General features: G+C 46.3%; 1 protein-coding gene across 2 annotated transcripts; it reads right to left on the bottom strand.

Annotated features, from left to right (window-relative positions):
- Positions 1-741: 741 nt before the first annotated feature.
- LOC146396272 (uncharacterized) lies at positions 742-94,250 on the bottom strand. Of its 2 annotated transcripts, XM_084996796.1 has the most exons (16): positions 94,099-94,250; positions 85,981-86,137; positions 83,472-83,543; positions 77,362-77,464; positions 50,746-50,814; positions 30,467-30,540; positions 29,089-29,225; positions 22,014-22,147; positions 18,044-18,133; positions 12,927-13,084; positions 11,238-11,520; positions 9,790-9,910; positions 7,705-7,776; positions 7,196-7,297; positions 6,930-6,998; positions 742-1,249 (listed from the first exon to the last, which is right to left on the bottom strand). In XM_084996796.1, exons 11-15 carry the CDS (start codon positions 11,306-11,308, stop codon positions 6,966-6,968), a joined length of 399 nt encoding a protein of 132 aa, XP_084852922.1. In that variant the 5' UTR covers positions 11,309-11,520; positions 12,927-13,084; positions 18,044-18,133; positions 22,014-22,147; positions 29,089-29,225; positions 30,467-30,540; positions 50,746-50,814; positions 77,362-77,464; positions 83,472-83,543; positions 85,981-86,137; positions 94,099-94,250; the 3' UTR covers positions 742-1,249; positions 6,930-6,965. The 2 variants fall into 2 exon arrangements, 1 of the variants encoding a protein (XP_084852922.1); XR_014827770.1 differs by lacking the exons at positions 742-1,249; positions 6,930-6,998; positions 7,196-7,297; ... (10 more) ...; positions 83,472-83,543; positions 85,981-86,137 and adding exons at positions 91,127-91,749; positions 93,105-93,231 and having other exon boundaries at positions 94,099-94,248.
- Between the last annotated feature and the right edge of the window lie 49,929 nt (positions 94,251-144,179).

Consider the following 144,179-nt stretch of genomic DNA (forward strand, 5'->3'; position numbering starts at 1 on the left):
AGCTTTATATGCCACGGGCTGGAACCCCTGCCCCATGGCCTTGGGTCATGGGCTCTGATCCGGCTCGAGTGCCCTGCACTCTGGAAACGTCCCTCCCTCACTTTGGGAGTCGATCCTCCTTCATCCCAACCCCAGGACTGATGTTCCTTTTCTTTACAAAAGACCCTTCATCTCTGGCACTGGAGACACCTGCCAAAAGGGGCTACAACTCTATCACCTGAAGTTCATATGTGGAAGGCTTCTCCCCCAGGACCTCCGAACATGACCTTAGGTGGAGCAGTCTTTTCTTTGTCTTTCCATTGCCTACATTTGTTTGTTTGGATGGGGCTGCTGGGGCGGCAAATGGAAGTTCCCAGGCTTGGCATCCGAACGATCCATTGATCGATCGGAGCTTTGGCAGCCGGCCTACACCATAGCCACCGCAATGCCACATGCAGGCCGGGTCTGAGACCTACACCAGAGCTCATGGCCACTTTGGATCCTTCCCTTCCTGAGCGAGGCCAGGGATCAAACCTGAACACTCATGGTTCCTTCTCGGGTTCAGTTCCAAGGCACCACCAGAGCAAGCCCTGCAGCAGAGTTTGTACAGGAAGAGCTGAAATCAGGTCACTAAGGTGGCCCCTAATACAATAGGATGGGTGCCCCTATAGAAAGGGCAAATTTAGACCCTGAGTCCCACAGAGGGAGCTGATGTGGGGGCGCAGGCAGGAGATGGGCATCTGGAATCCAAGGAGAGAGGCCTCAGGGCCAACCCAGCTTGTTTATACCGGGATCTCAGAAGGCTGCACACCAAACGATGAGTTGATTTCTTTGGTTATTGGAGATTGCAGGCTTGGTTTTTGGGGTGGCCACTGTTGCACAGGAAGGCCAAGATGGGGCCCTGGAAAACTGATGGAGCTGGTGGGGGAGGGGTGGCTGTTTGCCAAATGGAGACTGGAGTCTGAGGCAGAGACAGGAGCACAGGAGCTCGGGGGGTCTGCACCAGGCCTGCTGCAGGACCTCGAGCATGGACAGCAGCAGGGGCCAGTCTCTGGGGGCACAAAGCCTGTGCCAGGCCCAGGAGAGCCAGCAGCCTGCAGAGACTGCGATGGGACCTGGGTGTGAGGAGGAGGGACCATGGACTCAGGGAGAGGCATGTGCTTCTGGATCTCATCAGTCCCATGGGAGAAGCAGGTGATATTGGTGAAGATGCTGGGGTAGGGGGCGTGTCAGCCGTCTAAGCCCCAGCGGGCCATCCCCACGAGACACCCTGAAAAAGGGAGGTCACAGATGAGGGCACCCCCCTGGGACCTCCCTCCGGAGGACAGGGGACTTAGGCTGCAAGCAACAGAGCTAGGTCAGAGGAGTCTCTGCCATGCACGGTCACTCAGTTGTACTTCTGGGAAGTTCCAAACCCTGGCATCCCATGGATGATGAGCCTGTGTAAGCCATGCAGGCAGGCACGGGCGTCCTGATGGAGGAAGCTCCTGACTGACCCTCAGGACAATCACAGGTTTCAATCTATCAGCAGATGGGACTCTGTGCCTGGAGAATCCCTGGAGGTCCAGAAGAAGGCTCTGTCCAAGGCCGAGAAGGGACATATGTACCAACAGGGCCCAAGAGAGCTGGTGTGGGAGTGGAGCCTGGCCAGCTCAAGCCCCTGCAGACCTCAGCTCTGGCAAGGCCCTGGGCTGCACCAGCACACCCCTAACCGGGACCCACTTCCTTTCTCATTCCTTTAGACGTCTGGTGTTCTCTCAAGGTCTTGGTTGAGCCTTTTCAGAAGTTGCCCATACCCAGGCCTGTTGGAGGCAGCCGGTCTTGCTCAGGGTGTCAGTGGGGCTTAGAAGCAGAGCGGCAGGGAATTCCTAGAGTTAGTGCGCTCAGGGCTGGGCCATCTGGTGGGAAATCTCCTCATGTCATCAGCCAAAGGGAGGGTCTGGTCCTTGTGGCTGGGGGAGAGGGGCAGGGGCCATTGCCAGTTTCCAGGGCACCACAACAGGGAGTCCTGCAATCGAGGTTTTAAAGCAACAACTACAGGAGAGTGATAGCAACATACGGGAAGGACAGAGAGCCCCAAACAAGTTGAACCCAAACAGGCACGCAGCAAGACCTATTCTGATCAATATGGCCAAAGGTAAACAGAAAGGGAGGAGGCCAAAGGCAGCAAGAGAACAGCAAGGCATTCATGATGAGGGAACACCAATAAGGTTATCAGCAGTTTTCTCTACAGAAACACTCCAGGCCAGAAGGGGGTGGCGAGACCCATTGAAAGCACTGAAAGAAAGAACAAATAATCTGCCTCTTCCAAATACCCTATCCAGCAAGACTATCATTTCAAATCGAAGGGGAAAGCAAGAATTTCTCCGACAAACCAACCCTGAAAGAGTACTGCAATACAAAACCCTTTCTGAAAGAAATACTCAAAAGGTTCTCCAATTCAAAAAAAAAAGAAAAAAGAAAAAAACCATTGGAAAGCAGTGACTTAGAAAGCCAGCATACAGATCTAACCATGAAGATGTCAAAAACATAAAATGAAATAAACTACATCAAATCATACAATGAGGGCGAGGAATGGAAGAAAATGTAGATCCTTTTTCTTGTTTCAATGACGCGTTTGGTCCTATGTAACGGTCAGGCTAAAGTGAGCAGACAAACGAAGGGGTTAACATAATGACAAAACAGGGCACCCACAAACCAAAAGCCAACACTACATTCAAAAATTGGAAAAGCAAAGGACTCCAGCAGAGAATCAACAGAACCCATCCACCCAAAGGAAAAGAAAGAAAAAAAGTGAAACATAGACTCAAAAGGAAAACAAGGCTTCAAATGGCAATCAAGAAACATCTATCAATGACCACCTGAATTGTTCCGGGACCCACTGCCGCCATCAAAAGGCACACAGTGCCAGATTGGGTACCCAAGCAAAAACCTTCAATCTGCTGCCTAGACAAGCTCACCCGAAGGCAAAGGACAAGCATAGATTGAAAGGGAGGGGATGCAAAAAGATATTTCATGCCAATGGACAAGACAGGAGATCAGGAGTAGCGCTGCTCATATCCAACAAAATCGCCTTTAAAACGAAGTCCATCGAGAAAGGCAAAGAAGGACACTAGTTCACGGTTAAGGGATCCATTCCAGAAGAGGATACCACACACTTATATCTGGAATCTAATATACGGCACAAATGAGCCTTTCCACAGAAAAGCAACTCATGGACTTGCAGAATAGACTTGTGGTGGACAAGGGGGAGGGGAGCGGGAGGAAGTGGGGTGGATGGGGAGCTTGGGGTTAATGCCTGCCCACTATTGCCTTGGGAATGGATTAGCAATGAGATCCTGCTGTGTAGCGCTGGGTACAATGTCTAGTCACGTTTGACGGAGCATGATAATGTGAGAACATAGAATGCCTACATGTATGTGTAACTGGGTCACCACGTTGTACAGTAGAAAACAAGATTGTATCAGGGAAATAACAATTAAGAGCCAAAGAGGACGCGGTATATACACACAATGGAATACTCCTGCGCCATAAAACAGAGCACCCTAATGCCATCTGTAGCAACATGGATGGAACAAGACTCTCTCATCCTGAGTGAAGGAAGTCCAAAAGAGAAGGACGACTACCATACGACATCACTCATATGAGGAGTCTCATATACAGCCCAAAGGAACCTTTCCACCTAAAGGAACTCATGCACTTGGAGAATAGACTTGTGGTTGCCTAGAGCGAGGGGAGGGAGTGGGATGGATGGGGAGCTTGGGGTTATTGGATGCAAACGACTGCTTTTGGAAGGGATTAGCAAGGAGATCCTGCTGTGTAGCACTGAGAACGAGGTCGACTCACTTATGATGGAGCATGATAATGGCACAAGGACGAATTATACACGTATGGGGAACTGGGTCACAATGCTGGACAGTGGAAAAAATTGTCTCGGGGAAAGAACAATCAAAAAACACCCAACAAACACCCCACTAGAGGCAGTCATCAAACCACAAGAGCAGAGAACAAGGGAGGACGGGAAAAGACCAACAACACCCAATCTGACACAGCTAATAACATGGCCATAAGAACATACAGATCAAGAAGCACCTTCAATGCAAATGCACAAAATGCCCCAACCGAAAGACATCGACTGGCTGCATGCATACAAAAAGAAGACGCATCTCCCTCTCTCTGTTTCTAGATCAAGATCTCCATCTCATTCTCCATCTCGATCTCGATCCAGATAGGTAGAGGGATAGACAGATAGGTAGACCTGCTGTCTTCAAGAGACCCCCTTCAGTTTGAGGGACATATACAAATTGAAAGTGAGAGGATGCAAGAAAATACTCCTCGTGCGTGGGAATTAAAAGAGAGACGGAGTAGAAACACCCCCATCACACAAAAGAGACCTTCAAATAAAGCATATTAATAAGACACAACGAAGGTCATTACGTAACGGTCAAGGATCAATCCAAGGAGAGGAGATGGGAATTGGAAACCTATATGCACCCAATACAGGATCCCCGCAATGTAGAAGGCAACTGCTACAACCGTAAAAGGAGAAATGGACACTAACACAGTCAGAGCAGGGGGCCTTCCCACCCGACTCCCATCAACGCACGGGTCCTCCAGACATAAAATCAACAAGGGAACCCAGGCCTTCAATATTGCATTGGACCACAGGGCACTTCCTCCATAGGTAGAGCGCTTTCCCTCCCAATGAAGCAGGATACACACTCCTCTCAAGGGCACACCCGACATTCCCTAGGACAGATCACATGCTGCGTCACCAAGCAAGCCACTGTACATGGAAGGAAATGGAAATCCTATCCCACAGCTTGTATGAACCCAACGCTATGAGGCTCGAAATCAACCACCAAGAAAACAATGGCAACAAACACCAACGCATGGAAACTCGACAACATGCTACTCAACAAACAAGGGAGTGCTGGAGAAACCAAAGAAGAAATCTGAAGATCCCAAGAAGCAAGTGACACCAAAGACATAACAATCCAAAGCCTATGGGATGCAGCAAAGGCAGATCGAAGAGGGACCTTTCCAGCAATACAAGCCTACCTCAGCCAACAAGGAAAACCAACAACAAACAACCTGGCCTTACGCCCAAAGCAACCAGAGAAAGACAAACACAAGGAAAGAAATCCTAATGATCAGAGCAGAAAGGAAAGAGCAACGAAGAAAACCATCGGAAAGATCTATGCAGCTACAACTGCTTCTTTGAATACATCCACCATATGGATAAACCCTTAGCCAGACTCATCAGGGAAAAAAGAGTGGACTCAAATCAATAAACATCAAAATGCACGCCAGCTTCCAATGGACATCCCAGAATACAGAGGATCAGAAGAGACTACTAAAAGCAACTGTATGCCAAGAAAACAGACTTCCTAGACGAAATGGACACCTTCCTAGCAAAGTACAATCTGCCAAGACTAAACTCCGATGACCTAGAAAAGATGACTGGGCTGATGCCAAGAACTGAAAATGATGTTGTGAGGAAAAAACTTCCAACAGGCATTCCCGTTGGGGCTACATTGGAATGAACCTGACCCGTATAAGAGAGAAGGCAGGTACAATCCCTGGATCCAGGATTGCCTTCAGATATGGAGCAGGTCCCAGATGCAGCTTGGAACTGGCCTTGCTGTGGCCGTGGCTGGCAGCTGCAGCTGCAGCGCCAATTCCACCATAGCCAGGGCATTTCCTAATGCCATGGGTCTTCCCTGAAAAGACAAGAAAAGGCCAACCCCCCACTCCACCCACTTCCCCACAAACAAAACTATACCACCTGAGGTCTTCACATGCACATACCCAACAGGGGCCTGAACACAAACACCGACCAATGGTACACATTGACTACTACGTATACAGGCTCACTACAATCAGCTCCTACACAGTCGTCTCACGCACAGCCCATAGGCAAGGCCACAGTCCTACAGTACGTCTAGGCCAGGATTCCACAACACACACATCGCCTATGAGATTTCTTTGTTTCCAAACACACACACCTACCTCTGACATCCCTCCAAATACATACTACAGAAGCCCCAGGACCTCAAATACACACACAGCCACAATCCGCCTACACGTACTAATACTCAAACAACTATGGACACACACAGACAAATATACCCAACCTTTGAACATACAGATGCCCCAAACACTACACATGGGGCCAACTCTCCAGATGACAACCGCCCTTCCAGGACACTGCACCTGTGTGGGTGTCAACTGCATATGTATTTCAGCCCTCACCCTCAATGTGGACACACCTCTTCTTATCTAGGACCTGTAGAAATACCTCGACATTCTGCCAAGAAGCAACGTGGCACACTCCCAACACCTCCATACCATAGGAACACAACCTGGTCATTCATGCACCTGGTGATAGACACACAAACGAGTAGAGACACGTACGACACATGGACCTATCACCAGCAAACCACATAGGAAATGACTTCCACATATCCAATGATCCTAGGACCCAGCTCATCCATCTGCAAACTCGTAACACATAACCACCGCACATATTTCTCACACCAAGAAATGCACGTCTCCCATGCCCTTGTAGAAACACAGAACCTCATCTCTCCAGCAGACACACACTTCCCCACGTCCCCACATATATAAGCCTAACATGTCCCTCCTGAAAACTACAAGGGCATAGCCCCAGCGAATATGCCTCCAAATGCCCATGCCCCTGGAATACACACTCAAACGCATTCTACACACAACTCTCCAAAAGACCCAAGCAGACCCGCAATTACTCAGTACATGACACAATTGCAAACCTAGCAGCCTACGTCCTTTCCTCCAAACACGCATATAACACACTCTCGGCATTTCCATAAACCCACACTCCCCAAGGCTCCATCCAAGGGCATGCACTCTTCCAGCATGCAGAATCCAGAAGCATACAAATAGGGCACGCCGACCTATATAGCATTCACCTGTCCCAGCAGATAGGCTGACTCGCCCTCTACACATCAAAAGACACATGCACAGCTCCGGAACATGTGCTACACTTAAAAAAAGTAAAGAGCCATATGACAGGGCGTGAACACACAAATAATCATCCTAAAGGGAAGGATAGAGGAGGATCCTTAAAGAGCAGAAACTGCCCACGGGGAATTGGTTAAAGACAAGCTTTAAAGGGGTCTTCGAAATGGTCTAAAGCTGATGATCACTCAAGAAAAGGAACCCAGCCATGACTTACCCGACTTGAAGGAAGACCAGATGCATCGAAGTGCCAGACACGCTCAAGACACAACCCCCAAGACTTCAAGCACAAGACAACAGATGTGGAGATCGAGTCCTGCTGCATGAGGTCAAGGAGAGAAGAGTCCTGGACAAGGAGCATTTCTGCACCTCACCCAGACAGAAACACAGGGGAGAGGGGACACGCCTAGGTAAAAGAGGACAGGAGATGGAAACCTGAGATGAATTACCCCAGTTGATATATGACCAAACTCCTGGGAATACACACCGATTTGAACAAGCACTGTGACAGCCCAGGGCACACCATCCATATAGGGCACAATGAGGAGCTGGAGATGGAAGCCTTGATATCCACCCTCCAATGAGGAAGAAGGCAGTCTTCTCCCCTCCCCACTGGGCCTTGGATTCTAGAAATGTAGCTCTCTTGGTTCTTGGGGCTGCTCTGCTCCCTGGCCAGCTTACGTGTATCTCCCCCCAGGGTCTTATGCTCCTAAATTCACTCTTTACCTGGGGCTTGGCTTCATGCCAAATTCTTCTTCCACGAAGCAGAAGAACCAGAGCTTCATCAAATCCTGACACCTGGTGAGGGGTGTGACAGTGCAAAGACAGTGGGTTTGAGAAGGTCGAGGCGTTTTTTGTGGCACAGAAGGCTAAGGATTCTGAGTGTTCACTGCAGTGGTCCCGATTGCTGCTGTGGCACTCCGTCTGTGGACGGGGAAACCCCACATGGGGCAGATGCCACCAAAAAGAAGTCTGTGCGCTCGAATCCTCTCTGAACCTGGGATCCTGGATTCAGGTGCCAAGCTGAGGGCAAGGTAGATTCCAGTCCCACTCTCAATTTTGGCTGCGGTCAAGTCCCAACCACGAAGTTTCACTACAGGCCCAAAAGGTACAAATACAAAGATCGGCCCCTGGACTTCCCTAACATTGCCCTGAGGCCTAGGCAGATAATCCTACCAAGTCCACCAGGAGACACACAATCCCCAACTTCATGGCGGAAAACATCCTTGAAAAATAGGCCCCTGAACACCAACTTACAAACACCTAAACGCCAGCTCCTGGACTATGCCTCGGTTACATCTCAGCACCCTCCAAAGACAAATGCTCACCCAAACACAGGCATGATCTCCCCTTACACACATATCCATAGACAAAACCCAACCAACCCTCACATTTGACGGATTACCAGATTCCTGACAACCAGGTGGCCTTGTACCAATCCCCCCTAGGCTTGCAAATCCATCACGATTTACATCCGACTACAACTAGGTGGTCAACACTACATTCAGCAAGGCTGCCCCCAACAGAGACCCAAGCATGCCCTTTGAACAGAAGTGCTGACCGACATTGGGATGTGAAAAAGGAAGACACCAGTGAAACTAGAAGCCTGGATGGTACATCTTCACTCCTTTTCCCGTGCCCTGAGCTACTTCCTGTGAACCCCATGAGGGTTTTCAAATTGGAATTTCTTCCTTCGAGCTTTCCTACGCTTTGGAATGGCGGCACACTGGAATGCCACCCATTTTAATCACTCACACACTTTAGTCCCCTGCCTGCATAGGCCCCACAGTCCCTCAAGTCTCCCAGCAGCCTGATCCACAGTGCTGCTAAAAGCTGTGGTGGAAACACTGCTCCGGACCTGAGCTCCATGCGGGCATGAACCCACATGGAGGAGGGCACAAGGAGTCTGCAGCGTGCACAAGAGCACAGAGCGGTCACACCCAATGGCTGAAGAGTCCCCATATTCCTTAGCAGGGCTGTCATGGAATGAACGCTAAAGGCCACCAGGACGGGCCCCACCCTCAGGCAGGCCACCCCTTGGGAAACCACCCTCTTTGCTCCCACGTGTGCTACTGACTACCCAAGCGGACCCTCCTCAACAGACACTAGCAGCGGTTGGGGGATGGTAGTCTCTGTGCACAACAGCTCAGTCAGCAGTGGACAGGTGGGAAGAGGAGGGAGGGAAGGAAGCATCAGAAGAGCTGGCCCAGGAGCTCCCTCCAAGACAGGAATGTCATGGAGGATTTGCATTCGCTGGAAAGCTCTCTGGTGTTGTCTTCCTGTCTTCTCCCTGGGAGCTTCTGTGGCCATCTCTTCTTAAACCCTATCTCTTGGGAGATGAGCGCCCACGATCACACTGCATCGGTGAAACCCATGCATTTAGATAGGATCCCCATACAAGAGTTTGCAGAGATCCAGCCTAAGCACAGAATCCTCAAAGTGGGCCAAGGTCATTCATTCCCTTTGGGCCACAGTACCTTAGGCTGTGTGTGAGCTGAACTTGACCCTCTTGGCCAGTCACAAGACAGCAGGTACTTTGCGAACACTATTCCTCGCCCTCCCTATGTCTGGCACGACATCATGGAAGTTCAGGTGGCCATCAACCCAGAAAGAAATAGCAGCAGATTCAACATACCCACCTGACTTGGGAATGCTCGCCAAATAAACTTGAACGCTCAGATCCCTTTTCTGGTCCATGGCAACATCAGAGCATTTCTTCCTCCACAGGATACCTCTCAAGACCCTTACATCTATCTGATGACACTCAGAGCTCCCAAGGGCACAGACGTGAAAAGTCCACAAGACACAAACCTGGGATCTCTCGGTGCCTTTCAATTTCCATGTGGGAGTGGAAGGTTCACTGTCTCCTGATGCTAGTGATCCATCTCCAGAGATGTTTCTCCTCAGCCGACAGTGCCTGCCCCGAAGCTCTCTGAAGGAAAAATCAAAGCTCATGGTTCAAAGGACGTTGAGACACCCACTTCCATGACTGTTTTCCCTAATTACAGTGCCGCTGATTTGACAACCTCTGCCTCTCCGATGTCGGCATGTAGGGTTCTGAGGTAGTATAAAATAATGAACAACAGAAGGCGTTCGTGTCATGGTGCATCACAACCGAATCTGACTAGGAACCATGAAGTTGCGGGTTCCATCCATGGCCTCGCCTGGTGGGTTAAGGATCGGGTGTTGATGTGAGCTGCGGTGTAGGTTGCCATCACGGCTGGGATCTGGCATTGCAGTGGCACTGGCATTGGCCAGGGGCCACAGCTCTGATTGGACCCCTAGCCTGGCAATCTCCCGATGCCATGGATGCGGCCCTCAGAAGTCCAAAGTCAGTCAAAAATCATGGAAGATTTGGGAGCACCTCGTTTCCACAATGCAACTTTTGTACCAATGTCCCTGAGAATACTCATGCCAATACGACATCTGGGGAGGGAGTGGGGTGGATTGGGAGCTTGGGGTGAAGGGATGCAAAGGATTGGCTTTGGTGTGGATTAGCAATGAGATCCTGCTGTGTAGCACTGGGAACTTGTGATGGAGCATGCTCATGAGAGAGACTAGAATGTGTACATGTGTGTGTACCTGGGTCACCATGCTGTACAGTAGCAAAACCATTGTCTTGGGGGAAGAACAATTCAAAACCAACCAAACAAGAAACCCCCACAAATACTACATCTGAGCTATGCGTGAGAATCTTGTAACAAATTGCAGGAGTGGCTGAAGAAGGGGAGGGAGCAACAAGGAAACCTGGCCTTCCTGAATGCCTGGGTACAATGGGTGCCTCAGCAATCTTCTCATATGAAGGTCTTGTTTGAAAACCCTGGAAATGTTTCTTCAGTGTAAAAGCTCCAATAGAGAGCCCTATTCCCATGGTGCTCAGTTTTGCAGTGCCCCATCCAGAGTTTCTTCCTACAAAGCTCACCATGGCATTGCAGGAGATACTCTCGCCTCAGCTTCTCACCCTCTTTGGAGTCCATGTTCCTTTGCAAGGGGCAAGAAGCTTCGGAAGCACCCACACAAGTCCTTTTTCTCAATCTGCAACAATCCTTTCAACCTCTCCTTCCTTGCCCAACACCCTAACAGCAGGAGGAATTGTACTTCTGCTACTGCACACAGGGACTCTTGCCTCCCAAGAGATTTGCTTGCAGTCCTAGGAGGTTTTCACACCTCACCTCCCTTGATGATATTCCCGAGACCTCGCCTCTCACCACACAAGACGGACATACGCATTCCTATCACTTGCATCGTGATAAGCTCACCTTAACTCCCAATCTGAACGTTTCCTCAGGTGTGTTTCTGGCTGTGTCAGAGATGCTACGTTGATTCCCATGCAGACAGCACCATAGGCAAGGACGAGCCTCGATTCTCAAGAGCAAGGGTATGGGATGCAGACAGGAAATGCACCAGCTTTTAAGCAGGGCTTGCTGGGGAGGACGTTGATGCGAGTTGGTTTGGACACATGGAGATTGGACATTGGTGGATAAAAAGCTGGCACTGTGTCAAAGGGCACACCCACATCACGGGCAGTCGATGTTTTCACACCTACAAAAGCAGCAATTCCCATCATGGCTCAGCAGACATAAACCCCCCTAGGATCTGTGAGGATGCACACTCCATGCTAGCCTCCTTCAGTAGAATAAGGATCCGGGGTTGCCCTGAGCTGTGCTGTAGGTCCCAGATGCAGCTTGGATCCCACATTGCTCTGGCTATGGCATATGTCTGCTCGTGCAGGTCTGATGTGACTCCTAGCCTAGGAACATCCATAGGCAGCACGTGTGTCCCCCAAAGGAGAAAGCAATTAAACCAAGAGACCCCCCCACACACACTTCTGGTTCTTTCACATAAGGAAAGAGAAGATTTTGTCTTCTCCTCCCTTACTTCTGTCCTTAACCACATAAAGCTCAAAGATGCAATAGTATCTCTTGGCTCTTCCATTGCCATTTCATCCAAAGAGCCTGCAGATTTGGGGTCCCTTTGCCATTTTCTTTTGGGTTGGACCAAAAGGCACCTTTTGGTCTCCACTCCAAGTCTTCCTCCTCCCCTCAAGAACTGCCCACTCCCTGTATCCTAATGTGGTACCCTTATGGGCGAGTCTTGCCAGATGCATGCTGATTCCGAGGGAAAGGTAAATTTCAGATACACAGGGAAAGTACCTGCAGTAAAGATATGTCCAAAATGGTGCACGGGACACAGGTCAGGCTAAATGCAGGCACTGTGTATGGGAAATGAAAAACTCAAATAGACCTGCATATTTAATATTGTTTTTGCCTGGCTTTGAGCACTCTGCCCTTTCAGTACATTGAATTTCAAGAGAATGGAGGAACTCCCATGTTAAAAATGCATCCAGTAACAGAGGAGCCACGATATCAGTAGGAAGGCAACAAAAGGAAAGATACTCAGGTCTACGGGGACGCAATTTAATTTTCTCGTTTCCTTTTTTACTTTTTCTCAAGAGGAACTCTTTGATCTTACAAGAGGTTAGGTTTTCCACTGCAGTTGATTTACAATGTTTTGTCTACTTCTGCTGCGTAGCCAAAGGACCCTGTCGTACAGACAGATGTATGTATATATGATATATGATACATATATATCTATATGGGATACATATGTAATCACTTTCTCACATTATCCCCCAACCTGTTCCATCACAAGTCCAAGATGGAGTTCCCTGTGCACATGGTACATTTCAACCAGAGACAAAGGAATACTACCTGCAAAGGCAAACGGATGGCATTCAAAGTTGCTTGCCCAAAAGATCTCTGAAAAGATGTGAATGAAACAGGTATCTCTGATCCCTGGTGGGAACGAGGACTGAGTGGACAGGGGAAAGAGGGGAGAGGAGGACTCAGCACTCCATATGCTATTCGTGGACTGTGATCCCTGAGAAGGGAGGATTTGTTGAAAATGTTACATTCAAACATTTAACAGGGAAAAGCTCCAAGACTTACCAGCAATGTCATCATACGGGAGACACGACAGACTGATCTCTGGTCTTGGACACGTGGGCTGTGCAGTGGCTTTTTGGATAGGCTGGGCCTTTCCAGCACAAGGGAACATGAGGAAGGTGGGTCCTGCTGGATGCTGGTTGGCACACAAGGACGGTTTCCTTAGGAAAGACGGACACACACCAATCACAAATAGTGGGTCTGCTGAGAGAAGCCAAACCATAAACATTGGGTTCCAGGTGGCCATGAAAACCCAAGTGGTTATCAGATGATAAAAGGTGAATTTTGTTCTGAAAGTCTGGCCTCTGGGGAAGGGAGCCTGGAGCCAGGACGGAAGCTGAGGGGGTTGAAGGACAACAAACAAGTTGATGAATAACAGAGGGAAAGGGAACATCAAGACAAACCTCGGTGCTGTGACTCTGAAAACCAACACATACATTGCCTGATGAGACACTCGACAATTGTCTGGCCCCTGCATAAGGTGGAAGAAACGTCTGGTTCTTGCCTCCCTGCAGAGGCCAGCATGGAATGGCACCCCACCCCCACCCAGGCTCACCTGCCCTCGGCCCCTCCCCCACTGCAGAATGACTGGAGGCCCGCATTCTACTGTTGAGATTCAAACTTGGGCTCCTTTACTTGCGTCCTGAGCATCTGTTGGGGCAGGTCCCTCGCTGGGTCCTGCTCTTGACTGTCCACGTTGAGGCCACCAGCCCGTGGTGGTCCAGGCCCATGCCTGTGGCAATGGCTTCAGAAGGCGGTAAGCCTCTAGACAGGGGCTGTTTTCCAAGAGAAAGGGCGTCCCTCAAATCCCTGGGTTTCCGTTGGGACCCTCGCTGTGGACATGGAGTTGGATGGGAGAGAAAGGCGAGAGCACTGCACCCCAGGGACATCTCAGCTGGGGAGCCTGTAGAAACCTGAGGCTGCCCTGGGGAGGACAGCTGCTTGGAGGTGGTTCAAGAGGCCTTGCTCTGGTTGGGGAGGCAGGATGGCAGCAGGCAGGTTGGCGGTTTCTAGAAGGGAGACAAGCCACTTGGAACGTGTGTGGAGCCAGTGTCCTGTGGCTGGCCCTGGGTGGGTCATGGGGAAAGCCTAGCCCCGCCTTGTGGTCCTCAGGCATCTGAAGCTCGCCTCACCAGATCTCTCTAAGGGATTGGAACTGGAGCATACTCTGGCTAATGGGGGCGTGGAATGGGAGGGTATAGTCAGAAAATGATTCAGTTCTAGTGGGTGTTGTCTGTGGCCACATGCTCAGGAAAGGGTCTGCTCTGAGCTGGGCAGGAAGTGACTCTTGCTGCCACATCCCAGAACGTTTCCCTCCATCCCGCCCAGAACTCACTTCTCAGGTCAGGCAACTGTGGCCTTGGATTCCACAAGGGATGGGCAACCAGGTGACTTCACCCAAGCTAGGACTCGTGGGCCTGAGGTGTTCTGTATTGGTTTCCCTTTTGTGGAAGTACGTCTCTGCAGACATGGCACAGCGTGTCTGGTGTCTCACGGCAGAAGCTGAGGCCTGACTTTGAGATGAAGAGTGTGTTCCTATTTCAAGTCACTACTACTACATGTGGAGAGAGGCTGGTGCAGGTGGAATGCATATGAAGGCTGCTTCCTTTGTAAGGGGTGGGGGGTGAAGCAGTGTAGCACAGAAGCAGGAAGATGATCTAGTCTGCTACTCTCAAACCTCCAAGGACACCTGTGGAGGTCAATTCGGTGCCTCGTGGTATGTACCTCCTTCTCCTGAATGGGCGGTTTTCTCAAAATGGCACCTGACTCCTGCCTGTTTCTCAGTTTCTCCTCACATTCCATTATTGGGAGCTGGAAGGGGAAGGACCCCAGGCAGCCTCTACTCCCATGACCTTTGTCACATGAGCCGCCCTGGGCCGGTGCTCATCTTCGGAAGCCAACCCTGGATGGGAAGTGGCAAAAATGCAGGGGACACACACCGACTTCTCAGACTTCTCTCTGAGGAGCAGAACTGCATGGTGGGAGGGATTCAGGGCCATCGGGAAGGGGTGGCACACCTTAGCCCCCGTGAAGTGTCCACTCTGAGTGGTTCGGAGAGGCAGGTGCATGCTTGGTGGAGCTGTTCTGTGTTTGTCTAAGGGTTCTGTGTGCAGAGCGATCTTTGCAGCCTTTGAGAGGTGTTGTGTGAGGTCAGGAAAGTATGACAGAACAGATATGTGCTGAGCATCCCGAGAGGAAGGGTTAAGGAGGATGTGAGGCCCTTCGACTTTAGACAGTGGAGGTCCAACAAAGGCCTCACGGTGCCTGGAAGGTCCTTGGAGAAGGCCCTTACCTGCCAGTGACCTTGCTGAGGGGCATGCTCAGAGTAGATGGCCTCTCAGGTCCAGGACGTGGGGACAGCCTGTGAGGATGAGGTGTCAGGGAGCCCCTCAGGGAGGCTCTCCAATCTCTGCTGCTGAGCTGAGCATTTCTCGGTAGACAGGGGCAGGGAACTTGGTGTGGGGAATCAAGGTCACCAGGGAAGTAATTCTCAACTGCAGGTCAGACCATGAAAATCCCTCCATGACATCTGCACAACACAAAGGTTCATCGGGCCAAATGTCCTCTCTCACTGAGGTGTGCCCCCTGATTCCCCAGAGACCTTCCGTCCATGTCACCCCTTCTCCTCTTCCATTCACCCCTTTCCATTCTCTCCACAGCATCTCCACTGCTGGGCACGGATGTGGTCATGCAACCTGGGGCCTTACGCTCCTATCCTCCCCTCACTCCTGGCTCCCAACACCAGCCAGCTTGGGAGCAGCACCTGCCACCGCCCATGTCCCCATTACTCCTGCCTGGCAGCACCCTATCGCAGCCAGCTCACCCCATGACACCTCGGGTGACTCCTGCTGACCATGGCCCCATTGCCCCAGGGCTTGGCAACATTCCTGGCCCAGTCTGGTCAGGAGGGAGGTCAGCATTGCCCCACCAGTCTCAGGCCTTTGGGCGTCCTAAGGCCCCCCTCAATGGGAATGCTTCCAGGGCCCTCATGGGGAGTGCTTTGTGTCCTGCACCCCTTTGCAGAGCAAGCCCTGTGGGGGACAGTCGGGTGGCTGCCCCAGCTATTGCAGCAGCTCAGGCTGGCAAGGGAGGCTTGGCCCCAGGCCTTCCTCCTCAAGCGGCACCGCCAGCTGCCCAGATGGCCTTCATCCTGCCCCCAGGGACCTATGGGCCATGTCCACATGGCACCTCTGGGGCAGGCAGCCTGCATGCCTCCCAGCACACGGGCCCTCAGGAGGACGCCTCTCACCATAAGAGCGTCTATCAGAACTTCCGACGCTGGCAGCGCTTCAAGTCCCTGGCCCGCAGCCACCTGCCCTAGAGCCCCGATGCAGAAGCTCTCTCATTCTTTCTCATGTAAGTGACCTCTCAGGCCCTCATTATCTCAGCTGGAGCCTACGCATATATAGGACCTTGGCATGGCCTCCCTGCTTAGGTTTCCAGGCATCCTTTCACCTCGAAAGAAGGAGGGTTGACAGCAATGTCCATGCTATGAGGAGGCACGTCTGCACTCAGATGTGCCCCACGTCCAGTCCATGACATCCTGTCCGTGCCTTAGCTCAGCTACCACCACCATGCAAGACCAGTTGTCTCACTTTCTGCACTGCCATGATAACATTGAGTGCAGGAGAGCAGTCCGAGAGGGTCCTGCTCGGATGTGAGGAGCCAGAGTTTGAATGGGACCTGCTTCTCTGGTGCTACCTCCTTTCAACATGGACCTGGGCCTATGGCAGCCAGTGGGTATCACTTCAGATAAGGCTTAGGACATTCAGGCCCAGGACGGAGCTTTCTGCATGCCCGGTCCTTGTTGTTCTGAAAAAGTCCAGTGTGAACGGGGAGGTGGTCGAGCTGTCCTAAGGGCAAGGGTCTATCCTGCTAGAGCTGTGAACCTGGCAGGAACATCCCTCCTAGACCCGAGGTCCCTCCGAAAAGGGGGACTAGGCCATCTAGTGCAGAGACCTGAGCAGAGGAATACTCATGCTGGAACAGCACAGCCATTTCATTGCCAGCGTACAATCGCTCGGGCCCTCCATCAGCACCCAGGGCCAGCAATGTTCTCAGGGAGGCCTCTCCTCTTAGTGGAGCCCCAGGGCTGGGTCACGGGTTCAGTGAGGATGAGGAGGAGCTCCCCAGCCTGGCCTTCCTCTTGGGCCTTCACCACAGCCTGCTGCCCTGGGGGCTGCCACAGAGCCCTGTCCCTGCCTCGGGTCTTGTCTGCACTGCAGGGCAGAGGGCCCAGCAAGCTTCCCAGGCCCCCATGCCCCAGAGAATGGGCCTCAACTCAGGCCCCCTGGAAGCTGCCAAGTCTAGAAAGCAGGCTCGGTGTGGAGGCCTGGCTGCTGCTGAGGACCTGGCCAGGCCTAGGGCTGACCTGCGAGGCTCTGGGAGGCACACCCTGGCTCTGGGGCTGGTTGACCCTTCCCAGCCCAAAAGGAGCAGGTGTGACCCATGTGTCACACGGAGGAGGAGGAAGTGGCACTGCAGCCAGTAGGGAACGGTGGGCCAGCCTTCCGGGGCCAGTCCAACTGGGCAGCCCCCATGGAAGCCTTGGGCTCCTACAGATCCCAGCCACCATCCTGGCTGCCATAGGGGTGGGGAGGAAAGACAGAATGACCAGTGCCAGGAGGTTCGTGGGGGTGGGTGGGGTTAGGTGGTGGGGACTTGGGTCTGGGTGTGTGTGGGTGGGCACAGTAGCTCCTTTGCGATGGGGGATGTAAAACATGGATAAAATCATTCTGTTGTGAGATGCACTTGGTCCACTGTCGTCTTGCATGTGCCTGTGTCCTCAGACATGGGTCCTCAGAAGACAGAGGGGGGATCTGAGAGGAACGAAGCATGTGTGAGATTCCAGGCAGACTCTAACCACAGGTGAATGACTAAGTCTTTCCTCCACAGAGACAAGGATGCCCAGGCTGCTCCTGGGAGTACACAGCTCTCACTAGCCCCAGGGACAGCCTCATCATCCCTGTGTCTCCAGCCTGCTGGGCTAGGGGGCTTCTGGGGCATCGGTTCCATGCTCTGCATCCCTGAACACTCTGGGGATGGAGAGCTGCTTTTGTGCCGTTCAGCCCTCTGGACACTCACCAGTCATGAGAATGGAGGCTGGAAGCAGCCCTTACCTCTAGAGAGTTTCTCTCTGCCTCTCTGAAGTGGCTGGATGTCAGGCTGGGGTGATCCTCCACTCCTCCAGGGTGTCCTGTGTGGTTTGCCTGGTCAGAGAGGAAAAGGCTTGGCTGTAAGAATAGGACTTTCTGCTTCAGTGCCTTGTGGGTGGGGGAGCATCCTATCGTCTTAGTTGTGTTGCTGTAATGTTCAAAATGGTGGAGGCAGCGGCCTCTTAGTCCCAGTGAGGACAAAACAATGGGGGAATGGGTGACTCAGATTTCATGGCCGGTTAATGTATTTGGGAGAGACTTAGATCCTGTTGAGCTCAGTGTTCCCAACCTCACCAGCCCACTGGCTTCCACCCCCAGGTAGCTTTTGATAAAGAAGTCCCAAGACCTTATATAACCAGTGATAATTTTCTGATTTTAGTGAAGAGGGTTAAGGATCTAGGGTTTTTCCTGGGAACTTTCATATGCCACAGTGTCAGTGAGGGAAAAAAAATGGTTTTAATTTAATGCATAAGGTCTCTGATCAATTCTTTGTGAAACCTGAATATATTTTATCTAATGTTTCTTGTGGAAATCAAGTTTTAGCTTTAGTAAACAAATGTACGTATTTGCAATGCAGTAACTTTACTTCTATTCTTTTCTGCAAATTTTGGGGGTCAGCGAAAATGTCTTGTAAAGGATCACAATGTAAATATTTTCAGGCTTTAAAGACTATACTTCATCTGTTTTAAATTGTCAACTCTGCTGCTGTAGGATGAAAGCAGCCACAGGCAACACTTATTTTTAAGTGTGACCATGTTAAAACAAATCTGTATTTACCTAAACAGGCTGTTGGCCAGACTGGACACAAAGGCTGGTATATACTCCCCCCTACATGCACAATCCTTGGTCTTTTAAAACTTAAGTTCTGGCATCTTACATTATCAATGTAGAATTTACATTATCTTTCTATCCTATGTTGGAATTTATTTATGATTGAAAAGTAAACTTTAAATAGCTTACATAATTTATGCATGATTATAGAATGTCTACACACACTAACAGTGACAATGCCAGATCCTCTCACCTCCTGAGCCATGAAGGAACTTCTACATGTTTTGTTTAATGTACTCATGAATCTTCTGCCTTATCCTGAGCAATAAAACACACTTCAACCCATTCAAGAGAAATGAAATCATGAAGAATACATTCTTCAACCACAATGGAATCAAACTACACTTTTAAACACACAACAGGAGAACCTCTAAAAACATTGAAAGTTAACCACATAGTCATAAACGATGGGTCAAACAGGAAGTCATTTCAAAGATAATAACAAAAAAATACATAGCACTAAGTGAAAACAGTGCAACATATCAAACTTGTAGAACCCTGCTGAAGCCAAGATGAGGGGAATATTTATAGCACTAAATGCTCAGATTATGCGATTAAGAAATGTTTCAAATCTGTAGTTTAAATTTGTACTTCAAGAAAATTGAAAGAGCAAAATAAACTCAAAAGAGATGGATAGAAATAATAGAGATAAAAGCAGAAATCAATGTAATTCACACAGAAAAACAACAAAAATGGAAAAAATTTCATTCTTCAAATGGTAAAATACAATTCATTAACCTGTTGTAATTATGACAAAACTAATAGACATGATACAAATCATCAATATCAGGCGGGAAATGGGCTCTCATGATAGATCCTGTAGTCATTAAAATGCCAGTGAGAGATTACTATGAACAGTTTTACTGTTCTCATGAATTGTGTCCTAGAGAAAATGGAACAACCCCTCAAAAATCAGATACCAACATACCTGATAAAATAGATAATCTGAAAAGTTACATAATCATTAAGGAAACTAAATTCATAATTTAAATTTTTCTGAAAAAGAAATGTCCTGGTCCAGATGATTCCCCTGAAGTATTCTACAACACATTGGAAGTAGAACTGTCCATCATCTCCTCCAGAAATTAGAAGAGGAAACTTTTCCTAATCTTTTATGAGGCCAGTACTAATTTGATACCAAAAGCAGACAAAGAAAGTACAAAACTGTAAAGGTATAGATGAGTATCTCTCATGAAGATACACACAAGCTCTCTCAAAAAGTTTAGCATTTTAAATCCATCATGTATATATAGAATGATACCTTATGACCAAGTAGAATTAATTCTTCATATGCAAGGTTGATTCAATATTAGGAACTCAGCAATGAAAAAGAGGCCCCTGCTGCTAAAAATAACAACTTAGGTAAATTGCCATGCAAGTTACACTGAATGAAAAAGCCCATCCCGAGAGGTTACATCCTGTATGATTCCACTTATATAATACTCTCGAGCTGATAAAATTAGGAAGAAAATCGTCAGGGTTACCTTTGATTAAAGATGAAGTTAAGGGGACAGAAGAAAAGTGGGTGTGACTAAAAGGGCAACATGAGGGATCCTTATGGGAATGAAACTCTTGTTTTGTGCCTTTACTTTGGCGGTGAATACATGGATACATCCATATGATAAAATTGCATGAGGTAAATTCATGCACAGACACACACAGACACATACACACACAAAATTCATATATGAGAAACTTGGAAACCTGAATATAATCGATGGACTGTATCAACATGAATAATTTTGTTAAGCTCTTGTACTATAAATTTGCAAGGTGTTGCCACTGGTGAAAACCATGAAGGGTACACAGGAGCGCTATAATTTCTTACAATTGTATGTGGATGTATAACTATCTCAAAATTAAGTTTAAATTTCTCAAAGAGGAAAGGTACATTTTAAGTACAAAAACTAGATAGAGACTCCTGCTTTGATCTTGCATATCTTCCAACCCTTTAGGTTTAGAAAAGAAAGTTTATGACATATTTCAGGAAATTTTCTTTGTGTAAATTTTACAGTATTTGAGTTAGTTGGAACTCAAGTATTCCTGCTACAATATGATGGAACAGAGTAACCAGAAATGAAGAAAAACATACTCCATCTCTCTCTGTGCACATGCCTTTCTCCTCACCACGAGTTCTCTTTATATGATGGTTAATTTATGTGTCAATGTGGCTGGGGCTCAGTGCCCAGATACATGATCAGATGTCCTGGATGTTTCTGTGAAGGTATGTTTTGGATGAGATTAACATTTAAATCCTTGGGCACTTTAAGTAAAAAAGATTACCCTCTATGATATGGGTGGGTTTCATCAAAGCAGCTGAAGGCTGTAAAAGAACAAAGAATGATCTTCCCTGAGCAAAAAGGAATTTTGCCAGCAGACAGCCTTTGGACTCATCAAAATTCTTTCCTGAGTCTGCAGGCCTGCTGGACTCCCCATCAGATTTTGGGTTAAATGTGCCTCCAAAATCTCATGAGTCAGTTCCTTAAAATGAACCAATATCTATCCCTATACACATTTCTATTGGTTGAAACTTCTCTGGAGAACCCTGACCAATACACTTCATATTTCTGCCCTTCCCCCTCTTTTTTCTTTCCTTTCCCTTTCAGAAACACTCACTGCTTTATCTCCCTCTGCATAGAGATGCACTGACATTCTAGGGTCTTAATAAGTTTGGTCTCTCTCTCCCTCCCTCCTCTTTTCCTTTCTTTCAGGCCCATGTTCTTCGATTTGTGAAAAACATCATGAAAAGAATTAGGTGGTAGTAGCTGCAAGTTTTGTCAAGTGTGTGAATTATCCCTACCCTTGAGGGAAATTACAAGGGTGCAGCTAGATGATAGCAAGTTAAATGCTCTCTCCATACATCAGCTGTCTCCACCATCCATGGGTTACAGACTGGAATCAGAGCTGTATGGCTTTTGGAATATAATGAGGGTTTGAAGCTATGATAAGAGCACACAGACCTCAGCTAGCTGGAAGCAGACAGAGAGGTCATCACCTGGAGGAATCCCCAAGACACATGGACATCCTCTGTAACTGAATAGCTGGGTGCCAGAGTGTTTGGACCACTGATCTCCCCGCCACAACAGGTGGTGGGCTTACTTACCATTTCCACAAGAACAAATCTCAGTTGCATTTCTGGAAGATGTGGTTGATGTAAGGATGCTCCAATAAACCTCAGCCAATTTGGTGTTTTTCATCATCTTGACATTGTGTCACTCCTGACTTCATCCTGCAAAACTGAGCCAAGAGTTGTACCTTGCTGAAACTGTACTTCTTAACCTGGGAACATAGCCAATGCAAAGTATACTGCTAGAAAACCTAACACAAATTCTGAGGCATATGGTTACAGGCAGAATCAAAGTCCAAAACAACTCTTGGAAATTGAAGGTATTCCTGTGAGCCACAATTAAGCTTATTTTCCTTGAGTGTACAAAAGCCAACAGTATTAATTTCTTCATATGGGGAACAGCTAGTATACACAAAGTCACAGTATTCATGTCCTTCCTTTTTTCATATGCCACCTTTTTTATCTTCTATCATCATTCCTGTGTATGTGTGTATGTAGGCATTTATAATCATGCATAAATGATGTAAGATATGTAAAACTTTAATTTTCAATCATAAATAAACTTAAACTTATTAAGAAAATGTAAATTCTGCATTGATAATGTAGGACTCCAGAATTTAAGCTTTTAAAGAACAAAGATTATGGGAGTTCCCATCGTGTCGCAGTGGTTAGTGAATCCACCTAGGAACCGTGAGGTTGTGGGTTTGATCCCTGGCCTTGCTCAGTCGGTTAAGGATCCAGCAATGCCTTGAGCTATGGTGTAGGTCACAGATGTGGTTCGGATCCCACGTTGCTGTGGCTCTGGTGTAGGCCGGTGGCTATAGCTCTCATTGGACCCCTAGCCTGGGAAACTCCATATGCCATGAGAGCAGCCCAAGAAATGGCAAAAAGACAACAAAAGAAAAAGACAAAAGATTATGCACATAGGGGTTGGCACAGGCCAGCCTGTGGGTCTAGTCTGGCCCACTATCTGTTTTGGTACATACAGTTTTACTGTAACATGGTCACACTTGTTTGGGTGTTGCCTGGGCCTGCTTTCATGCTGCAACAGCAGAGTTGATTATTTGCGACAGGTAAGGTATCGTCTTTGAAGCCTAAAATATTTTACAGAACATTTTTGCTGACCCCTGATATTTGTAGGAAAGAATAGAAGTAAAATGATTGCATGGCAACTACATATATTTGTTTACTAAATTTAAAAATTCTGATTTCCATAACAAAACATTAGCTAAAATACATTTATTAGGGATTTCTCAAGGTTTCAATTAAAACCTTTCATATTAAATTAAAAAAAAAAAAAAACATGTTTGCTACTCCCACAGCTTACAGAATTTCCCAGGAAACCTATGCCTGCTGAGGCAATGCCAGATCCCGAAGCCATTGTGCCACAGAGGGATCTCCAAATTCAAAAAGTTTTTAAAGAACAACACGTCAATTTTGATGTTAAAATCTTTAAGGCCACACTTTTAGAATTCATATACACTGTTTATAGAGAAGCTGTATAAGGTCATATGATTTGTACCCCTCACTGCAAATCACTGAACCACTGATTTTCTGATCAGTTATAAGGCATATTTGCATTTTATCTTAAATTTGCTGTTGTTTTATCTGAGCAAAAAAACATATGTTGGAAATTTGGTATATTTTGGTTAATTAGGCTTTTCATGGGAAAATAGGTCAGAATCTATTATAACGTATATTATGCTCAGTATATTTTCCACTATGATATAATCATGAAGATATATTATGAAAGTTGTCTAGTACTAAAAATGTTTCCCTTTATAGACCAAGTCTTAAAATTTTTTAATTGTTTTACAGCAGTGAATGCACAGCATTCTTGATTTTATTGTAACCTAGTGCTGTGGTCATTCATTTAACTCACTGCTATACAGTTCCTCACAATTACAATTGCAGCTAGAGAAGGAGATGTGTCTTTAAGGAGCCCATTGGCATGGATATTTTTTGCTTTTTGTTTGGAACATTTGAGAATATGTATAATTATTGAAGTAGGTATTGGTTTGAAAATATCAACTGGTACAAGAACAGCTTTAGATTATTTAACAGAGTTTATACACTGATTTTTTCCTACATTCTGGAAAATGGTATGATTAACTGAAAACTATTTTTAGGTCTCTTTTTATTGAGGAATTTCTGGATGTGGAAAACCGTGTTAAGGCTTAGGGTTTCCCAAAGTGGATATTGTCATTTTTAATCACTTTTAGCTAAACTTTGCCACACTGTGAAGTAAGGACAAAAATGATGAGGAGTGAACAGTCTGATTAGAAGCTTTGGCTCCCAGAAGGGCAGTGTTAGCTGTATTTAAGCCCATCACCATATTTAATACAGAAGACACTGAACAGGGCGTCTGTAATGATGAGTAGTTTCTTGCTAACCTTAGATTTTGGTAACCCAGCTGGGAATAAAAACAAGCCAAGAGGAAGGCAGTGGGTGCTCTTCTCTTCCCATCACATCACAGACAAGGAGACAAGAGTGAAATGCTGAAAGATCAGCTGTCAGAACCTTAGCATCACAACTAAGTATGGAACCTGCTGGTCAGAAATGCACACACCTGCCATGAGTTCTGAACACGTGGGCAGCCATGCTTAACAAGGAAATTCCCTGAGAGTTCAGTGAGCTGAACTAGAGCACATTCAATGCTGAGAGACCAGCCATGGTGGGACCCATGATGGCCAGATATGTACACCAAGACTGAAAGGACGTGCATAGTCCCAGTGGAAGTCCAGCAGGGCCAGCACTTGTGGATGACTATCAGGGCCATTTCTCAGGAGCCTCTAGATCTAGCAACACCTACACACATATACAGAGAGAGAGAGGAAATCACTGAGGAAGGGAGGAGAGAGGACACAAACTAAGTTTACTGGGTGGCTTGCCGAGGAGGTAATGGAGGAAGGGGTTTCCTGGAAGCTCTTCTTGTTAGTATTGGTAGCTAGGGTCTTTCCCCAGATGGGAGGAGTAATTTTCTGTAAAGGACCAGATTGTAAACATTTTAGGTGTTGTAGTCTTTATTGTCAGTGTTGCAAGCACTCACCTTGGCTGTTGTATGTGAAAACTGCCATAAACAGTACAGAAAGATCAAGTGTGGCTGTGGTCCAACAGACCTCCACTCACAAAACCCGTGGTTAATTGGATTTGCTGACCACTTTTGTAGAGTGTTTATTAAACACATCTCATGTTTCGTGAGTCAGGTAGGTCTGCCAAGGCCTGGTATATTGCACTTATAGTTCACAGTATTTTTCCTCATCTTAGGGTTAAAAAAAGCAGTGTAATGGAACAAGGCCTGCAAATTTGATATCTTTAAGAGCTTTTTTTGGGTGGAAATATTATTTCTTTTTCTTTTTCTTTTGTATTTTAGGGTTGCACCTGTGGCATATAGAAGCTCCCAGGCTGGGGGTTGATCTGGAGCTACAGAGGCTGGCATATACCACAGCCAGAGCCATGCAGGATCCAAACCACATCTGAGACGTACACAGTAGCTCATGGCAACATAAGTTCCTGACCCACTGAGCAAGGCCATATATGGAACTTACAACTTCATGGATAGTAGTCAGCTTCATTTTTGCTGTGCCACAATGTGACTCCTGGAAATTCTCCCATTTACAATAATTTGTAAAGGGAAGAAAAGAAAAGAGAGGATCTTAGATTGACTGGGGTCACCACAAACCAAAATCCTTAAAGGGATTGCTGGCCTAGACTGTGTCTCTGAGTTTCTCTACCTAGTCCACATGCCATGATCGAGAACCGAGGATGTAATCCTCTACGAAATACTTGTTAAGGATGGAGGAAAAACCTTCCAGGTCATTTCCAACACGCACCTCTCAGCACCTTTTTTAGACTGCTATAACGCATTCCCTCAACTGTTGAGAACACCATGGTATTTGCTGTCTTGGGAGACATGAAAAGAATCAGTGGGTTTTTGTTCTGAATGCTGGCCCTGTGTGAAGGGTGATATGTCTTAAAATGGTCTTCATTCTCAACACTTCCTCAGTCTTCCAACAGCTAAATGAGAGCCAGAAGCTGCACACTCATCTTCCCACAACACAAGTGAAGGACATCTTCCCCCACTGCCAGCCCTGCAATCACTGGCCTCATCCTGTGAGTCTTGCCCCTGTGCCAGCCCCCAGACCCAGGACCTCAGGCAAACCCTCCCCAGTCATCTAGTCACAGGCTAAGGAGCTGGATACCCACTCCTATATCCAGCTCAGGCCATGCCTCCTCAGCCAGTGCCCCAGTGCTCAGTCTGGGACTGGCCACTTTCTTTTGCCTTGGGCCCTGAATGATCATGCACGATCAATCTCCACAGGCCTGAAGGCTTTGGTGGTACAGGGGGATTTGCATGGAATAAAAGCAGAGCTTGTAGTTTGGGGAAATTAGAAAATCTTGACTGGATGGATTTCAGAAGAACAGATGAAACACTGGTTCTAGTACCTCAACTGGAGTTGTGGAGAATTTGAGTGGACCTTGGCCAGCTTTGGTGGGGGCAGCTTGGGAATACCTGGAGATGGAGGCTGGGGCACCCTGTTTCCAATGAAGCCTCTTGGCTTTAGTCATGTCTCCCAGAGCCAGAGCTAAAAGGGAAGGGATGTGTGTGTGTGTGTGCGCTTATATGCATGTATACCTGCACTTGAACCCCTTTGCTAGTATATACTTGTGCATGTGTGGTGTGGTGTGTTTTGGGGCCAATACAAAGAGAAAGTGGCACCTCTTTCTTCTAAGCAGGTGGTGATAATTGTCTTCCATATGGAATCAAGCAAAGGAACAAAAACCCTGTCAACTTCTTTGTTAAAATGGTTGAATGAAAGGAAACAACACTCTTCTGTTAAATATGCAGAATCCTTTAGAGGCACTGTAATGCCTGGTTTATGGCTGTGCCCAGCCAAGGGCAGGATAAACAGTCTATCTGGTCAGTCTATGTAGGAAGTTTCTGGGTTCCTCACCAAGCCACATTTTATTCCTTCTTGGGAGGCTGGGGGTTAGGAATGGCACCTACCCTGCCCTGCCACCTACCTCCTCTGAAGAAATGGTCTGAGGAGAAGAGGTGGTACAGAGGGACATGTAGCTCCAGTATATAGGAGGCCCATGGGTTTCCCACAAGGGGGGATAGCAGGCTTTGGAGAAAGAATTGGGTATTCATTTATGCTTTTAGACCATGAATCTCTTACTCCAATGGCTACAGGGGCTGAACCATTCCTTTGCATGAGAGGCCCAGGCCCACAGTGGGGATTGAGAATGGGGGGCTTAAGCTAACTTTGAGACAGTGCTTGCTCCTTCTAGTCCTGCCCTTAGCCCTTCCTCTAAGTTTTTTGAGCTCCATTGTTTTACTTTATTTTTATTTTTAGTGCCAGACCTGTTGCATATGGAAGTTCTCGGGCTATGAGTCAAATCAGAAGTACAGCTGCTGGTCTAGAGCACAGCCACAGCAATGCCAGATCCAACCTGCCTTTGTGACCTACACCATAGCTCATGGAAATGCCTGGTCCTTTACCTACTGAGGGAGGCCAGGGGTGGAACCCACCTCCTCATAGATACCTGTCTGGTTCCTTATAGGTTAATCAAAATGGGAATTCACTTTTTTTCTTCTTTCTTTCTTTAACTTTTTTTTTTCCATTCTTATGGCATGCGGAATTTCCTAGGCTAGGGATTGAACCTGAACAGCTGTAACCAGGGCCACAGCTGTAACCAGGGCCACAACAGTGAAAATACCAGATCCTTAACCTGCAGAGCCTGAGGGAACTCCAAACTCCATGGTTTTTGTCCTTCCCTTTAAAGGTCTGTGGCAGAGGCTCTTGGTGGCACCTGGTTTCCTTCACTGGGGTGCCTCTTTCCTGGTGGCTGAGTGTTGTTGCTAAGGGTTCACAGCTGCTTCCTTCACAGGGCATTACCCACACCCAGGCACATACTTCCTTATTCAAGAAGTCACAAGCCTATGCTATCAGCAGAAACTGGTATCTGGCAGGGGGTAGGGTCAAATTGAGCCCTTTCATCTCCAGGGGGACCAACTCTGTGTTCTTCATGTTCCAGAGAGAGGTCCCTTGAGGACCAGGATAAGGTTCTGTTTCGTCCCCTGCCTTATCCTATTTTCCTCAGTCCCCAGTTCATGAGCACATTTTCAAGGATTTTCCCAAGTGTCCCCATCTAAGTTTCACTTCTGGTGATCTTGCTCTAATGCACTGGGTACGAGAAGAGTCCTAAGAAACACATGCAATTCTAGAAATGGATCACCTTTTAGCAGACAAGCAAGGATGACTCCATGGGTATGTTGTATGGAGTATTCCTAATCTCTGGTGTGCTTCAGCAGTAACTGTCCATGAAGTGCAGACACTGGCCAGGTCATCCTTTAGTCCTGGGTAATAATAACTAAGAGGATAGTAACTAAGGACAATGGCCTTATGCCTTTGTAGATTCATGCCAATGCTCTACTGAGGGAAGATAATAAAGCCTCATATCCCTTACAGGGGAATTCAGAGTGTCTCTCTGGGAGTATGGAGGACACTTTCCTCCCAAATCAGCCTCTCCGTGAGTCAGGAGATAGATGGGATCGAGCATAAACATTTCCTATCAGCCACCTATTTACACCTGAAGATAAAAATGCAAGAACAAGTTAAAGAAGTGGAATTGGCCTTTTTGGACACTTAAAGCAATGAACACATCATGGGCATTTAGGGCCTAAGCCCTGCTTGGGTCAAAGATAAAGAGGTCACACACTTCCTATCCTTAGGGCGAAGGAGAACCAACTTCACATGCACAGAAAGACTCCTCTGGGTCAGAAAGGGAGGGGTCACCAGCCAATAAAAACTTAGGCTATGTTACTGCCAGTGAGGAATCCATCTTGACCAAAAGATGTGCACGCATATTGGGGAGGGCCTGGGTCCGATCAGGTGTGAAAAATGAAATAAGAACTTTGGCCAATGGGAAACAAAGACCCAGACGAACTTCCCTAAGTGTTTTAAATCACTTCTCTGGGACACTCCTCAATGATGGGGATGATTGCATTCTCACTCCTCCTTTGTGTGTATCCTACTGCTTTGCCTCTGCCTTAGACAAACAGACAACATAGCTAAGTGTACTGTGTTTCTAACAATAAACTCTGTACCTGATTTCACAGACTTTGCTTGCTTTAAATATTCTTGCCTTCAACAGGGGGTGAGAATCAAGGCAGTTCCGTTGGTAGTCCCCAGCTGGTCGAGTGGCTAATATTCCTGTTTCATCCAGGCTTCCCAGCTTCCATTCCTGAGCAGAGAATTAAGATCTCACTTCAAGCCATCACTCTCTGCCATCTCTCCAAAATCATCAGCATCCTCATCCATCCAGGCCAGATGTGACTGAGTTAAACTCATGTGCGGGATTCCAGTTTGTACTTATGGTACATTCCACATGTGAAGATCATCAACGTTTTGCTAAACCCTTTGAAGCTGGTTAACCCTGTGCATCTATCAGCTGGTCTCTATGATCTTTCCCTTCTTCCCTTGAGCCAATTGCCATGGGGCAATTCTGAAAAATACCAGCTATTTGCTTATGAAGGGCTGGGCAGCTTCGTCCTAGGCCCTCTAAATATGGTTGTAGCTACTCTGTAACCTTTTCACTTGGGTTATATGAAGTGGTTTAGGTTAAGTTTGGAAAGCATGGAAACTGCAGCCAGACAGGTAGGCTTCAAATCCTGGCTTATTTAACTATGGCTTAAGGGAAAGTTACTTAACTTCTCTGCAACGCTGTTTACAGAACTTTAAATGGAGTAAGAGTGTTGCAGTAATGGCATCCATCTCCAAGGGATGCTGTGAGACTAACATATGTTAATAAAGGTAAAGTGCTTTGATTCGTGTCCAGCAAGCAGGATGTGTCATATAATGTTAGCTGTTATTATTGCAAGTCATTACTCTTGAGTAAATACAGACTGCAATCTTCAGTTAGAGAATGTTCTTTTGATAAAACTATATTTCATTCTTCCATGTGTTAGGCAGATTGGTCCCTAAGTCTGAAGTCATCCTGGACTTTGAAGATAGCATAGAAAGTAGGAAAATATTACAAAGCTATATTAAAATTCTAGATCTTTTTCTACATTTCTCTTTATCCGATAGTTTATGTCCTAACATAAGTAGGTATCTGTTCAATCACACCTTTATCACCTTGTATTAAAGAGCTCTAATTTTTCTTTTCTTTCTTCTTTTCTCTCTTTCTTCTTTCCCTTTCTTAAGGCTGCACACATGACATATGGAAATTCGCAGACTAGGGGTTTGTTGACTTCCACTGTGCCACAGTGGGAACTCCTAGATCCCTAATTCTCTTGCCTAGAACAAATGGATATTCTCTCATACTTACCCCATCCAGACTATTTAAAATAGCAAGGACTGCACCTTGAAACTCCATTTCCTGGTGGGTCATTCTTTATCAAGAATACAAGCAATACAACACTTTGCTGCACAAAAACAAAATCAAAATGGGTTAAAGACCGAAATGAAAGGCCAGAAACTTACATCAAAATTCTTGGAGGAATACAGGCAGATCACTCTTCGATAAGTATGGCAGCAAACCCTTTTTGATGCCCCCTCTAGAATAATGAAAAAGAAAACAAAAATAAAGAATTTGGGAATTGCACTTTTGGCACAGCCAGTTATGAAACTGACTAGTATTCATGAGGACATGGGTTTGATCTCTGGCCTCACTTAGTGAATTAAGCATCTGTGGTATAGATCACAGATGAGGCTCGGATCCCACTTTGCTGTTTCTGTGCTGTAGGCTTGCAGTTGCAGCTCCAATTCCACCCCTAGCCTGGGAACTTACATATGCCACCATGCCCTAAAAGGAAAAACAATAGACCTATAGATTCAAAAGCTTATACACAGAAAAGGAATCCATAAAAAAATGAAAAACAACCCACACAATGAGAGAAACTACTTGAAAATGAAGCAACTGACAAGGTATTCACCTCCAAAATATAAAAATGGTTCATATAGTTCAGGTTAAAAAATAAACAATCCATTGAAAAATGGGCAGAAGACCTAAATACACATTCCTCCAAAGACAGAATGATTTCCAAAAAGCACATGAAAAGATGCTAAGTGTAAATAATTATGGGAGAAATGCACATAAAAACTACCATGAGGTCTCACCTCACACCAGTCAGAATAGCCATCATCAAAAAGTCTACAAATAAGGAAAGACAACCCTCCTATCATGTTGGTGGGAATGTAAATTGGTACAACCGCTAAGGAAAACGGTGTGGAAGTTCCTCAGAAAATAAATGTACACCTGTCATATGATACAGCAGTCACCGACAGCCCAAGGTATGGTGTGGCTCTGTGTGTGTGTGTGTGTTTGTGTGTGTGTGTGTGAGTGTGTGTGTATTTATTCAAAATATCTCCAAGGAAGATATACAGAAGGCCAACAAGCACATGAAAAAATGATCAACACCACTCATCACTGATTATTAGAGAAAAGCAAACCAAAACTACCATGAGATACCACATCACACCAATCAGAATGGCCATCATTCATCAGTCCACAAATAACAAATGCTGGAGCAGGTGTGGAGAAAACAGAACCTTCCTGCACTGTTGGTGGGAATGTAAACTGGTACAGCCACTATGGAGAACTGTATGGAAGTACCTTAGAAATCTATTCATAGAACTACCATATGATCCAGCAATTCCACTCACGGGCATATATTTGGACAAAATGTTCCTTCAAAAAGACACATGCACCCACATGTTCACTGCAGCTCTATTTACAATAGCCAAGACAAGGAAACATCCCAAATGTCCATCAACAGATGAGTGGATAAGGAAGATGTGGTATATATACACAATGGAGTCCTATTCGGATATAAAAGAGAATGAAATAATGCCATTTGCAGCAACATGGATGGAACTAGAGGCTCTCATCCTGAGTGAAATAAGAGAAAGACAAATGCCATATGATATCACTCACATCTGCTATCTAATATACAGCACAAATGAACCTTTCCACAGAAAAGAAATTCATGGACTTGGAGAATAGTCTTGTGGTTGCCTGGGGGGAGGGGGAGGGAGTGGGAGGGATTGGGAGTATGAGGTGATCTGATGCTTGAGTTTAAACTATTGCTCTTGGAATGGATTAACAATGAGATCCTGCTGTGTAGCACTGAGAACTATGTCTAGATACTTACAATGGGAGAAAAATTATGTATATATGTATGTGTAACTGGGTCCCCATGCTGTACATTGGGAGAAAAAAGTGTGTTGGGGGAAATAACCATATAAGATACATTTTAAAAATATATCACCATTGGATACTTCCAAACAAACACTGTGTTTTTGTTTTTGTCTTTTTAGGGCCAAACCTGTAGCATATGGAGGTTCCCTGGATAGGGGTAGAATCAGAGCTCTAGCTGCTGGCCTCCACTACAGCTACAGCAATGCCAGCTCTGAGCCACACCTGTGACCTACACCACAGCTCATGGAAATGCTGAATCCTTCACCTGTGGGCAAGGCCAGGGGCTGAACCTGTGTCCTCATGGATGCTGGTCAGATTCATTTCTACTGAGCCATGAGGGGAACTCCCAATCAAATACTTTTAAAAGGAAAAGTCCTAGGTCACCATGTATTTAATAGTCTTTGTTAAATATTTGAATCTTAAATGTTCGTAGAATGGAACATGAGAATTTATCTCAAAGTAACACTTTATATTAATTTGCAATCTTATTCCCAAAACAGTATAGGCATCTCATATCAGAAAACTTCCAACCAGTAACAATCATTACATCTTCCCAAATGCAAGCTGGACTTGAAGAAACAGGAGCCATACCACCACCAACAACAACCAAACAAACAGCATTAACATCAAATCATGATGAGAAGGGAGAATCTGATTTCTACAATGTCTCCTTACATTTTTTAACACAAAAGTTTTCAACAAAGAATTATGAGGTATGGAAATTAAAAAAGGAAATATGATTCATGCGGTGAGGCATTACAAGGACTTTTAGTCACTCTCTTATATATTCCCATAGTACAAAGTGAAATTTGGGACAAAGAACTAAAAAAAACTCAGGAAACTGGTGCCTAACCAAATGGAGAATGCTAATAGAGAGACAGAAATTACAAAAAGGAATCAAATGTATATTCTAGTGTTGAAAAGTACAGCTGGGAATTAAAAAGGCATTGGGGGAATTACTAACAGATTTGAGCTGGCAGAATAATGAATTGGCCTATTTGAAGAAGAACTGACTGAGGCTATCCACTCTGAGGAGTGGAGAGAGGCAAGAATGGACAATATTGAGCAGAATGTAACAGACATATAGGACACCATTAAGTAGGCCAACATACATATAATAGGAATCCACATGATACATATAATAGGAATTACACCCAGAAAAGGGAATCAGAAGTCAGGGAAAATATTGGGAGAAAAATGCCCCAACTCCTCAAATATGATGAAATACATGAATGTATACATCCAAGAAACTCAATGAACTCCAACAAGATAAACTACAGGTCTACACAGATACTATAGTTAATTGACAAAACACATGACAAAGAGAATTTTGAAAGCATCAAGGAAAAAGCCTAGTAGATTTTCATATTTAGGGAATGAAAAAGAAGAACTATGAACCAAGAATTCTGTATCTGATAAAACTACCTTTCAGAAATGAAGGAGAGGAGTGGTATAGGCAAGATGGCAGATTAGGAGGCTCCAGGTCTTTAACCCCATGAAAATATCAAGGAAACAATCAGGTAAGAATAGCTTTGTGGAAGCTCTAGAAGACAAAGAGTAATCTGAAGCAATCAAGTGAATAGCCAATTGAGAAAGGGTCACACTCAAAATGATAGCAAATTCCATGATATTCTGCCTCCTCTATTCCTCACCCATTGTGAATGAATATGGTGCAGTAGAAGACCCAACCACTGGTCCTCCATTGGGAGAAATACAAGAGTGCAACTTGATTGCAGGGTTTGGCAGGCCAGGCACTGTCTCCAGAATCTGATTTCTGTCTCACATGACTTGAAGCTGAGATAGGGATGGTGGGACACTTTACATATCAGTAAAATGATGATGGATTCAATGGCAAAGGAGAAGTTCATGGCAACTGTAGACCTGCACACATGTGGAGGTCAGAGATGACTGACAGAAGAATGCAATAAAACATGTAAGGGTCAAGAAGACAAAGGTGAGGTTTTTAGGGAAATTAAATACTTAAAAGCAACTGTGTGTGGGGGAGAGGATTAAGGCGCTGGGGAAGCACACACACACTCCCAGTTAAGGCACATACTCAGAAAAGACCTGAGAGCACTGCTCTGTTTAGTAAAAGTCTTCATTTGCACATATCCAAGATACAAGACTGGGTAACGTGGCGTTTTTTTTTTTTTTTTTTTTTTTCCTGCATATGCAACTTTTTTTAAATTTTTTTAATTTTTTTATTTTTTTATTTTTTGTCTTTTTGCTACTTCGTTGGGCCGCTCCCACAGCATATGGAGGTTCCCAGGCTCGGGGTGGAATCGGAGCTGTAGCCGACGGCCTACACCAGAGCCACAGCAACGTGGGATCCGAGCCGCCTCTGCAACCTACACCACAGCTCACGGCAACGCCGGATCCTTAACCCACTGAGCAAGGCCAGGGACCTAACCCACAACCTCATGGCTCCTAGTTGGATTCGTTAAGCACTGCGCCACGACGGGAACTCCTGCATATGCAACTTTTGATAAATGCTCACAAAATATAGAAATAAAAAGGTAGATGTTGCTCATTCAAAGGAACATTAATAAATCTGAAGCGAATGAGGATAAAGAAGCATAGGCTTCACAGTGGCTAGATGAACTTTTTCTTTTTTTTTTTTTTTTCTTTTGTCTTTTTGCCTTTTCTAGGTCTGCTCCCATGGCATATGGAGATTCCCAGTCTAGGGGTCTAATCGGAGCTATAGCCACTGGCCTACTCCAGAGCCATAGCAATGCAGGATCCAAGCCACATCTGCAACCTACACCAGAGCTCACAGCAATGCTGGATCCTTAACCCCTGAGCAAAGCCAGGGATCAAACCCATAACCTCATGGTTCCTAGTCAGATTTGTTAACAACTGAGCCACAACAGGAACTCCTAGATGAACATTTTAAACAACTACCTTAGGTATTCTGAAATAGCAAAAGAAGAACACACATAATTAACAAAAGGAAGTCAGCAAGGTGGAAGGTGGTGAATGAATAAACGAAGAATATAGACAAAGACATAGAATTTATTTCAAAAAAGAAACAGAGGGTCTTGATCAGGAATGGATGTTGGACTTTGTCAAATGCTTTTTCTGCATCTATGGAGATGATCATATGATTTTTGACTTCTGTTAATGTGGTGTATGATGTTGATTGATTTGCATATGGTGAACCATCCTTGTGAACCTGGGATGAACCCTACCTGGTCATGGTGTATAATTTTTGGATATGTTGTTGGATTCAGCTGGCTAAGATTTTGTTGAGAAATTTTGCATTTATATTCATCAAAGATATTGGCCCGATAGTTTTCTTTTTTGGTGTTATCTCTGTCTGGTTTTGGAATTAGGGTGATGATGGCATCGTAGAATGGTGGGAGTGTTCCTTCTTCTTCAACCTTTTGAAAGACTTTAAGGAGGATGGGCACTAGATCCTCTTTATATGTTTGATAGTATTCGCCTGTGAAGCCAGATGGCCCTGGACTTTTATTTGTAGGGAGTGTTTTTATGACTTCTTCAATTTCATTTCTAGTGATTGGTCTGTTCAGTTGGTCTGTTTCTTCTTGATTCAGTTTTGGCAGGCTGTAAGAGTCTAGAAATTTGTCCGATTCTTCCAGATTGTCAAATTTGTTGGCATAGAGTTGTTCATAGTATTTTCGTATGGTTTTTTTGTATTACTGCAGTATCTGTTGTGATTTCTCCTTTTTCATTTTTAATTATATTTGAGTTCTTTCCTCTTTTTAGTGAGTCTGGCCAGGGATGTGTCAATTTTGTTTACCTTTTCAAAGAAACAGCTCTTGGTTTTATTAATTTTCTCTATTGTATTTTTGAATTTCTAATTTATTGAATTCTTCTTTGATCTTTATAATTTCCTTCCTTCTGCTGACTTTAGGTCTTTTTTGCTCTTTTTCTAATTTGCTTAGATGGAAGTTTAAGCTGTCAATTTGGGATCTTCTTTTTTGAGAAAGGCCTGTATCACTATAAATTTCCCTCTGAGCACTGCTTTTGTGGCATCCCATAGATTTTGAGAGGTTGTGTCTTCATTATCATTTATCTCAAGGTATTTTTAATTTCCTTCTTGATTTCCTCACTGACCCATTGGTTTTTTAGTAGCATGTTGTTTAGTCTCCATGTAGTAGGTTTTTTCTCATTTCTTTTCCTGTGGTTGATTTCTAGTTTCATGGCATTGTGGTCAGAGAAGATACTTGAGATAATTTCTATGCTCCTAAATTTATTGAGGTTAGCTTTGTGTCCCAATATGTGGTCAATTCTTGAGAAGGCTCCATGTGTTGTTGACAAGAATGTGTATTCTGATTCTTTTGGATGTAGTGTCCTGAAGATATCAATTAAATCTAACTTCTATTGTTTCCTTCAGGATCTCTGTTGCTTTATTGGTTTTCTGTCTAGAGGATCTGTCCATTGGTAGGTATCAAGGGAGCATTCCTGAACATAATCAAAGCCGCTTATGATAAACTCACAGCAAATATAAAACTCAATGGGGAAAAACTGAAAGCCTTCTCACTCAAATCTGGAACAAGACAGGGATGCCTACTCTCAGCACTGCTCTTCAACATAGTTTTGGAAGTCCTGGCCACAGCAATTAGACAAACAAAAGAAATAAAAGGCATCCATTTAGGAAGAGAAGAGATCAAACAATCACTGTATGCAGACAACATGATACTTTACATAGAAAACCTTAAGGACTCAACCCAAAAACTACTGGAACTGATTAATAAATTCAGTAAAGTAGCAGGATATAAGATTAACAGTCAGAAGTCAGTCGCATTTCTGTATACCAGCAATGAAATATTAGAAAAGGAATCCAAAAATACGATACCTTTTAAAATTGCACCTCACAAAATCAAATACCTCGGAATACACCTGACCAAGGAGGTACCTTTACCTTATATGCCAAGAACTATAAAACTTTAATCAAAGAAGATGTAAAGAAATGGAAAGATATTCCATGTTCCTGGATTGGAAAAATCAATATTGTAAAAATGGCCATACTACCCAAAGCAATCTACAGATTCAATGCAATCCCTATCAAATGACCCAGGACATTTTTCACAGAACTAGAACAAACAATCCAAACATTTATATGGAACCACAAAAGACCCAGAATTGCCAAAGCAATCCTGAGAAACAAAAACCGAGCAGGGGGCATAACTCTCCCAGACTTCAAGAAATATTACAAAGCCACAGTCACCAAAACAGTGTGGTACTGGTATCAAAACAGACAGACAGACCAATGCAACAGAAGAGAGAACCCGGAAATAAACCCTGACACCTAGGGTCAATTAATCTTTGACAAGGGAGGCAAGAACATCAAATGGGAACAAGAACGTCTATTCAGCAAGCATTGCTGGGAAACCTGGACAGCTGCATGAACAGCAATGAAACTAGAACACACCCTCACACCATGCACAAAAATAAACTCCAAGTGGCTGAAAGACTTAAATATACGACAGGACACCATCAAACTCCTAGAAGAGAACATAGGCAAAACACTCTTGGACATCAACAGCATGAATATTTTCTCAGGTCAGTCTCCCAAAGCAATAGAAATTAGAGCAAAAATAAACCCATGGGACCTCATCAAACTGAAAAGGTTTTGCACAGCAAAGGAAACCCAAAAGAAAACAAAAAGACAACTTTCAGAATGGGAGAAAACAGTTTCCAATGATGCAACCGACAAGGGCTTAATCTCTAGAATATATAAGCAACTTATACAACTCAACAGCAAAAAAGCCAATCAACCAATGCAAAAATGGGCAAAAGACCCGAATAGACTGTTCTCCAAGGAAGATACAAATGGCCAGCCAACACATGAAAAAATGCTCCACATCGCTGATTATAAGAGAAATGCAAATCAAAACTACCATGAGATACCACCTCACACCAATCAGAATGGCCATCATTCATAAGTCCACAAATAACAAGTGCTGGAGGGGGTGTGGAGAAAAGGGAACCCTCCCACCCTCTTGGTGGGAATGGAAACTGGTACAGCCGCTATGGAGAACAGTTTGGAGATACCTTAGAAATCTATACATAGAATTTCCATATGACCCCACAATCCCACTCTTGGGCATATGATCGGACAAAACTCTACTTAAAAGAGACACATGCACCCGCATGCTCATTGCAGCACTATTCACAATAGTCAGGACATGGAAACAACCCACATGTTCATCAACAGATGATTGGATTTGGAAGAGGTGGTATATATACACAATAGAATACTACTCAGCCATAAAAAAGAATGACAAAATGCCATTTGCAGCAACATGGATGGAACTAGAGATTCATACTGAGTGAAATGAGCCAGAAAGACAAAGACAAATACCATATGATATCATGTATAACTGGAATCTAATATCCAGCACAAATGAACATCTCCACAGAAAAGAGAATCATGGACTTGGAGAATAGACTTGTGGGGCTGCTTGATGCGAGAGGGAGGGAGTGGGAGGGATCGGGAGCTTGGGGTTATCAGATACAACTTAGAACAGATTTACAAGCAGATCCTGCTGAGTAGCATTGAGAACTATGTCTAGATACTCATATTGCAACAGAACCAAGGGTGGCAAAAATTGTATACATGTAAGAGTAACTTGCTCCCCGTGCTGTACAGTGGAAGAAAAAATTTAAAAAAATTTAATTAATTAAAAAAAGAAAGAAAAATGGGAAAGGGAGAGGCAAAGGGCCAACAAAGTCTCTTTTCCCTCTCCCTGGTCAGGGCCCTCTGGCCAGTTCTCCATGTCAGGAGGAGCCCAGAAATTAAATGGCCCCAGTTGTGGCTGATGGGTCTGCTCCACTGGTGGGTGAGTTGGCCCTCCAGTACCCTGAGTGGTTATGATCTGTGGCTGAGGGTTAGCCAAAGAAATGTGGGCTGTCTCTAAAACCCTGAGGAAGGACTGTCCAGGTTAACTGAGGGTCTGAAAGAATATTGTGGTCAGTCCATGTGAATGGAAATAATTCCTGGCATGAAGGGTGTAGAGGAAGGGTAAAAAGGGCATCTTTTAGGTCAAGAACTGAGAAATGAGGAGTGTTAGGAGGTATACAAGACAGAAGAGTATAGGGACTTGGGACCACTGTGTTAATGGGAAGGAGTACCAGATTGATGAGGCCAAGATCCTGAACTAATCGGAAGCATCTGTCTAGTTTTTGTACAGGAAGGATAGGAATATTGAACAGAAAGTGAATAGGTTTGAGGACATTGGCCTTGAGGAGAAGCTGAATTATACGCTTTCATTCTCTCTGTGCTTCTAGGCTAATAGGATATTGAGATTGGATAGGATATTTAGGAAGATCATTTAGTCTTATGAGAATTGGAGAATGATGTCTAGCAATGGAGGGTATATGGGTGTCTCAAACAATGGGATTGACATCCGAGGGGAGGTGGGAATGACTGGGGGAGTGGGCCCCAAATCTGACTGGCCCAGATATAGGAAGTTTGTGTTTGGTTGTATAGGAAATTCAATGTATCCCTGGAACTTAGTTAAAATATTCATCCCTATTATAAGCATAGCCCATGTGGGAATACCTAGGAATTAGGTGGCAGAAAGTGGTGTTTACAAGTGTGCAAAGTAAAGGTCCAGTCTGTTGGGGTGTAGTGGGCAACCACTTTACCCCCATGATAGAAGTAGGGGAGGTGTAGGTAAGACCCTGTAAAATAGGTAATACCGAGTATAATGCCCCCAAGTCCAATAAGAACAAAATAATCTTATCTGCTCCTGCCAGAGCTCCCTGAGGCTCCAGAGTGGTGGTAGGAAGCTGGGGCCTGGTGGCCTCAGGCCCCACCCATCCTCCATGGCCAGGCCCAACAGGTTGTTCATGTTGATGGTCTCCAAGGTAGGTTTTGTGGAGGAGATGGTGGGCTGTCCTGGCTTCCCACAGTCCACTTTCCAATGTCCATTCTGACTGAATTTTGGAGAAGGGCCTGGCAGGGTTTTGGGTTATGGCATTCATTTGCCCAATGCCCCTCTAAGCCACCTTTGAAATAGGCCCTGGGAGGGGAGGTTGTTCTGTAAGTTTGTATGCCTCAGGGGGTCCATGGTTTGTTTTTGAGGATTTCCCTATATGGCAGAAGCAAGAAGCTGATATTCAGTCATGGACCTCTTTAGTTTAGGGGCCTTATGTTCTTCCTCGGCATTATTAAAGACCATTAAAGGCAGCTTTAATGAGATCCCTTGGTGGGAACAAAAGACCGTCCTCTAGTTTCCACATATTTTTTTAATATCTTGTGCTGATTGGGAGATGAAATGCATATGCAAATGAATTTATCTCTCTTGACTTTCTAGATTTAGGGTAGGATACTTAGGGTAGTATACTATAAGCCTTGACATAAAAATGGCTGGATTTTCTTGGGGTTCCTGCATTATTTCTCTAATTTTATCCTAAGTAACTATTTTTAATGAGGACTTCATTCTTTCTATTAGGCAAGAGTTAGGGTGGCCTCTCGAGCCACTGTCCTGGGAGTCTATCTGATAGTTCCAATTAGGATCCACACAAGGGATAGCTAGAGTTCCAACAGGACTTTTAGCAGGATCTTGGTATGTAAGGTGTCTGCATGGGCTTGGGCTGCCAGACAAATTTATTCCCTTTCTTCAGGGGACAGAAAACAGCTAAGGATAACACAAATGTCTTTCCAAGTGAAGTCGTAGGAGTGAATAAGATACTGGAGCTCGTTTGTGTAGGTAGTTGAGTCTGAGGTGAAGGAACCAAAACATTTTCCCTATTTGGGATAAGTCTCCCAAAGACAAAGGCACATGAACCCTGACTCTTCCTTCAACTCCAGCAACCTCTCTATTTTTTTTTTAATTTTATTTTCCCACTGTACAGCAAGGCGGTCAGGTTATCCTTACATGTATACATTACAATTACAGTTTTTCCCCCACCATTTCTTCTGTTGCAACATGAGTATCTAGACATAGTTCTCAATGCTATTCAGCGGGATCTCCTTGTAAATCTATTCTAGGTTGTGACTGATAAGCCCAAGCTCCCGATCCCTCCCACACCCTCCCCCTCCCATCAGGCAACCACAAGTCTCTTCTCCAAGTCCATGATTTTCTTTCCTGAGGAGATGTTCATTTGTGCTGGATATTAGATTCCAGTTATACGTGATATCATATGGTATTTGTCTTTGTCTTTCTGGCTCATTTCACTCAGTATGAGATTCTCTAGTTCCATCCATGTTGCTGCAAATGGCATTATGTCATCCTTTTTTATGGCTGAGTAGTATTCCATCGTGAATATATACCACATCTTCCGAATCCAATCCTCTGTCGATGGACATTTGGATTGTTTCCATGTCCTGGCTATTGTGAATAGTGCTGCAATGAGCATGCGGGTGCATGTGTCTCTTTTAAGTAGAGCTTTGTCCGGATAGATGCCCAAGAATGGGATTGCGGGGTCATATGGAAGTTCTATGTATAGATTTCTAAGGTATCTCCAAACTGTTCTCCATAGTGGCTGTACCAGTTTCCATTCCCACCAAGAGGGTGGGAGGGTTCCCTTTTCTCCACAGCCCCTCCAGCACTTGTTATTTGTGGACTTATGAATGATGGCCATTCTGACTGGTGTGAGGTGATATCTCATGGTAGTTTTGATTTGCATTTCTCTTATAATCAGCGATGTTGAGCATTTTTTCATGTGTTTGTTGGCCATCTGTATATCTTCTTTGGAGAAATGTCTATTCAGGTCTTTTGCCCATTTTTCCATTGATTGATTGGTTTTTTTGCTGTTGAGTTGTATAAGTTGCTTATATATTCTAGAGATTTAGCCCTTGTCGGTTGCATCATTGGAAACTGTTTTCTCCCATTCTGAAAGTTGTCTTTTTGTTTTCTTTTGGGTTTCCTTTGCTGTGCAAAACCTTTTCAGTTTGATGAGGTCCCATGGGTTTATTTTTGCTCTAATTTCTATTGCTTTGGGAGACTGACCTGAGAAAATATTCATGATGTTGATGTCAGAGAGTGTTTTGCCTATGTTTTCTTCTAGGAGTTTGATGGTGTCCTGTCGTATATTTAAGTCTTTCAGCCATTTGGAGTTTATTTTTGTGCATGGTGTGAGGGTGTGTTCTAGTTTCATTGCTTTGCATGCAGCTGTCCAGGTTTCCCAGCAATGCTTGCTGAATAGACTTTCCTTTTCCCATTTGATGTTCTTGCCTCCCTTGTCAAAGATTAATTGACCCTAGGTGCAGGGTTAATTTCCGGATTTTCTATTCTGTTCCATTGGTCTGTCTGTCTGTTTTGATACCAGTACGACACTGTTTTGATGACTGTGGCTTTGTAGTATTTCTTGAAGTCTGGGAGAGTGATGCCTCCTGCTTGGTTTTTGTTTCTCAGGATTGCTTTGGCGATTCTGGGTCTTTTGTTGTTCCATATAAATGTTTGGATTGTTTGTTCTAGTTCTGTGAAAAATGTCATGGGTAATTTGATAGGGATTGCATTGAATCTGTAGATTGCTTTGGGTAGGATGGCCATTTTCACAATATTGATTTTTCCAATCCAGGAACATGGAATATCTTTCCATTTCTTTACATCTTCTTTGATTTCTTTGATTAAGGTTGTATAGTTCTCGGCATATAGGTCCTTTACCTCTTTGGTCAGGTGTCTTCCGAGGTATTTGATTTTGTGTGGTACAATTTTAAAAGGTATCGTATTTTTGTATTCCTTTTCTAATGTTTCATTGGTGGTATACAGAAATGCAACTGACTTCTGAATGTTAATCTTATATCCTGCCACTTTGCTGAATTTATTAATCAGTTCAAGGAGTTTTGGGGTTGAGTCCTTAGGGTTTTCTAGGTATAGAATCATGTCATCTGCATACAGTGACAGTTTGATCTCAGCAACCTCTCTTAAAGGAAGGTTTGGGGCCTCAGGGGGGATTGCTGATCAAGATCTTGTCAAGGGGGTCATAAAAGGGGTTGTTGTTATGGGAGGGGGCTGCATGTTGGGAGTGGGAATTAGGATTCTTGGGGCATGGAAGAAGAGGAGGAAGAACAATGGTGGGAGGGAGAGAAGAAGGTGTAGGGGATGTAGTACTTGGGTGCACGGAATTGGTGGGAGGGGGACGAGGAGGCTTATGGTTGTGCAGGATTGAAGGAGGTGCTGAGGCATCACTAGGATTAAAGTCAGAGTTTGAAGAAACATAAGGGGGAGGCTGTTTAGTTTTTGCCTGCAGGTGAGGTGAAAGGGGAGGAGGGCATTCATTTAACAGAAGAACCTGATATGAGCTACAGTCAGAGCAAAGAGAGGGTTGAGATCTTAAAGAGATAAAAGCTTGGAATTCCTGTCTTGGCTCAGAAGGAACAAATCTGACTAGGATCCATGTGGACACAGGTTTGAACACTGGTCTTCCTCAGAGGCTTAAGGATCTGGCATTACTATGACCTGTGTTGTAGATTGCAGACATGGCTCAGATCTGACATTGCTGTGGCTGTGGCCCAACTTCCACACCTCAAGTTCAACCCGTAGCCTGGGAACCTCCACGTGCCATGAGCACAGCCCTAAAAAGACACACACACACACACACACATAAAATAGATAAAAGCTTTAATGTAGGGAACATCTGACCATTTCCCATTGTGCTGGAAAAAAAATTCTCAAGATCTCCTGGGATTTTGAAATTGAATGGACCAGTCTCAGGCCATTGGCTCCCATTATCTAATTTATGTTTGGGCCAAGCCACGTGACAGAAGGAAATGAGACACTTGTGCTTAACATCTGGTGGAGTCTCAGAGATGAAAGATTGTCCAAAATCACCCTAAAGCTGTATCTTGTGGAGGCTGACAGGAGGAGGCCCCCGTGGTGTTAATTTGGGAATAGAGGAGTCTAAAAACCCACACAGGTGCTCAGAGAGGTATCCCCCTGAGAGGGCCTAAGATCTAAACAAGATAGACCACCTAGATGGTCAGAGGGGTTCTCCCTGTGAAGTCTATGATCTGAACGATGATTGTGCCTGATCAGGAAATGTCTTTGCTGAGAAGGGGGAGTACCTGTTCCCTGCGACCACATGGAAACCCAGCTGACTCAACATCCAGATTTTAAAGAGGAAATAAAAAATGGCAATGAGGGGAGTTTCCATCATGACTCAGCAGCTAACAAATCTCACTAGCATCCAGGAGGGCACAGGTTTGAACCCTGAACTTGTTCAGTGAGTTAAGGATCTGGCATTGCCATGAGCTGTGGTGTAGGTTGCAGATGTGGCTTAGATCCTGTGTTGCTATGGCTGTGGTGTAGGCCAGCAGCTAAAGCTGCATTAGACCCCTAGCCTGGGAACCTCCTACATGCCATGGGTGTCACCCTAAAAAGCAAAAAAGAAAAAGGAAAAGAAAAATGGCAATGACATCAGACCGGGTTTGGGGAGAGAGTGGTGGAGGAGAAATCCAGTATTTACTCAACTTCCAATGGCCTTGAAGTGGAGGCCAGTGTGGGGTGCCATGTGATGGGAATCATCAGAAGGCACTTGAGATCCCAGTGCTCAACAGTCACAAGGAAGAGGACACTTCCACTCATCTGAGCAGTAGTAACTGGGAGAGAGGGCCAGAGAAATCAGAGGTCACCGTGGAGTAGCCCTGGACTAAATCTTCAATTGTCCCAATAGTCTCGCTCTGTTCACTGAAAGACTCAGGCTTAGGAGATGGAAAGCAGGGAAAGAGTTTAGAAACAGAGGAGGCATCCACTCTTTCAGACCAAAGCTACTTGCCCCTAGAACCTACAGGGACCTGCAGAACACCCCAGAGTGTAGCCCTGGCTGGTGTTTCAGCTATCCCTCCAAGTCTTGGAGCATTTGTGGAAGCCTGGACATTGGAAAGGGGTGGGTGTGTATCCCTCCAGGGTTTGGCACCAAAATGTTACAGAACTGGAGAAAGACAGTTGACCAGAGCAGTGACATATCAGGCAAGATTTATGAACCAGCAGAGAGGTTGGGAGCACTGAGCAAAAGGAACACAGGACCCCTCAGCCTTGGGAAAGAGTCAGGATTTATAGGCAGGGGATCATGTGCTAAGTCCTATACGTTTGGGACAGCAGTTAAGATCCTGGTATAAAAGTTAACATTCTCCTTGGGGCAGTCTTTGTCCTTGGGAAGTCAGCCACTTCATGGGCTTTGTTGTGCTGCCAGTGGAGGTCCAATAAAGTGGAGACTGCAGGTCCGGGTCTGAGAGTGTCAATGAGTCATGGGACTTACCATTTCTTAGGCCTTCATTATGTATATATAATTATTTTTTCCCATTCTTCCTAGTTTACAGTGTTCTGTCAATTTTCTACTGTTTAGGCCTTCATTTTAGTTTATGACTAAGAGGTTCCATGTGGCCATTAATACTTATGTGTTTATCAGATGATAAAATGTGAATTTTGTTCAGAAAGCCTAGGCTGTTTTGAAGTAAGTCAAGAGCCAGGACAGAAGCAGAGCGGGTTTAGGGTAACGAAGTGAAAAAAAAAAAAAAAACTATGCTGATGAATAAAATGTGAAAGGGAAGATCAAGTCAAAACTCATGCTATGACTTTGAAAACCAATTTGTAAATTGCCCAAAGAGGCATACACCAACTATCCTGCCACTGTGTAATGTGGAAGAAACTTCTGGTTCTTGCCTACCTGCCAGAGGCCAACACGGAGTGTCACTCCAAACCCAACCAGGCCCACCTTCCCTCAGCCCCTACCCCACTGCAGAATGACTTTAGTCCCCCCTTCGAAGGTTGAGACTCAAACTTGGCCTCCTTTACTTGAATCCTGAGCATCTGCTGAAGCAGGTCACTCTCTGGGTCCTGGTCTTGACTTTTTGCTTTGAGGCTACCAGGCAGCAGTGGTCTAGGCCGAAGCCTGTGTGAATGGTTTCACAAGGAGGTAAGCCAATAGACTTGGGATGGGTTCCCAAAGACCCTGCCATCCCTCAAATCCCTGGGGTTCACATGTGATACTTCACTGTGGACACATAGTTGGATGGAAGGACAGGAAGGAGAGAGAACTGCACCCCAGAGACCCCTCACACTGGGGGGCCTAGACGGGCCTGTAGAAACCTCAGCCTACCCGTGGGAGGACAGATGCTTGGAGGTGGAAAAAGAGGACATGCTCTGGGTTTGGAGGAAGGATTGCATCAGGAAGGTTGACTTTCTCTAGAAGGGAGACAAGGCACTTTGAAATGTGTGTGTAGGGAATGTGGCTTGATATCTGCTCTTGGCAGAGGGAGGGTCATGGGGAAAGCCTAGCCCTGTCTTGTGTTCCTTAGGCATCTGAAGCTTGCCTCATTAGATCTTTCTAAGGGATGTGAATGGGTGCATACTGTATCTAATGGGAGCATGGGGTGAGATGGTCAGTCAGAAAACTATTCAATGGGGTGGGTGACTGTGGCCACATGTGCCTTGAAGTGGTCCTCTCTAAGCTGGGCCCAAAGTTACTCTGCCACAGCCCAGGCCTCTTCCACTCCTTCCAGCCCAGAGCTCACTCCTCAGGTCAGGGAACTGTTGCCTTGGATTCCACAAGGGAGGGGCAACCATGTGACTTCAACCAAGCTAAGACTCCTGTTTCTGAGTTGTTCTGTATTTTTTTCCCTTTCGTGGAAACACATTTCTTCAGACCTACTTCATCCTGTCTGGTTTCTCACAGCAGATGCTCAGGCCTGACTATGAGATGAAGAGTATGTTCCTATTTCACATCACCATTTCATGGACAGGGATCACATGTGTGGAGGGGGGGTGGTTGCGATGGAATGTCTATGAAGGCTGATTCCTTGTTAAAGAGGGGATGTGTTGTAGCCCAGAAGAGGAAGACGATCTTCTGTGCTACCATGAAACCTCCTTTTCCCCTGTTGAGATTAATTAGGTGCATAGTGGTGGGTACCTCCCTCTGCTGAACAGACAGCTTTACCACAATGGCACCTGACTCATGCCTGCTTCTCAGTTTGTCTTCACCTTCCATTGTTGGGATCTGGAAGGGGAAGGACCTCAGGCAGCCTGTACTCCCACGATCTATGCAACATGACACTCCCTCAGCCTGTGCTAATCCTCTGCAGTCAATAGTGGCTGTGAAATGACAGAATCCAGGGGATACATGCTTAATTCTTAGACTCCTCTCCTAGGAACACAACTGCATGATGGCAGTGACTCAGGGTCCTGGGGATGGGATGGTGGAAACTCTCCCCTGTTCAAAGTCCAATATGGGTGGTTCTGTGAGGCAGGTGCATGATGGGCAGGTGCGTTATGCGATTGTATCAAGGTTCTGTGTGCAGAGTGACTTTCTCAGCCTTTCAGTTTTGTTAGGAGAGGTCATGAAAGAAAGGAAGAGCAGATTTATATTGGCAAGTGCAAAGGAACTGCTTATCAGAAGGTGTGGCCCTAAGACTTTATACACTGCCTGTCCAAAAATGGACTTACAGTGAGTGGATACTGGCTTGGAGTGGGTCCCTATATGCTAATGACCTTGCTGAGGAGCATTGTTCAGAGTAGATGTGCTCCAAGCTCCAGGACTTGGGGACAGTCTGTGAGGGCTGAGTGTTGGAGTTCCTTATTGAGGCTCTCTGAGTGAGTGCTGCTGTGCCTAACCTCTTCCCAGCAGACAGGAGGCAGGGAACTTGGTGCATGGGAACAAATTCACCAGTGGAATAATTCTCAACTGGAGATGAGAACATGAAAAACCCTTCAAGACTGCACAGTTTCCCCTGTTCAAATGCCCTTGCCTGTTGAGATGTACAGTCTGATTCACCAGGAAACTCCCTTCCCAGTTGCCCATTCTCCTCCATTCACCACTTTCCTTTGTCTCAAGAGCATCTCCACAGCATGCTCAGCACAGCAGCCATCATTAAGCCTCATGACTCCCTGTCCCATTTCATAGCACTCCACTTTTCTCCATTCACTCCTGGCCCCCCATTGAAGCCACCCTTGGAGCTGCACCTGCCACCACCCATGACCCCATTACTCCCACCTGGCAGCACCTTATTCCTGCCAGCCTTCACCAGGACATCTCTGGTGGTTAATACTGACCATGACCTCAGTGCCCCAGGGGTTTGCAAAATCACTGTCTAAGTCAGATCAGAAGGAAAGCCAGCATTGCCCCACCAGACTCAGATCTTTGGCCTTACCCAGGTACCCCCAAAGGGAGCTCCTGGGGCCCTCAGTTGGAGGGCTTGTTGCTTGTCCTGTAACCCTATTCCTAGCAACCCCTGCAGTGGAGAGTGTTGTGGCCACACTGGCTGTTGCAGTAGCTCAGGCTTGCAAGGGAGAGTGGGTCACAGGCCTTCCTCCTCAAGCTGCACAATCAGCTGCCCAGCTGGCCCCAGTCTGCCCCCAGTGAGCTCTGGCCCATGGCCACATGGTGCATCCAGGGCAGACAGCCTATCCTCCTCCAAGAATGGGGTCCCTCAGGATGACTCTTTGAACAGCAAGAGCTGAGAACTCCCAAGGCTGGCAGTGCCTAAAATCTCTGGCCCAGAAGCACCTGCCCCAGAGCCCTAATGCAGAACTTTTCTCTTGCTTCCTCATTTGAGTGCATTCTGGAGAGCTCATGAGCTCACCTGGAGCCTTCACTAAAGAGGAACTGGCCATGGACTCACTGGCTAGCTTCCTAGGAATCCTTCAGCCTAGACAGAAGGAAGGTTGAGGGTGATGTCCATGCCATGAAGAGGCATGTTGTCACTCACATGTGTCACATGTCCAGTCCATGACATCCTTTCAGTGTCTTCTCTCAGCTGACCCCCACCCTGTGGGTCCAGCCACATTACCTTCTGTGTTTCCATGGTAAATTTAACACAGACTAGCAGTCAGAGAGGGTCCTTCTGTAATGTCAGGAGCCAAGAGGTGAATGGCACCATCTTCTGTGCTGCTGCATCCTTTCAACAAGAAGTTGGGTGTATGGTGGCCAGGGACTATCACTTCAGAGGAGGCATAGGACAGGCAGGCTCAGGAGAGAGTTTTATGCATATGTGGTCCTTGTTGTTCTGGAGACTTCCAGTTACAACAAGGAGGTGGTAGTGCTCTCTTAAGGCAAGGTTCTTTCCTACTAGAGCTGTGAGCCTGGAAGGAATCTCCCTCCTAGACTTAAGGTCCTTCATAAAAGGGGCACAATGACACCTAGTTGAGAGGACCAGGCAGAAGAGTCCTTGGGCTTATCTGACCTGTTAGCAGCTATCCTGGCACATGCCCTCCCTCATTGATGATGCTGAATTTTATATAAAACTGCAGTCCCGGAGAGGAAAGAGTTCCCCAAGGCACAGCATTCCACCTATGGCCTGGGAGTGGATGCTCATCCTCTGAGGAGTGTGAGGTGGTGGCAACAGCAACCAGGAAGGCCTGTCTTGCTCTACAGACACCCACCCCTCACACTACTGACCCTCAGTCAGGCTGTGGTGGGGAACATGGAGGAGAAGGAATGGAGGTGCTCAGGCAGCTGGAGGTGGGGCTGTAAGAGGAGACTGACCCTGAGGGCTTGCAGCCCAGTGCTTCACTCTCTGGCCCACTGAAACCAACCATGACATTGGAGAAGGGACAGTGTTGGGCCATTCAGGAATGGCAGCACACAAGCAGCTTTGACAGGATGAACTTCTATGAGATGGTGGCAAAGTGAGTCAGCATCCTGGGCTGTGGGGTACATGGTGGACGAGGGGGTGGGTGAGGGCCAGACCGCAGGGCAGGATATGACTGTGATGGTGACCAGCAGAGAGAACGGAGGAGGCTGGCACCCAACACATACTGTTCCCTGCATCCCAGAGGCCTTACTCCCCTCACCTGGAGACCTTGGCTATTCTGTCCTTCTTCCACCAGGAGCACTGCCCCCACATGAGGCTGACCTGTCCCTGTCCTGACATAAGGCCTCAGGATGGTCTTGGGAACCCTAGGAGCCCAGGAAGGGTCCACTCTGGGCACAGGGACTGTGCAGGGAAATGCACTCCACCCCAAGCTGTGTGCTGGGTGGCCAGTGATCACTGATCTAACACTTGGAACCCCTCTCCTCATCAGCAGTGGACTGGCCTTCCCTGGGTTTTCTGCATGGGAATCCCCTAGTTTCAAAACCAAAACCAAACAAATAAGCACCTCTCAGAGGAACGTGAGGCCTGTCTGCTAAGTTTAGCATCCCATCTCCAGCCTCTCCTGAGCCCTGTGTCAGGTGTGTGTTCCAGAACTCTCACTTCCAGACCCAGGACCTAGATTTGGGCAAGGCTACTGTGGGGACACCTGCCTGACAAGGCTGCTGGCCATCACCATTCCTGTGGGACACACAAGGATGGGGGGGCATGAGCAGGGGCCCCCATGGGCCACCATATGTCCAGTAGTCCTGGTTCAATTAAGCAACCTGGGTCTCTGCTGGGCCATGCCCTCCAGGGCTGGTAAAGCAGGAGGTGGCCCAGATCATGTACTTGCCCTAGAGGGGCTCCCTGCTGGAATAGCACCTCACAGGCCCTGACAGCCCCAAGGACACCCTCTCCTCATCCCCTCAGTCCTGCTGCCCTCCGTGGGCTCCAGAGCCCAGGCCTTTTTCTCACTGAGGCCTGTCCCTCAACACCCCCAAGGTTCATGGAATTTGAAGTGGAGGATGACTTCCAGATTCAGAACTTGCAGTGGATGAAGGGGGAACAGGGTCTGCTTACTCCAGCTCTAGTGAGTCCAGCTCCTCAGGGACTTCAGCCCCCAAAGTGGGGCCTTGGTCAGTTACCCACCTGCCCAATGGAGGTAAAGACAAAGTTAATAGGGGCCTAGGGGTAGAGGCAAGATGGCACAAGGGTAAGAGGACATGCTCACCCTCTCCCACAAACACATCAAAAAAAAAAAAAAAAACACACATCTCCATCTAAAAGGATTCACACAGGACATCAACTGAATGCTGGCAGAAAATCTTAAACCTCCAAAAAGGGCAAGAAACTCCTGACATAACCAGGTAGAACAAAAGAAAAAAGAGAGAGAAAAGGAATCAGGACAGGACTCGCTTTCCTGAGAGGGAGCTGTGAAGGAGAAAGGGAACCCACACCCTGAGAAGCAACCTAACAAACAGAAAGATCAGCTGAGTCAGAGGGATCTCCAAGATACTGAAGAAAGAACAGGAGCAGGCCTGAGAACTGAAAAGCAGAGTGAGAGAAGCACAGATCATCTGAACTGCTGGCACAGACACCACAGCCTGAGATTCACGGGGAGGGGGGGTTGCTGGGCACTGAGACTTAGGCTCTGGAGCAGTGAGAAGCTGCTTGCTAGCCCATGGTGGACCAGACCTGTGGGTGGCAGGAGCAAACCACTGCAATTATCCCTGACTCCAGAGGTGGTGTGGCCTACCACAGCTGGGGATATCTGAACAAAAATTACTTGCAGACCCAACCATTTCAGAGGGTATCACAGAAAAGGACACTACAATGGAACCTCACCTGATGGTGCTCTCACTCCTCTGGGGGCACACTCACCCTGCAGCCACCACTGCCAAACATTCCAAGAGGTGCCCATATGCTTGATCACTGTCCCTTCCTAGGAACCGGCAACTAAGAGCACCTTCTTCCCACATCCTGTCAGGGCTAAGCAGGACCAGGTGCTTCTTGCATGATTTTACAGGTGATGGGGCAAACCACCAAAGTTATCTCTAGCTCCAGCGGTGGCAGTGAGCTGACACCATTAGGGGTTGGGGAACAGGCACCTACTGCAGCCCCATTCACCTCAAGGGCATCACAGAGGAAGGCATTGTGACCAAATCAACTCTTGGTTCTCTTGCACCCTTGGGAACACACTGGCCCTGCTGCTGCCACTACTGAATGTTCAGGGCAGTACCCATAGGCCAGATCTCTGGCACTTCCCAGGATCCTGCAACTCGGAGCAGGCTGAGCAGCACCTCCTATGTGGGCTAAGACAGACAGACCACCTCATGCATGGTCTACAGGTGGTGGATGCAAACCAACACAGTTACCACTGAAGCTAGATGGTCATGGCCCACTCCCACTAGGGATCCCTGAACAGGCACCACCTGCCATTCCAATCATCTCAGAGGAGGACACTGCAATCAAACACAAGCTGTTGATGTTCTCACATCCCTGGGAACTCACACACCCTGCTGCAGCTACAGCCAAATTCTCTGGCCACCTTGAAGGTACTTTTGAGCTCAATACTGCTTCCCAGGGCCCTGTAAATAGGAGTAACCTGTGCCGCCTTCCTGCAGGTCTTTGCTTCTGTTGAGAGCCCAATGACCAGGCCCTGAATGCTGGCCCTACTCATTGCCCTCTTCTCCCTGAAAACATACTGAGCATCATGGGGATAACAGACTTCTCATGCAGAAGAAAGAGACAGCAAAGATCCAAACCCCCACACCAATAATAAAGAGTAACCCCCCAAAAAAGATACAAAGGGGTATTCTTGCATAGACACAGACTTACAAAAATACAGTTTGGCTTCCCGAAATTCACACAAAAAGAAAAACACAAGCAAGATGAAGAACCTCAGAAATGAATTCCCAGTTAAAACAACAGGAGAATTCACCCAAAGCAGTCAACAAGGAAACAGACCTCTGCAGTCTGACAGACTTGGAGTTCAAAAGAGACAGGGTGAAAATACGGAAGGAATTAAGAGAGGATAGCAACAGGAATGCAGATTCCCTTAGAAAGGAATGAGAACATATAAGGAGGAGCCAAGAAAACTAGAAAATTCATTTGCAGAGATACAAACTGAAGGAAAGGCAATAAAGACCTGAATGAATAATGCAGAGGAAAGAATTAGTGATGTGGAACAGAGAATAATGGAAATCACCCAATCAGGACAGCAGACAGAAAAGCAAATGGAAAAAAATGAAAGAAATATGAGGCCTATGGGATAATATAAAGCAGGCAAATTTATGCATAATACGGATTCTAGAAGGAGAAGAAAAAGAAAAGCAGACTGAAAATACATTTGAAGAAATCCTGGCTGAAAATTTTCCCAATCTAATGGATACTGATAACAAGATATAGGAAACACAGAGGGCCCCAAACAAGTGGAACCCAAACAGGCCCACACCAAGACATATTATAATAAAAATGGCAAAAATTTAAAGATAAAGCGAAGATTCCAAAGGCAGCAAGAGAAAAGCAAAGCGTTAGTTACAAGGGAACCCAAATAAGGCAATCAGCTGATATTGCTACAGGTACACTGAAGGCCAGGAGGGAGTGGCAAGATATAATTAAACCACTGAAAGGAAAAAAATCTGCAAACTAGAATATTCTATCCAGCAAGAAAATCATTTAAAATAGATGGAGAAATAAAGAATTTCTCCAACAATCAAAAGCTGTAAGAGTACAGCAACACGAAACCCATTCTAAAACAAATACTTAAAGGGCTTCTGTAATTTAAAAAAAAGGAAGATATAGGATGGAGGAAACCACAATTGGAAAGCCATCACTTAAATAAGTCAGCATACAGACCTAAACATGAAGATGTTAAAAAAAGAAAAGGCATCCAAATCAAACACTGTGGGAAAGGGAAGTAAGAAGAAATAGATTCTTTTTTAATTTTTTCATGATGTGTTTAGCCTATATGACTATCAGGCTAAAGTAAGCAGATATAGGAAGGGGTTAACATACTTAAAGAAACAGGGCAACCACAAATCAAAACCGAACACTACATTCACAAAAACTGAAAAGAAAATACTCAAGCATAAAATAAATGGAAATCACCCAACCAAACAAGGAAAGGAAGAAAAGAGAAACATAGAATCAACTGGAAAATAAGGCTTAAAATGGAAATAAATACATATCTATCAATAATCACCTGAAATGTCAATGGACTGAATGATCCAATCAAAAGACACAGAGTGGCAGATTGGGATAAAAAAGCAAAATCCTTCAATCTGCTGCCTACCATACACTCACCTTGGGGCAAAGGACACTTCCAGATTGAAAGTGAGGGGTGGGAAAAGAGATTTCATGCCAACGGACAAGACAGGAAAGCAGGAGTTGCAGTACTCATATCAGACAAAAGAGACTTTAAAATCAAGGCCATCAAGAAAGACAAAGAAGGATAGCATTGAATAGTTAAAGGATCCATTCAAGAAGAGGATATTACAATCATCAATATATATGCCCCTAATATTGGAGGACCCAGATACCTCCAACAAATACAACAGAGATAAAAGGAGAAATTGATGGGAATACAATCATAGTAGGAGAATTAACACCCCACCCATATCAATGGACAGATCCTCCGGACAGAAAATCAATAAGGCAACAGAGATCATAAAGGAAATACCAGAAAAGTGAGACTTAATGGACATTTTGAGGACATTACATCCAAAACAACAGAATACACATTCTTCTTAAGTGCACATGGAACATTCTCAAGAATTGATCACATCTTGGGGCACAAAGCTAACCTCAACAAATTTAGGAGTATAGAAATTATTTCAAGTACCTTCTCTGACCACAATGGCATGAAACTAGAACTCAGTCACAGGAAAGGAAGTGAGAAAAAAACCTACTACATGGAGACTAAATAACATGTTACTAAAAAACCAATGGGTCAATGAGGAAATCAAGAAGGAAATTAAAAAAAAATACCTCAAGACAAATGATCATGAAGACACAATCACTCAAAATCCATGGGATGCCACAAAAGCAGTGCTCAGAGGGAAGTTCATAGCAATACAGGCCTTTCTCCAAAAAGAAGAAAAATCTCAAATGGACAATTTAATCCACCACTAGAAAAAGAAGAACAAGAAAAAGAAACAAGAAGAAGAACAAGAAAAACCTAAAGTCAGCAGAAAGAAGGACATCATAAAGATCTAAGAGGAAATCAATAAAATAGAGATTCAAAAAACAATAGACAAAATCAATCAAGCCCAGAGCTGGTTCTTTGAAAAGGTAAACAAAATGGACAAACCTCTGGCTAGACTCACCAAGAAGAGGAGAGAAAAAAAACCCAAAGTACAAAAATCAGAAGTGAAAAAGGAGAAGGCACAATGGATACTACAGAAGAAAAAAAAAAACCATGAGAGAATACTAACAACAATTATGTGCCAACAGATTCAACCACCTGGAAGAAATGGACAACTTCCTAGAGATGTACAACCCACCAAAACTGAATCAAGAAGAAATAGATCAACGGAACAGACCAATCGCTAGAAATGAAATTGAATATGTCATAAAAACACTCCCTACAAATAAAAGTCCAGGACCAGGTGATTTCACAGGTGAATTCTACCAAACAAACAAGGAGGAACCTATACCCATACTCCTACAACTTTTCCAAAAGGTTGAAGAAGAAGGAATACTCCCAAAGACATTCTATGATGCCACCATTACCTTCATTCCAAAACCAAAGATGCTGCCAAAAAAGAAGTGGTGAATCAGTCAACACCATATATCACATTAACAAAACGAAACTCAAAAATGACATGATCCTCTCAATAGGTGCAGATAAAGCATTTGCCAAAGTCCAACATCATTTTATGATTAAAAGCCCTTACCAAAGTGTGTCTAGAGGGAACATTCCTTAGCATAATCAAAGCCATTTAAGACAAACCCACAGAAAATATAATACTCAATGGAGAAAAGCTGAAAGCCTTCCCACAAAAATCTGGAACAAGACAAGAATGCACACTCTCATCCCTATTATTCAACATAGTATTGGAAGTCCTAGCCACAGCAATCAGACAGACAAAGAAATAAAAGTCATCCAAATCGGAAGAGAAGTGATAAAGCTGTGACTCTATGCTGATGACAAGATACAATAAATACAAAACCCCAAGGACGAACCCCAAAATTACCTGAACTGCTCAGCAAATTCAGTAAAGTTGCAGGATATAAGATTAACATTCAGAAATCAGTCGCATTTCTGTATACCAACAATGAAATATTAGAAAAGGAATACAAAAATACAATACCTTTTAAAATTGCAACCCAAAAAATCAAATACCTGTGTATACACCTGACCCAGGAGGTGAAGGACTTATATACCAAGAAATATAAAACATTAATCAAGGAAATTAAAGATGTAAAGAAATGGAAAGATAGTCCATGCTCCTGGATGGAAAAAAAATTAATATTGTAAAAATGGCCATACTACCCAAAGCTATCTACAGATTCAATGCAACCCTGATACAATTACCCACTCCATTTTACACAGAACTAGAACAAACAGTCCAAATATTTATATGAAACCACAAAAGACCCATGATTGCCAAAGCAATTCTGAGAAACAAAGACCAAGCAGGAGGCATAGCTCTCTCAGGCTTCAGGCACTATTACAAAGCCACAGTCATCAAGACAGTGTGCATCTGGTACCAAAACAGACAGACAGACCAATGGAACAGAATAGAGAATCCAGAAATAAACCCAAACACCTATGGGAAATTAATCTTTGACAAAGGAGTCAAGAATACAAAATGGGGGAAAGACAGTCTTTTCAGCAAGTACTGCTGGGAAACCTGGACAGTTGCATGCAAATCAGTGAAACTAGAACACACTCTCACACTATGCACCAAAATAAACCCAAAATGGATGAAAAACATAAATACAAGACAAGACACCATCAAACTCCTGGAAGAGAAAATAGGCAGCACATTTTCTGAAATCAACCTTACAAATGTTTTCTCAGGTTAGTCTCCCAAAGCGATAGAAATAAAAGCAAAAATAAACCAATGGGACCTAATCAAACATACACGCTTTTGCACAGCAAAGGAAACCAAAAAGAAAAAAAAAGACAACTTACAGAATGGGGGAAAACAGTTTCCAATGATGCAACTGTCAAGGGCCTCATCTCTAAAATAGACAAACAACTTATACAACTCAACAGCAAGAATAGCAATAATGCGATTGAAAAATGGGCAAAAGACCTGAAGAGACATTTCTCCAAGGAAGATATACAGATGGCCAGCAAGCACCTGAAACAATGCTCAGTATCACTGATTATTAGAGAAATGCAAATCACAATGAATATGAGATACCACCTCACACCAGTCACAATGGCCATCATTCATAAGTCCACAAATAACAAATGCTGGAGGGGGTGTGGAGAAAAGGGAACCCTCCTGCCCTGTTGATGGGAATGGATGCTGGTACAACCACTAGGGAGAACAGTAGGGAGGTACCTTAGATATCTGTACATCAAACTACCGTATGACCCTGCAATCCCACTCTTGGGTATCTATCCAGACAAAACTCTCCTTAAAAAAGACACAGGCACCCACATGTTCATTACAGCACTATTCACAATAGCCAAGACATGGAAACAACTCAATTGTCCAAGGACAGGTGATTGGATTGGGAAGATGTGGTATATATAGACAATGGAATCCTACTCAGCAATAAAATATAATGCCATTTGCAGCAACATGGATGGAACTAGAGGCTCACATCCTGAGTGAGGCAAGTCAGAAAGAGAAAGACAAATACCGTACAATATCACTTATGTCTGGAATATAGTATACGGCACAAAGAAACCTTTCCACAGAAAAGAAAATAATTCTCTTGGAGAATAGCCTTGTGTTTGCCAAGGGGGAGGGCGAGGGAGTGGGTTGGATTGGAAGCTTGGGGTAAATCGATGCAGAATATTGCCTTTGGGATGGATTAGCAATGGGATCCTGCTGGGCAGCCCTAGTCACTTATGATGGAACATGTAATGTGAGAAAAAAGAAGGTATACATGTAAGTGTAACTGGGTCACAAAGCTACAGTTGATAAAATATATATATATAAATAAAAGATAAGAAAAAAAGTAAGGTTTTATACCTAAAGAAAATGTATAAATTTTTTATGTATAAATTTTTTATGTATAAATTTTTTATACATTTAAAAAATAAATAGGGACCTAGGGATGACCAATGTCCCAACATTGTTCCTTTAACCGCACTGTGGTATTAGTCTTTCCACTAGAACAGCCCCTGAAGGGGGTCTCACCTGCCCTTTGTCCCTCTGGGTTATGGACATGGTCAGTTTTCTAACTCTTCTCCCTCCTCCATGCCTAAGCAGCGCCATGAGGTATGCCTAAGAAGTGGGCTGGTGGGGAGACCCCTGGGAAATTAAAGGTTCTGCACTTCCTCACATGTGACTCTTACATGTGCCCACTTTCCTCTCCCTCCCATGGCACATGAGGCTTCAGCTGGTCCTAAAACCACCCACACACAGGTCTATGGCCCCCCAGCACTGCCCTCCAATGTGCATGCTCTAGGCTTAGGAAATGGACATTAGAGTCTCTCACTTTCCCTTCCACCTGGTCACCCTCAGCCTGTGCTCTTAGGAAGGCCAGCCCTGGGGCACAACCCAAACACTGCAGCCATGCCACTGGAGTGCCACCAGAGACCAAGGCACTCTTGTGTTCCCTAAGGCTGGGGTCAGACTAGGGTCACCAAAGAATCCTGCAAACCAGAGATTGATTTCAAGGCCCTTCTAAGGCACAGCCAGCAGTGAGTGGCCTTACAGCTCAAAGGCTCAGCTCTCTCTCCAAGAGGTCAGGACATCCCTCCATCCTCCTCAGGGACCTCGATCAGGACCCAGGGCCAATGAGGTTCTTGAGGAGATCTGTCCTCTTAGTGAGACCTGAGGGCTGGGGAACAGCTCCAGTAAGGAGGAGGAGGATCTCCCCACCCTGACCTTCCTCCTGGAACCTCAGCACAACCTGCTGTCCCTGGTGCTGCCCCAGAGCCAAGTCCCCACCACAGGCCTTGTGGGGACTCTGCAGGCTGGGGGACTCAACGAGCTCACTGGGTCACCCCACTCCCCAGAGAATAGGCATCAGCCCAGCCTCCCCAGCAGCTGGCTCTGTGTGGAGGCCTGGCCACCACAGAGAACCTGCCCATGCCCAGGACTGACCTGGGAGTCTTTGGGAGACCAGCCCTAGACAGGGGCTTGTTTACCCTGACAGACCAAAAAGAGAAGGTGTAACACATTTGTCACAGGGAAGAGGATGTTCCACTGCATCCAGTAGTGAACAGTGGGCCAGCTTTCCAGTGCAAGCCCAACAGGAAGCCTAGGGGCTCTCTTTAGTCCCAGCACTGATCCTGGCTGACATGGGGGCAGGGAAGAAGGGCAAGGCTATCAGAGCCAGGAGAGGGGTGGCCCTGCGGGGGGTTAGGTAGTGGGGGATTTGGGTCTGGGTGTGCACAGAAGCACCATTGGGATGAAGTATGTAAAATGTGGACAAAGATAGTTTTATGGGAAATATTCATGGTCCACTGTCATCTGGCTCATGTCTGTGTTGCTCCACAGAGTGTTCTTTGGAGGAAAGAAGGATGAGGGCTGTCACAGGTGCTCTGGATTTACAGGTGAACCATGAAATCTTTCCTCCACAGAGACAAGGACTCATCAAGCTACTCTGGGGAGCACACAGATTTCACTATCCCCAGGAACCCCCACATCATCTCCGTCTCTCAAGCCTGCCTGACTAGTGGGCATCTGGGGCATCTCTACCATTATCTGCATCCCCCTACCTTCAAAGGACTTGGAGCTGCTTTTATGCCTTTCAGCCCTCTGAACACTCAGAAGTTCCTAGAGTGGAGGCTGGTGACAGCCTTTACCTTTAGGGAGTTTCTCTCTGCTTCCCCGAAGTGGCCAGATGACAGGCTGGGATGATCCTACACTCATCCAGGGTGCCCTGTGTGGGTGGCCTGGCCAGAGAGGAAAAGGCTTGGCTGTAGGGACAGGCCTTTCTGCTTCTCTGCCTCATCGATGGGGGAGAATCCACTATTCTCAGTGGGATTATTGCAATGGGCAAAATGGTGGAGGCAGGTGCCTCGTAGTCCCAATGAGGACAGAAAGATGGGAATGGTTGAGAGGAAATTCATAGATGATTAGGGACTTGAGTGGAGTAGTCCATCGTGATTTATTTAATTTTTCTTTTTAAGGCTGCACCAATGGCCTAAGTAGGTTCCCAGGCTAGGGGTCACATCAGAGCTGGAGACACTGGCCTATGCCACAGCAATGCCAGATCTGAGATGCATCTTCAACCTACACAGAGCTCACAGCAGTGCTGGATCTTTAACCCCCTGATAAGGTCAGGGATCGAACTGGCATCCTCATGGATACTAGTCAGATTTATTTCCAGAGAGCCACTATGGGAACTCTGAGTATTGCACCTTGTCAAATCCCTGCACCACCCCAATGGCATCAACACCCAGATAGCTTTAGAAAGAGCAAGACCTAAGACTTTACAAAGACCAGGAATAGAGTTCCTGCTCTGGGAAAGAGGCCTAAGTATCCTGCCTTGTTCCAAGGAACCCCCATATGCCAAGAGTGTGGCCAAAAAAGGAAAGTAACAAAACCAAAAAATGAAATAGACTAGGTTTAACATTAAGGTGCATGGACTGCAAATGACAAATTACACTAATGTTCTTCAAACCATAAAAGGAATGAAATAGAAGGAGTTCCTGTCATGGCTCCGAGGTAATGAACACAACTGCTATCTGTGAGGACATGGGTATGATACCTAGCCGTGCTCATTTGGTTAAAGTTCCAGAGTTGCCACGAGCTGTGGTGTAGTGTCATGTAGCTTTGATCCTGCATTGCTGTGGCTGTGGCATAGGATGAAAGCTCAAGTTCTAATTCAATTCCTAGCAGGGGAACTTCCATATGTCCAGAATGAACTCCACCAAAAAAAAAAAAGAAAAGAAAAAGAAAGAAAAAAAAGAACACTAAAAGAAAAAGAATGAAATTAAAAATAATTAAATGGAATTTTCATTCAACAGAATCAGCTGTAGCTTACATTTGACCCCTAGTCAGGGAACCTCTACATGCTGCAGATGGAGCCAAACTTGACCAAAAATACATACATAAAATAAAATAAATCAATAGTGGTCTAACGGATGATACATTCATGGAATCAGAGAATTGACTACCATCCACAGGGTGGATAAAGGAGGTTCCTAATTGCAGGGGTAGCATGGCTGCAGCTTGTCCGAGGGAGAGGCAGGTGCTGGGCAACCTTTGCATATGATACACACCAAGGGGAAGCCTGCCCATTGACAACACAGAAAGTCTCATCTCCAAAACTCTCAACATGGAATCAGAGCATTGGCTGAAGGAACACACCTGACAGTGGCTGTGGGCCGCCTGGTCTGGGTTCTCCCTACCAAAGGCCATGTTTCTCCAAGAACAAGGCAAGGAGTAACACTTTTCTAAGTCACAGACATCATATATTAACAATACAGCTATTACAATTGTGCAGGCAAAGGGCTCTGAAGGGAATTTTTAAGTGGGGGGCAGGGAGCAGTTGTGTACGAGGGAGGATTTGGGCCCTCTGGCTTGTAGGTGACCTCTTGTCAGACAGGGGAAGTGACACACCTGGAAGCTGGGTAGTGTTCCAAGGCACTGCCTTCCTTCCTCAAATGGCAGGGATATGGAGGGTTTAAAAGTGGGAGCAGAGCAAAGATCTATCACCTACTGCCTCCTTACCTCCTCTGCTTCAGGGTGAGGAGCTTCCTGCTTTCATAGAAATTATTGCTAGCACACCGATCATTGGAGATCTTGAACATCAACATTTTGCTTCTCAGAAGCACATAGGAGAAATCAAAGATAGCCCATGGGTGTAGCTAAGGGTCTTGTCTTAGGGGAAACTTGCTTAATTGCAGTAGCTGCTTCCTGGTTAACTGGGGTTCGGTTGTACTTCTTCTAGAAAATGATGTTACTAATATTTGAAAAAGAACGTTTGGGGAGTGACCACCATGGCTCATTGGTTAACAAATCTGACTAGGGTGCATGAGGTTGCAGGTTCTAGTCCTAGCCTCGCTCAGTGGGTTGAGGATCCAGCATTGCTGAGAGCGGTGATGTAGGTCGCAGTAGTGGCTCAGATCCTGTGCTGTTGTTGCTCTGGCATAGGCCAGTGGCTACAGCTCTGAGTAGACCCCTGGCCTTGAAACCTCCACATGCCATGTGTGCAACCCTAGAAAATACAAAAAGACAAAAACAAAAGTTTGGCAATCCCATATTTTGGGAGGTAGCAAGATGGAGTGATGAGATTTCGGTTTCTGAAGTAGTGAGAGGGCAGGGCTGACTTGGGCAAGACAACCTCCCTGCAGGAGAAAGCCTGGCCTTCCTGGGACTTCAGGGTCACTGCCCATAGCCAGGGCTTATGGCTGACAGAGATGGGAAGTGCTGCCTAGTGACTCAGCCACTGGCCTTCTGAGGCTTATGGCTGCACCCACAGCTCAGACCCACCCTGAGCAGCAGGAAAGAGGCTGGAGCTTCCCCCACCCTGAGCGCTCATCCCGCAGCCAGCTACTCAACCTGCATCCTGCATGTCACCATGCTGGTTGTAGTCCCTGCCCACAGGGGGCCTGGACTTCTCTGATCATGCAATAAAAAGCACCAAGCCCAAGATCTGGGCCCCTCTCCTGAACGCTGGGTCCGAACAGAGTCTCTGGGTGCTGACCCGGAAAACAATGTGCAATGGCGACCCACAAATTCTCCTACTATTGTTCTGTCTGTGAACTTCCCTTGATAAACACAACTTCAGCAGCATGAATTCATATATTCAGGCAATTCCCTTATGGTTACTGTATAAGTGAAAAGTCTGAGAACTCCCATGTAAAATTAATATTCAAAAGGTTCACACCAATGACATTTGAGGAACCTATAAGATAAACAAATAGTCATTACATTTCACTCCACCGTGTCCAAAGTATAAGCTTCCCCTTGTATAACAATGAGAATGAGAAGTGAGCCTCCAAATATGTGGAAATTGAGATGCACACTTCTAAATAACCCATGGTTAAAGATGACTCTCAAAGAAAAATTTTGAAATGAATAGAACTGAATGCAAAGGAAGATACAGTCCATAAAATGTGATTGGATCCAGATAAACCATTGTGAAGATGGAAACAAATGGCACTAGATGCTTCTGCAATACAAAAGAAGAAAGGTCTCAAAATCAATAGCTTAAAAAACATTGCAATACTAAGCCAATATCTGAAGAACAAATGAACTGACAATGCATTAGAATCAAATGGAGTTTATTCTAGGAATACAAGCTTGGTTTAGTATTTAAAAATCATCAGTGTAGTTTGCTGTTATTAATAGATTAAAGAAGAAAATGTACATGGTCACATCAATTACTACAGAAAAAGCATTTGGCAATGTTCAACAACCCATTCATGTTAGAAACTCTCAGAAAACCAGGAAGAACACTCCTTCAACCCAGTACAGAACATCTACAAAATACATACACTAAGCATCCTACTTAAAGGTGAAAGAATGAATGTTTTCCTCCTAAACTCAAAAGAAGGTCAGAATGTCCTTTCTCATTTCTTCCATTCTACTTAGTACTGCAGGGACTTGCCAATGCAGCATGGCAAGAAAAAGAAATGAAGACATACAGAATAGAAATGAAGAAATATAACTGTCCATGTTCATGGATAGCATGGCTACCTCCACAGAAAATCCCAACAGTTCTCTTAAGGTACACTGAAGAGATGGAGGTTCCTTTACCAAAGTCTCAGGAGAGAAGATCAACACAGAAACATTCATCATATTTGTAAATGCTAAAAAGGGACATCTGGTAGCCCAAACCAAAAACACAATGCAATACAGAGCAGTTCCAAAAAATGAAATATTTGGTTATACATATAAGTTTATGGCTGCTCCTGCAGCTTGTGGAAGTTCTCAGGCTAGGGGATCAAAATGGAGCTACAGCTAGCAACCAACACCACAGCAACAGCAACACCATATCCAACTGGCATCTGCACCCTACAGTATAGCTTGTGGCAATAAAAGTACCTTACTCCACTGAGCCAGGCCAGAGAGTCACCCCACATCCTCATGGCCACTATATCAGGTTCTTCATCAGGGACCCATAATGGGAACTCTCGTTAGAAATGTTTTGATAGAGGATTTGATTTGTATGATAAAACCCTATAAGACCTAAACAAATGTGTACGCATATACATAGATGATATTCACAGTCTGCAAGACTCCACATAATAAACTGTCCACTTCCAACAGAATTGCTTTTGTCAACATGGACAAGCTTATTATAACATGTATAAAGAAAAGGAGCCAAAATAGCTAAAATTATTTTGAGAAAGAAAATTAAAATTTGAGGCTATTAGGCTCCATATAAAGCCCTATGGAAGACAGATTAACATTGGTGGAGGAATAGATTCATAGTTTGGTGTACAGGATAGAGAATACAGAAATAGACACATACCAATACAGCAAACTGGAATGGCTTAATACAAAAGTTATAGAGAAGTAGAATGGAAAAGGGATAGTTTTTAACGGATATTGAAATTCTACAAAATGGGGCATAGATTCAAATGCAAATTTCGAGACTTTGAAATTTTTACCAAAAAAAAAAAAAAAAAAAAAAAAAAACTAGGAGAAAAATCTCTGGGTTGTTGGGCTTGATAAAGAGGTCTTACACAGGACAAAAAAAAAAAAAATACGCAAAAAAAGAAAAAAATGGAAAATCATATTTCATCAAAATCAAACATTTCCCTCTACTGAAATGTCCTTCAAAAGGCACATGCACCCCAAATGTCCCTGAAGCACTGCTTACAAAAGCTATTGACCATGAGAAGTAGGTTGTGAGACCTCCCTCTACAGGCCTTCACAACTTGAAGTTTAATGAAGATTTCATTTTCTTAACTGGCACAGTTCTCCTTGATCTGGAATGATCCAGATCTTTCTCTGAAAGCATCACTGATCAAGAGTCAGGTTTTCCAAATTTAGAAGTCTTCACCTCTCAGTGTCAGGAAGGCTCTTTCTCATGCACTGTGTCCCACATAGAAGGGAAAGTAGACAGACCAGAAATCACTTGAGGTCACATTTGAGTAACAGGAAGAATAGTAGGGAGAACCCTCAGGTATGAGAGTCTACAACCCTATTGTTTGCAAAAAGGAGATCACACTCAAAAGCTCTACAAAAGGACAAGGCATAGAATTATGACTCAGATAAAGGAAGAAGAAAAAAAACAGAAAAACAAACGATCTGAAGATTATCAGCTTCCACACAAAAGACCTTAGACTAATGATAGTCAAGATGGCTCAAGAACATGGAAATAAACTGGAGGCAAAGAGAGATAAGTTACAAGAAAATCCAACAAATAGAAGATTTTAAGATTAAGCAAGCAGAGACGAAAAACACAATAGCTGAAATAAAAAAATTCACATCAAAGGAAACAGTAACAGAATGCAGAAGGCAGAAAAATGAATAAGTGAGATGGAAGACAGACTGGTGGAAATCACTGACGAGGAACAGAAGAGAAAAAAAGATTGAAAAGAAATGGAGGCAGTCTATGAGAACTCTGGAACAACATGACACGCACCAACATCTGCATTATAGGGGTACCAGAAGCAGAAGAGAGAGAGAAAGGGCCAGAGCACATAACAAAAACTTCCTTAACATGGGAAAGGAACCACTCACTCAAATCCAGGAAGCACAACGAGTACAATAGAAAACAAATCCAAGGAGGAACACCCCAAGACACATATTCATGAAACTGACCAAAATTAAAGACAAACAGAAAATGTTGAAAGCAGCTAGGGAAAAGAAACACATAACATACAAGCGAAGCCCAGGAAGGTTTTCAACACTACCAAACCAGCTTTACAACAAATACTACAGGAACTTCAAGAGGTGGACATGAAAAGGCCACCACTAAAATAAAAAATACTAAAAACGACACGGCTTACCGGTAAACATATACATATACATATAGTAAAGGCAGAAAATCATCCACACACAAATATGCTAAAAAATCCAGAAATCATCCAAAGAGGGTACAAATGCAGCATACCAGAGTTGCATTTGCAACTAAGAGACCAACAACTTAAAACAATTTGTATATACATAGAATCCTATATCAAAACTTCATGGGAACTGTGACCAACAATCTACAATCAATACACACAAAAATAATAAAAAGCAGTCCAAACACACTATATAGAGTCATCAAACCACAAGAGAAGAGAAGAAGGGAAGGAAAAGAGGCCAACAAAAACAAATACAAAACAGTTCATAAAATGGTAACGTCATTGGACTAAATGCCCCAACCAGAATGTATAGACAGGCTGAATGGATACTAAAGACCCACATATATGCTGTCTCCAAGAGACTCACGTCAGTTCTAGGGACATATGAAAATTGAAAGCGAGGGGATGGAAGAAAATATTCCATGCATATGGAGTCAAAAGAAAGCTGGAGCAGCAATACTCTTTTCAGACAAATTAAACCTTAAAATAAAGAATATTATAAGAGACAAACAAGGTCATTACATAATGATCAAAGGATCAATCCAAGAAGCATGCATAGGGATGGTAAATACATATGCACCCGAAAGAGGGTTACCTCAAAACATAAGGCAACAGCTGTTAACCTGACCAAGGAGGTGAAAGACTTCCATGCTGAGAACTCTACAACTTCACTCAAGACACTTAAAGAGGATTCAAAGAAACAGAAAGATGTTCCACACTCCTGGATTGGAAGAATTAATATCATTTACATGACCCTCCTACCCAAATCAATCAACAGATTCAAGGCAATCCCTATCAAATTACCCATGCCATTTTTCACAGAACTAGAACAAACAATCCAAAAATTGATATGGATCCATAAAAGACTCAGAATTGCCAAAGCAATCCTGAGGAACACAAACCAAGCAGGAGGCATAACTCTCTCAGACGTCAGACAATATTACAAAGCTACAATCATCAAGACAGTGTGGTACTGGTACCAAAACAACATACACTCCAATGCAACAGAATACAGAACCCAGAAATAACCCCAGACAACTATGGTCAAACAATCTTTGACAAACGAGGCAAGAATACAAAATCAGGGAAAGATTGTCTCCTCCCCAAGTGGTATGGACAAAGCAGAACAATTCCACGTAAATCACACTCTCATACTAGAACTAGAACACACTCTCATACCATACACAAAAATAAACTCAAAATGGCTTAAAAACTTAAACATAAGAGAAGACATCATAAAACTCCTGGAAGAGATCATAGGCGAAACATTCCCTGACATCAAACATTGAAAGGTTTTCTTAGGTCAGTCCCCCAAAGCAATAGAATGAAAAAAACAAAAATAAACCAATGGGAGCTAATCAAGCCCACAAGCATTTGCACAGCAATGGAAAACTTTAAAAAAAGCAAAAAGACAATCTATGCAATGGGAGAAAAGAGTTTCAAATAATGTAACTGACAAGAGCTTAATTTCCAAAACATACAAACAACTTATACAACTCAACAGCAAAAACAAAACAAACAAACAAACAAAACCCAGTTGAAAAATGAGGAGAAGGGGACTGGATTAAGATGGCAGGACAGAAGGAATGGAGTTCACCTGCTCTCTTCAAAACAAAATTACCACCAAATGCTGAACAACCTTCAACAAAATGGATTGGAAACTTTCAAAAAAGATATCCTACTCCAAGAAACAAAGAGGAGACCACATCAAGATGGTAGGAAGGCCTATTATGTGATACACACAAGCCCATGAGCATCATGTGGGCAGCACACAGACTGGAAAGGAACTGTGTCACAGAGACCCACCTACAGGAGTGAGAGTTCTGAGTCCCACATTGGATCCCCATACCTGGGGGTATGGCATTGGGAGAAAGAGCCCACAGAGCATCTGGCATTGAGGGTAGTAGGGCTTCTGTGCTAAAGCTCCATGGGACTGGGGGAGACAGAAACCCCATTCTCGAAAGGCACACACAGGCTTTCATATCAACGGGGTCCCAGACAAAGTAGAGACTCCATGGGAATCTGGGGCAGGCCTGACTGCAGTTCTTGGAGGATCTCCTGGGAAAACAGGGAGTGACTGTGGATCACTGCTGGGGAAGGACACTGGAAGCAAAAGTCTCAGGAGTGCTCACTGGCATGTGTTCCTCTAGAGGTGGCCATTTTGGGAAAATCCGGCCCCACCTATCAGCGCTGAGAAGCCCCAGGTCAAACACGAATCCAGGTGAGATCACAGCCCCACCCATCAGTAAACAGGCTGCCTAAAGACACCCTAATCACACAACTGCCTCTAATGTCACCCAGAGCAAAGACCCATCCTCCAGAGGGATAAGAAGCAGCTCCACCTACTAGAGGGCAGGCACCAGTCCTTTCCATCAGGAAGCCTATAGCAAGCCCCCATACCAACTTCAGCCACAAAGGGTGCGGACTTCAGAAGAAAGAGGGGCTACCACATTGTTTTCTGGAAAAAGGAGACCACACCAAAAACCTATAAAAATGTAAAGGCAGAGAACCATAACCCATATGAAGGAGAGAGAAAAACCCCAGAAAAACAGCTAAGAGATCTGGAGAGTATCAGCCTCCAGGAAAAAGACTTTAGACTGATGATCATAATGTGATGCAGGGCATTGGAAACAGATGGGAGGCAAAGACTGATAATTTACAGGAAACACTGAGCAAAGAAATACGAAATTTAAGACTGAAGCAAGCAGAGATGAAAAATACAATAACTGAAATATAAAATTCATTAGAAGCAGCCAACAACAGAATACATGAGGCAGAAGAATGAACAAGTGAGGTGGAGGACACACTATTGGAAATCACTGATGTGGAACAGAAAAAGAAAAAAGATTGAATAGATTGGAAGACAGTCTAAGAGAACTCTAGGACAACATTACATGCACCAACATCTGCATTATAGGGGTGCCAAAAGAAGAAGAGAGAGAGAAAAGGCCAGAGAACCTATTTGAAGAGATAATAGGCCAAAACTTCCCTACCATGGGGAAGGAATCACTCACTGAAATCTAGGAAGCACACTGAGTACCATATGAAATAAACCCAAGGAGGAACACCCCAAGACACATATTCATGAAACTGGACAAAATTAAAGACAAAGAGAACATATGGAAAGCATCTAGGGAAAACAAACACATAACATCCATGGGAATCCTGAAAAGCTTTTCAGCTGATTTTTCAGCAGAAGCTCTGCAGGCCAGAAGGGAGTGGCACGATATACTTAATGAGATGAAAGGAAAAATCTCCAACCAAGATTACTCTACCCAGCAAGGCTTTCATTCTGATTTGAAGGAGAAAGCAAAAGCTTTACAGACAAACAACAGTTAAGAGCCTTCAGCACCACTAACCCAGATTTACAACAAATACTGAAAGAACTTCCTGAGGCAAAGAAAAGGCCACAACTAGAAACCAAAACACTACAAATGACAAGGATCACCAGTAAAGGCATAGACACAGTAAAGGCATAGACACAGTAAATGTAGGAAATCATCCACGCTTCAATATGCTACCAAATCCAGAAATTGGGAGAAGAGGAGGGTACAAGTGCAGGACACTGGAGATGCACTTCCAATTAAGAGACCAACAACTTAAAACAATCATAGAGAGAGAGAGACGCCTATCTCAAAACTTCAGGGTAACTACAGGCCAAAAACCTACAATAGATACACACACAAATAAGAGCAATCAACTCAAATACAACGCTAAAGGTAGTCATCAATCCACAAAAGGAGAGAACAAGAGAAGAAGGGAAGAAAAAAGAGCAACAGCAACAAATCCAAAACAGTTAATGAAATGGCAATAAGAACATACAAATCAGTAAATAGCCTACATGTAAACGGACTAAATGCCCCAACCAAAAGATCTAGACTGGCTGAATGGATAGAAAAACAAGACCCATACATATGCTGTCTTCAAGAGACCCACTTCACTTTCTAGGGACACATACAAATTGAAAATGAGAGGATGGAAGAAAATATTCCATGCAAATGGCAATCAAAAACGCTGGAGTAATGATACTCATATCAGACAAAATAGGCCTGAAAATAAAGAATATGATAAGAGACAAAGATGGGCATTACATAATGATCAAAGGACCAATCCAGGATCACTTCAATATATAAGGCAACTGCTAACAACCTTAAAAGGAGAAATTAACAACAACACCATAGAGCAGGGGACTTTAACACCCCACTTACTGCAATGGACAGATCATCCGGACAGTAAATCAACAAGAAAACTCAGGCCCTAAATGAAGCATTAGACCAGATGGATTTAATAGAGAGTTATAGGACATTCCATCCAAAAGCAGCAGAATACACTTCTTCTCAAGTGCACATGGAATTTGCTCTAGGAATGATCACATTCTGGGCCACAAATCAAGCCTTGGTAACTTTAAGAAAATGGAAATCATATCCAGCATCTTTTTCCAAACACAACGCTATTCAACTTGAAATCAACAAGAAAAAAATTGCCAAAAACCACACACACACAAAGACATGAAGGCTAATCAACATGCTACCAAACAACCAATGGATCATCGAAGAGATCAAAGAGGAAAACTATAGCAAAAGCAGTTCTAAGAGGGAAGTTTATAGCAATACAAGCATACCTCAGGAAACAAGAGAAAGCTCAAATAAACAACCTAACTTCACATCTCAAGCAGCCTGAGAGAGTGTAACAGACAATACCTAAAGATATAAGAAGGAAAGAATTAATAAAGATCAGAGCAGAAATGAATGAAATAGAAAGGAAGAAAACCATAGAAAAGAGCAATAAAAATAAAAACTGGTTCTTTGAAAAGATCAACAAAATTGAAAAACCCTTAGTCAGACTTATCAAAAAAAAAAAAAAAAAAACAGAGGACTCAAATCCATAAAATTAGAGATGAAAAAGGAGAAGTTACAAAGGACATCACAGAAATACAGAGGATCCTACGAGACTACTACATACCAATAAATCTATACCAATAAAAGGGAAATCCTAGAAGAAATGGACAAATTCTTAGAAAACTACAATCTTCTAAGACTAAACCAAGATGAACTAGAAAAGACGAATGGACCAATCACAAGCACAGAAATTGAAACTGTGATTTAAAAAATTCCAAAACATAAAAGTCTAGGACCAGATGGCTTCACAGGGAATTCGATTCAAACATTTAGAGAAGAGATAACACCTATTCCTCTGAAACTATTCCAAAAACTTTCAGAGGAAGGAACGCTTCCAAACTCATTCTAGAAGTCCACCATCACCCTGATAGCAAAACCAAACAAAGATGCCACAAAAAAAGAAAACTACTGGCCAATATCTCCAATGAATCTAGATGCAAAAATCCTCACCAAAATACTAGCAAACCAAATCCAACAGTACATTGAAAGGTTTGTACATTATGATCAAGTGGGATCTGTCCCAGCAATGCAAGGATTCTTCAATATCCACAAATCCAACAGTATGATACACCACATTAACAAACTGAGGAATAAAAACCATATCATCCTCTCCATAGGTGCAGAGAAAGACTTTCACAAAATGCAACACCCATAAAATCCCTTCAGACATGGGTACAGAACGAACCTACCTCAACATTCTAAAGGGCATATATGACAAACACACAGCTAACATCATTGTGCATGGTAAAAAGCTGAAAGAATTCCCTCTGTGGTGAAGGATGTCTGCTCTCACCACTAATATTCAACATAGTTTTCGAAGTCTTGGGCATGGCAATCAGAGAAGAAAATGAAATAAAAGGAATCCAAATTGGAAAGGAAGAGGTACAACTCTATTTGCGGAGGCATGATACTATACCTAGAAAATCCTAAAGATGCTACCTGAAAACTGTTAGCATTCATTGATGAATTTGGAAAAGTCACAGAATACAAAATTAATACACAGAAATTCATGGCATTTCTATATACTAAGAATGAACGATCAGAAAGAGAAATTCAGGAAACAATCCCATCAACCATCACATCAATGAGAAAGAAATTAATAGGAATAAACCTACCTAAAGAGACAAGAGACCTGTACTCTGAAGACTATAAGACACTGATGAAAGACATCCAAGGTCACACAAACAGATGGAAATACCATCTTTTTGGATTGGAAGAATCAATATTATCAAAATTACTGTACTACCCAAGGCAATCTGCAGAGTCAATGCAATCCCTATCAAACTACCAAGGACAGTTTTTGTAGAACTAGAAGAAAATATCTAAAAGTTTGTTTGAAAGCATGAAAGGCTCAGAATAGCCAGACATCCTGAGAAAGCAAAACAGAGCTGGAAGAATCAAGTTCCCTGACTTAGATTATTCTACTAAGCATCAAAACCACATGGTACTGGCACCAAGACAGAAATGTACATCAGTGGAACAGGATAGAAAGCCCAGAATTAAACCCACACGCCTACAGTCAACTAATCTATGGCAATAGAAGCGAGAACATACAATAGAGAAAAGACTGCACCTTCAATAAATGATGCCATGAAACCTGGACAGCCACATGGAAAAGAATGAAATCAGAACACTTCCTAACACCACACACAATAATAAATGCAAAATGGATGAAAGACCTAAATAGAAGACCAGATAACATAAAACTCTTGAAGGAAAACATAGGCCAAACACTCTCTGATATAAACCAAAGCAATATCTTCTCAGATCCACCTCCTAGAGTAATATCAATAAGAACAAAAAAAAATCAATGGGACTTAATTACATTTAAAACTTTCTGCACAGCAAAGGAAACCCTAAACAGAACAAAAAGACAACCCAAAGAATGGGAGAACATATTTGCAAATGAAGAGACTGACAAGGGGTTCATCTCCAAAATTTATAGCTACCCCTGCAGCTCAATTACAAACAAGAAAATAACCACATCAACAAATGGGCAGAAGACCTAAACCGACAATTCTCCAAAGAAGACATAACAGATGGCCAAAAAACACATGAAAAGATGTTCAACAGCACTAATTATTAGAGAAATGCAAATCAAAACTACTAGGAGGAACTACCTTACACCACCCAGCATGGCCATCATTAAAAAGTTTACAAACTGGAAATGCTGAAGAGGGGTGGAGAAAATGGAACCCTTATCATACTTTTGGTGGGAATGCAAATTGGTGCAATACTATGGAAAAGAGTGTGGAGATTCCTCAGAACACTAAAAATAGAATTACCCTTGATCCAGCAATCCTACTCCTGGGCATCTCTCCAGAGAAAACATGACTTGAAAAGATACCTGTACTCCAATGTTCATTGCAGTACTAGGTACAATACCCAAGCCATGCAAACAACCTAAATGTCCATCGGCAGTGGAGGAGATAAAGAAGATGTCGTCCATATACACAATGGAATATTACCCAATCATACAAATGAATGATGGGAGTTCCCACAGTGGCCCAGTGGTCATGAATCTGGCTGGTATCCATGTGGATGCAGGTTTGAACCCAAGCCTTCTTCCATGAGTCGGGGAGCTGGCATTGCTGTCAAATGTGGTGTAGGTCATAGATGTGGCTGATGCCATGTTGCTTGGACTGTGGTGTAGACCAGCAGCTGCAGCTGGGATTCAATCCCTAAATGGAAACTTCCATATGCCCTAGGTTTGGCCCTAAAATGCAAAAAAATAAAATAAAATAAATCATGAAGAATGAAATAATGCCATTTACAGCAGCATGGATGGACCTAGAAATTATTGTCCTAAGTGAAGTTAGACAGTGAAAGACAAACATCATATGATATCACTTATAGGTGGAATCTAAAAAAGGGATACAATGAACATCTTTGCAGAGCAGAAATAGACTAACAGACTTTGGAAAACTAATGGTTTCCAAAGGATACAAGCTGGGGAGTAGGTGGGGTGGGCTGGGTGTTTGGGATGGAAATGCTGTAAAATCAGGTTGTTATGTTTGCTGAACAACTATAAATGTAATAAAATTCAATATAGCCCTGGGAACTATGTCTAGACACTTATGATGGAGAATAATGTGAGAAAAAAGATATATATGTAAGTGAGACTGGGCCACCTTTCCATAGAGTAAAAAATTGACAGAATCCTGAAAAACAGCTATAATGGAAAAAAACATTATAATCTAAAATCAATGAATTAAAAATAATAAAAAAAACAAACAAATGAATACATACATACATACATACATAAACTTAGAAGGTTTTGCACAGGAAAACCTTGTTTGCACCTAAACAAACCAAGAAAAAAAGACAACCCATGGAATGGGAGAAAATATTTGCAAATGAAGCAACTGACAGGGGATTCATCTCCAAAATTTATAATCACCTCCAAAAAAATGGGCAGAAGACTTAGACAATTCTCCAAAGGAGACAGACAGATGGTCATAAAGCACAAGAAAAGATGTTTATCATCACTACTTATTAAAAAAAATACAAATCAAGATACAATGAGGTACTCCCTCATACCCACCAGGATGGCCATCATCAAAAAGTCTGCAATAAATAAGTGCTGTAGAGGATGTGGAGAAATGGGGACCCTCTTAACAGTGTTGGTGGGAATGAAAATTGATACAGCCACTGTGGAAAACACTATGATCATGTCTCAAAAAAACTAAAAACAGAATTATCATATGATCCAGAAATCCCACTCCTGGGCATCTATCCAGAGAAATCCATGACTTGAAAAGACCTAGGCACCCAAGTGTCCACTGAAGCACTTTACAATAGCCAAGATGTGGAAGCAACCTAAATGTCCATCAACAGAAGAATGGATAAAGAAGAGGTGGTACATAAACACCATGGGATATTAGCCATTAAAACGAAAGAACTAATGGCACTTGCAGCAACATGGACGGATATAGACAGTATCATGCTAAGTGAAGTTAGTAAGACAGTGAGACACCAATATCATATGCTATCACTTATATGTGGGATCTAAAAAAATATGGATACAACTTCTGTGTAGAACAGAAAATGACTTTGAAAAACTTTCCGTTACCAGGTGGGATTCACCCCAGGTTCACAAGGATGGTTCAACACACTCAAATCAAACAATGCCATGCACCACATTAACAAAAAAGTCAGAAACCACATGATCATCTCAAAAGATGCAGAAAAAGCATTTGACAAAGTCCAACATATATTCATGATCAAAACTCTTAACAAAGTGGGTCTAAGAGGGAACAATCCTTAACATAAATAAAGCCATTTATGACAAACCCGCAGAAAATATAATACTCAATGGAGAAAAGCTGAAAGCCTTCCCATGAAAATATGGAGCAAGACACGGATGCCCACTCTCAGCACCAATGGTATTCAACATATTACTAGAAGTTCTATCCACAGCAAACGCACAAACAAAAGAAATAAAAGCCATCCAAATAGGAAGAGTAGTGGCTAAAACTGTCAGTGTAAAATGATCACAGTAAACCTAGTCAATATCCATTACCACAAAGAGTTACACATTTTCTTTCTGTGATAAGAAATTTTTTTTTTCCTTTTGGCTGTGCCTGTGACATGCAGAAGTTTCTGAGCCAGGGATTGAACCTGCGCCACAGCAGTGACCTGAGCCACAGCAATGATACCACTGGATCCTTAACCCACTCTCCACTAGGGCATCCAAGGACTCTTAAGATCCATTCTCTCAGCTACTCTCCAACACACAACGCGGTATTAACTGCAGTCACCATGCTGTACATTACCGTCCATGATTTATTTTATTTTATTTTATTTTATTTTATTTTAATTTAATTTTACTATTATTATTTATTACTCATCTGTAATTGCACAATGACCATAATAATCCAATTTCACAGGATTTCCATCCACAGCCCAAGCACATCCCCCCACCCCCCAAACTGTCTCCTCCGGAGACCATTATTTTCTGTCTTTTATTTATCAATCTGCTAAAAGGGAAGCTGAAGCAGGCTGAGTGACCTTTTAAATGCATGGGACCCCAAATGCTACAAAACGAGATTCCACAGGCTCCAAAGGCTGCCACAGATTCACCCTTCTTTGTGACTATGATGGAATTGTCCACCTATCAGTGTGAGCAGGGAAGATGTTAGGAATGGCTTATAAAAAGTTACTATTTTGCAAGCCCGTTCAGGTTGAGGCTCTTGAATATCATCCTAGAGGTCACTAACACTTCACTGTATGGAATCCAGGGGCTGAGTCAAAATAGAGGGGTCTATTTTGGGTAGGGAAGCAGGAGGCTGTAGGGTCAGCTGATGGACATGGTGAGCATATGGCTCCCTGTTGGGATGATGGCTGGATGTGGAATAAAGAAAACTAGGGTCAGGTCATCTGAGAACCAAGGACCTGAGATGAACTCGCCATTGTTAGAAGCATCCTGAACCTTCAGAAAAGAACAGGGACCATGTCTAAAGGTTTGGGAATATCAGAGCCATATCTCCTCAGAGAAGGACTCCCCAGGCTCTCCAGGCCTCACTCCCCAAGCCTCCCTTAGAGACAAGGCCTCCCCACCTTTGTCCTTGTCAGCTCACTGACCCTAGAGGTCCTGCCTATCCCTGAGGACTTGGGTTTCCACAGAGATATGGTGGTGGAGAATTGCTCATACAGCTTACCAGCCTGACCAACAGTAGTTCCCACCACACTGGGGCAACTGGGCACAGGGACACATGGCTCTAGAGACTTGAACCATCTGGACCCCATGTGCACGGTGTCCTTGCCTACCATCTGTGCCACAGAAGAGCCAGGAATACCTGTGCTTGCCCAACTGATTCTCAGGGGGTTTTCCTGGGAGAACACTTGCCCGCCTTACCTCTTATCCATGAATCCCCACGACTTCCTGACTGCTGCTTGTCGGCCAACCACACACCTGAGAAGGTTCTGTGCTAGAGAGTGATCTGCAATCAGCCTCACCCTTCTAGGGCCCCAGATTCTAGGACCATACAAATGCTGAAGGTGTGTCCCTGCCTAAGGTACAGATACCCTAAATCCATCCACATGATTTCCACTGGAATTCACCAGCATTTGGAGGGAGGAATTCTTGACCCTGAAGATTGAATCAACCTGAGAGGAGCAATGCTGTGATTCAGAATGAAGGGCCAAGGCACACATAAAATGGCACACCGCCCAGGATGCCCCACTCACAATTCAAATATAATGTGATATACACACACACCAATGATGCTTGAATATTCTGGCTTGCCACATAATTAAGTCATAACACACAGATGAGTGATATGCTCTAAATGCATTTTTGAAGCTCTTCAAGAAACTCAGGTGACATTTCAGATGTGATATCTGCATGGTATGAATATTCCAAACATGAGCAAACTCAAATTACAAAGCTGAGGTAACTGAACACAGAGCCGATTATCCCAAGCTAGTCTGAACCAGTTCCAGTGCCCTTTCATATATGCATGTGCACACAATCCACTTACACTCTGAGGAGGACCCTCAACACCCACCAGGGGATGTAAGCAAAGGACATCACACATACGTATGTGTGTGTGTGTGTGTGTGTGTCTTCTGAGCACACATGTACTTTTTAATCCTCAGTGTGAATCACCATACAAACTGACCGCCTAAGTTTACATATCTCAATAGACACAACTTCTAAATTTTTACAGACAAATTCCTACTCACCTGGAATTTTCCACTGCCTCTCCTACTGAGACAGGTTGGGACCTGGCACCCTTGGCTGCGGTGGCTGCAGTGGCTGCAGGGAATGCACCTGGACAAACATCTCCTGGGGAACAAAATACAGCAAAAGTATAAACAATGAGAAAGAACTCTGCTTGCACATTGCGGACAAATCATGAGAAAAATACAACTGCCACTTCTGAAGAACAGAGAGCAAAAGCAGAAGACTATGCATGCCCCCTACATGCACCACACTAAAGGGGTGGGGTGGGCAAGCCCCCTCAGCCACCCCCCGGCCCAATCCCTGGACATGCCCCTATCCTCACCCCATAGAAGGAACTAGCTCACCGCTACTCAGTGAGAAGCTGAACGAGGGAACCTGGTGATTGCTTCAGTGCCTCTATGCTGAAGCAGGTGTCCTGAATAAAGTCTTCACTGAGTTTCTCCTCCAGCATCTTATCAACTGCTCTTGATTAAGGAAGGCCAAGAACTCTAGCTGGTAACACTCCAACTCTATACACATCCAAAACATGGGCCTGAATAAAACAGGTGCAACCTACCTACCAACCAGTTGTCCATGTGGAATACCTACATGTACAGGCTCACGAAAACCAGCAAGTCCTCAGTTGTCTCATGCATAGCCCGTATGCCATGCCATAGCCCTAAAACACAGCTAATCCAGGACTCCTGAACACACACACAGCCTACACTGTTTCTTGGTTTCCAAACACACAGACTTCTCACACCTCTCAGAATACATACCACATAAGCTCCAGGAACTCAAATACACACACAGCCACAATTAGCCTACACTGACTAAGATACATATACAAATGTCAAACACCTATGGACACACACATACAGATATTCCCAACCCTTGGACATACAGATGCCCCAAACACCAGGCGTGATGCCACCTCTTCAAAATACAACCACCCTCCTCCTCCCCCAACATAGACACCAAAGGGCACTCTAAGTGTATGTGTGTCAAATGTATGTATGTTTTTACCCTCCCCTGGATAGACACAGACAGACCATCTCTTAGTACCTATTAACAAACACATTAGCAACAAACACATAACACCTTAGCATTCTCCAAAGGAACATAATTTGCACACTCCTAACAACTCCAAGCCATGCGAACAAGACTTGGGCAGTCATGCACCTGGTGATAGACCTACAAACATGGATATGCAAGTAAGACCCATGGACATATCTCCAGAAAACCACATATGAAATGACTTCCATCTATCAAATGATAAGAGGAGCCAGCTCACACACCTGCATTTACTAACACATAACCATAGCCCATATTTCTCCTACACATCAATGCAAGTCTCCAACTCCCCTGAATAAACACAGAACCTCATCGCTCCATTAGAAACACACATACGAACTCCTGGAAGAGCACATAGGCAAAGCATTCTCTGACATCAACCTCATGAATATGTTCACAGGTCCTTCTCCCAAGGCAACATAAAGAAGAGCAAAAATAAACCAATGGGACCTAGTCAAACTCACAAGTTTTTGCACAGCAAAGGAAACCAGCAAGAAAACACAAAGACAACTTTCACAATGGGAGAAAATAGTTTCAAACAATGCCATGGAGAAGGGCTTCATCTCTAGGATATACAAGCAACATATGCAACTCCACAGCAGAAAAGCCAACCACCCAATGGAAAAATGGGCAAAAGTCCTGAAGAGACATTGCACCAAGGAAGATACACAGATGGCCAACAAGCACCTGAAGCAATGCTCAACATCCCTGATTATTAGAGAAGTGCAAACCAAAACGACCATGAGATACCACCTCACACCAGTCACAATGGCCATCATTCATCAGTCCACAAATCACAAGTGCTGGAGGGGCTGTGGAGAAAAGGGAACCCTCCTGCCCTGTTGGTGGGAATGTAAGCTGGTACAGACACTATGGAAAACCACATGGAGGTACCTTAGACATCTATACCTAGAACTACCCTATGACCCCGCAATCCCACTCTTGAGCATACATCCGGACAAAACTTTCCTTGAAAAAGACACATGCACCTGCATGGTCATTACAGCTCTATTCACAATAGCCAAGAAATGGGAACCAACCCAAATGTCCATCAACAGATGATTGGATTTGGAAAATGTGGTATACATACACAATGGAATCCTACTCAACCATAAAAAAGGACATGAGGCCATTTGTGTCACCATGAATGGAACTAGAGACTCTCATCCTCAGGGAAATAAGTCAGAAAGAGAAAAACAAAGACCATAGGACATCACGTATAACTAGAATCTAATATAAAGCACAAATGAACATTTCCATAGAAGAGAAAATAATAGACTTGGAGAATGGACTTGTGGCTGCCCGGGGAGAGAGGGAGGGAGTGGGAGGGATTGGGAGCCTGGGGTTAACAGGTGCAAACTATTGATCTTGGAATGGATGTACAATGAGATCCTGCTGTGTGGCATTAAGAATTCTGTCTAGATACTTACATTGCCACACAACAATGTGATGAAAACCTGTGTGTACATGTATGCGTAACTTGGTCACCATGCTGTACAGCGGAAAAAAAATAAATGAATAAATAAATAACAAATAACAAAGAAACACACATGTGCACTTCCCCAAATGTTTAGGCCTAAAATGTCCCTACTGAAAAATACAAGTGCAAAGCCCCAGCAAATATTCTACCAAATGACCATGCCCCTTGAATACACACACAAACTCATACACACAACTCCTCTCCACAAGCCACAAATAAACCCACAATTACCCAGGACATTACAAATATGGCAACGTATAACCCCTATGCATTTGGTTCTAAATACACATATAATACATGCTCTGCATATACATAAAATCACACTCCCCCCCCCACCCAGCCGTCATGCAAATACAGAAGCACAGCAACACAGGACAGCCACCTATGGAATATTCACCAGTCTCATAAAAGTTTCAGACTTGCCCTAAACACATCAAAAGACACACACACAGCTCCTGAAAAACTGCTACACAGAAAAGCCAAGAAGCATACAACATGCTACAAATACACAAATAATCATCCTAAAGATAAGGATAGATTCGGATACTTAAAATACATGAAAAGTCCCACTGGGGGTGAAAGACAAGGTTTAACAGAGTTTGGGGAACTGGTGTAAGCTGAGGAGCACTCAAGGAATGGAACCCAGCTACGATCTACACTAACTTGAAGGAAGACCAGGGGCCTGTATGTGTCAGACATGCTGAAGCCACAAACCCCCATACTTAAAACATAGGACAACACATAGGAAGAGTAAATCCTGTTGCATGAAGTCATGGAGTTAGTAGTCCTTGAAAAGCAGCATTTTTTCACATACCCAAGACAGAAATATAGATGACAGGGGACAAAACTAGGTAAATGGGGACATTAGCTGGAAACCTGAGATGAATTGCCATATTGTACATGTTACCACACTCCTGGTAATACACACAGGACTTCAATAGCATTGTTGACTGACCTGGTTAAGCCATGTAGGGGCAAAGTGAGGGACAAAAGATGTAAGCCTTGCCATCTGCCCCCAAATGAGGAAGAAGGCAGACTTCTCCCTTCTCCTCTTTTCCTTGGATTATAAAAATGGAGCTCTCTTGGTTCTTGGGGCTGCTCTGCTCCCTTGCCAGCCTACTTCTCTCTCTCTCACAAGTGTCTTATGCTAAAAAGCTCGCTCATTGCCTACTGCTTTGTCTCAAGCTGAATTCATTCTGCAATGAGTCAGAAAAGCCTGAGCTTCATGAGTCCTGACACTGGGAGAGAGGTTTTTCCTTAAAAGACAGTGGTTTTGAGGAGTTTGAGTCATTCTTTTGTGGCACAGAAGGTTAAGGATACAACTTTGTCACTGCAGCCATCCAGATCGCTGCTGTGGCATTCATTCCTGGGCCTGGGAACCTCCACATGTGGCAGATAATATCAAAAAAAAGGAAAAAAAAAATAATCATTGTGTTCCAGTCCACTCCTAACCTGGGATCCTGGGTTCAAGTGCCAAGCTACCGTGCAGGTTGATTCAAGTCCCACTCTCAATTTTGGCTGGGTTGAAGTCCCAGCCACGGAGTTTCACTACATTCCCCACATATACAACATAAATGGATTGTACACCCAAACAAACAGACCCCCATAATGACCAAACATGGCCTTTATGCATAGGCAGATAATCCAAGTCCACCATTAGACACACAATCCCAAAACTCATGGGTGAAAACACCATGTGCCAAATATTCCCCTGAACACTAACTTACAAACACCTAAACACCAACTCCTTGAGTGTGCCTCTGTTACATCTCAAAACCCTTCAAATATAACACTCACCCTTAAAAACGTTCACCAAAACACAGGCATGAACTCCCCTTATACACACATATCCATAGACCTAACCAACCCAGATATCTGACCACCCACCAGACTCCCAACAACCTATTAAATATGTATGAACCCCATCTAGGCTTGTGCATCATTCATGATTTACATCAGACTACAAAGAGATGGTGAGCACTACATTCAGGAAAGTTGTCCCCACCATGGACCCAAGCATGCCTTTTGAATATGAGCATTGACAGTAATTTTTATGTTCTGAAGGAGACACCAATGAAACTATGATCATGTACCTTGGCTCTTCACTGATTTTCCAGTGACCTGTGCAACTTCCTGGGAAGTGCATGAGGGTTTTCCAATTGGAAATGTTTCTGTCTAGCTTTCCTACTCTTGAGAAATGCATGCTGGAATGGCACACATTTGAATGGCCCACAAACTTTATGCACCTGCTTCTGGAGGCCCTGCAATCACTCAAGTCTTCATGCAGCCCGACCCACAGTGCTGCCAATAAACTGTGGTGGAAACACTGCTCCAGACCTTAACTCCATGCTGGCATGAACCCACACAGAGGAGGGCCCAGATATCCTACAGAGTGAAAAAGAGTGCTGAGGGCTCACACCCAACACGTGAAAAGTCCCCATATGCCTTACCAGGGCCTTCACAGAATTAAGCAGAAAGGCTGCCATGACTGGCCCCACCCCCAGGCGGGCCACCCGTTGGGAAACCACCCTTTGCCCTCATGCATGCACCACTGGCTTCCCAAGCAGACCCGCCTCAACAGATGCTAGGAGCGGTTGGTGGAGGGTAGTTCCTGCACCTGACAGCCCTAGCCACTAGTGGAAATGTGCATGCTTGCTGGCATGGGATGTGTGAATACCTAGCCCAGGTATTCTTGCAAGAGAGGAATATAATGGAGAATTGACATGCTCTGGGGAGTTTTTTGATATGTCTTCTCATTGCGATCTTTCTGACCTTCTCCTCTTCAACCTGTCTCTTGTGAGATGATCTCCCACATTCAAATTGCAAACTTGAAAACCGTCCATTTAGATATGATCCCCATGAAAGAGTTTGGAGAGCTCCAGCCTAAGCACGGTATCCTCAATTTGGGCCAAGGGCATTCATGCCCTTTGGGCTGCAGTTCCTTAGTTTTGCTTACTGTTTTTTCTAGAAATCTTAGGTCCTTTTACCTAGCAAGCCTTAGGGTTCCATTAAAAAGAATTTCTAGCAATGAATTGTAGACATGGAAAACACTCTGACAGAACTTTCTCCTGTTTCCATGCCTAGAGCTTTTCCAAATGCATTTGTTCTACTCGAATGTTTTGCTCTCCGTGTAGTTAGTTAATGCATGGAAGTTTTTCAATAAAGGTTGATTCATAGGTGTTTCCTTTGTAAGGTTTTGGTTATCCTTGTGAAGTAAACTTGACAATCTTGGCCAATTATACCACAGCAGGTAATTTGGGAACAATTGTACTCTCCCTCCCTACTTCTTTGACTACATCACAGAATTTCCGTTGGCAATCAACCAACAAATAAATAGGAGCAGATTCAACTTACTGACCTGACATTGTCATACTTTGCAAAGAAATGTGAACCATCAGGACCGTTCTCCGGTTAGCTGCAACGTTGGAGCATTTCTTCATCAACAGGATACCTCTCATGAGCCCTTACATCTAACAACACCCAGAGCTCCCAAGGGCACAGACTTGAAACCTCCACAAGACACAAACCTGGAATCTCTCAGTGCCTTTAAATTTCCATCAGCAAGTGGGAGATTACCTGTCTTCTGATGCTTGTGATCCATTTCCAGAGATGTTTCTCCTCAGCTGTCAGTGCCTGCCCTGAAGCTCTCTGCAGGAATAATCAGAGATAAGGGTCCAAAAGACATTGAGACACCCACATCCATGACTGGTTTTCCCTAATTACATTTCAGCTAATTTGATTATCTCTGCCTCTAGGATGTAGGGTTTTGAGGTAGGAAACAAAAATTGATTGCAGATTGGGAATGTCACTTTTCCACAATGTGATTTTCTATCAGGGTCCCTGAGAAGATACATTCAAATACTATATCAGAGCTATGAGTGAGGATCTTACAAATAATCGGTTGAATGCCTGAACAAGGGGAGGAGACAACAAGGAGCCTGCCCTTCTTGAGAGCCTGGGTACAATGCTTGCCTCACCAATCCTCCCATATGAAGTTATTGGTTGAAAAACAATTAAAATTTTCATTATAAGAGCTCAAATACAGAGAAATATTTCCAAATTGTTTATTTTTTCAATCCCCCATCAAGAGGTACTTGATAGATAGCTCACCATGATATTGCTTCAAAACCTCTCACCTCAGCTTCTCACTCTCTTTTGAGTCCATTTTTCTTTGCAAGGGCTAAGAAGCTTCTGAAGCATCTTCCCAAGTCTTTTTCTCAATGTGGGACACTCCTTCTAAACCTCTCTTGCCTTCCTCGACACCCTAACATCAGTAGGAATTGTAGTGGTGCTACAGCAGAGAATGAATTTCACCTCCCAAGAGATTTGGTTGCAGTCCTATTAGGTTTCCACACCTTATCTCCCTTGGCAAGTTTCCTAATTGTCCTCTCTTCTCACCACACAAAACATGAATACTCATTCATATCATTAGGAGAGTGTAAGGTGACATTAATTCCCAACATGAAAATAAGAGTCAGAGAACTGTTTCTCATTTGTGTCTCTGTTTTGTTTTCTAAGGGATGCAGATGGGACCATAGGTAATGATGAGCCTAGATTCTAAAGTGGAAGGTTCTGGGATGCAGACAGGAAATTCACAAGCCTATAAGCAGGGCTTGAGGGCCAGGACTTAGATGGGATTGGCTTTGTCCAAAAGGAGAGTGGACATTGGTGGATAAAATACTGGCACTCTCTCAAGGTGCACATGCATTTCATGGGTAGTTGATTTTTGAAATCCTAGAAATACAAGAAGTTTCCAATGTGGCTCAGCAGAAATGAACCTGGCAAGTATCCACGAGGATGTGGGTTTGATCCCTGGCCTGCATCAGTGAAAGAAGGATGTGGTGTTGCCTTGAGCTATGCTGTAGTTCACAGACACAGCTTGCATCCCATATTGCTGTGGGTGTGCATAGGCCTGCAGCCGTAGGTCCGATTTGACTCCTATTCTGGAACTCACATATGTTGCAGGCCTGGCCCTAAAAAGGAAAATAAATAAAAGACCAAAAAAAAAAAAAAACCAGATCTCTGGGATATTTAGTACATTAACTTGTCTTCTTGTCCCTTATTTCTGTCCTTAACCCCACGAAGCACAAACACTCAATCCTATATCCTGCCTCTTCCATTGACATTTCATCCTGCAGATTTGGAGTCCCTTTGCCATTTTATTTTGGGTTGGACCAAAATGCACACTTCAGTTTCTAGTCCAAGTTCTCATCCTCTCTAGAACTGCTCACTACTAAGCGCCTAATATGTTACCCTTTTTGGCTAGTCTTGCCAGATAAATGCTGATGCTGAGGGAAAGGTAAATTTCAGATAAATAGGGAAAGAACTTTCAGTAAAGATATGTCCAAAATGTTGCATAGGACAGAGTTAAGGCTAAAGGCAGGCACTGTGTATAGGAAATGAAAAATTCAAATGGAGCTGGATATTTACTTTTGATATTGCCTGGCTTTGAACACTCTGTTCTTTCAGTTCCTTGAATTTCAAGAGAATGTAGAAACTCCCATAATAAAGGTTAGTCCAGTAACAGAGGAGCCACAATGGCAGTATGAAGGTGACAAAAATAATATACTCAGATATACGGAGACAAGATTTAATTTTCTATTTTTCCTTTTTACTTGTTTTCAAGATGAACTCTTACCTTATAATTGTTAAGTTTTCCATTGCAGTTGATTTACAATGCTTTGTCTATTTCAACTTTACAGAAAAAGGACCTTGTCATACAGACACACACACACACATATATACACATATATTATACATATATAATCGCTTTCTCACATTATCCTCCAACATTTTACATCCCTGTGCACATTTTAATTTTCAGAGACAAAGAAATAATTTTTGAAAAGGCAAATGGATTGCATTCAATGTTCCTTGCCCAAAAGATCTCTGAAAAGATGTGAATGAAACAAGTATCTCTGATTACCAGTGGGAACGAGGACTGTGTGGACAGGGGAAAGAGGGGGGAGGAGGACTCAACACTGCAAATTCTATCTCGCACAAGTGGATTGTGATCCCTGAGAAGGGAAGATTTGTTGAAAATGTTACATTCAAACATTTAACAGGGAAAAGCTCCAAGACTTACCAGCAATGTCATCATACGGGAAACACGTCAGACTGATCTCTGGTCTCGGACATGTGGGCTGTGCAGCGGCTTTTTGGATAGACTGGGCCTTTCCAGCACAAAGGAACATGAGGAAGGTGGGTCCTGCTGGATGCTGGTTGGCACACAAGACGGCTTCCTTAGGAAAGACGGACACATACCAATCACAAATGGTGGGTCTGCTGAGAGAAGCCAAACCATAAACATTGGGTTCCAGGTGGCCATGAAAACCCAAGTGGTTATCAGATGATAAATGGTGAATTTTGTTCAGAAAGTCTGGCCTCTGGGGAAGGGAGCCTGGAGCCAGTACGGAAGCAGAGGGGGTTGAAGGACAACAAACAAGTTGATGAATAACAAAGGGAAAAGGAACATCAAGACAAACCTCAGTGCTGTGACTCTGAAAACCACACATTCATTGCCCTATGAGGCACTCATCAATTGTCTGGCCCCTGCATAAGGTGGAAGAAACATCTGGTTCTTGCCTCCCTGCAGAGGCCAGCATGGAATGGCACCCCACCCCCACCCAGGCTCACCTGCCCTCGGCCCCTCCCCCACTGCAGAATGACTGGAGGCCTGCATTCTACTGTTGAGATTCAAACTTGGGCTCCTTTACTTGCGTCCTGAGCATCTGTTGGGGCAGGTCCCTCGCTGGGTCCTGCTCTTGACTGTCCATGTTGAGTCCACCAGCCCATGGTGGTCCAGGCCCATGCCTGTGGGAATGGCTTCAGAAGGCGATAAGCCTCTAGACAGGGGCTGTTTTCCAAGAGAAAGGGCCTCCCTCAAATCCCTGTGTTTCCGTTGGGACCCTTCGCTGTGGACATGGAGTTGGACTGAACGAGAGGAAGGCGACAGCACTGCACCCCAGGGACATCTCAGCTGGGGAGCCTGTAGAGACCTGAGGCTGCCCTGGGGAGGACAGCTGCTTGGAGGTGGTTCAAGAGGCCTTGCTCTGGTTGGGGAGGCAGGATGGCAGCAGGCAGGTTGGTGGTTTCTAGAAGGGAGACAAGCCACTTGGAACGTGTATGTAGCCAGTGTCCTCTTGCTATTCAATTTTATAACAAAACTTACTAATTTCAACCAATAGAGGTGAGTCGTTTGAAACAGGAAAAGATTAAATTTTAGAAAATTTGTAAGAAATGACATCTTGTGGAGTTCCCACGGGGGTGCAGCAGGTTAAGCATGTGGCATTTCCACAGTTCCAGCTTAGGTGGGATTCAGTCCCTAGCCTGTTTCTCTATGCTGCAGGTACAGCCAAAAAAAACCCCAGAAAACCTGACATTTCACTGTACTCCTGCCTACAGAATCTAGGCAGAGACGCTGTTTTCACAACTAGACAATTAATTGTTATCCCTAAGGCATTCATTCCTTAACAGTTCTAATCTTTTATATGTATTAATCTCTCTTTAAGAAACATAAGAATCTTGCCAATACCTACGGTTTTATCAATGAACCCATTTTATCAACTGTCAGTGCCATGGCTATACATGTAAGAAATCTAAAATATATATGTGTGTATTGCACATCCCGAGTTTGCAATTTTTCTGCCTTTTGCTTCTTAGGGCCACACCTGCAGCATAGGGGAGTTCCCAGGCTATGGGTCTAATCAGAGCTGCGGCTGCTGGTCACAGCCACAGCCACAGTCACAGCAATGAGGTATCCAAGCCATGTCTATGACCTATACCAGAGCTCACGGCAATGCCGGATCTCTGACCCATTTAGTGAGGCCAGGGATCAACCCTGCATCCTCGTGGATACCAGTCAGATTTGTTTCCACTGTGCCACAACAGGAACTCCTTGGGTTTGCTATTTTTCATATCATACTCTCCCTCCCTCAATCAATCCAATGGTGCTGTGGGGTAATCAGTCCTGACACAGACACCTTTCCCTCACAGAGCCCTGTTCTGGACCCCATACCCACTTCAGCCACCCCTCTCTCCACACTCCTTTCTGCAGTGAGCTGCTCTAGGCCCCACCGGACAGCTGCTAACATACTCTACATGGATGAAACATCGCAGTAGGTTATGTGACAGCAGGTTATCTGGTAGAGCTGCATGAACCAGAGGGACTCAACTCTTGGCCACGCTCAGGCTGCACACACCCCAAACACTTTGCTTCCTGATAGCAGTGACTTTCAAACAAGATTCTTACTCAAGTCCCAGAGAATAATGCAGACATGGGTGCTAGCTGCATGTACATTTCATAAGAAAGGACTTATGATCTTAGAATAAATCTAATCACACATTATAAAATTCATCAACCAATAAGTGAATCATCTGGGGGACATCTACAGTACAAATACTTTCATCTCAGTCTTTCAGAGGTTTCTTTAAATAGTTTTGGAATTTATTTGACCAGGGGGAGGGGTTGGTCAGGGGATTTAGAAAGACCCCATCACACATTCCCCATCGGACAACAATGTCCTGGAAGGCAGCAACAATGGCTTCCTGCCACCAGCACAAGAGCAACAAGACTAGGGTCAACTCTGCACCCCCTGAAAACATGCCCAGTAACTGGTAGAGAGTATTTATGCTCCAAAAATATGAGGCTTCCTCCCCCAGTACGAGGATACTCCAAGAATCACTCACAGAGCCCCATCCTCTCAGTTTACAATGAAGAAACAATGGCTGGAAGAAGTGGAGTCATTGGACCAAGGTCACCCAGTAGCTTGGAGTCCAAGTAAATACATTTATTTAGCAAACAAGGGTCTGGAAACCAGTGCAGTAAAGTCCTCATCATCAGAGTGATTTTATTATTCCTCAGCCAGCCAGCCAGCCATATATTTGTTCTATTAAACTTTCACCACACAGCCTTGGCTTTAATATTGTCACATGCATTCCTCTTCTCTCCCCAGAAGAGTGATGCTCTTTGAGGCACAAGATTCCCTCCAAATTCCATGTTAACAGTCCAGGAGAGCCTGGCTCTGCTGGGTGAGGAAGGACCACCACCTGACTGAGTGCTGCTGGTGGCAGCAAGCCAGCTGAGCAATGCCTCAGGTCCTGAGTGGACTCACTGGGAAGGCTGGTCTTGGTAATCATCAGGGGCTGTCGCAGCAGCTGCATGTCTGTCATATCCACATTAGGTGTCCAGGGCTGATTGAGGGGCCAGAGTGTGGGAGGAGGCTGAGTGTTGGCTGTACTCTTAAGACCTAGGAGAGGTACAGGACAACACCCACACCCTCACTTCAACACTGGGAGAAAGCCTGAGACCAAAGTGAACCATGAAGGTCAAGGGTGGATGCTGCAGGAATAAGGGGATAAAGCTCTGTCTTCCTCATTGAGCACCCTTGCTGGGTAGATCTCTCCTCTGGGACTGTGACCCTCTCTCTGTAAACCAAACTGTCACCAGTCTGAGGTCTTATGTGAAGATGGATCTTCCACATATCAAATTAGGTTTTAGGCTTATCAAGCATCTTCTTGGCACATACTTAGTGGGATGACATTAGTGATGGGGGCCAAAACCCTGCTGTAAGCCATGGTGCTCCATGGCCTGCAGGGTCCTTTGGTGGGGGAGAACTGTTGTCCAGTGACTGCAGGGGCCTACTTGCCATGGGCAGAAACCCAGGATGTCAGTCATCACATATGTGTTTCATCAGAGGGGTCACGTGCTTCATGGTACGCAAACCAGGAAGGAGCATGTGCCAGGAGCTAGGATGCAAGGGCAAGGCTGTCTGAGAACCTCAGTTACTGACCGCAGCTGCATTTTCCACGGGCCACATGCTGTTGGAACTAGACTTTGGTGCAAGCAAGTTTAGAGGGGTTCTCCATGGTGGGAGCTGTGTTCTCTCCTGATGGCACTCTGCCCATGCCAGCCTTGTGGTGTGAAGACAGAATGAGGATTGGGTGGGCTGTTTCTCAGCTGTGAAAACTGCATAAAAGGAGCTGAAACTCAGACATTCAGGCTTATGGACTGTCAGTGAGACCATGCTCCTTGCCTCTGATCCTTTCCTGCTTCCTCATCCTATTTCTTCACCAGTGAGCCTGAAAAATAGGCATGGATATAGGAATGGAGGATGGAGGCTCCAGCCCAGCAGCACAGTGGTGCTGACCAGTGAGGCATGGAAGTCCTCATGTGATGCCGAGGCTCATCGTCCAGCATAGATGCAGGCAAAGCCCAGTGAAGATTTCAAAGTCAAGAGGAGAGTGTACTCAGAAGGCTGTGCCTGGACATCTCTGACTCTAGAATGAAGCTTGCTCAGAGGCAGAGGGGAAACCAGTCAGTTGGTTAGAGAAAAGCCTTTAGCTCTGCCACTTAAACTAACAAACTTACAAATTACCTGACAGGCTTTGGGACAACACGAGGAAGCCTCGGAAGACTAGGGTCAACTTCCTAGCAAGTTTTGTCCTAACAAGAGGGGGAGGAAGCCCTGTATTTTAGCAAATAGCTGGGAGAGGAGGAACGAGCCAAGTGAAAAGGCAGATGAGGCTGGCAGCCCCGGGCAATCTTCAAAAAATTACTGGGAGAAACCCAGGGGGAGCGAGGAAGCTGTTGATGGGAGGTTCTGTTCCTGGTGGGGGTGGGGGGGTGCTGTTCTGCTGCAGAACTTGGAAAGCTGAGTCAAGCCATGGTGCTTGATTTAGCTTGGCTTGGTCTTTCTCAGGTGGAGCATTTGACAGGCACCTGCAGAGCTCTCTCTGGACCCCAGAGAGCTCAGACTACAAATCATCATTAGCAAAAGGTTCACAGCTTAGGTTAAGAAATGAGAAGGGACTAGGTCCATCGTCAGCAGATGAAGAAACCAGGAGGCACTCTTTTCCACACAGAAGCCAAAGACAGCAGCCTTAAAATGTCTTGGGCCAGTTTGAAGAATTATAGGGAAAAGAGCAATGGTTGTAAGGAAAGCAGGGCCCTTAATTTTGTTTGGAAGCTGCTTATTATAATTGCAGATTCCATCATCATCTGGGGTGTGGGAACCCTTGAGAATAGAAAAGGGGATTTCGGAAGTTTTAACGCACAGCCTATACATGGTGAAGAGATAGGAAATGCCATGAAACCTGAAGGTGCCACCAATGCAAGTTACACACTTATTAGCTGACAGTGGGGCTTTGGATGCCATTTTTCAGGGCGAAAGGCAGTCTGTCTAAAGGGTAGAAGGTGTCCCTAGAACATAGAAACTCTGCACCACAACCCATTGACCGGAGACAGCTTTTAATTGACCATGGATGTTTGAGGCTAGAGTCTGGTGAAATTATGCACTTTTAATGGCAACTTGGAGGAGCTGAACCAGGACATGCGCTGCTCTTTTCTCTCTTTGACTCCTTGTCCATTGTCCTCCTCTACACACTGCAAGCCATCTGCCATAGTCTGTAACTGGTGACAACTGTGCAGATTTAAACTGCAGGAGAGGCATCAGGCTCTGCAAACTCCGCTTTTCCAAAATCGCTGTTTGGACTGTAAGCTGACCAAATAGACACATTTAGGATTTGGGCTCCTGTTTCCCAGCCAGAAATGCAGGCCTGGGAAAAGATGCTTCTCTATCTTGACACAAAGCTTTGTCTTGACAATTCATTGGAGCGTTGAGAAAATGGAACACAGAAGTCTCAGAGTTGGTGCAGCCCAATTTGGAAGCACTGGGAGGCTCCACATCCATTCCGGGGAAAATGAATTATGCTGCAGGTTCCGAAGAAGATCCTGACATTATCAGGAGCCGCTCTCACTAGGGCCCTCTGGTCAGGACCAGCCAGAGGAAGAAAAAGGAGGAGAGAAGAGATGCTTTTCCGGTATCTTAGGTCTTGAGTTGATGATGGGAGGGAGCTGGGTGAGAAATTTTACAAAGTTATAACACATTGTTACGATCCCTCACCTCGTCAGCTCCTGTCTGCTTGACAAGGACAATATCCCTTCAGGAAAATATGAAATAAAATGGTAAGTGGCCTCACGATGAAGTTACCTGAAGCAATGGCCTGATATGTTACAGAGTGTTGGGAGCAACATTAAAAAGGCATTTGTAACTGGCCACCTCCATGGCTCCAAGTGGAAGCTGATGCAGGCCTTCTCAGTCCCAGGGCTTTTGTGAGAGTTGGCCCCTCATGACCACTCTTGGCAAGCCAGGCCTGGGGCCCTGGGGACCCCACCAGGGAAAAATTCCTTTTAAAGAGTCACAGCCCCTCTAACATGGACATTCTAGCAAGAGTCACGACTGGGCAGAGGGTCAGAGGCATTCGCACCTGTGAGAGGAGGAAGGAGGAGCCCAGCACCAAAGGGGGCTGGAAGTTGGCGACTGTCACCACAATAATCTAATTATTACTCTGCTCCTGTCCCCTCCTGAATAACTTTTTTATTGAAGTAGAGTGGATTTCCAATGTTGTGTGTTAGGTGTGCAGAAAAGTGATTCCATTATACCCCTGCATGTGTATATCTAGTCTTTTCCAGATTCGTTTCCATTACAGGTTCGTACAAGATGCTGATAGGTTGTCTATTTGATATTTAGTAGTGCTGATACCGTCCTCAATCTACCATAACTGGGCCCATCTGAATGACACCCAACACCGCTCCTTCCTGAAGGCTTTCCTCTCAAGATGGATGCCTGTCAAGATTCCTGTGCTGTGTGACAGCCCTCTCACTGCTGGCCCTGCAGTCAGCCCCTTCTCCACTTCCTCTAGCTGTCCTCTCACCTCATCACCACCCACCCCGCCTTATTCCCACCTCATTACCGACCTCCCACTTCATCACATCTGTCACCATCCCATTGTCACCCTCCTCCTTCATCCCCATCCTCCCACCTCACCGCAGATCTCCTAACCACCCTCTCAGCTCAACTCCACCATCCTCCCACCTCATCTCCGTACTCCCACCTCATCGCTGTCCTCCCCACTTCATCACTGGCATCCTCCCACCTCACCACCACCCTCCATCTCATCACCAACCTCCCACCTCATCACCATCCTCCCCATCTCACCACCACCCTCTCATCTCATCTCCGTCTTCCCCACCGCCCCCTCACTCCCTCAGCACCACCACCTGCTCCCCACTGGCTCTTCTGGCGCCCTGGACTCCTCTGCCCCTCTCCTCAGGCCTCCTTCTCCTCAGCAGTTCAACTGTCACCTACAAAGCCCATTAACAATTCCCTGCTCATAAACGTACAGTCTGGGAAATAAAGCAAAGTCTACCTTTTCTTTTCCTTTGTGCTTGGCCGGGTTTCAGTTGCTTGCAGGGCGCAGTGCAGAGACACCACGCCTGCACTGCAGACCCCAGTTAGGGAAGCAGCTGCGCCAGCCGTTAAAAAACTAAGGGTTCCTGAGGAAACTAAGAGCAACACCGCCATTCAAGATGGCAGCGGACTGTGAACTCGGCTGTGCCTGGGATTGGGTGTGAGTCGTGTGCCCCGCCTCCCGCGGCCTGCCGAGGCCCCGCCCCCCGGGCACATTGCCAGCCGAGGCCCCGCCCCCCCGCGCTCGGCCTGCAGAACCCGCGCCCCCCAGTCACATAGCCTGCTGAGGCAAAGCCCCCCGGCAGAGGGCCTGCAGAGGCCCCATAAACCTGGCACATGGCCTGCCGAGGCCCCGCCTCCTCGCGCGCGGCCTGCCGAGGCCCCGCCCCCCGGCCACATTGACAGCCGAGGCCCCCACCCCCACCCCACCCCACCCGCGCTCGGCCTGCAGAAGCCAGGCCAATCTAGCACACGGCCGGCCGAGGCCCCGCCTCCCAGGCACAAGGCCGGCCGAGGACCCCCTGTCAGCGCCCGGCCTGCGAGGCCCCGCCCCCCCAGGAAACGGCCTGCCGAGATCCCGCCTCCCTGGCACGCGGCCTGCCGGGGCCCCGTCGCCCCAGGAAAAGGCCTGCCGAGGCCCCGCCTCCCTGGCTGGGCCTGCAGAAGCCGCGACCCCCAGTCATATAGCCTACCGAGGCCCCGCTCCCCCCGCGCGCGGCCTGTCGAAGCACCACCTCCCCGCGCGCGGCCTGCCGAGGCCCCGCCCCCCGGCACAGGGCCTGCGGAGGCTTCTCCTCCCTGGCACGCGGCCTGCCAAGGCCCTGCCTCCCTGGCACATGGCTTGCCGAGGCCCCGCCTCCCCGCGCGGGGCCTGCAGGAGCCTCGCCCACCTGGCACTTGGCCTGCCCTGGCACCCCCGCCCCGCGCGCGCGGCCTACAGAAACCTTGCCTACCTGGCACTTGGCCTGCTGAGGCCCCGCCACCCCGGCACACGGGCGCCGAGACCCCGCCTCCCCGCGCATGGCTGGCCCAGGCCCCGTCCCCCCAGGTCAAGGCCTGTATAGGCCCCGCCGCCCCCCGCGGCCCCCAGAAGCCGCGCCCCCCAGTCACAAAGCCTGCGGAGGCCCCGCCCCCCCGGCACAGGGCCTGCCGAAACCCCGCCTCCCCGCCCGCGGCCTGCAGAAGCCTTGCCCACCTGGCCCGTGGCCTGCAGAGGCCCCGCCCCGTCCGCCCGCGTCCGGCAGAAGCCGCGCCCCCCAGTCACATAGCCTGCCGAGGCCCCGCCTCCTCCGCACGCGGCCTGCTGAAGCCCCGCCTCCCCCAGGTCGGACTGAAGAAGCCGCGCCCCCCAGTCACACAGCCTGCCGAGGCCCCGCCCCCCTGGCACCTGGACTGAAGAGGCCCTGCCTCCCCGCAAGGCCTACTGAGGGGGGGGCCCCCCCCCACCGTACAGGGCCTGCTAAGGCCACGTCTTCCTGCCGAGTCTGCACCCCCCGCCGCCACCCCACACCGCCTGCAGTGGCTCTGCGCCCCACCGCCGAGCCCCAGCGCGCCTGCCTTGTCACCTCGCCAACACCACCACCCCCCCCCCGCCCCCCACCCCACCCCCCCCCCCCCCCCCGCCCTCTGCCCATGAACTGAGGAGACACTGTGAAGCTCCCAGGCCCGCCTGACTGCAGAGTGCCTGCTTGGAACTCACAGCCCCATCTTCGGGTGATGGAGAATGCTTTCCTTTCCTTCGCTGGGCTGGAGCCACGAGGGCAGGTGGCCCCTTGATGCGGCCCAGCTGGAAAGTGTCAGGAGCACAACTTCCACCTGGTCTCTATGCCTACTGCTGGAAGCTACCGTGTCCAGCTCCCTTGGCCCATCCCCAGCTCTACCTGCAGTGGTTACCCTCTGCTCCCCACTGCTGGCCGGGTCCCACCTAGGCCACCATCCCGGGGCCTCTGGCCGCTCACAGTCCCTCCCTGCACCTGCTCCCTCCAGGCCTCTTCCACCTTGTCCTCTGTCCCCCACAACCACACTGTTCCCACCCCTCCCTCACTGGTCCCCAGCTTCAGTCTCATCCACTCAGGTGTCCTTTCCTCCTTCTGGTCCCTCTCTGGAGCACACTGCCAGGTCCACCAGCAACACTCGGTCCCCATCTCTTGTTTGTTTTCTCTTTTCTCCACTAGAATGTAAGCCCCAAGCAGGGATTTTACTCTCCTTTCCTCTTTGCTGTGTTCCCAGTACCTCGAATAGTGTCTGGCGTGAGCTGAATGCTCCATAAACACTTGGTGAGTGAAAGGTGATGTGATGTGATGTGATGTGACAAGACAGTCCTGATTGGGAGAGGAGAGAAAGGTGACCAGTGGTGAGCAGTCCTCAGGGAAGTGCTGACCCTTTCATGAGTGGGATGTTGGTGACAAGGTAACCAGACTCTCCCTGAGGAGTAGATGGGAATGTTTTGATTGCTCACCAGAGAGTCAAAGGGCATCTAAAGAAATTGCTGAGAATTTTGCTAAGTACAGTGCTTTTCGCTTGGTAGATGCACAAGGCAACTAACATATATAGCAGCTACCAGCTTAAAAGCAATACTACCAGAATTATATAAAACTATATTTGAAAGTTTCCTTTAATAACATCTTGGGGTTTTTTTAAAGTCTAATTTTGTTCTGCAAAAGGGATGAGGTGTTGGTTCCTAGTAAAATAAGTCTACTTCCTCAATGTCTTTATTCCCATATACTAGATCTTATAACTACACTGGAGCTAAAAATTGCAAAACATAATTTCCACATTTGGCCGATAAAATCTAATGTACATTTAGCGTGTTTTACTTTACAAAGCCAAAGGAAAAGAATGTAGGTTTTGGGACCTGGATACTTGCATTTGAAGAGTGTATCCGACATCCTAGCCATTCTGAACCTTGGTTTCATCAACTGAAAAATGGGAATCCTGTTGTGTCTAGAACCAGTATAATTTTAGTGACTAACAGCGTGTGCTACGGGTAGTACATGCTCCAGAGTGCTGCTAACAACCTATACTTTCTCAGTTACTAAAATCCCAAACAAAACGGCCTACCTAATCTTGATGCTATTAAACAATTTTTAGGGGTTGTGATGCTATCAAAACTCAAAAATTCTTTTAACTCTGAAAACCCAAATCATTCATAAAAACCATCCAAAAAGTTTTTATGCAAATGAGTCAGCTTTGAAGTGGAGAAGATATAAAGCACATATTGCATTATCTCCTGAATACTTTCATAAAGAACAGGGCTCCTGGAGTTCCCAACGTGGCTCAGTGGAAATGAATCTGACTAGCATTTCAGAGGACACAAGTTGGGTTCCTGACCTCCCTCAGTGGGTTATGGTTCCAGCGTTGCTGTGAGCTGTGGTGTAGGCTGCAGATGTGGCTTGCATCCCTCATTGCTGTGGCTGAGGTGTAGGCTGGTGGCTACAGCTCTGATGCAACCCCTAGCCTGGGAACCTCCATATGCCACGGATGCAGCCCTAAGGGGGGGGGGGGAACAGACAAAAACAGGGTTTCTGAAATGGCATGCAAGTACCTTGTTACACAATTCCATCCGAGTTTCTCAGAATTACATTATTAATTCTTTTTTTTTCAAAAAGGACTTTAGAACCATAGGATTTCCCTAAACAAATGACCTTGTTCTACAGATGAGGACGTGAAGAGCAACTCCTACCTGGTTGTACAGGCAAGACCTGGCACAGTCTCTAGACTGCTAATTCATTCCTCTGTCATCTGCATGATGACAGGGGCAGCCAGTAAACCAGACAAAAAGAAAGCCCTTGAAGGGAGACAGGCCAATAATATCTTCCAGATGAGCCTTGCCCACCTCCAGTCTCCTGACACAAGCATTTCCATATTGCAGATCTTCTCACATGTGGCTCACCCACCAGCTGTGGATAACTCCCTGAACATGGGGCCCTGGCTCACCCTCCACATCTGCACAGCCTAAAAGGATAACAGGTCATGCACCTGGAGAAAGCATCACTCCAACACACACTGTAGGTGCCTTGCGAGGAGGATAAAAGTCAGGGCTTGAGGAGCCAGGGAGTAGGGAGCTCATTCCCGGAGTGCTCAGAAGAAGGAAGTGCTCAAGGGACAGGAAGTGTACAGTATGTTCTGGCTGGCAGAGGTCTGCCCTGGCTTCCACATGGTTCACCACTGGATCTTCCATCTGGTGGGAAGATGTTATTGATTTTATATATATACACATACAGTTGGTTCTCATTAGTCACAGATTCCATATCAGAGAATTCACCTATTCACTAAAAATGTATTTGTCACCCCAAGTCAGGGCTTGGGGTGCTTTTGCTCATATGTGGACACACACAGAGAAGAGAAAAATTCATCTACCTACAAATGCATTTCCAGCTAAGGCTGAACAAAGCGAAACTCTGCCTTCTTGTTTCCACTCATACTGTAAGCAAATGCCCCTTCTCTGGTCTATTTAGTGCCACATTTCCCCACAGTTTTGTGGTGTGTGTGTGTGTGATTTAACTCTTTCAAATGGTCCCCATGTTTGGTGCTGAAGTGTTGTCTAGGACTTTATGGGGGGGGGAAATACATTGGTTAGATACATTTTGTTTACACATAGGATTACAGTGCAATTGGCTGTGAGTTCAGTGCCAATGAAACAACAGTGTATATTAAACAAGGTGTCTTTAAACAGAAACACACATAAAATAAGCTTTTGTATTTATCAAGAGACAAAAAAGTGTGACCAGAGGCTGGCAGGAACCTAACCCTGAATTTCCCATGGGCGCAGTGGTTCAGTGTTCACTGATTCCATGTTTGTGGTGACTACAGACCCCAACCACATGACAATGAGGACTGAATAGGTATGTATATACCCATGCACTCATACATAGATATGCACTCATCCATGTCCGTGTAATGATGCAAACATGCGTGGGGGCATATGGCATGTGGCTCCAGTCATGGTTTCATGAAGAGACTGTCATGGTTCTATAACCTATATTGTGAAAGCAGGAAATTTCAGGAGACGAAAGTGAAAAAAGAAATGCACCAAGACTCTGTGCATAAACCATTCATCAGTGGCCTGAATCCAGGATAAGACATGAATGAGATGGGCCATTCCACATGGCTTTGCAGGGAGATTTTATATCTTCCTGATAACAACTCTGACTCCATCAGGCCTGTGAGAGTTCCAGCACACAAGCGATTTTAATGCACCTAGATGGTAATACTTTTCCCCAAATTTCAATATTCTAAATATTTTAAGAGTCACAAATTATTTGCTCCCAAACAGTTTATATGAACAAACTTTCAACAGTAATGATCTAAGCAAAATGTGCATCCCATGGGCATGACATAAAAAAAGAGGCTTTTCCAATTGTCAACCTTTTGAAGCAGCATTATCATCTTTGCAGTTCCCATAGCAACATGTTCCATTGCTTGGGTGACAGTGATCTTGTGCTAAGCTAACTTGGAAAACAAACGGACATTTCCTCCTGAGTGTCCTCACATCTCACAGTTGCCTCCAAGCCATAGAGGGTTGATGTACCCAGTGCAGCTTCGTGAAGAGTTATGAGGACATTTCATAAACAAGTTTCCAGGATTTGGCCTGTTAAAGCAGTTTTCAACTTCAAGAGCTTTCCAACACGAACCACATCGCCCTTTGTGTTATGCCATGGAGATTGTCCCAGCTGCAGAACAGATGCCAAGGGAAGACATGCCATCTTGGGTGGATTTGCAGCAGTTCCACAAAGGACCTGAGGGAGAGGGTGGGATGGAAGATGCCCAGTCCTACCGTCACCAACTCAGGCAGCAGGAGCCATTCTGGGAAAAGTGGATGAGATGCAGCAACCATGAAAGGCCAGTTTCTCCTTCCACAAACCACGTGGGAGAGCCACAATGCAGGATGGTACTCCCATGTTGGTTTCATCCTATCCATATTTTCATGAGTATGGAATCTCATAAGGGAAGGTCTCATACATGCACAGGGGTGGAAGAGATAGTTATAGGAGTGGAGGGGCTATTTTAAAGTACATTTTAGCCCAGAAACCTAGAAAGGGCTCCATGCTTTCTCCCAATGCCTCTCACAACTGGCTTGTTTGAATGACACATGTAGTCAGGACATTTCTTGAGAAAAAGTGGAATGTAGAGAATGGAATGTCAGTCAGTGGATTTCAGGCACAGACACACTGTCCTAGTGCATATTTTTCTCCTGAAATAATCAAATATAATTTAGGCACTTTATAATTAACCCAAAGGGGGCTTTTAACAAAGAGCACAGAGCTCTAAGTTGAAAACGTACACTTGCAGAGTGTGTCCAAAGCCAACTTTGTTTTTCAAAAGGAAAATGTGTCCTCTCACTGCTTGAAGTCAACCAGAAGGATGTGAACCAGGCTTAGAGAAGGAGGCCTGGCCTCTCGGGTCCCTGAGATAGTGTAAGGCTGAGTCCTATGGGAGAAGACAGGGTCTCATCTCTCAAATTGTAATGGTTAGAGAAGCCAACTGGTGGACTTTTAAATAATTATAAAGGAAAGAGAAATAATTTGAGAATAAGGCAAGAAACTATAATGAAATCCTAAAACCTGATAGAGACCATACACTCCATGTGAAGGCTAGAATGAGCAGTTCCAAATCACAGAGGGCTAAAGAAGGCAGGGAGCCTTCTCACACCTGCTAGAACTTGTCACACTTCAGGCTATGTTTTCTCTGCAGAGGAGAAGTAGCAATACTACAGGACCAAGGGAGGTGGAAGGCACCTCCCCTTCCTAGTACCGAGTACTGTGACTTCCTCCTTGATTTCTGTTTCCAGTGACTCAGCCAGTCCTAAAAGGCTCCTGCATACTGAGTGCCCAAGACATTGCAAATAAAATCAGAGGCCATGGTGGTGCATCACTGGGCCTCAGGGTCCAGTGTGCTAGCTTTTGCTTCCCTAAAAGCCAAGATCATTGCTATGAGCCTAGGTCATTGCCACAAGCATACTTCAAAGCTTCTTCAGCATTCTTGCCTCTTCAATACCTCACTCAGTCTGTCTATTCAGACATTATTCAGCGACGCAAGATCTGAGCCATATCTTTGACATACACCACAGCTCACGGCAACACTGGATCCACCACCCAGTGAGCAAGGCCAGGGAGAGAACCCAAATCCTCATGGATACTAGCTGGATTTGGTTCTGCTGTGCCACAATGGGAACTCCCTGAAACCCAGGTTTATATCCTGTTAGATTCTCATTCTTACTCTTTTTCCCTTGGTATGCATTCATGTTCATATTCTCCCTCTCTCTCTCTCAAAAAAAAAAAAAAAAGGAAAAAAGAAAGAAAAAAAGGGGTTCCCATCATAGCTCAGTGTCCTCTGACCAACATCCAAGAGGAGACAGGTTTGAGCCTTGAGCTTGTCCAGTGGGTTAAGGATCCAGCGTTGCCATGAGCTGTGTTGTAGGTCTCAGATGTGGCTTTGATCCTGCATTGCTGTGGCTGTGGTGTGAGCCGGCAGGTATAGTTCCAATTTGACGCCTAGCCTGAGAACCTCCATATGCTGCGAGTATGGCCCTGGAAAAAAGAAAAACCAACAAACAAATGTATATACATACTTTATGTTTAAAATATATATATTTTAGGGCCTCTAGGAAGTTCCCAGGCTAGGGGTTGAATCGGAGCTGCAGCTGCCAGCCTATGCCACAGCCACAGCAACAGCAATGCTGGATCCCAGCCACAATGGCAACCCATGCGGCAGCTTGCAGTGATGCTACATTCTGATCCTTAATCCACTGAGCAAGGCCAGGGATAGATCCCACATCTTCATGGACCCTGTCGGGTTCTTAACCCACTGAGCCAATTTAAAGTATGGAATTCCTGAAATCCCTACTTTAAAATCCATACTTTTTATTCAAACTTCCTTAGTTTTCACCTCATGTGTTTTTTCTGTTCTAGTATTCCATCTATGATACCAAGTTACTTTTAGTTGCCATACCTCCTTAGGCCCCTCTTGGGCTGTGACAATTTCTCAGACACCTTGTTTTTGATGACCTTGACAGTTTTGAGGATGCTGGTCACTTAGTTTGTAGAATGTCCCCCGCTTGGAATATGCCTGATGTTTCTTCATGATTAGATGGAGTTTATGGACTTTGGGGAGAAGATCACAGAGGTAAAGTGCCATTCTCTTCACATATCAATGATACACATACTCTAGGAAGGACTTAGCACTTGTGTTGTTGACCTTGACTCCTGTTAGATTTTTCCACTGTCTTTTTATTCCCTTTCTATATTGTCCTTTTTAACAATATGACATGATAATCAGTCTACAGTTAAAAGCAGGAAATTGTGCTGCACGTCCTGAGAACAGAGTACCTACATAAGTTATTTGGAATTCTTCTGTACAATATATTTTTATTATCCCTTATTGATTGACTGAAAGATTAATTTAGTCATTTATTGATTAATAGGGATTCATAGCCATTTATTTTATACTTTGGGTTATAAACTACTACTATATTACTTATTTTCTTGGTCAAATTGCTTCACTTTGGCCATTGGAAGCTCTTTCAGTTGGCCCATGTACACCGCAATTTTTTTAGTAGTTTCTGACTTTCTCTTTTAAATATTGTTTGCAAATACATTGAGAACCACTTCAAATGCCACAGTAGTTTTTGTTTTGAAACATCAAACATCATTTTTAAAACCTCAGTGAAGGAGTTCCCGTTGTGGCGCAGTGGTTAACGAATATGACTAGGAACCATGAGGTTGTGGGTTCGAACCCTGGCCTTGCTCATGTGGCTTAAGGATCTGGCATTGCTGTGAGCTGTGGTGTAGGTTGCAGATGTGGCTCAGCTCTGGCATTGCTGTGGCTCTGGCATAGGCCAGTGGCTACAGCTCTCATTTGACCTGTAGCCTGGGAATCTCCATAGACCACGGGAAGCAGCCCTAGAAAAGGCAAAAAGAGAAAAGAAAAAAGAAAAAGAAGGAAAAACCTCAGTGGAGAATAATGTTATCCTCAACAAATATCAACACTGGATATTCCTATTTTTCACTCCTGATATTCCATGTTTCTTCCTATAATCATTCCACTTCTGTCTCAAGAAAATCCTTTAGGAATTTATAGATTAGATCCACTGGCAACAAGTTCACTCGGTTTTCCTTCATCTGAGAATGGCCATCTAAGGCACCACCAAATAGACAGGGGCCTGTTCAGGCACAAAGGCTCTGTGCCCTCTCCAGGATATCAGGAGCCGCCTCAGGCTGGAACAGCACAGCCGTTTCCTCGCCAGGGCACCAAGTGCTCGGGCCCTCCATCAGGACCCAGGGCCAGCAAGGTTCTCAGCAAGGTTCTCAGGGAGGCCTCTCCTCTTAGTGGAGCCCCATGGCTGGGTCACGGGTTCAGTGAGGATGAGGAGGAGCTCCCCAGCCTGGCCTTCCTCTTGGGCCTTCACCACAACCTGCTGCCCTGGGGGCTGCCACAGAGCCCTGTACCTGCCTCGGGTCTTGTCTGCACTGCAGGGCAGAGGGCCCAGAAAGCTTCCCAGGCTCACCTTCCCCAGAGAATGGGCCTCAGCTCAGGCCGCCTGGAAGCTGCCAAGTCTAGAAAGCAGGCTCGGTGTTGAGGCCTGGCTGCTGCTGAGGACCTGGCCAGGCCTAGGGCTGACCTGAGAGGCTCTAGGAGGCACACCCTGGCTCTGGGGCTGGTTGACCCTTCCCAGCCCAAAAGAAGCAGGTGTGACCCATGTGTCACACGGAGGAGGAGGAAGTGGCACTGCAGCCAGTAAGGAACGGTGGGCCAGCCCTCCAGGGCCAGTCCAACTGGGCAGTCCCCATGGAAGCCTTGGGCTCCTCCAGGTCCTAGCAACCATCCTGGCTGCCATAGGGGTGGGGAGGAAGGACAGAATGACCAGAGCCAGGAGGGGGTGGGGGTGGGTGGGGTTAGGTGGTGGGGACTTGGGTCTGGGTGTGTGTGGGTGGGCAGAGTAGCTCCTTTGCAATTGGGGATTAAAACATGGATAAAATCGTTCTGTTGTGAAATGCACTTGGTCCACTGTCATCTTGCATGTGCCTTGTCCTCAGAGATGGGTCATCTGAGGACAGAGAGGGGATCTGAGAGGAACGAAGCATGTGTGAGATCCCAGGCAGTCTGGATCCACAGGTGAAGGACTAAGTCTTTCCTCCACAGAGACAAGGATGCCCAGGCTGCTCCCGGGAGTACACAGCTCTCACTAGCCCCAGGGACAGCCTCATCATCCCTGTTTCTGCAGCCTGCTGGGCTAGGGGGCTTCTGGGGCATCGGTTCCATGCGCTGCATCCCGGAACACTCTGGGGATAGACAGCTGCTTTTGTGCCGTTCAGCCCTCTGGACACTCACCAGTCGTGAGAATGGAGGCTGGAGGCAGCCCGTACCTCTAGAGAGTTTCTCTCTGCCTCTCTGAAGTGGCCACATGACAGGCTGGGGTGATTCTCCACTTCTCCAGGGTGTCCCATGAGGGCTGCCAGTCCAGAGAGGGAAGGCTTGGCTGTAGGGACAGGACTTTCTGCTTTGGAGCCTTGTGGGTGGGGGACCATCCTATCGTCTTGGTGGGATTATTGCCATGTGCTAAATGGTGGAGGCAGGGACCTCTTAGTCCCAGTGAGGACAAAACAAAGGAGGGAGTGAGTGACTTTAATCTCATGGCCTGTTAATGGCTTGGGGGGAGGTTCCATCATGTGAAGCTCAGTGGTCCCAACCTCACCAGCCCACTGGCATCCACCCCCAGGGAGCTTTTGATACAAGAAGACCTGGGACTTTACGTGATCAGGGATAAGTTTTCGATTGGGGTGAGGAGGGTTAAAGATCTTGGGTTGTCCCTGGAAACTTCTGTGTGCCACAGGGGCAGCCAAAACTTACAAAATAAAAAACAAGTAAACAAAAAAAAAGAAAAAGCAAAATGCCCCAAACGCCAAAAATCTAGGATTAATGCCAAGTGCAGGCACACTTAAAGTGAGCTATTCACTCATGCTTTTCAATCCATTGAAACATGTAAGAGCAGGAGTTCTTGTGGCTCGGCTCTACGGACACTGATTAGGATCCATGGGGACGTGGGTATGAGACATGGCATGGCTTACTGGGCTAAGGTTCTGGCATTGCCGTCAGCTGTGGTGTAGGTATGAGACATGCCTCAGATCCTGTATTGCTGTGGCTGTGCCATAGGCCAGCAGGTGCAGCTTGGACTCGACCCCTGGCCTGGAACAGCCCACAGGCCCCAATGCAGCTGACTCAAAATGGAAAAGAAAACAATGCAATAGAATTTGCAGAAAGGAAAGATGTACAGACCATCACCAAATAGTATTTTAGGGAGATCCCATTATGGCTCAGAAGATGAAGAATCTGACTGCTATCCATGAGTACGTGGGTTTGAGCCCTGGCCTTGTGCAGTGGGTTAAGGAATCCAGCATTGCCTTGAGCTGTGGAGTGGGCTACGGATGTGGCTTGGATCTGCCATTGCTGTGGCTGTAGTGTAGAACAGCAATGCCAGCTCTGATTCGACCCCGAGTCGGGGAACTTCCCTATGCTGCAGGTGGGGCCCTCCAATGCCAATGCCTCCATCTATCCATGCATCCCTCCATCCAACAAGGAAACAGTGGATTAATGGATGGCACATTCACCGCATCACAGAAATGGCCGCCATGCCCAGGGTGGGTGAAGGAGCTTCCCAATTTCAGGGGCTGGATTGGTGCAGCTTGTGTGAGACAGAGACAGTGGCTGGACACTCTTTGTCTATGACAGACACCAAGGGGAAGCTGACCCTCTGATACCAGGGAAAGGCTCATCTCCAAACCCCACAAGGGGGAGTCAAAGCATTGGCTGAAGAAACCCATTTGACTTAGGAGGTTGGGCCCCTGGCCTGGGTTCTGCCTTTCCAATGCCATGTGTCTCCAAGACCAAGGCACCGAGTCCCCTGTGTCCCAGTCACAGACAGCATTCCTTCAGTGTCCAGCCATTCCAACGGCCAGGCCATCGAGCCTTATAGGAAGGGCCTGTTTGGGTGGTGGGGATGCAGCAGTGTGTTCCAGAGGGGATTTGGGCCCTCTGGCTCACAGGAGACCTCTTGCCAGACAGGCCAAGTGACGCATCTGTAACCAGGGTGATTTCCCAGGCGCTGCCTTCCTTCCTCAGATGGCAGGGATGCAAAGGGTTTGAAAGGGGGCACAGAGCACAGAGCCATCACCTACGGTCTCCTGACCGCCTCTGCCTGGTGGGGTGGAGGATCTTCCTGTTGTCACAGAAGCTATTGCTAGCATACCAGTCATTGGAGGAGTTCTGGATCCCCAACATTTTGCTACTCAGCAGCATGCAGGAGAGAGCAAGGATGGTCCTTGGAAGGAGCTAAGAGTCTTGGGTGAGGGGAAACTTGCTTATTTTCAAGAGGTGCTTCTTAGTCAGTCGGGGTAAGGATGCCCTTCCTTTCACGAAGTGCTTTGGAAGAGGTTTGACAAAGAAAGACTGGCAACCGCATGGGTTTGGGGGAAGCAACAGGCAGGGATGGAAATGTTGCTTGCTGAAGACGAGAAAGGGCAGTTCTGACTTGCTCAAGACCACCTCCCTGCAGCTGGGAGGCGGGCCTTCTTCCTTGGGACATCACGGTCCCTGCCAACAGCCAGGGACTGTGGCTGACAGAGCTGGGGTGTGCCTCCTGGTGCCTCTGTAATCGGCTTTCGGAGCCTGGTGGCTGCACCCACAGCTCAGACCTGCCCTGGGCAGTAGGAGAGAGGCTGGAGCTTTGCCCACTGGGAGTGCTGATCCCCCTGCCAGGGACTGCACCCGGCTCCTGCATGTCAGCCTTCTGGTGGTAGCCAATGCCCACATGGGACCACGGATTCTCTGTTCATGCCATAGAAAGCAGCAGAGCGCTGCATCTGGGCCCCCTCCTGGACCCTGGCTTTCTCTCTACTTGTAAGCTGATCCAGACAACAATGGGCAGGGGTGGCTGTGAACTGGCCCTGTCAGACACATCTTCAGAAGCCTGGCGTTTCCATGTTCAGGTAATCCCCTTATGGTTACAGTGTAAGGGAAATAGGCAGAGAACTCCTCTGTCACAGTCATATTGGAGCCGTTCCTGCCTGGGATGTTTGGAGAACCTCTACGATAAGGAAACAAAGAGCCACTGCATTTCACTCCACTGGGTCCAAAGCATATGCTGTCCATTGCAGAGCAACGAGAATGAGAAGAAAGGAAGCCTCCAGATATGTGGACATGGAGATGCACCCTTCGAACGACTCCATGCTCAAAGAGGCCTCTCCAGGAGAACTTGGAAAATATATAGAACGGTAGGCAAAGGAACGTGCAGTACCTAACAGGTGGTAGGATCCAGACAAACTGGTGTTAAGAGCGAAGCAAATGGCACGAAATGCTTATAGAATACAAAATATGCCTGGTCTCCCATCAACAACCTACGTTTTCACACAAGGCATCAAGAAAATACAAATCAAAAAATACAACAAACGCAGGAACAAAGAAGCTCACGACAATACCCTATGTTCAGAGGGACTCTAGCCAAGGAACACTAGCTTGGCTTACTATGCACAACCATCAACTTTATAGGCTGCATGAAGACATTACTGAGGAAAACCTACATGGTCACCATGGCGCTTGCAGAACATGTGCCACGCCCATTCATGTAAGAAACGCTCAGAAGTCTAGGAAGAGAAGGACACTCCTTGAACCCCGTAAAGAACATCTCGACAAAAAGCTACACCAAGCCTCCTGCGTGATGGTGAAAGAATGAATGTCTTCCTCCTCCATCCAAAACAGGTCAGAAAGTTCTTTCTCATTTCTCCTTTTCTACTTAGTACTGTAGCTACGAGCCAGGGCAGCATGGCAGGAAAAAGAACGAAAGACCTACAGATGAGACAGGCACAAACATAATTCTCCATGCTCATGGATAGCATGGCTACCTCCACGGGAAGGCCCACCAAATCTCCAGGACACACGGAAGAGATGGAGGTCACTTTATCAAAGTCTCAGTATACAAGGTCGACACAAAATCCTTCATCATGTGTGTAAATCCCACAAAAGAACATGGCACCAAAACGAAAAACACCATGCAATACACAAGACTTGCCAAAACCTTGAAGCATTTGGTTCCATCGGTCATTCTATGGCTGCACCCACGGCATATGGAAGGTCCCAGGCAAGGGGGTCAACCTGGAGCTACAGCTACCAGCCTACAGCAAAGCCCCACCAACACCAGGTCCAAGCCACACTGCCGCTGGAGGCACCACTGGACCCTCATCCCACTGAGCCAGGTCAGGGATTGAACCCACATCCTCCTGGACACTCTTTCAGGTTCGTCACAAACTGAGCCACAATGGGAAATCCGGGGATACTTATTTGGGATAGAGCATCTGTATGATAAAACGAAACAAGGCCTACAACAATGCGGACACCTATTATACTCATGGATGGGAAGACTCAACACAGAATACCACCAAATTCCAACAGATGTTTTTTCTGTTTTTTTTTTTTTTTTTTTTTTTTTTTGGCCCACATGGATGAAATTATTCTAAAATGTATAAAGAAAAGATAAAGGAGCCAGAACATCAAACATAATTTCGAGAAAGCACATTAAAGTGGGAGGTGATTCGGCTTATGAGAACGCTCTATGTAGGGCAGCTTGGCATTGCTGGAGGGAAAGAAGCAGACAGAGTTCAGTGTACAGATAGAGAATGCAGAAATAGATCCATAGCAATACACCAACCTGGGATGTTCTAATATGGAAGCTCAAGGGCAGTAGAATGGAATAGGGATAGGGTTTTTATCTGAGACGAAAATGAACTCATCATGGAACATTCAGTGCAAATGTAAAATGTGTATAAATACAAATGATGCAACGTTTACCACACAAGAAAAAACAATTGGAGCAAACCTCTGGGTCCTCAGGCTTGGCAAAGGGGTCTTCCACATGACAAGAAAAACCTTATCCCAAAAGGGAAGGAAAGAACAGAAAGTTGGACTTCATCAAAAGGAAAGAAAGGCCCTTCAAAACATACATGCACCGCAATGTCCACTGAAGCACCATTTCCAATAGCCAAGACAAGGGAGCAAGCTAAATGTCCATCGGCCGAGGCATGGATAAAGAGGATGAGGTTCATATGTACGGGGGGACATCACACAATCATACAAGAGAATGGAATCATGAACACTGCAGCAGCAAGGATGGACCTGGAAATTATCATCCTAAGTGAAGGTGGACAGGGAAAGACAAACATCGTATGATACCACTTCTAAGTGGAACCGAAAGAGAGGACACAAATGAACGTGTGCACGGAACAGAAACAGACTCCCAGCCTTGGAAAACCGGATGGGTCCCATTGGAGCCAAGTCCACAGCAGGAGGGACTGGGGGTTTGGGACTGGCTTCTGCACACGGAGTACATGGAATGACCGGCCAACAGGAACCTGCGGTACAGCCCAGGGAACTCTAGCCAACAGTTAGAGATAGTCGATATGGGCATAGAATCTGAGGGAGAAGGGGTGTGTGTGTATGTATGACCGAATCACTTTGTGACACAGCAGGAAATAGCACAACATGGTACCTCACTGTCCTTTCAATCAAACTGAAGAGAAGTACATCAATACCGCTGGAATAGGCAACAACAACATCAGCAACAATGAAAAGATAAGCGTTCTTCCCCATGACAGCCAAAACCCTACCCCAGACAGAAAACGGACCTCATCACATGGAAACATTTTCCTAGGTGAAAAGAAGCTACAGGTTTGGAGAAACTACCTGCCAACCACACATCTGACCCAAGTCTGGTGTCTCGAGGGAATAAGGCACTGCCAAGACACGACCATAACAGCGGGACCTATTCCACCAGAAAATGGGCAAACGTTAGGAAGACATGGGTCACCCACCACAGCACTGTGAGTCCTGAAGGCTGGGTCCACTGTAAGCCTTCCTGGGATCCTGCTGGCTACATGAGAACACTGGGTCAGGCAGAGGGCAGGAAGGATTGCAACAACACTGCTTCCAGGAACTCCCTCGGGTTGGCCTGAGCCAGCTAAGCTGAAAAGGAGACATCAGGCTCCAAGTGCTGGAGGTGTGGACCCCTTGGGCCAAGCTGGCTGGGGCCCTTGGACCGAAGGCAGCTGTTCATGTGGGGGTGGGGGCCAGAAAGGTGGGCAGTGAGGTGTTCCCCTTCAGGCTATGTAGAGCGGGGCTGTGGGTGTGCTGAAAGAGGGTGCTGGGAATCCAATGTAGGAGCAGAGTGCTGTGAGGCCTGGATCTCATCTCACAGCCTGGCACTGGAGCTCCTCTCTCAGCTTCCCTCTCAGTCGCCTAGACTCCGTTCCTTCAAGAGCTTTATATGCCACGGGCTGGAACCCCCTGCCTCATGGCCTTGGGTCATGGGCTCTGATCCGGCTCGAGTGCCCTGCACTCTGGAAACGTCCCTCCCTCACTTTGGGGAGTCGATCCTCCTTCATCCCAACCCCAGGACTAATGTTCCTTTTCATTACAAAAGACCCTTCATCTCTGGCACTGGAGACACCTGCCAAAAGGGGCTACAACTCTATCATCTGAAGTTCATATGTGGAAGGCTTCTCCCCCAGGACCTTCAAACATGACCTTAGGTGGAGCAGTCTTTTCTTTGACTTTCCATTGCCTACGCTTGTTTGTTTGGATGGGGCTGCTGGGGCGGCAAGTGGAAGTTCCCAGGCTTAGCATCAGAACGATCCATTGATCGATCGGAGCTTTGGCAACCGGCCTACACCACAGCCACCGCAATGCCACATCCAGGCCGGGTCTGAGACCTACACCACAGCTCATGGCCACTTTGGATCCTTCCCTTCCTGAGCGAGGCCAGGGATCAAACCTGAACACTCATGGTTCCTTCTCGGGTTCAGTTCCAGGGCAATACCAGAGCAAGCCCTGCAGCAGAGTTTGTACAGGAAGAGCTGAAATCAGGTCACTAAGGTGGCCCCGAATACAATAGGATGGGTGCCCCTATAGAAAGGGCAAATTTAGACCCTGAGTCCCACAGAGGGAGCTGATGTGAGGGCGCAGGCAGGAGATGGGCATCTGGAATCCAAGGAGAGAGGCCTCAGGGCTAACCAAGCTTGTTTATACCGGGATCTCAGAAGGCTGGGCACCAAACGATGAGTTGATTTCTTTGGTTATTGGAGATTGCAGGCTTAGTTTTTGGGTTGGCCACTGTTGGACAGGAAGGCCAACATGGGGCCATGGACAGCTGATGGAACTGGTGGGGGAGGGGTGGCTGTTTGCCAAATGGAGACTGGAGTCTGAGGCAGAGACAGGAGCACAGGAGCTCGGGGGGTCTGCACCAGGCCTGCTGCAGGACCTCGAGCATGGACAGCAGCAGGGGCCAGTCTCTGGGGGCACAAAGCCTGTGCCAGGCCCAGGAGAGCCAGCAGCCTGCCGAGACTGCGATGGCACCTGGGTGTGAGGAGGAGGGACAATGGACTCAGGGAGAGGCATGTGCTTCTGGATCTCATCGGTTCCATGGGAGAAGCAGGTGATATTGGTGAAGATGTTGGGGTAGGGGGCGTGTCAGCCGTCTAAGCCCCAGCGGGCCATCCCCACGAGACACCCTGAAAAAGGGAGGTCACAGATGAGGGCACCCCCCTGGGACCACCCTCCGGAGGACAGGGGACTTAGGCTGCAAGCAACAGAGCTAGGTCAGAGGAGTCTCTGCCATGCCCGGTCACTCAGTTGTACTTCTGGGAAGTTCCAAACCCTGGCATCCCATGGCTGATGAGCCTGTGTAAGCCATGCAGGCAGGCACGGGCGTCCTGATGGAGGAAGCTCCTGACTGACCCTCAGGACAATCGCAGGTTTCAATCTATCAGCAGATGGGCCTCTGTGCCTGGAGAATCCCTGGAGGTCCAGAAGAAGGCACTGTCCAAGGCCGAGAAGGGACATATGTACCAACAGGGCCCAAGAGAGCTGGTGTGGGAGTGGAGCCTGGCCAGCTCAAGCCCCTGCAGACCTCAGCTCTGGCAAGGCCCTGGGCTGCACCAGCACACCCCTAACCGGGACCCTCTTCCTTTCTCATTCCTTTAGACATCTGGTGTTCTCTCAAGGTCTTGGTTTAGCCTTTTCAGAAGATGCCCATACCCAGGCCTGTTGGAGGCAGCCGGTCTTGCTCAGAGGGTCAGTGGGGCTTAGAAACAGAGTGGCTGGGACTTCCTAGAGTTAGTGCGCTCAGGGCTGGGCCATCTGGGGGGAAATCTCCTCATGTCATCAGCCAAAGGGAGGGTCTGGTCCTTGTGGCTGGGGGAGAGGGGCAGGGGCCATTGCCAGTTTCCAGGGCACCACAACAGGGAGTCCTGCAATCGAGGTTTTAAAGCAACAAGTGCAGGAGAGTGATAGCAAGATACGGGAAGGACAGAGAGCCCCAAACAAGTTGAAACCAAACAGGCACGCAGCAAGACCTATTCTGATGAATATGGCCAAAGGTAAACAGAAAGGGAGGAGGCCAAAGGCAGCAAGAGAACAACAAGGCATTCATGATGAGGGAACCCCAATAAGGTTATCAGCAGTTTTCTCTACAGAAACACTCCAGGCCAGAAGGGGGTGGCGAGACCCATTGAAAGAAAGAACAAATAATTTGCCTCCTCCAAATACCCTATCCAGCAAGACTATCATTTCAAATCGAAGGGGAAAGCAAGAATTTCTCCAACAAACCAACACTGAAAGAGTACTGCAATACAAAACCCATTCTGAAAGAAATACTCAAAAGGTTCTCCAATTCAAAAAAAAAGAAAAAAGAAAAAAACCATTGGAAAGCAGTGACTTAGAGAAGCCAGCATACAGATCTAACCATGAAGATGTCAAAAACATAAAATGAAATAAACTACATCAAATCATACAATGAGGGCGAGGAATGGAAGAAAATGTAGATCCTTTGTCTTGTTTCAATGACGCGTTTGGTCCTATGTAACGGTCAGGCTAAAGTGAGCAGACAAACGAAGGGGTTAACATAATGACAAAACAGGGCACCCACAAACCAAAAGCCAACACTACATTCAAAAATTGGAAAAGCAAAGGACTCCAGCAGAGAATCAACAGAACCCATCCACCCAAAGGAAAAGAAAGAAAAAAAGTGAAACATAGACTCAAAAGGAAAACAAGGCTTCAAATGGCAATCAAGAAACATCTATCAATGACCACCTGAATTGTTCTGGGACCCACTGCCGCCATCAAAAGACACACAGTGCCAGATTGGGTACCAAAGCAAAAACCTTCAATCTGCTGCCTGGAGAAGCTCACCCGAAGGCAAAGGACAAGCATAGATTGAAAGGGAGGGGATGCAAAAAGATATTTCATGCCAATGGACAAGACAGGAGATCAGGAGTAGCGCTGCTCATATCCAACAAAATCGCCTTTAAAACGAAGGCCATCGAGAAAGGCAAAGAAGGACACTAGTTCACGGTTAAGGGATCCATTCCAGAAGAGGATACCACACACTTATATCTGGAATCTAATATACGGCACAAATGAGCCTTTCCACAGAAAAGCAACTCATGGACTTGCAGAATAGACTTGTGGTGGCCAAGGGGGAGGGGAGCGGGAGGAAGTGGGGTGGATGGGGAGCTTGGGGTTAATGCCTGCCCACTATTGCCTTGGGAATGGATTAGCAATGAGATCCTGCTGTGTAGCGCTGGGTACAAGGTCTAGTCACGTTTGATGGAGCATGATAATGTGAGAACATAGAATGCCTACATGTATGTGTAACTGGGTCACCACGTTGTACAGTAGAAAACAATATTGTATCAGGGAAATAACAATTAAGAGCCAAAGAGGACACGGTATATACACACAATGGAATATTCCTGCGCCATAAAACAGAGCACCCTAGTGCCATCTGTAGCAACATGGATGGAACAAGACCCTCTCATCCTGAGTGAAGGAAGTCCGAAAGAGAAGGACGACTACCATACGACATCACTCATATGAGGAGTCTCATATACAGCCCAAAGGAACCTTTCCACCTAAAGGAACTCATGGACTTGGAGAATAGACTTGTGGTTGCCTAGAGCGAGGGGAGGGAGTGGGATGGATGGGGAGCTTGGGGTTATTGGATGCAAACGACTGCTTTTGGAAGGGATTAGCAAGGAGATCCTGCTGTGTAGCACTGAGAACGAGGTCGACTCTCTTATGATGGAGCATGATAATGGCACAAAGACGAATTATACATGTATGGGGAACTGGGTCACAATGCTGGACAGTGGAAAAAAATTGTCTCAGGGAAATAACAATCAAAAAACACCCAACAAACACCCCACTAGAGGCAGTCATCAAACCACAAGAGCAGAGAACAAGGGAGGACGGGAAAAGACCAACAAAACCCAATCTGACACAGCTAATAACATGGCCATAAGAACATACAGATCAAGAAGCACCTTCAATGCAAATGCACAAAATGCCCCAACCGAAAGACATCGACTGGCTGCATGCATACAAAAAGAAGACGCATCTCCTTCTCTCTGGGTCTAGATCGAGAGCTCCGTCTCGTTCTCCATCTCGATCTCCACCTCGATCTTGATCCAGATAGGTAGAGGGATAGACGGATAGGTAGAGCTGCTCTCTTCAAGAGACCCCCTTCAGTTTGAGGGACATATACAAATTGAAAGTGAGAGGATGCAAGAAAATATTCCTCGTGCGAGGGAATTAAAAGAGAGATGGAGTAGAAACACCCCCATCAGACAAAAGAGACCTTCAAATAAAGCATATTAATAAGACACAATGAAGGTCATTACGTAACGGTCAAGGATCAATCCAAGGAGAGGAGATGGGAATTGGAAACCTATATGCACCCAATACAGGATCCCCGCAATGTAGAAGGCAACTGCTACAACCGTAAAAGGAGAAATGGACACTAACACAGTCAGAGCAGGGGGCCTTCCCACCCGACTCCCATCAACGCACGGGTCCTCCAGACATAAAATCAACAAGGGAACCTAGGCCTTCAATAATGCATTGGACCACAGGGCACTTCCTCCATATGTAGAGCACTTTCCCTACCAATGAAGCAGGATACACACTCCTCTCAAGGGCACACCCGACATTCCCTAGGACCGATCACATGCTGCGTCACCAAGCAAGCCACTGTACATGGAAGGAAATGGAAATCCTATCCCACAGCTTGTAGGAACCCAACGCTATGAGGCTTGAAATCAACCACCAAGAAAACAATGGCAACAAACACCAACGCACGGAAACTCGACAACATGCTACTCAACAAACAAGGGAGTGCTGGAGAAACCAAAGAGGAAATCTGAAGATCCCAAGAAGCAAGTGACACCAAAGACATAACAATCCAAAGCCTATGGGATGCAGCAAAGGCAGATCGAAGAGGGACGTTTCCAGCAATACAAGCCTACCTCAGCCAACAAGGAAAACCACCAACAAACAATCTGGCCTTACGCCCAAAGCAACCAGAGAAAGACTAACACAAGGAAAGACATCCTAATGATCAGAGCAGAAAGGAAAGAGCAACGAAGAAAACCATCGGAAAGATCTATGCAGCTACAACTGCTTCTTTGAATACATCCACCATATGGATAAACCCTTAGCCAGACTCATCAGGGAAAAAAGAGTGGACTCAAATCAATAAACATCAAAATGCACGCCAGCTTCCAATGGACATCCCAGAATACAGAGGATCAGAAGAGACTACTAAAAGCAACTGTATGCCAAGAAAACAGACTTCCTAGACGAAATGGACACCTTCCTAGCAAAGTACAATCTGCCAAGACTAAACTCCGATGACCTAGAAAAGATGACTGGGCTGATGCCAAGAACTGAAAATGATGTTGTGAGGAAAAAACTTCCAACAGGCATTCCCGTTGGGGCTACATTGGAATGAACCTGACCCGTATAAGAGAGAAGGCAGGTACAATCCCTGGATCCAGGATTGCCTTCAGATATGGAGCAGGTCCCAGATGCAGCTTGGAACTGGCCTTGCTGTGGCCGTGGCTGGCAGCTGCAGCTGCAGCGCCAATTCCACCATAGCCAGGGCATTTCCTAATGCCATGGGTCTTCCCTGAAAAGACAAGAAAAGGCCAACCCCCCACTCCACCCACTTCACCACAAACAAAACTAGACCACCTGAGGTCTTCACATGCACATACCCAACAGGGGCCTGAACACAAACACCGACCAATGGTACACATTGACTACTACGTATACAGGCTCACTACAATCAGCTCCTACACAGTCGTCTCACGCACAGCCCATAGGCAAGGCCACAGTCCTACAGTACGTCTAGGCCAGGATTCCACAACACACACATCGCCTATGAGATTTCTTTGTTTCCAAACACACACACCTACCTCTGACATCCCTCCAAATACATACTACAGAAGCCCCAGGACCTCAAATACACACACAGCCACAATCCGCCTACACGTACTAATACTCAAACAACTATGGACACACACAGACAAATATACCCAACCTTTGAACATACAGATGCCCCAAACACTACACATGGGGCCAACTCTCCAGATGACAACCGCCCTTCCAGGACACTGCACCTGTGTGGGTGTCAACTGCATATGTATTTCAGCCCTCACCCTCAATGTGGACACACCTCTTCTTATCTAGGACCTGTAGAAATACCTCGACATTCTGCCAAGAAGCAACGTGGCACACTCCCAACACCTCCATACCATAGGAACACAACCTGGTCATTCATGCACCTGGTGATAGACACACAAACGAGTAGAGACACGTACGACACATGGACCTATCACCAGCAAACCACATAGGAAATGACTTCCACATATCCAATGATCCTAGGACCCAGCTCATCCATCTGCAAACTCGTAACACATAACCACCGCACATATTTCTCACACCAAGAAATGCACGTCTCCCATGCCCTTGTAGAAACACAGAACCTCATCTCTCCAGCAGACACACACTTCCCCACGTCCCCACATATATAAGCCTAACATGTCCCTCCTGAAAACTACAAGGGCATAGCCCCAGCGAATATGCCTCCAAATGCCCATGCCCCTGGAATACACACTCAAACGCATTCTACACACAACTCTCCAAAAGACCCAAGCAGACCCGCAATTACTCAGTACATGACACAATTGCAAACCTAGCAGCCTACGTCCTTTCCTCCAAACACGCATATAACACACTCTCGGCATTTCCATAAACCCACACTCCCCAAGGCTCCATCCAAGGGCATGCACTCTTCCAGCATGCAGAATCCAGAAGCATACAAATAGGGCACGCCGACCTATATAGCATTCACCTGTCCCAGCAGATAGGCTGACTCGCCCTCTACACATCAAAAGACACATGCACAGCTCCGGAACATGTGCTACACTTAAAAAAAGTAAAGAGCCATATGACAGGGCGTGAACACACAAATAATCATCCTAAAGGGAAGGATAGAGGAGGATCCTTAAAGAGCAGAAACTGCCCACGGGGAATTGGTTAAAGACAAGCTTTAAAGGGGTCTTCGAAATGGTCTAAAGCTGATGATCACTCAAGAAAAGGAACCCAGCCATGACTTACCCGACTTGAAGGAAGACCAGATGCATCGAAGTGCCAGACACGCTCAAGACACAACCCCCAAGACTTCAAGCACAAGACAACAGATGTGGAGATCGAGTCCTGCTGCATGAGGTCAAGGAGAGAAGAGTCCTGGACAAGGAGCATTTCTGCACCTCACCCAGACAGAAACACAGGGGAGAGGGGACACGCCTAGGTAAAAGAGGACAGGAGATGGAAACCTGAGATGAATTACCCCAGTTGATATATGACCAAACGCCTGGGAATACACACCGATTTGAACAAGCACTGTGACAGCCCAGGGCACACCATCCATATAGGGCACAATGAGGAGCTGGAGATGGAAGCTTTGATATCCCCCCCCAAATGAGGAAGAAGGCAGTCTTCTCCCCTCCCCACTGGGCCTTGCATTCTAGAAATGTAGCTCTCTTGGTTCTTGGGGCTGCTCTGCTCCCTGGCCAGCTTACGAGTATCTCCCCCCAGGGTCTTATGCTCCTAAATTCACTCTTTACCTGGGGCTTGGCTTCATGCCAAATTCTTCCTGCCACGAAGCAGAAGAACCAGAGCTTCATCAAATCCTGACACCTGGTGAGGGGTGTGACAGTGCAAAGACAGTGGGTTTGAGCAGGTCGAGGCGTTCTTTTGTGGCACGGAAGGCTAAGGATTCTGAGTGTTCACTGCAGTGGTCCCGATTGCTGCTGTGGCACTCCGTCCGTGGATGGGGAAACTACACATGGGGCAGATGCCACCAATAAGAGGAAGTCTGTGCGCTCGAATCCTCTCTGAATCTGGGATTCTGGATTCAGGTGCCAAGCTGAGGGCAAGGTAGATTCCAGTCCCACTCTCAATTTTGGCTGCGGTCAAGTCCCAACCACGAAGTTTCACTACAGGCCCAAAAGGTACAAATACACAGATCGGCCCCTGGACTTCCCTAACATTGCCCTGAGGCCTAGGCAGATAATCCTACCAAGTCCACCAGGAGACACACAATCCCCAACTTCATGGCGGAAAACATCCTTGAAAAATAGGCCCCTGAACACCAACTTACAAACACCTAAACGCCAGCTCCTGGACTATGCCTCTGTTACATCTCAGCACCCTCCAAAGACAAACGCTCACCCAAACACAGGCATGATCTCCCCTTACACACATATCCATAGACAAAACCCAACCAACCCTCACCTTTGACGGATTACCAGATTCCCGACCACCAGGTGGCCTTGTACCAATCCCCCCTAGGCTTGCAAATCCATCACGATTTACATCCGACTACAACTAGGTGGTCAGCACTACATTCAGCAAGGCTGCCCCCAACAGAGACCCAAGCATGCCCTTTGAACAGAAGTGCTGACCGACAATGGGATGTGAAAAAGGAAGACACCAGTGAAACTAGCAGCCTGGATGGTACATCTTCACTCCTTTTCCCGTGCCCTGAGCTACTTCTTGTGAACCCCATGAGGGTTTTCAAATTGGAATTTCTTCCTTCGAGCTTTCCTACGCTTTGGAACGGCGGGCACACTGGAATGCCACCCATTTTAATCACTCACACACTTTAGTCCCCTGCCTCCATAGGCCCCACAGTCCCTCAAGTCTCCCAGCAGCCTGATCCACAGTGCTGCTAAAAGCTGTGGTGGAAACACTGCTCCGGACCTGAGATCCATGCGGGCATGAACCCACATGGAGGAGTGCACAAGGAGTCTGCAGCCTGCACAAGAGCACAGAGCGGACACACCCAATGGCTGACTAGTCCCCATATTCCTTAGCAGGGCTGTCACGGAATGAACGCTAAAGGCCACCAGGACGGGCCCCACCCTCAGGCAGGCCACCCCTTGGGAAACCACCCTCTTTGCTCCCACGTGCGCTACTGACTACCCAAGCGGACCATCCTCAACAGACACTAGGAGCGGTTGGAGGATGGTAGTCTCTGTGCACAACAGCTCAGTCAGCAGTGGACAGGTGGGAAGAGGAGGGAGGGAAGGAAGCATCAGAAGAGCTGGCCCAGGAGCTCCCTCCAAGACAGGAATGTCATGGAGGATTTGCATTCGCTGGAAAGCTCTCTGGGGTTGTCTTCCTGTCTTCTCCCTGGGAGCTTCTGTGGCCATCTCTTCTTAAACCCTATCTCTTGGGAGATGAGCCCCCATGGTCACACTGCATCTGTGAAACCCATGCATTTAGATAGGATCCCCATACAAGAGTTTGCAGAGATCCAGCCTAAGCACAGAATCCTCAAAGTGGGCCAAGGACATTCATGCCCTTTGGGCCACAGTACCTTAGGCTGTGTGGACTCTTTGGGTTGGGATTTGCTTGTCTACAAAGAGAAGGGTCTTTCCCCTAGTAAATTGGATGGATCCCTTAAAGAACCATTCTAGCACGCAATTGGAGATCTGGGAACCTCTCTTCAGAGATGGTGCTCCTGTCGCCATGCCTAGAGAATTTCCAAATGCCTCGATTCTCCACGCATGTTTGTTCTTCATGTCTTTCTTTAATACATGGAGCTTGTTCAATAAAGGTTGGTGCACAGGTGTGTCTCCTTTGTACGGTTCTGGTTGTCCTGGTTATGCTAGTGAGCTAAACTTGACCCTCTTGGCCAGTGACAAGACAGCAGTGCATTGGTGAAACCCATGCATTTACATAGGATCCCCATACAAGAGTTAGCAGAGATCCAGCCTAAGAACAGAATCCTCAAAGTGGGCCAAGGACATTCATGCCCTTTCGGCCACAGTACCTTAGGCTGTGTGTGAGCTGAACTTGACCCTCTTGGCCAGTCACAAGACAGCAGGTACTTTGGGAACACTATTCCTCTCCCTCCCTACATCTGGCACGACATCATGGAAGTTCAAGTGGCTATCCACCCACAAAGAAGTAGGAGCAGATTCAACATACCCACCTGACTTGGGAATGCTCGCCAAAGTAACTTGAACCCTCAGATCCCTTTTCTGGTCCGTGGCAACATCACAGCATTTCTTCCTCCACAGGACACCTCTCAAGACCCTTACATCTATCTGATGACACCCAGAGCTTCCAAGGGCACAGACTTGAAACGTCCACAAGACACAAACCTGGGATCTCTCGGTGCCTTTCAATTTCCATGTGGGAGTGGAAGGTTCACTGTCTCCTGATGCTAGTGATCCATCTTCAGAGATGTTTCTCCTCAGCCGCCAGTGTCTGCCCCGAAGCTCTCTGCAGGAACAATCAGAGCTCATGGTCCAAAGGATGTTGAGACACCCACTTCCATGACTGGTTTCCCTAATTACAGTGCCGCTGATTTGACAACCTCTGCCTCTCTGATGTTGGGATGTAGGGTTCTGAGGTAGTATAAAATAATGAACAACAGAAGGAGTTCGTGTCATGGTGCATCAGAACCGAATCTGACTAGGAACCATGAAGTTGCGGGTTCCACCCATGGACTCGCCCGGTGGGTTAAGGTTCGGGTGTTGATGTGAGCTGCGGTGTAGGTTGCCATCACTGCTGGGATCTGGCATTGCTGTGGCACTGGCATTGGCCAGGGGCCACAGCTCTGATTGGACCCCTAGCCTGGCAATCTCCCGATGCCATGGATGCGGCCCTCAGAAGTCCAAAGTCAGTCAAAAATGGTGGAAGATTTGGGAGCACCTCGTTTCCACATTGCAACTGTTGTATCAGTGTCCCTGAGAAGACTCATGCCCATAGGACATCTGGGGAGGGGGTGGGGTGGATTGGGAGCTTGGGGTGAAGGGATGCAAAGGATTGGCTTTGGTGTGGATTAGCAATGAGATCCTGCTGTGTAGTACTGGGAACTTGTGATAGAGCATGCTCATGAGAGAGACTAGAATGTGTACATGTGTGTGTACCTGGGTCACCATGCTGTACAGTAGCAAAACCATTGTCTTGGGGGAAGAACAATTCAGAACCAACCAAACAAGAAACCCCCACAAATACTACATCTGAGCTATGCGTGAGAATCTTGTAACAAATTGCAGGAGTGGCTGAAGAAGGGGAGGAAGCAACAAGGATGCATGGCCTCCCTGAATGCCTGGGTACAATGTGTGCCTCAGCAATCTTCTCATATGAAGGTCTTGTTTGAAAACCCTTGAAATGTTTCTTCAGTGTAAAAGCTCCAATAGAGAGCCCTATTCCCATGGTGCTCAGTTTTGCAGTGCCCCATCCAGAGTTTCTTCCTACAAAGCTCACCATGGCATTGCAGGAGATACTCTCGCCTCAGCTTCTCACCCTCTTTGGAGTCCATGTTCCTTTGCAAGGGGCAAGAAGCTTCGGAAGCACCCACACAAGTCCTTTTTCTCCATCTGCAACAATCCTTTCAACCTCTCCTTCTTTGCCCAACACCCTAACAGCAGGAGGAATTGTAGTTCTGCTACTGTACACAGGGACTCTTGCCTCCCAAGAGATTTGCTTGCAGTCCTGGGAGGTTTTCACCCCTCACCTCCCTTGATGATGTTCCCGAGACCTCGCCTCTCACCACACAAGACGGACATACGCATTCCTATCACTTGCATCGTGATAAGCTGACCTTAACTCCCAATCTGAACGTTTCCTCAGGTGTGTTTCCATTTGGCTGTGTCAGGGATGCTACGTTGATTCCCATGCAGACAGCACCATAGGCAAGGACGAGCCTCGATTCTCAAGAGCAAGGGTATGGGATGCAGACAGGAAATGCACCAGCTTTCAAGCAGGGCTTGCTGGGGAGGACGTTGATGCGAGTGGGTTTGGACATGTGGAGATTGGACATTGGTGGATAAAAAGCTGGCACTGTGTCAAAGGGCACACCCACATCATGGGCAGTCGATATTTTCACACCTACAAAAGCCAGCAATTCCCATCATGGCTCAGCAGACATAAACCCCCCTAGGATCTTTGAGGATGCACACTCCATGCCAGCCTCCTTCAGTAGAATAAGGATCCGGGGTTGCCCTGAGCTGTGCTGTAGGTCCCAGACGCAGCTTGGATCCCACATTGCTCTGGCTATGGCAGAGGCGTGCTCGTGCAGGTCTGATGTGACTCCTAGCCTAGGAACATCCATAGGCAGCACGTGTGTCCCCCAAAGGAGAAAGCAATTAAACCAAGAGACCCCCCCACACACACACTTCTGGTTCTTTCACATAAGGAAAGAGAAGACTGTGTCTTCTCCTCCCTTACTTCTGTCCTTAACCACATAAAGCTCAAAGACACAATAGTATCTCTTGGCTCTCCAATTGCCATTTCATCCAAAGAGCCTGCAGATTTGGGGTCCCTTTGCCATTTTCTTTTGGGTTGGACCAAAAGGCACCTTTTGGTCTCCACTCCGAGTTCTCCTCCCCTCAAGAACTGCCCACTCCCTGTAGCCTAATATGGTACCCTTATGGGCGAGTCTTGCCAGATGCATGCTGATTCCGAGGGAAAGGTAAATTTCAGATACACAGGGAAAGTACTTGCAGTAAAGATATGTCCAAAATGGTGCACGGGACACAGGTCAGGCTAAATGCAGGCACTGTGTATGGGAAATGAAAAACTCAAATGGAGCTGCACATTTACTATTGTTTTTGCCTGGCTTTGAGCACTCTGCCCTTTCAGTACATTGAATTTCAAGAGAATGGAGGAACTCCCATGTTAAAAATGCATCCAGTAACAGAGGAGCCACGATATCAGTAGGAAGGCAACAAAAGGAAAGATACTCAGGTCTACGGGGACGCAATTTAATTTTCTCGTTTCCTTTTTTACTTTTTCTCAAGAGGAACTCTTTGATCTTACAAGAGGTTAGGTTTTCCACTGCAGTTGATTTACAACGTTTTGTCTGCTTGTGCTGCGTAGCCAAAGGACCCTGTCCTACAGACAGATGTATGTATATATGATATATGATACATATATATTTATATGGGATACATATGTAATCACTTTCTCACATTATCCCCCAACCTTTTCCATCACAAATCCAAGATGGAGTTCCCTGTGCACATGGTACATTTCAACCAGAGACAAAGGAATACTACCTGCAAAGGCAAACGGATGGCATTCAAAGTTGCTTGCCCAAAAGATCTCTGAAAAGATGGGAATGAAACAGGTATCTCTGATCCCTGGTGGGAACGAGGACTGAGTGGACAGGGGAAAGAGGGGAGAGGAGGACTCAGCACTCCATATGCTATTCGGCACACGTGGACTGTGATCCCTGAGAAGGGAGGATTTGTTGAAAATGTTACATTCAAACATTTAACAGGGAAAAGCTCCAAGACTTACCAGCAATGTCATCATATGGGAGACACGACAGACTGATCTCTGGTCTTGGACATGTGGGCTGTGCAGCGGCTTTTTGGATAGGCTGGGCCTTTCCAGCACAAGGGAACATGAGGAAGGTGGGTCCTGCTGGATGCTGGTTGGCACACAAGGACGGTTTCCTTAGGAAAGACAGACACACACCAATCACAAATGGTGGGTCTGCTGAGAGAAGTCAAACCATAAACATTGGGTTCCAGGTGGCCATGAAAACCCAAGTAGTTATCAGGTGATAAATGGTGAATTTTGTTCAGAAAGTCTGGCCTCTGTGGAAGGGAGCCTGGAGCCAGGACGGAAGCTGAGGGGGTGGAAAGACAACAAACAAGTTGATGAATAACAAAGGGAAAGGGAACATCAAGACAAACCTCGGTGCTGTGACTCTGAAAACCAACACATACATTGCCTGACGAGGCACTCGACAATTGTCTGGCCCCTGCATAAGGTTGAAGAAACGTCTGGTTCTTGCCTCCCTGCAGAGGCCAGCATGGAATGGCACCCCACCCCCACCCAGGCTCACCTGCCCTCGGCCCCTCCCCCACTGCAGAATGACTGGAGGCCCGCATTCTACTGTTGAGATTCAAACTTGGGCTCCTTTACTTGCGTCCTGAGCATCTGTTGGGGCAGGTCCCTCGCTGGGTCCTGCTCTGGACTGTCCACGTTGAGGCCACCAGCCCGTGGTGGTCCAGGCCCATGCCTGTGGCAATGGCTTCAGAAGGCGGTAAGCCTCTAGACAGGGGCTGTTTTCCAAGAGAAAGGGCCTCCCTCAAATCCCTGGGTTTCCGTTGGGACCCTTCACTGTGGACATGGAGTTGGACGGAAGGAGAGGAAGGCGACAGCACTGCACCCCAGGGACATCTCAGCTGGGGAGCCTGTAGAAACCTGAGGCTGCCCTGGGGAGGACAGCTGCTTGGAGGTGGTTCAAGAGGCCTTGCTCTGGTTGGGGAGGCAGGCTGGCAGCAGGCAGGTTGGCGGTTTCTAGAAGGGAGACAAGCCACTTGGAACGTGTGTGTAGCCAGTGTCCTGTGGCTGGCCCTGGGTGGGTCATGGGGAAAGCCTAGCCCCGCCTTGTGGTCCTCAGGCATCTGAAGCTCGCCTCACCAGACCTCTCTAAGGGATTGGAACTGGCGCATCCTCTGGCTAATGGGGGCGTGGAATGGGAGGGTATAGTCAGAAAACGATTCAGTGCTGGTGGGTGTTGTCTGTGGCCACATGCTCAGGAAAGGGTCTGCTCTGAGCTGGGCAGGATGTGACTCTCGCTGCCACGGCCCAGAACGTTTCCCTCCATCCCACCCAGAACTCACTTCTCAGGTCAGGCAACTGTGGCCTTGGATTCCACAAGGGATGGGCAACCAGGTGACTTCACCCAAGCTAGGACTCGTGGGCCTGAGGTGTTCTGTATTGGTTTCCCTTTTGTGGAAATACGTCTCTGCAGACATGGTGCAGCGTGTCAGGTGTCTCACAGCAGAAGCTGAGGCCTGACTTTGAGAAGAGTGTGTTCCTATTTCAAGTCACTACTACTACATGTGGAGAGAGGCTGGTGCAGGTGGAATGCCTATGAAGGCTGCTTCCTTTGTAAAGGGGGGGTGAAGCAGTGTAGCACAGAAGCCAGGAAGATGATCTAGTCTGCTACTCTCAAACATCCAAGGACACCTGTGGAGGTCAATTCGGTGCCTTGTGGTATGTACCTCCTTCTCCTGAATGGGCGGTTTTCTCACAATGGCACCTGACTCCTGCCTGTTACTCAGTTTCTCCTCACATTCCATTATTGGGAGCTGGAAAGGGAAGGACCCCAGGCAGCCTCTACTCCCATGACCCTTGTCATATGAGCCGCCCTGGGCCCATGCTCATCTTCGGAAGCCAACCCTGGATGGGAAGTGGCAAAAATGCAGGGGACACACACCGACTTCTCAGACTTCTCTCTGAGGAGCAGAACTGCATGGTGGGAGGGATTCAGGGCCATCGGGATGGGGTGGCACACCTTAGCCCCCGTGAAGTGTCCACTCTGGGTGGTTCGGAGAGGCAGGTGCATGCTTGGTGGGGCTGTTCTGTGTTTGTCTAAGGGTTCTGTGTGCAGAGCGATCTTTGCAGCCTTTGAGAGGTGTTGTGTGAGGTCAGGAAAGAATGACAGAACAGATGTGTGCTGAGCATCCCGAGAGGAAGGGTTGAGGAGGATGTGAGGCCCTTTGACTTTAGGCAGTGGAGGTCCATCAAAGGCCTCACGGTGCCTGGAAGGACCTTGGAGAAGGCCCTTACCTGCCAGTACCCTTGCTGAGGGGCATGCTCATATCCAGGACGTGGGGACAGCCTGTGAGGACGAGGTGTCAGCGAGCCCCTCAGGGAGGCTCTCCCATCCCTGCTGCTGAGCTGAGCATTTCTAGGTAGACAGGGGCAGGGAACTTGGTGTGGGGGATCAAGGTAACCAGGGAGGTCATTCTCAACCGCAGGTCAGACCATGAACATCCTGCCAGGACATCTGCACATCACACAGGTTCCTCGGGCCAAATGCCCTCTCCCACTGAGGTGTGCCCTCTGAGTCCCCAGAGAGCTTCCATCCATGTCGCCCATTCTCCTCTTCCATTCACCCCTTTCTTTTCTCTCCACAGCATTTCCACTGCTGGGCACGGATGTGGTCATGCCCCCTGGCGCCTCACGCTCCTATCCTCCCCCCACTCCTGGCTCCGAACCCCAGCCAGCTTGGGAGCAGCACCTGCCACCGCCCATGGCCCCATTACTCCTGCCTGGCAGCACCCTATTGCAGCCAGCTCACCCCATGACACCTCGGGTGGCTCCTGCTGACCATGGCCCCATTGCCCCAGGGCTTGGCAACATCCCTGTCCCAGTCTGGTCAGGAGGGAGGTCAGCATTGCCCCACCAGTCTCAGGCCTTTGGGTGCCCTCAGGCCCCCCTCAATGGGAATGCTTCCAGGGCCCTCATGGGGAGTGCTTTCTGTCCTGCACCCCTTTGCATAGGAAGCCCTGTGGGGGACAGCGGGGTGGCTGCCCCAGCTATTGCAGCAGCTCAGGCTGGCAAGGGAGGCTTGGCCCCAGGCCTTCCTCCTCAAGCGGCACCACCAGCTGCCCAGATGGCCTTCATCCTGCCCCCAGGGACCTCTGGGCTATGGCCACCTGGCACCTCTGGGGCAGGCAGCCTGCATGCCTCCCAGCACACGGGCCCTCAGGAGGACGCCTCTCACCATAAGAGCGTCTATCAGAACTTCCGACGCTGGCATCGCTTCAAGTCCCTGGCCCGCAGCCACCTGCCCCAGAGCCCCGATGCGGAAGCTCTCTCCTGCTTTCTCATGTAAGTGACCTCTCAGACCCTCATTAGCTCAGCTGGAGCCTTTGCATATACAGGACCTTGGCATGGACTCCCTGCATCCATTCCAGGCATCCTTTCACCTCGAGAGAAGGAGGGTTGACAGCAATGTCCATGCTATGAGGAGGCACGTCTGCACTCAGATGTGTCCCACGTCCAGTCCATGACATCCCGTCCGTGCCTTAGCTCAGCTACCACCACCATGCAAGACCAGTTGTCTCACTTTCTGCACTGCCATGATAACATTGAGTGCAGGAGAGCAGTCCGAGAGGGTCCTGCTCGGATGTGAGGAGCCAGAGTGTGAATGGGACCTGCTTCTCTGGTGCTACCTCCTTTCAACATGGACCTGGGCCTCTGGCAGCCAGTGGGTATCACTTCAGATAAGGCTTAGGACATTCAGGCCCAGGACGGAGCTTTCTGCATGCCCGGTCCTTGTTGTTCTGAAGAAGTCCAGTGTGAACGGGGAGGTGGTCGAGCTGTCCTAAGGGCAAGGGTCTATCCTCCTAGAGCTGTGAACCTGGCAGGAACATCCCTCCTAGACCCGAGGTCCCTCCGAAAAGGGGGACTAGGCCATCTAGTGCAGAGACCTGGGCAGAGGAATCCTTGGGCTTCTCAGACCTGTTAGCTGGTAGACTGGCGCCTGCCCTCCCGCATTGATGGGGCTGCATTTTATATGAGATGGCAACCCGCCCCCAGCCAGAGTGTCCCAGCTATAGCCAGGGAGTGGACAATCATCGTCTGGTGAGTGGGAGGTGGTGGCACCAGGCACCAGGAAGGCTTGCCTTTGCTCTCCAGACACCCTCATCTCCCCCTCTTGAGCCTGGATTTGGCAGGGGTGGGGCCCATGGAGGCCTTGGAGCTGGGTGGGGTTGGGCAGTTGGGGGCTGGGCTGTACCAAGAGACTGACCCTGAGGGCTTACAGCCCAGTGCTTCGCACCCTGGTTCGCCTGAAGCCCACCATGACGCTGGAGGAGGGCATGCGGCAGGCCATGCAGGAATGGCAGCACATGAGCACCGTTGAGAGGATGGCCTTTTATGAAATGGCAGCAAAGTGAGTCAGGGTCCTGGGCCATGGGTGACATGGTGGGGTGGGTGGTGGGTGATGGGCAGGCCCCAGGGCAGGATCTGGCTATGGTGCTAGCAATCAGAGTGGATGCAAGAGGAGGCTGGCACCTGACACCTCCTGTTCCCTGAATCCCCAAATCCTATTGGCCTCCAGAATCCCCTCTGCCACCTGGAGAGCTTGGCTCTTCCAGCCTGCCTGTCCCAGGAGCTCTGCCCTACCGTGATGCTGATGTGGGGAGGCCTCAGGATGGCCTTGGGGAGCACGGCAGCCCAGGAGGGGGTGCCCTGAAGGCATGGGGGCTGTGCAGTGGTGAGGACTCCACCCGGCAGCCTGGCACCCCTTCATGCTGGGTGCCTGGCCATCACTGACCTAGCATGTGGTAGGCCTCTCTTCATCAGCGGTGGCTGGAATTGGCAACCAACCATCCTTGGGGAAGCCCATGGGTCTCTGGCCCTCCCTGTCATTTCTGCATGTGAACCTCCTAGTTTCTAAACAAAACCAAAGGAGCAGCTAGCTCTCAGTGGCAAGAGATGCCTCACCTCTAATGGTAGGATCCCCACTCCAGCCTGTGCTGGGTCCTGTCTCATGTGTGCTTTCCCAGACTCTCACTCCCAGCCCCAGGTTCTGGGTTCGGGAAAGGTCTCTGTGGGGACACATGCATGACCAGGCCACTGGCCATCTCCATTGTTTGGGTCAGACAAGGTCTGGGGGCACATGAGCAGGGGCCCCCACCGCCGACCAGGTGTCCCTAAGCCTGTTCCCAGAGATTTACCTGGGTCTCTGCTGGGCCATGCCCTCCAGCTCCAGGACTGGTCAGGGAGGAAGAGGCCCAGATCTTGGTCCTGTGCCAGAACAGCTCCCTGCTGAAACAGCATCTCACAGGGCCCTGATAGCCCCAAGGACACCCTCTCCTCACCCTCTGGGTCCTGCTGCCCTGGGTGGGCTCCAGAGCCCAGGTGGTTTTCTCACTGGGGCCTGTCCCTCAACACCCCCCAGGTTCATGCAATTTGAGGCAGAGGATGTGATCAGGATGGGGAACGGGTCCTGCACAACACGGGCACAGGGCATGCCTCCTCCAGCTCCAACAAAGCTGGCTCCTCAGGAACCCACATCCCACTCAGTCTGTGAATCACCTACCCCTTGGAGGTCAAGGCACAGGTAAGAGAGGCCTAGGCATGATCCCTGTTCCCAGATTGGTCCATTTCCCCCACGGGGGCATTGGTCTTTCAACACGGATAACCCCCCAGGGGGTCTCAGTCACCCCTTTCCCCTCTGTGGTGTGGACCTGGTCCATTTAGAACCTCATCACACTCCTCCCTGTCTAAGGGGCCCCTGTGAAATCTGCCTAACAAGTGTGCTGGTGGGGAGGCCCTTGATCATTAGATGTTCCACACGTTCTCACACCTGAATTTTACCTGTCCCTGACTTGAATCTGGCCTCCCACAAAACCTGAGGCTCTGGCTGCTCCTCCCCCTTCCCACATGCATATCCATTGCCCCACAACAATGCCCTCCCCTGTGCCTGCTCAGGGGTCAGCATCTGGGCACTGGGTCCCCTCACATTCCCTTCCTCCTGCTCTGCCTCAGCCTGTGCTCCAAGGAAACACGTCCCCAGGGTCCAGCACACCCACCCAAGGCCACGCAGACCCTGGCAGCTGCTGGAGAACAAGGCCCCCAAGGAGATTCCCCCTGAGGCTCGCAGGGAGCATGGGGACCTCCCGCAGGCACTGGTGGGTCCTGGCCCCTCAGCCACAGGGGAGTCAGATATGGAATGTCGAGAGGATGGATATGAGCTGCCACAGGATGAGGACGGCTGCTTCCCAGACCCGGATCTCCTCAGCTACGTGGACAAGCTGTGTTCCCAGGAGGACTTTGACACCAAGGTGGGCTGGGCCTGGAGTCTGAGACTCCAGGATTCCAGGGAGAGATGCTCTTCGCACCCTAGTTCTGGCTTTGGCCCAGGATAATGGGATTTAGGCTCTGGTCCTTGACCCTGACATCTGTGTGTCTTCCTGTGTTTCTGAGTGTACTTTGGTGCATAGGATGTGTATATGTGGATGTGTAAGTTGTACATGTGTGTGTGTCTCTCTCTTTGTAGGCCTTTGTGTGTCTGTGTCGGTGCCTATGTGTTTGTGCTTTGGAGCCCATGTGTCTGCATGTGCACCTGCTTGTGAGTGTGTGTGTGTGTTTATGTGAGAGTAGACAATACCTATGGGAGTTTGAAAGCTCCCCCTTTGTGAGGGGAACTCTGGATTGGCCTCTGCTAGTCACATTTCTCCCAGGCCTTCCTGCCTCCCAGGGCACACCTGCCAAGGCTGCTCACGGCCTCTCCCTTACATTCCAGGTGGAGGCGGTCATTCACCCCCGATTCCTTGCAGAGTTGCTTTCCCCAGAACCAGAGCTGGATCTCTCGGGCCTGGCTGAGGAGCTGGAGCAGGAGGAAGGACTCTCCCCTGAAGAGGTGGCCAGGGGAGGGACTGACACTAGGGAGACTTGGGGCAGGGGGGTAGCCAGGTGACCCTGGAAATCCAGGAGGAAAGGACCCAGGTCAGCCAGGGCCAGGGAGGGCCCTAGAGCAGGAGGCCCTGAAGGCTCTGTCCCTCCCTCCCCTGACAGAGAGGCCCTGCACCCGGGAGGCTGCCCAGGTGGATGCAGGGCAGGAGGAATGGAAGCAGAGGAGGGGAGCTGGGGACAGGGCAGGGACCCTGCTGGGGAGAAGGTGCAGGAGGAAGGCAGGAGCGCCACAGGCTCTGTCTGTGGATGTGAGTCCCATCTCACCTCCCCCTGCCCATAAGCCCCGGCGCTCCCTGGAGGGTGCAGAGCAGTCACTGTCCACCTCTCTCCCACCAGCTAGTGCAGACACAAATCCTGGCCTCAGAGGAGGACGACAGGGTGCCAGCCACCCCCAATCACAGGGCACCCCACCTGGACTCAAGACCTGCAAAGACTGTGGCCCGACAAGATGCCCAGAGGAACGAGCAAGGCCCACAGCCTGGGGTCAGAGATGAAACCTGTACACCCCAGATGGATTTCCATGGCCATCTAAGGCACCCCCAAACAGACAGGGGCCTGTTCAGGCACAAAGGCTCTGTGCCCTCTCCAGGACTTCACGAGTCCCCTCATGTTGGACCTGCAGAGCCATTTCCTTGCCAGCGTACAATGCGCTCAAGCCCTCCATCAGGACCCAGGGCCAGCAAGGTTCTCAGGGAGGCCTCTCCTCTTAGTGGAGCCCCAGGGCTGGGTCACAGGTTCAGTGAGGATGAGGATGAGCTCCCCAGCCTGGCCTTCCTCTTGGGCCTTCACCACAGCCTGCTGCCCTGGGGGCTGCCACAGAGCCCTGTCCCTGCCTCGGGTCTTGTGTGCACTGCAGGGCAGAGGGCCCAGCAAGATTACCAGGCCCCCTTTCCCCAGAGAATGGGCCTCAGCTCAGGCCCCCTGGAAGCTGCCAAGTCTAGAAAGCAGGCTCGGTGTGGAGGCCTGGCTGCTGCTGAGGACCTGGCCAGTCCTAGGGATGACCTGCGAGGCTCTGGGAGGCACACCCTGGCTCTGGGGCTGGTTGACCCTTCCCAGCCCATAAGGAGCAGGTGTGACCCATGTGTCACATGGAGAAGGAGGAAGTGGCACTGCAGCCAGTAAGGAACAGTGGGACAGACCTCCAGGGCCAGTCCAACGGGGCAGCCCCCATGGAAGCCTTGGGCTCCTCCAGGTCCTAGCAACCATCCTGGCTGCCATAGGGGTTGGGAGGAAAGACAGAATGACCAGCGCCAGGAAGTGGGTGGGGGTTTGTGGGGTTAGGTGGTGGGGACTTGGGTCTGGGTGTGTGTGGGTGGGCACAGTAGTCCTTTGCGATGGGGGATGTAAAACATGGATAAAATCATTCTGTTGTGAAATGCACTTGGTCCACGGTTGTCTTGCATGTGCCTGTGTCCTCAAAGACGGGTCCTCCGAAGACAGAGAGGGAATCTGAGAAGAACGAAGCATGTGTGAGATCCCAGGCAGTCTGGATCCACAGGTGAAGGACTAAGTCTTTCCTCCACAGAGACAAGGATGCCCAGGCTGCTCCTGGGAGTACACAGCTCTCACTAGCCCCAGGGACAGCCTCATCATCCTTGTGTCTCCAGCCTGCTGGGCTAGGGGGCTTCTGGGGCATTGGTTCCATGCTCTGCATCCCGGAACACTCTGGGGATGGAGAGCTGCTTTTGTGCCGTTCAGCCCTCTGGACACTCACCAGTCATGAGAATGGAGGCTTTAGGCAGCACTTACCTCTAGAGAGTTTCTCTCTGCCTCTCTGAAGTGGCTGGATGTCAGGCTGGGGTGATCCTCCACTCCTCCAGGGTGTCCTGTGTGGCTTGCCTGGTCAGAGAGGAAAAGGCTTGGCTGTAAGAATTGGACTTTCTGCTTCAGTGCCTTGTGGGTGGGGGAGCACCCTATCGTCTTAGTTGTGTTGTTGCAATGTTCAAAATGGTGGAGGTATCTCCCTCTTCACCCCAGTGAGGACAAAACAATGGGGGGAATGGGTGACTCAGATTTCATGGCCCATTAATGTATTTGGGGAGACATAGATCATGTTGAGCTCAGTGTTCCCAACCTCACCAGCCCACTGGCTTCCACCCCCAGGTGGCTTTTGATAAAGAAGTCCTAAGACCTTATATAACCAGTGATAATTTTCTGATTTTAGTGAAGAGGGTTAAGGATCTAGGGTTTTTCCTGGGAATTTTCATTTGCCACAGTGTCAGTGAGGGAAAAAAATGGTTTTAATTAATACGTAAGGTCTTTGATCAATTCTTTGTGAAACCTGAATATATTTTATCTAATGTTTCTTGTGGAAATCCCGTTTTAGCTTTAGTAAACAAATGTACGTATTTGCAATGCAGTAACTTTACTTCTATTCTTTTCTGCAAATATTGGGGGTCAGCGAAAATGTCTTGTAAAGGATCACAATGTAAATATTTTCAGGCTTTAATGACTATACTTCATCTGTTTTAAATTGTCAACTCTGCTGTTGTAGGATGAAAGCAGCCACAGGCAACACTTATTTTTAAGTGTGACCATGTGAAAACAAATCTGTATTTACCTAAACAGGCTGTTGGCCAGACTGGACACAAAGGCCGGTATACCCTCACCCCTACATGCACAATCCTTGGTCTTTTAAAACTTAAGTTCTGGCATCTTACATTATCAATGTAGATTTTACATTATCTTTATATCCTATGTTGGAATTTATTTATGATTTAAAAGTAAACTTTAAATACCTTACATAATTTATGCATGATTATAGAATGTCTACACACACTAACAGTGACAATGCCAGATCCTCTCACCTCCTGAGCCATGAAGGAACTTCTACATGTTTTGTTTAATGTACTCATGAATCTTCTGCCTTATCCTGAGCAATAAAACACACTTCAACCCATTCAAGAGAAATGAAATCATGAAGAATACATTCTTCAACCAAAATGGAATCAAACTACACTTTTAAATAACACACAACAGGAGAACCTCTAAAAACGTTGAAAGTTAACCACATAGTCATAAACGATGGGTCAAGCAGGAAGTCATTTCAAAGATAATAACAAAAAGTACATAGCACTTAGTGAAAACAGTGCAACATATCAAACTTGTAGAACCCTGCTGAAGCCAAGATGAGAGGAATATTTATAGCACTAAATGCTCACATTATGCGATTAAGAAATGTTTCAAATCTGTAGTTTAAATTTGTACTTCAAGAAAATCGAAAGAGCAAAATCAACTCAAAAGAGATGGATAGAAATAATAGAGATAAAAGCAGAAATCAGTGTAATTCACACAGAAAAACTACAAATATGGAAAAAATTTCATTCTTCAAATGGTAAAATACAATTCATTAACCTGTTGTAATTATGACAAAACTAATAGACATGATACAAATCATCAATATCAGGCGGGAAATGGGCTCTCATGATAGATCCTGTAGTCATTAAAATGCCAGTGAGAGATTACTATGAACAGTTTTACTGTTCTCATGAATTGTGTCCTAGAGAAAATGGAACAACCCCTCAAAAATCAGATACCAACATACCTGATAAAATAGATAATCTGAAAAGTTACATAATCATTAAGGAAACTAAATTCATAATTTAAATTTTTCTGAAAAAGAAATGTCCTGGTCCAGATGATTCCCCTGAAGTATTCTACAAAACATTGGAAGTAGAACTGTCCATCATCTCTTCCAGAAATTAGAAGAGGAAACTTTTCCTAATCTTTTATGAGGCCAGTACTAATTTGATACCAAAAGCAGACAAAGAAAGTACAAAACTGTAAAGGAATAGATGAGTATCTCTCATGAAGATACACACAAGCTCTCTCAAAAAGTTTAGCATTTTAAATCCATCATGTATATATAGAATGATACCTTATGACCAAGTAGAAGTAATTCTTCATATGCAATGTTGATTCAATATTAGGAACTCAGCAATGAAAAAGAGGCCCCTGCTGCTAAAAATAACAACTTAGGTAAATTGCCATGCAAGTTACACTGAATGAAAAAGCCCACCCCGAGAGGTTACATCCTGTATGATTCCACTTATATAATACTCTCGAGCTGATAAAATTAGGAAGAAAATCGTCAGGGTTACCTTTGATTAAAGATGAAGTTAAGGGGACAGAAGAAAAGTGGGTGTGACTAAAAGGGCAACATGAGGGATCCTTATGGGAATGAAACTCTTGTTTTGTGCCTTTACTTTGGCGGTGAATACATGGATACATCCATATGATAAAATTGCATGAGGTAAATACATGCACAGACACACACAGACATATACACACACAAAATTCATATATGAGAAACTTGGAAACCTGAATATAATCGATGGACTGTATCAACATGAATAACTTTGTTAAACTCTTGTACTATAATTTTGCAAGATGTTGCCACTGGTGAAAACCATGAAGGGTACACAGGAGCGCTATAATTTCTTACAAGTGTATGTGGATGTATAACTATCTCAAAATTCAGTTTAAATTTCTCAAAGAGGAAAGGTACATTTTAAGTACAAAAACTAGATAGAGACTCCTGCTTTGATCTTGCATATCTTCCAACCCTTTAGGGTTAGAGAAGAAAGTTTATAACATATTTTAGGAAATTTTCATTGTGTAAATTTTACAGTATTTGAGTTAGTTGGAACTCAAGTATTCCTGCTACAACATGATGGAACAGAGTAACCAGAAACGAAGAAAACATACTTCATCTCTCTCTGTGTACATGCCTTTCTCCTCACCACGAGTTCTCTTTATATGATGGTTAATTTAGGTGTCAATGTGGCTGGGGCTCAGTGCCCAGATACATGATCAGATGTTCTGGATGTTTCTGTGAAGGTATGTTTTGGATGAGATTAACATTTAAATCCTTGGGCACTTTAAGTAAAAAAGATTACCCTCTATGATATGGGTGGGTTTCATCAAAGCAGCTGAAGGCTGTAAAAGAACCAAGAATGATCTTCCCTGAGCAAAAAGGAATTTTGCCAGCAGACAGCTTTTGGACTCATCAAAATTCTTTCCTGAGTCTGCAGGCCTGCTGGACTCCCCATCAGATTTTAGGTTAACTGTGCCTCCAAAATCTCATGAGTCAGTTCCTTAAAATGAACCAATATCTATCCCTATACACATTTCTATTGGTTGAAACTTCTCTGGAGAACCCTGACCAATACACTTCATATTTCTGCCCTTCCCCCTCTTTTTTCTTTCCTTTCCCTTTCAGAAACACTCACTGCTTTATCTCCCTCTGCATAGAGATGCACTGACATTCTAGGGTCTTAATAAGTTTGGTCTCTCTCTCCCTCCCTCCTCTTTTCCTTTCTTTCAGGCCCATGTTCTTCGATTTGTGAAAAACATCATGAAAAGAATTAGGTGGTAGTAGTTGCAAGTTTTGTCAAGTGTGCGAATTATCCCTACCCTTGAGGGAAATTACAAGGGTGCAGCTAGATGATAGCAAGTTAAGTGCTCTCTCCATACATCAGCTGTCTCCACAATCCATGGGTTACAGACTGGAATCAGAGCTGTATGGCTTTTGGAATATAATGAGGGTTTGAAGCTATGATAAGAGCACACAGACCTCAGCTAGCTGGAAGCAGACAGAGAGGTCATCACCTGGAGGAATCCCCAAGACACATGGACATCCTCTGTAACTGAATAGCTGGGTGCCAGAGTGTTTGGACCACTGATCTCCCCGCCACAACAGGTGGAGGGCTTACTTACCATTTCCACAAGAACAAATCTCAGTTGCATTTCTTGAAGATGTGGTTGATGTAAGGATGCTCCAATAAACCTCAGCCAATTTGGTGTTTTTCATCATCTTGACATTGTGTCACTCCTGACTTCATCCTGCAAAACTGAGCCAAGAGTTGTACCTTGCTGAAACTGTACTTCTTAACTTGGGAACATAGCCAATGCAAAGTATACTGCTAGAAAACCTAACACAAATTCTGAGGCATATGGTTACAGGCAGAATCAAAGTCCAAAACAACTCTTGGAAATTGAAAGTATGCCTGTGAGCCACAATTAAGCTTATTTTCCTTGAGTGTACAAAAGCCAACAGTATTAATTTCTTCATATGGGGAACAGCTAGTATACACAAAGTCACAGTATTCATGTCCTTCCTTTTTTCATATGCCACCTTTTATTTCTTCTATCATCATTCCTGTGTATGTGTGTATGTAGGCATTTATAATCATGCATAAATGATGTAAGATATGTAAAACTTTAATTTTCAATCATAAATAAACTTAAACTTATTAAGAAAATATAAATTCTGCATTGAGAATGTAGGACTCCAGAATTTAAGCTTTTAAAGAACAAAGATTATGGGAGTTCCCAATGTGTCGCAGTGGTTAGTGAATCCACCTAAGAACCGTGAGGTTGTGGGTTTGATCCCTGGCCTTGCTCAGTCGGTTAAGGATCCAGCAATGCCTTGAGCTATGGTGTAGGTCACAGATGTGGTTCGGATCCCACGTTGCTGTGGCTCTGGTGTAGGCCGGTGGCTATAGCTCTCATTGGACCCCTAGCCTGGGAAACTCCATATGCCATGAGAGCAGCCCAAGAAATGGCAAAAAGACAAGAAAAAAAAAGACAAAAGATGATGCACATAGGGGTTGGCACAGGCCAGCCTGTGGGTCTAGTCTGGCCCACTATCTGTTTTGGTACATACAGTTTTACTGTAACATGGTCACACTTGTTTGGGTGTTGCCTGTGCCTGCTTTCATGCTGCAACAGCAGAGTTGATTATTTGCGACAGGTAAGGTATCGTCTTTGAAGCCTAAAATATTTTACAGAACATTTTTGCTGACCCCTGATATTTGTAGGAAAGAATAGAAGTAAAATGATTGCATGGCAACTACATCTATTTGTTTACTAAATTTAAAAATTCTGATTTCCGTAAGAAACGTTAGCTAAAATACATTTATTAGGGATTTCTCAAGGTTTCAATTAAAACCTTTCATATTAAATTTAAAAAAAAAAAAAACATGTTTTCTACTCCCACAGCTTACAGAAGTTCCCAGGAAACCTATGCCTGCTGAGGCAATGCCAGATCCCGAAGCCATTGTGCCACAGAGGGATCTCCAAATTCAAAAAGTTTTTAAAGAACAACACGTCAATTTTGATGTTAAAATCTTTAAGGCCATACTTTTAGAATTCATATACACTGTTTATAGAGAAGCTGTATAAGGTCATATGATTTGTACCCCTCACTGCAAATCACTGAACCACTGATTTTCTGATCAGTTATAAGGCATATTTGCATTTTATCTTAAATTTGCTGTTGTTTTATCTGAGCAAAAAAACATATGTTGGAAATTTGATATATTTTGGTTAATTAGGCTTTTCATGGGAAAATAGGTCAGAATCTATTATAACGTATATTATGCTCAGTATATTTTACACTATGATATAATCATGAAGATATATTATGAAAGATGTCTAGTACTAAAAATGTTTCCCTTTATAGACCAAGTCTTAAATTTTTTTAATTGTTTTACAGCAGTGAGTGCACAGCATTCTTGATTTTATTGTAACCTAGTGCTGTGGTCATTCATTTAACTCACTGCTATACAGTTCCTCACAATTACAATTGCAGCTAGAGAAGGCGATGTGTCTTTAAGGAGCCAATTGGCATGGATATTTTTTGCTTTTTGTTTGGAACATTTGAGATTATGTATAATTATTGAAGTACGTATTGGTTTGAAAATATCAACTGGTACAAGAAGAGCTTTAGATTATTCAACAGAGTTTATACATTGATTTTTTCCTACATTCTGGAAAATGGTATGATTAACTGAAAACTATTTTTAGGTCTCTTTTTATTGAGGAATTTCTGGATGTGGAAAACCGTGTTAAGGCTTAGGGTTTCCCAAAGTGGATATTGTCATTTTTAATCACTTTTAGCTAAACTTTGCCACACTGTGAAGTAAGGACAAAAATGATGAGGAGTGAACAGTCTGATTAGAAGCTTTGGCTCCCAGAAGGGCAGTGTTAGCTGTATTTAAACCCATCACCATATTTAATACAGAAGACACTGAACAGGGCGTCTGCAATGATGTGTAGTTTCTTGCTAACCTTAGATTTTGGTAACCCAGCTGGGAATAAAAACAAGCCAAGAGGAAGGCAGTGGGTGCTCTTCTCTTCCCATCACATCACAGACAAGGAGACAAGAGTGAAATGCTGAAAGATCAGCTGTCAGAACCTTAGCATCACAACTAAGTATGGAACCTGCTGGTCAGAAATGCACACACCCGCCATGAGTTCTGAACACGTGGGCAGCCATGCTTAACAAGGAAATTCCCTGAGAGTTCAGTGAGCTGAACTAGACCACATTCAATGCTGAGAGACCAGCCATGGTGGGACCCATGATGGCCAGATCTGTGCACCAAGACTGAAAGGACATGCACAGTCCCAATGGAAGTCCAGCAGGGCCAGCACTTGTGGATGACTATCAGGGCCATTTCTAAGGAGCCTCTAGATCTAGCAACACCTACACACATATACAGAGAGAGAGAGGAAATCACTGAGGAAGGGAGGAGAGAGGACCCAAACTAAGTTTACTGGATGGCTTGCCAAGGAGGTAATGGAGGAAGGGGTTTCCTGGAAGCTCTTCTTGTTAGTATTGGTAGCTAGGGTCTTTCCCCAGATGGGAGGAGTAATTTTCTGTAAAGGACCAGATTGTAAACATTTTAGGTGTTGTAGTCTTTATTGTCAGTGTTGCAAGCACTCACCTTGGCTCTTGTATGTGAAAACTGCCATAAACTGTACAGAAATATCAAGTGCGGCTGTGGGACAACAGACCTCCACTCACAAAACCCGTGGTTAATTGGATTTGCTGACCACTTTTGTAGAGTGTTTATTAAACACATCTCATGTTTGGTGAGTCAGGTACGTCTGCCAAGGCCTGGTATATTGCACTTATAGTTCACAGTATTTTTCCTCATCTTAGGGTGAAAAAAAGCAGTGTAATGGAACAAGGCCTGCAAATTTGATATCTTTAAGAGCTTTTTTTGGGTGGAAATATTATTTCTTTTTCTTTTTCTTTTGTATTTTAGGGTTGCACCTGTGACATATAGAAGCTCCCAGGCTGGGGGTTGAGCTGGAGCTACAGAGGCTGGCATATACCACAGCCACAGCCATGCAGGATCCAAACCACATCTGAGACGTACACAGTAGCTCATGGCAACATTAGTTCCTGACCCACTGAGCAAGGCCATATATGGAACTTACAACTTCATGGATAGTAGTCAGCTTCATTTTTGCTGTGCCACAATGTGACTCCTGGAAATTCTCCCATTTACAATAATTTGTAAAGGGAAGAAAAGAAAAGAGAGGATCTCAGATTGACTGGGGTCACCACGAACCAAAATCCTTAAAGGGATTGCTGGCCTAGACTGTGTCTCTGAGTTTCTATACCTAGTCCACATGCCACGATTGAGAACCGAGGATGTAATCCTCTGAAATACTTGTTAAGGATGGAGGAAAAACCTTCCAGGTCATTTCCAACACGCACCTCTCAGCACCTTTTTTAGACTGCTATAACGCATTCCCTCAACTGTGGAGAACACCATGGTATTTGCTGTCTTGGGAGACATGAAAAGAATCAGTGGGTTTTTGTTCTGAATGCTGGCCCTGTGTGAAGGGAGATATGTCTTAAAATGGCCTTCATTCTCAACACTTCCTCAGTCTCCAACAGCTAAATGAGAGCCAGAAGCTGCACACTCATCTTCCCACAACACAAGTGAAGGACATCTTCCCCCACTGCCAGCCCTGTGATCACTGGCTTCATCCTGTGAGTCTTGCCCCTGTGCCAGCCCCCAGAACCAGGACCTCAGGCAAACCCTCCCCAGTGATCTAGTCACAGGCTAAGGAGCTGGATACCCACTCCTGTATCCAGCTCAGGCCATGCCTCCTCAGCCAGTGCCCCAGTGCTCAGTCTGGGACTGGCCACTTTCTTTTGCCTTGGGCCCTGAATGATCATGCATGATGAATCTCCACAGGCCTGAAGGCTTTGGTGGTACAGGGGGATTTGCATGGAACAAAAGCAGAGTTTGTAGTTTGGGGAAATTAGAAAATCTTGACTGGATGGATTTCAGAAGAACAGATGAAACACTGGTTCTAGTACCTCAACTGGAGTTGTGGAGAATTTGAGTGGACCTTGGCCAGCTTTGGTGGGGGCAGCTTGGGAATACCTGGAGATGGAGGCTGGGGCACCCTGTTTCCAATGAAGCCTCTTGGCTTTAGTCATGTCTCCCAGAGCCAGAGCTAAAAGGGAAGGGATGTGTGTGTGTGTGTGTGCGCTTATATGCATGTATACCTGCACTTGAACCCCTTTGCTAGTATATACTTGTGCATGTGTGGTGTGGTGTGTTTTGGGGCCAATACAAAGAGAAAGTGGCACCTCTTTCTTCTAAGCAAGTGGTGATAATTGTCTTCCATATGGAATCAAGCAAAGGAACAAAAACCCAGTCAACTTCTTTGTTAAAATGGTTGAATGAAAGGAAACAACACTCTTCTGTTAAATATGCAGAATCCTTTAGAGGCACTGTAATGCCTGGTTTATGGCTGTGCCCAGCCAAGGGCAGGATAAACAGTCTATCTGGTCAGTCTATGTAGGAAGTTTCTGGGTTCCTCACCAAGCCACATTTTATTCCTTCTTGGGAGGCTGGGGGTTAGGAATAGCACCTACCCTGCCCTGCCACCTACCTCCATGGCTCCTCTGAAGAAATGGTCTGAGGAGAAGAGGTGGTACAGAGGGACATGTAGCTCCAGTATATAGGAGGCCCATGGGTTTCCCACAAGGGGGGATAGCAGGCTTTGGAGAAAGAATTGGGTATTCATTTATGCTTTTAGACCATGAATCTCTTACTCCAATGGCTACAGGGGCTGAACCATTCTTTTGCATGAGAGGCCCAGGCCCACAGTGGGGATTGAGAATGGGGGGCTTAAGCTAACTTTGACAGTGCTTGCTCCTTCTAGTCCTGCCCTTAGCCCTTCCTCTAAGTTTTTTGAGCTCCATTGTTTTACTTTATTTTTATTTTTAGTGCCAGACCTGTTGCATATGGAAGTTCTCGGGCTATGAGTCGAATCAGAAGTACAGCTGCTGGTCTACAGCACAGCCACAGCAATGCCAGATCCAAGCTGCCTTTGTGACCTACACCATAGCTCATGGAAATGCCTGGTCCTTTACCTACTGAGGGAGGCCAGGGGTGGAACCCACCTCCTCATAGATACCTGTCTGGTTCCTTATAGCTTAAGCACAATGGGAATTTACTTTTCTTCTTCTTTCTTTCCTTCACTTTTTTTTTTTTTCCATTCTTACGGCATGTGGAATTTCCTAGGCTAGGGATTGAACCTGAACAGCTGTAACCAGGGCCACAACAGTGAAAATATCAGATCCTTAACCAGCAGAGCCTGAGGGAACTCCAAACTCCATGGTTTTTGTCCTTCCCTTTAAAGGTCTGTGGCAGATGCTCTTGGCAGCACCTGGTTTCCTTTACTGGGGTTCCTTTTTCCTGGTGGCTGAGTTCACAGCTGCTTCCTTCACAGGGCATTACCCACACCCAGGCACATACTTCCTTATTCAAGAAGTCACAAGCCTATGCTATCAGCAGAAACTGGTATCTGGCAGAGGGTAGGGTCAAATTGAGCCCTTTCATCTCCAGGGGGACCAACTCTGTGTTCTTCATGCTCCAGAGAGAGGTCCCTTGAGGACCAGGATAAGGTTCTCTTTCTTCCCCTGCCTTATCCTATTTTCCTCAGTCCCCAGTTCATGAGCACATTTTCAAGGACTTTCTCAAGTGTCCCCATCTAAGATTCGCTTCTGGTGATCTTGCTCTAATGCACTGGGTATGAGAAGAGTCCTAAGAAACACATGCAATTCTAGAAATGGATCATCTTTTAGCACACAAGCAAGGATGACTCCATGGGTATGTTGTATGGAGTATTCCTAATCTCTGGTGTGCTTCAGCAGTAACTGTCCATGAAGTGCAGACACTGGCCAGGTCATCCTTTAGTCCTGGGTAATAATAACTAAGAGGATAGTAACTAAGGACAATGGCCTTATGCCTTTGTAGATTCATGCCAATGCTCTACTGAGGGAAGATAATAAAGCCTCATATCCCTTACAGGGGAATTCACAGTGTCTCTCTGGGAGTATGGAGGACACTTTCCTCCCAAATCAGCCTCTCCAAGAGTCAGGAGATAGATGGGATCGAGCATAAACATTTCCTATCAGCCACCTATTTATACCTGAAGATAAAAATGCAAGAACAAGTTAAAGAAGTGGAATTGGCCTTTTTGGACACTTAAAGCAATGAACACATCATGGGCATTTAGGGCCTAAGCCCTGCTTGGGTCAAAGATAAAGAGGTCACACACTTCCTATCCTTAGGGCGAAGGAGAACCAACTTCACATGCACAGAAAGACTCCTCTGGGTCAGAAAGGGAGGGGTCACCAGCCAATAAAAACTTAGGCTATGTTACTGCCAGTGAGGAATCCATCTTGACCAAAAGATGTGCACGCATATTGGGGAGGGCCTGGGTCCGATCAGGTGTGCAAAATGAAATAAGAATTTTGGCCAATGGGAAACAAAGACCCAGACGAACTTCCCTAAGTGTTTTAAATCACTTCTCTGGGACACTCCTCAATGATGGGGATGATTGCATTCTCACTCCTCCTTTGTGTGTATCCTACTGCTTTGCCTCTGCCTTAGACAAACAGACAACATAGCTAAGTCTACTGTGTTTCTAACAATAAACTCTGTACCTGATTTCACAGACTTTGCTTGCTTTAAATATTCTTGCCTTCAACAGGGGGTGAGAATCAAGGCAGTTCCGTTGGTAGTCCCCAGCTGGTCGAGTGGCTAATATTCCTGTTTCATCCAGGCTTCCCAGCTTCCATTCCTGAGCAGAGAATTAAGATCTCACTTCAAGCCATCACTCTCTGCCATCTCTCCAAAGTCATCAGCATCCTCATCCATCCAGGCCAGATGTGACCTGAGTTAAACTCATGTGCGGGATTCCAGTTTGTACTTATGGTACATCCCACATGTGAAGATCATCAACGTTTTGCTAAGCCCTTTGAAGCTGGTTAACCCTGTGCATCTATCAGCTGGTCTCTATGATCTTTCCCTTCTTCCCTTGAGCCAATTGCCATGGGGCAATTCTGAAAAATACCAGCTATTTGCTTATGAAGGGCTGGGCAGCTTCGTCCTAGGCCCTCTAAATATGGTTGTAGCTACTCTGTAACCTTTTCACTTGGGTTATATGAAGTGGTTTAGGTTAAGTTTGGAAAGCATGGAAACTGCAGCCAGACAGGTAGGCTTCAAATCCTGGCTTATTTAACTATGGCTTAAGGGAAAGTTACTTAACTTCTCTGCAACGCTGTTTACAGAACTTTAAATGGAGTAAGAGTGTTGCAGTAATGGCATCCATCTCCAAGGGATGCTGTGAGAATAACATATGTTAATAAAGGTAAAGTGCTTTGATTCGTGTCCAGCAAGCAGGATGTGTCATATAATGTTAGCTGTTATTATTGCAAGTCATTACTCTTGAGTAAATACAGACTGCAATCTTCAGTTAGAGAATGTTCTTTTGATAAAACTATATTTCATTCTTCCATGTGTTAGGCAGATTGGTCCCTTAGTCTGAAGTCATCCTAGACTTTGAAGATAGCATAGAAAGTAGGAAAATATTACAAAGCTATATTAAAATTCTAGATCTTTTTCTAGATCTTTTCTTTTCAATTTGGGAATTGCCCTTTTGGCACAGCCAGTTATGAAACTGACTAGTATTCATGAGGACACAGGTTTGATCTCCGGCCTCACTTTGTGAATTAAGCATCTGTGGTATAGGTCACAGATGAGGCTCGGATCCCACTTTGCTGTTTCTGTGCTGTAGGCTTGCAGTTTCAGCTCCAATTCCACTCCTAGCCTGGGAACTTACATATGCCACCATGCCCTAAAAGGAAACAAAATGGACCTATAAACTCAAAAGCTTATACACAGCAAAGAAAACCATAAAAAAATGAAAAACAACCCACACAATGAGAGAACGTACTTGAAAATGAAGCAACTGACAAGGTATTCACCTCCAAAATATAAAAATGGTTCATATAGTTCAGGTTAAAAAATAAACAATCCATTGAAAAATGGGCAGAAGACCTAAATACACATTCCTCCAAAGACAGAATGATTTCCAAAAAGCACATGAAAAGATGCTAAGTGTAAATAATTATGGGAGAAATGCACATAAAAACTACCATGAGGTCTCACCTCACACCAGTCAGAATAGCCATCATCAAAAAGTCTACAAATAAGGAAAGAGAACCCTCCTATCATGTTGGTGGGAATGTAAATTGGTACAACCACTAAGGAAAACGGTGTGGAAGTTCCTCAGA

This window comes from Sus scrofa, chromosome 14 (genome assembly GCF_054392235.1).
Source record: "Sus scrofa isolate SSC_HxYL_T2T_F1_AM1 chromosome 14, Sscrofa_HxYL_maternal_Yorkshire_Landrace_v2.0, whole genome shotgun sequence".
NCBI lineage: Eukaryota > Metazoa > Chordata > Mammalia > Artiodactyla > Suidae > Sus > Sus scrofa.

What these genes read in the sequence shown, in the direction of transcription:
- LOC146396272 (XM_084996796.1), bottom strand. Translation starts at nt 11,308, where the DNA reads ATGGGAATCAACGTAGCATCTCTGACACAGCCAGAAACACACCTGAGG. An exon ending in AAGGCACCGAGAGATCCCAG is followed by an intron (nt 7,777 to 9,789) that starts GTTTGTGTCTTG and finishes ACCCCTCACCAG; the next exon opens with GTGTCAGGATTTGATGAAGC. An exon ending in CTGGTCTTCCTTCAAGTCGG is followed by an intron (nt 6,999 to 7,195) that starts GTAAGTCATGGC and finishes TTTTAAGTGTAG; the next exon opens with CACATGTTCCGGAGCTGTGC.